This window comes from Biomphalaria glabrata, chromosome 14, assembly GCF_947242115.1.
Source record: "Biomphalaria glabrata chromosome 14, xgBioGlab47.1, whole genome shotgun sequence".
Classification (NCBI taxonomy): Eukaryota; Metazoa; Mollusca; class Gastropoda; family Planorbidae; genus Biomphalaria; species Biomphalaria glabrata.
In genome coordinates, this window is record NC_074724.1 from 19,798,892 (window position 1) to 19,943,070 (window position 144,179).

A 144,179-nucleotide genomic window follows, 5' to 3' on the forward strand; every position below is an offset into this window, starting at 1 on the left:
CCAGAACTGTACATGTCATTGTGACATTACCATTAAGGTGAAGTTATTCAAACATTATTCTTTTTTCGTATAATGTCTTGTTTTGTTTGTGAATTGTTTTGTCATGACGGCCGCCAACAAAAGTTTTCGTTTTGTCTGTACCGTCTATTTAGTGCATGCTTTTTATATTTTTTGAAGTTGTTTTCTTATAGTTTTTTTAAGTTTACTTTTATTCTTTTAGTATATAGTTTTTATTTTTATCTTTTGGAGAAAAAGTCTAATTCTTTTAGTTTAAAAGTATTTTTTTCAGAGGTTTCCAGTCCAAGAAAGTCTTATTTGGAAGTGAAAAAGGTGAGATTTCTATTGGTGATTTCTTTTTTTTTTAATTTTAGATATAATATATTTAAATATTTGTAGATACTTGTTAGTCCCAAAGTAAAATTTCCTTTTCACACCTTGATATTAATAGGGAAGATAATGTTCAAATCATCTGTATGTGTGGCCCACAGTTTATGAGGGTGTCATGTGGCCAGCACAACGACCAACCACCTTAATTTTTTCTCCAACCTATGTTAAGTAACTATTTGAGCTGGTCAATCAAATATCCCAAAATTTAAAATTCCTCATTTCACAAGGATTCAAACCTTGGACCTATAGTTCTGTAGCCGAGTGTTTATCTGCTTATTAGCCCCTTGAATTCAATAAAAATTTTTGAAATATTTTTATTATTTTAGTGCAGATAAATATCTTTACATCTTTTTGATTAGAATAACTATTCTGTTTCAGATCAAGAAACAAGAAAGTAAAGAGGGCTCTCCAGAACTGTACATGTTATTGTGACATTACCATTAAGGTGAAGTTATTCAAACATTATTCTTTTTTCGTATAATGTCTTGTTTTGTTTGTGAATTGTTTTGTCATGACGGCCGCCAACAAATGTTTTCGTTTTGTCTTGTACCGTTTATTTAGTGCATGCTTTTTATATTTTTTGAAGTTGTTTTCTTATCGTTTTTTTAAGTTTACTTTTATTCTTTTAGTATATAGTTTTTATTTTAATCTTTTTGAGAAAAAGTCTAATTCTTTTAGTTTGAAAGTATTTTTTTCAGAGGTTTCCAGTCCAAGAAAGTCTTATTTGGAAGTGAAAAAGGTGAGATTTCTATTGGTGATTTCTTTTTTTTTAATTTTAGATATAATATATTTAAATATTTGTAGATACTTGTTAGTCCCAAAGTAAAATTTCCTTTTCACACCTTGATATTAATAGGGAAAATAATGTTGAAATCATCTGTATGTGTGGCCCACAGTTTATGAGGGTGTCATGTGGCCAGCACAACGACCAACCACCTTAATTTTTTCTCCAACCTATGTTAAGTAACTATTTGAGCTGGTCAATCAAATATCCCAAAATTTAAAATTCCTCATTTCACAAGGATTCAAACCTTGGACCTATAGTTCTGTAGCCGAGTGTTTATCTGCTAATTAGCCCCTTGAATTCACTAAAAATTTTTGAAATATTTTTATTATTTTAGTGCAGATAAATATCTTTATATCTTTTTGATTAGAATAACTATTCTGTTTCAGATCAAGAAACAAGAAAGTAAAGAGGGCTCTCCAGAACTGTACATGTCATTGTGACATTACCATTAAGGTGAAGTTATTCAAACATTATTCTTTTTTCGTATAATGTCTTGTTTTGTTTGTGAATTGTTTTGTCATGACGGCCGCCAACAAATGTTTTCGTTTTGTCTTGTACCGTTTATTTAGTGCATGCTTTTTATATTTTTTGAAGTTGTTTTCTTATCGTTTTTTTAAGTTTACTTTTATTCTTTTAGTATATAGTTTTTATTTTAATCTTTTGGAAAAAAAAGTCTAATTCTTTTAGTTTGAAAGTATTTTTTTCAGAGGTTTCCAGTCCAAGAAAGTCTTATTTGGAAGTGAAAAAGGTGAGATTTCTATTGGTGATTTCCCTTTTTTAAATTTTAGATATAATATATTTAAATATTTGTAGATACTTGTTAGTCCCAAAGTAAAATTTCCTTTTCACACCTTGATATTAATAGGGAAGATAATGTTCAAATCATCTGTATGTGTGGCTCACAGTTTATGAGGGTGTCATGTGGCCAGCACAACGACCAACCACCTTAATTTTTTCTCCAACCTATGTTAAGTAACTATTTGAGCTGGTCAATCAAATATCCCAAAATTTAAAATTCCTCATTTCACAAGGATTCAAACCTTGGACCTATTGTTCTGTAGCCAATTTTTTATCTGCTAATTAGCCCCATGAATTCACTAAAAATTTTTGAAATATTTTTATTATTTTAGTTCAGATAAATATCTTTATATCTTTTTGATTAGAATAACTATTCTGTTTCAGATCAAGAAACAAGAAAGTAAAGAGGGCTCTCCAGAACTGTACATGTCATTGTGACATTACCATTAAGGTGAAGTTATTCAAACATTATTCTTTTTTCGTATAATGTCTTGTTTTGTTTGTGAATTGTTTTGTCATGACGGCCGCCAACAAATGTTTTCGTTTTGTCTTGTACCGTTTATTTAGTGCATGCTTTTTATATTTTTTGAAGTTGTTTTCTTATCGTTTTTTTAAGTTTACTTTTATTCTTTTAAACTATAGTTTTTATTTTAATCTTTTGGAGAAAAAGTCTAATTCTTTTAGTTTGAAAGTATTTTTTTCAGAGGTTTCCAGTCCAAGAAAGTCTTATTAGGAAGTGAAAAAGGTGAGATTTCTATTGGTGATTTCCCTTTTTTAAATTTTAGATATAATATATTTAAATATTTGTAGATACTTGTTAGTCCCAAAGTAAAATTTCCTTTACACACCTTGATATTAATAGGGAAGATAATGTTCAAATCATCTGTATGTGTGGCCCACAGTTTATGAGGGTGTCATGTGGCCAGCACAACGACCAACCACCTTAATTTTTTCTCCAACCTATGTTAAGTAACTATTTGAGCTGGTCAATCAAATATCCCAAAATTTAAATTTCTCATTTCACAAGGATTCAAACCTTGGACATATAGTTCTGTAGCCGAGTCTTTTTCTGCTAATTAGCCCCATGAATTCACTAAAAATTTTTGAAATATTTTTATTATTTTAGTGCAGATAAATATCTTTATATCTTTTTGATTAGAATAACTATTCTGTTTCAGATCAAGAAACAAGAAAGTAAAGAGGGCTCTCCAGAACTGTACATGTCATTGTGACATTACCATTAAGGTGAAGTTATTCAAACATTATTCTTTTTTCGTATAATGTCTTGTTTTGTTTGTGAATTGTTTTGTCATGACGGCCGCCAACAAATGTTTTCGTTTTGTCTTGTACCGTTTAGTTAGTGCATGCTTTTTATATTTTTTAAAGTTGTTTTCTTATCGTTTTTTTAAGTTTACTTTCATTCTTTTAGTATATAGTTTTTATTTTAATCTTTTAGAGAAAAAGTCTAATTCTTTTAGTTTGAAAGTATTTTTTTCAGAGGTTTCCAGTCCAAGAAAGTCTTATTTGGAAGTGAAAAAGGTGAGATTTCTATTGGTGATTTCCCTTTTTTAAATTTTAGATATAATATATTTAAATATTTGTAGATACTTGTTAGTCCCAAAGTAAAATTTCCTTTTCACACCTTGATATTAATAGGGAAGATAATGTTCAAATCATCTGTATGTGTGGCCCACAGTTTATGAGGGTGTCATAAGGCCAGCACAACGAACAACCACCTTAATTTTTTCTCCAACCTTTGTTAAGTAACTATTTGAGCTGGTCAATCAAATATGCCAAAATTTAAAATTCCTCATTTCACAAGGATTCAAACATTGGACCTATAGTTCTGTAGCCGAGTGTTTATCTGCTAATTAGCCCCATGAATTCACTAAAAATTTTTGAAATATTTTTATTATTTTAGTGCAGATAAATATCTTTATATCTTTTTGATTAGAATAACTATTCTGTTTCAGATCAAGAAACAAGAAAGTAAAGAGGGCTCTCCAGAACTGTACATGTCATTGTGACATTACCATTAAGGTGAAGTTATTCAAACATTATTCTTTTTTCGTATAATGTCTTGTTTTGTTTGTGAATTGTTTTGTCATGACGGCCGCCAACAAATGTTTTCGTTTTGTCTTGTACCGTTTATTTAGTGCATGCTTTTTATATTTTTTGAAGTTGTTTTCTTATCGTTTTTTTAAGTTTACTTTTATTCTTTTAGTATATAGTTTTTATTTTAATCTTTTGGAAAAAAAAGTCTAATTCTTTTAGTTTGAAAGTATTTTTTTCAGAGGTTTCCAGTCCAAGAAAGTCTTATTTGGAAGTGAAAAAGGTGAGATTTCTATTGGTGATTTCCCTTTTTTAAATTTTAGATATAATATATTTAAATATTTGTAGATACTTGTTAGTCCCAAAGTAAAATTTCCTTTTCACACCTTGATATTAATAGGGAAGATAATGTTCAAATCATCTGTATGTGTGGCCCACAGTTTATGAGGGTGTCATGTGGCCAGCACAACGACCAACCACCTTAATTTTTTCTCCAACCTATGTTAAGTAACTATTTGAGCTGGTCAATCAAATATCCCAAAATTTAAAATTCCTCATTTCACAAGGATTCAAACCTTGGACCTATTGTTCTGTAGCCAATTTTTTATCTGCTAATTAGCCCCATGAATTCACTAAAAATTTTTGAAATATTTTTATTATTTTAGTTCAGATAAATATCTTTATATCTTTTTGATTATAATAACTATTCTGTTTCAGATCAAGAAACAAGAAAGTAAAGAGGGCTCTCCAGAACTGTACATGTCATTGTGACATTACCATTAAGGTGAAGTTATTCAAACATTATTCTTTTTTCGTATAATGTCTTGTTTTGTTTGTGAATTGTTTTGTCATGACGGCCGCCAACAAATGTTTTCGTTTTGTCTTGTACCGTTTATTTAGTGCATGCTTTTTATATTTTTTGAAGTTGTTTTCTTATCGTTTTTTTAAGTTTACTTTTATTCTTTTAAACTATAGTTTTTATTTTAATCTTTTGGAGAAAAAGTCTAATTCTTTTAGTTTGAAAGTATTTTTTTCAGAGGTTTCCAGTCCAAGAAAGTCTTATTAGGAAGTGAAAAAGGTGAGATTTCTATTGGTGATTTCCCTTTTTTAAATTTTAGATATAATATATTTAAATATTTGTAGATACTTGTTAGTCCCAAAGTAAAATTTCCTTTACACACCTTGATATTAATAGGGAAGATAATGTTCAAATCATCTGTATGTGTGGCCCACAGTTTATGAGGGTGTCATGTGGCCAGCACAACGACCAACCACCTTAATTTTTTCTCCAACCTATGTTAAGTAACTATTTGAGCTGGTCAATCAAATATCCCAAAATTTAAATTTCTCATTTCACAAGGATTCAAACCTTGGACATATAGTTCTATAGCCGAGTCTTTTTCTGCTAATTAGCCCCATGAATTCACTAAAAATTTTTGAAATATTTTTATTATTTTAGTGCAGATAAATATCTTTATATCTTTTTGATTAGAATAACTATTCTGTTTCAGATCAAGAAACAAGAAAGTAAAGAGGGCTCTCCAGAACTGTACATGTCATTGTGACATTACCATTAAGGTGAAGTTATTCAAACATTATTCTTTTTTCGTATAATGTCTTGTTTTGTTTGTGAATTGTTTTGTCATGACGGCCGCCAACAAATGTTTTCGTTTTGTCTTGTACCGTTTAGTTAGTGCATGCTTTTTATATTTTTTGAAGTTGTTTTCTTATCGTTTTTTTAAGTTTACTTTCATTCTTTTAGTATATAGTTTTTATTTTAATCTTTTAGAGAAAAAGTCTAATTCTTTTAGTTTGAAAGTATTTTTTTCAGAGGTTTCCAGTCCAAGAAAGTCTTATTTGGAAGTGAAAAAGGTGAGATTTCTATTGGTGATTTCCCTTTTTTAAATTTTAGATATAATATATTTAAATATTTGTAGATACTTGTTAGTCCCAAAGTAAAATTTCCTTTTCACACCTTGATATTAATAGGGAAGATAATGTTCAAATCATCTGTATGTGTGGCCCACAGTTTATGAGGGTGTCATAAGGCCAGCACAACGACCAACCACCTTAATTTTTTCTCCAACCTATGTTAAGTAACTATTTGAGCTGGTCAATCAAATATCCCAAAATTTAAATTTCTCATTTCACAAGGATTCAAACCTTGGACATATAGTTCTGTAGCCGAGTCTTTTTCTGCTAATTAGCCCCTTGAATTCACTAAAAATTTTTGAAATATTTTTATTATTTTAGTGCAGATAAATATCTTTATATCTTTTTGATTAGAATAACTATTCTGTTTCAGATCAAGAAACAAGAAAGTAAAGAGGGCTCTCCAGAACTGTACATGTCATTGTGACATTACCATTAAGGTGAAGTTATTCAAACATTATTCTTTTTTCGTATAATGTCTTGTTTTGTTTGTGAATTGTTTTGTCATGACGGCCGCCAACAAAAGTTTTCGTTTTGTCTGTACCGTCTATTTAGTGCATGCTTTTTATATTTTTTGAAGTTGTTTTCTTATAGTTTTTTTAAGTTTACTTTTATTCTTTTAGTATATAGTTTTTATTTTTATCTTTTGGAGAAAAAGTCTAATTCTTTTAGTTTAAAAGTATTTTTTTCAGAGGTTTCCAGTCCAAGAAAGTCTTATTTGGAAGTGAAAAAGGTGAGATTTCTATTGGTGATTTCTTTTTTTTTTAATTTTAGATATAATATATTTAAATATTTGTAGATACTTGTTAGTCCCAAAGTAAAATTTCCTTTTCACACCTTGATATTAATAGGGAAGATAATGTTCAAATCATCTGTATGTGTGGCCCACAGTTTATGAGGGTGTCATGTGGCCAGCACAACGACCAACCACCTTAATTTTTTCTCCAACCTATGTTAAGTAACTATTTGAGCTGGTCAATCAAATATGCCAAAATTTAAAATTCCTCATTTCACAAGGATTCAAACCTTGGACCTATAGTTCTGTAGCCGAGTGTTTATCTGCTTATTAGCCCCTTGAATTCACTAAAAATTTTTGAAATATTTTTATTATTTTAGTGCAGATAAATATCTTTACATCTTTTTGATTAGAATAACTATTCTGTTTCAGATCAAGAAACAAGAAAGTAAAGAGGGCTCTCCAGAACTGTACATGTTATTGTGACATTACCATTAAGGTGAAGTTATTCAAACATTATTCTTTTTTCGTATAATGTCTTGTTTTGTTTGTGAATTGTTTTGTCATGACGGCCGCCAACAAATGTTTTCGTTTTGTCTTGTACCGTTTATTTAGTGCATGCTTTTTATATTTTTTGAAGTTGTTTTCTTATCGTTTTTTTAAGTTTACTTTTATTCTTTTAGTATATAGTTTTTATTTTAATCTTTTTGAGAAAAAGTCTAATTCTTTTAGTTTGAAAGTATTTTTTTCAGAGGTTTCCAGTCCAAGAAAGTCTTATTTGGAAGTGAAAAAGGTGAGATTTCTATTGGTGATTTCTTTTTTTTTAATTTTAGATATAATATATTTAAATATTTGTAGATACTTGTTAGTCCCAAAGTAAAATTTCCTTTTCACACCTTGATATTAATAGGGAAAATAATGTTGAAATCATCTGTATGTGTGGCCCACAGTTTATGAGGGTGTCATGTGGCCAGCACAACGACCAACCACCTTAATTTTTTCTCCAACCTATGTTAAGTAACTATTTGAGCTGGTCAATCAAATATCCCAAAATTTAAAATTCCTCATTTCACAAGGATTCAAACCTTGGACCTATAGTTCTGTAGCCGAGTGTTTATCTGCTAATTAGCCCCTTGAATTCACTAAAAATTTTTGAAATATTTTTATTATTTTAGTGCAGATAAATATCTTTATATCTTTTTGATTAGAATAACTATTCTGTTTCAGATCAAGAAACAAGAAAGTAAAGAGGGCTCTCCAGAACTGTACATGTCATTGTGACATTACCATTAAGGTGAAGTTATTCAAACATTATTCTTTTTTCGTATAATGTCTTGTTTTGTTTGTGAATTGTTTTGTCATGACGGCCGCCAACAAATGTTTTCGTTTTGTCTTGTACCGTTTATTTAGTGCATGCTTTTTATATTTTTTGAAGTTGTTTTCTTATCGTTTTTTTAAGTTTACTTTTATTCTTTTAGTATATAGTTTTTATTTTAATCTTTTGGAAAAAAAAGTCTAATTCTTTTAGTTTGAAAGTATTTTTTTCAGAGGTTTCCAGTCCAAGAAAGTCTTATTTGGAAGTGAAAAAGGTGAGATTTCTATTGGTGATTTCCCTTTTTTAAATTTTAGATATAATATATTTAAATATTTGTAGATACTTGTTAGTCCCAAAGTAAAATTTCCTTTTCACACCTTGATATTAATAGGGAAGATAATGTTCAAATCATCTGTATGTGTGGCTCACAGTTTATGAGGGTGTCATGTGGCCAGCACAACGACCAACCACCTTAATTTTTTCTCCAACCTATGTTAAGTAACTATTTGAGCTGGTCAATCAAATATCCCAAAATTTAAAATTCCTCATTTCACAAGGATTCAAACCTTGGACCTATTGTTCTGTAGCCAATTTTTTATCTGCTAATTAGCCCCATGAATTCACTAAAAATTTTTGAAATATTTTTATTATTTTAGTTCAGATAAATATCTTTATATCTTTTTGATTAGAATAACTATTCTGTTTCAGATCAAGAAACAAGAAAGTAAAGAGGGCTCTCCAGAACTGTACATGTCATTGTGACATTACCATTAAGGTGAAGTTATTCAAACATTATTCTTTTTTCGTATAATGTCTTGTTTTGTTTGTGAATTGTTTTGTCATGACGGCCGCCAACAAATGTTTTCGTTTTGTCTTGTACCGTTTATTTAGTGCATGCTTTTTATATTTTTTGAAGTTGTTTTCTTATCGTTTTTTTAAGTTTACTTTTATTCTTTTAAACTATAGTTTTTATTTTAATCTTTTGGAGAAAAAGTCTAATTCTTTTAGTTTGAAAGTATTTTTTTCAGAGGTTTCCAGTCCAAGAAAGTCTTATTAGGAAGTGAAAAAGGTGAGATTTCTATTGGTGATTTCCCTTTTTTAAATTTTAGATATAATATATTTAAATATTTGTAGATACTTGTTAGTCCCAAAGTAAAATTTCCTTTACACACCTTGATATTAATAGGGAAGATAATGTTCAAATCATCTGTATGTGTGGCCCACAGTTTATGAGGGTGTCATGTGGCCAGCACAACGACCAACCACCTTAATTTTTTCTCCAACCTATGTTAAGTAACTATTTGAGCTGGTCAATCAAATATCCCAAAATTTAAATTTCTCATTTCACAAGGATTCAAACCTTGGACATATAGTTCTGTAGCCGAGTCTTTTTCTGCTAATTAGCCCCATGAATTCACTAAAAATTTTTGAAATATTTTTATTATTTTAGTGCAGATAAATATCTTTATATCTTTTTGATTAGAATAACTATTCTGTTTCAGATCAAGAAACAAGAAAGTAAAGAGGGCTCTCCAGAACTGTACATGTCATTGTGACATTACCATTAAGGTGAAGTTATTCAAACATTATTCTTTTTTCGTATAATGTCTTGTTTTGTTTGTGAATTGTTTTGTCATGACGGCCGCCAACAAATGTTTTCGTTTTGTCTTGTACCGTTTAGTTAGTGCATGCTTTTTATATTTTTTAAAGTTGTTTTCTTATCGTTTTTTTAAGTTTACTTTCATTCTTTTAGTATATAGTTTTTATTTTAATCTTTTAGAGAAAAAGTCTAATTCTTTTAGTTTGAAAGTATTTTTTTCAGAGGTTTCCAGTCCAAGAAAGTCTTATTTGGAAGTGAAAAAGGTGAGATTTCTATTGGTGATTTCCCTTTTTTAAATTTTAGATATAATATATTTAAATATTTGTAGATACTTGTTAGTCCCAAAGTAAAATTTCCTTTTCACACCTTGATATTAATAGGGAAGATAATGTTCAAATCATCTGTATGTGTGGCCCACAGTTTATGAGGGTGTCATAAGGCCAGCACAACGAACAACCACCTTAATTTTTTCTCCAACCTTTCTAAAGTAACTATTTGAGCTGGTCAATCAAATATGCCAAAATTTAAAATTCCTCATTTCACAAGGATTCAAACATTGGACCTATAGTTCTGTAGCCGAGTGTTTATCTGCTAATTAGCCCCATGAATTCACTAAAAATTTTTGAAATATTTTTATTATTTTAGTGCAGATAAATATCTTTATATCTTTTTGATTAGAATAACTATTCTGTTTCAGATCAAGAAACAAGAAAGTAAAGAGGGCTCTCCAGAACTGTACATGTCATTGTGACATTACCATTAAGGTGAAATTATTCAAACATTATTCTTTTTTCGTATAATGTCTTGTTTTGTTAGTGAATTGTTTTGTCATTTCGGCCGCCAACAAATGTTTTCGTTTTGTCTTGTACCGTCTATTAAGTGCATGCTTTTTATATTTTTTGAAGTTGTTTTCTTATCGTTTTTTTAAGTTACTTTTATTCTTTTAGTATATAGTTTTTATTATAATCTTTTGGAGAAAAAGTCTAATTCTTTTAGTTTGAAAGTATTTTTTTCAGAGGTTTCCAGTCCAAGAAAGTCTTATTTGGAAGTGAAAAAGGTGAGATTTCTATTGGTGATTTCCCTTTTTTAAATTTTAGATATAATATATTTAAATATTTGTAGATACTTGTTAGTCCCAAAGTAAAATTTCCTTTTCACACCTTGATATTAATAGGGAAGATAATGTTCAAATCATCTGTATGTGTGGCCCACAGTTTATGAGGGTGTCATGTGGCCAGCACAACGACCAACCACCTTAATTTTTTCTCCAACCTATGTTAAGTAACTATTTGAGCTGGTCAATCAAATATCCCAAAATTTAAATTTCTCATTTCACAAGGATTCAAACCTTGGACATATAGTTCTGTAGCCGAGTCTTTTTCTGCTAATTAGCCCCATGAATTCACTAAAAATTTTTGAAATATTTTTATTATTTTAGTGCAGATAAATATCTTTATATCTTTTTGATTAGAATAACTATTCTGTTTCAGATCAAGAAACAAGAAAGTAAAGAGGGCTCTCCAGAACTGTACATGTCATTGTGACATTACCATTAAGGTGAAGTTATTCAAACATTATTCTTTTTTCGTATAATGTCTTGTTTTGTTTGTGAATTGTTTTGTCATGACGGCCGCCAACAAATGTTTTCGTTTTGTCTTGTACCGTTTATTTAGTGCATGCTTTTTATATTTTTTGAAGTTGTTTTCTTATCGTTTTTTTAAGTTTACTTTTATTCTTTTAAACTATAGTTTTTATTTTAATCTTTTGGAGAAAAAGTCTAATTCTTTTAGTTTGAAAGTATTTTTTTCAGAGGTTTCCAGTCCAAGAAAGTCTTATTAGGAAGTGAAAAAGGTGAGATTTCTATTGGTGATTTCCCTTTTTTAAATTTTAGATATAATATATTTAAATATTTGTAGATACTTGTTAGTCCCAAAGTAAAATTTCCTTTACACACCTTGATATTAATAGGGAAGATAATGTTCAAATCATCTGTATGTGTGGCCCACAGTTTATGAGGGTGTCATGTGGCCAGCACAACGACCAACCACCTTAATTTTTTCTCCAACCTATGTTAAGTAACTATTTGAGCTGGTCAATCAAATATCCCAAAATTTAAATTTCTCATTTCACAAGGATTCAAACCTTGGACATATAGTTCTGTAGCCGAGTCTTTTTCTGCTAATTAGCCCCATGAATTCACTAAAAATTTTTGAAATATTTTTATTATTTTAGTGCAGATAAATATCTTTATATCTTTTTGATTAGAATAACTATTCTGTTTCAGATCAAGAAACAAGAAAGTAAAGAGGGCTCTCCAGAACTGTACATGTCATTGTGACATTACCATTAAGGTGAAGTTATTCAAACATTATTCTTTTTTCGTATAATGTCTTGTTTTGTTTGTGAATTGTTTTGTCATGACGGCCGCCAACAAATGTTTTCGTTTTGTCTTGTACCGTTTAGTTAGTGCATGCTTTTTATATTTTTTGAAGTTGTTTTCTTATCGTTTTTTTAAGTTTACTTTCATTCTTTTAGTATATAGTTTTTATTTTAATCTTTTAGAGAAAAAGTCTAATTCTTTTAGTTTGAAAGTATTTTTTTCAGAGGTTTCCAGTCCAAGAAAGTCTTATTTGGAAGTGAAAAAGGTGAGATTTCTATTGGTGATTTCCCTTTTTTAAATTTTAGATATAATATATTTAAATATTTGTAGATACTTGTTAGTCCCAAAGTAAAATTTCCTTTTCACACCTTGATATTAATAGGGAAGATAATGTTCAAATCATCTGTATGTGTGGCCCACAGTTAATGAGGGTGTCATGTGGCCAGCAAAACGACCAACCACCTTAATTTTTTCTCCAACCTATGTTAAGTAACTATTTGAGCTGGTCAATCAAATATCCCAAAATTTAAAATTCATTTCACAAGGATTCAAACCTTGGACCTATAGTTCTGTAGCCGAGTGTTTATCTGCTAATTAGCCCCATGAATTCACTAAAAAATTTTGAAATATTTTTATTATTTTAGTGCAGATAAATATCTTTATATCTTTTTGATTAGAATAACTATTCTGTTTCAGATAAAGAAACAAGAAAGTAAAGAGGGCTCTCCAGAACTGTACATGTCATTGTTACATTACCATTAAGGTGAAGTTATTCAAACATTATTCTTTTTTCGTATAATGTCTTGTTTTGTTTGTGAATTGTTTTGTTATGACGGCCGCCAACAAATGTTTTCGTTTTGTCTTGTACCGTTTATTTAGTGCATGCTTTTTATATTTTTTGAAGTTGTTTTCTTATCGTTTTTTTAAGTTTACTTTTATTCTTTTAGTATATAGTTTTTATTTTAAATCTTTTGGAGAAAAAGTTTAATTCTTTTAGTTTGAAAGTATTTTTTTCAGAGGTTTCCAGTCTAAGAAAGTCTTATTTAAAAGTGAAAAAGGTGAGATTTCTATTGGTGATTTCCCTTTTTTAAATTTTAGATATGATATATTTAAATATTTGTAGATACTTGTTAGTCCCAAAGTAAAATTTCCTTTTCACACCTTGATATTAATAGGGAAGATAATGTTCAAATCATCTGTATGTGTGGCCCACAGTTTATGAGGGTGTCATAAGGCCAGCACAACGAACAACCACCTTAATTTTTTCTCCAACCTTTGTTAAGTAACTATTTGAGCTGGTCAATCAAATATGCCAAAATTTAAAATTCCTCATTTCACAAGGATTCAAACATTGGACCTATAGTTCTGTAGCCGAGTGTTTATCTGCTAATTAGCCCCATGAATTCACTAAAAATTTTTGAAATATTTTTATTATTTTAGTGCAGATAAATATCTTTATATCTTTTTGATTAGAATAACTATTCTGTTTCAGATAAAGAAACAAGAAAGTAAAGAGGGCTCTCCAGAACTGTACATGTCATTGTTACATTACCATTAAGGTGAAGTTATTCAAACATTATTCTTTTTTCGTATAATGTCTTGTTTTGTTTGTGAATTGTTTTGTTATGACGGCCGCCAACAAATGTTTTCGTTTTGTCTTGTACCGTTTATTTAGTGCATGCTTTTTATATTTTTTGAAGTTGTTTTCTTATCGTTTTTTTAAGTTTACTTTTATTCTTTAGTATATAGTTTTTATTTTAAATCTTTTGGAGAAAAAGTTTAATTCTTTTAGTTTGAAAGTATTTTTTTCAGAGGTTTCCAGTCTAAGAAAGTCTTATTTAAAAGTGAAAAAGGTGAGATTTCTATTGGTGATTTCCCTTTTTTAAATTTTAGATATGATATATTTAAATATTTGTAGATACTTGTTAGTCCCAAAGTAAAATTTCCTTTTCACACCTTGATATTAATAGGGAAGATAATGTTCAAATCATCTTTATGTGTGGCCCAAAGTTTATGAGGGTGTCATGTGGCCAGCACAACGACCAACCACCTTAATTTTTTCTCCAACCTATGTTAAGTAACTATTTGAGCTGGTCAATCAAATATCCCAAAATTTAAAATTCCTCATTTCACAAGGATTCAAACCTTGGACCTATAGTTCTGTAGCCGAGTGTTTATCTGCTAATTAGCCCCATGAATTCACTAAAAATTTTTGAAATATTTTTATTATTTTAGTGCAGATAAATATCTTTATATCTTTTTGATTAGAATAACTATTCTGTTTCAGATCAAGAAACAAGAAAGTAAAGAGGGCTCTCCAGAACTGTACATGTCATTGTGACATTACCATTAAGGTGAAATTATTCAAACATTATTCTTTTTTCGTATAATGTCTTGTTTTGTTTGTGAATTGTTTTGTCATTTCGGCCGCCAACAAATCTTTTCGTTTTGTCTTGTACCGTCTATTAAGTGCATGCTTTTTATATTTTTTGAAGTTGTTTTCTTATCGTTTTTTTAAGTTACTTTTATTCTTTTAGTATATAGTTTTTATTATAATCTTTTGGAGAAAAAGTCTAATTCTTTTAGTTTGAAAGTATTTTTTTCAGAGGTTTCCAGTCCAAGAAAGTCTTATTTGGAAGTGAAAAAGGTGAGATTTCTATTGGTGATTTCCCTTTTTTAAATTTTAGATATAATATATTTAAATATTTGTAGATACTTGTTAGTCCCAAAGTAAAATTTCCTTTTCACACCTTGATATTAATAGGGAAGATAATGTTCAAATCATCTGTATGTGTGGCCCACAGTTAATGAGGGTGTCATGTGGCCAGCACAACGACCAACCACCTTAATTTTTTCTCCAACCTATGTTAAGTAACTATTTGAGCTGGTCAATCAAATATCCCAAAATTTAAATTTCTCATTTCACAAGGATTCAAACCTTGGACATATAGTTCTGTAGCCGAGTCTTTTTCTGCTAATTAGCCCCATGAATTCACTAAAAATTTTTGAAATATTTTTATTATTTTAGTGCAGATAAATATCTTTATATCTTTTTGATTAGAATAACTATTCTGTTTCAGATCAAGAAACAAGAAAGTAAAGAGGGCTCTCCAGAACTGTACATGTCATTGTGACATTACCATTAAGGTAAAGTTATTCAAACATTATTCTTTTTTCGTATAATGTCTTGTTTTGTTTGTGAATTGTTTTGTCATGACGGCCGCCAACAAATGTTTTCGTTTTGTCTTGTACCGTTTAGTTAGTGCATGCTTTTTATATTTTTTGAAGTTGTTTTCTTATCGTTTTTTTAAGTTTACTTTCATTCTTTTAGTATATAGTTTTTATTTTAATCTTTTAGAGAAAAAGTCTAATTCTTTTAGTTTGAAAGTATTTTTTTCAGAGGTTTCCAGTCCAAGAAAGTCTTATTTGGAAGTGAAAAAGGTGAGATTTCTATTGGTGATTTCCCTTTTTTAAATTTTAGATATAATATATTTAAATATTTGTAGATACTTGTTAGTCCCAAAGTAAAATTTCCTTTTCACACCTTGATATTAATAGGGAAGATAATGTTCAAATCATCTGTATGTGTGGCCCACAGTTTATGAGGGTGTCATAAGGCCAGCACAACGAACAACCACCTTAATTTTTTCTCCAAACTTTGTTAAGTAACTATTTGAGCTGGTCAATCAAATATGCCAAAATTTAAAATTCCTCATTTCACAAGGATTCAAACATTGGACCTATAGTTCTGTAGCCGAGTGTTTATCTGCTAATTAGCCCCATGAATTCACTAAAAATTTATGAAATATTTTTATTATTTTAGTGCAGATAAATATCTTTATATCTTTTTGATTAGAATAACTATTCTGTTTCAGATCAAGAAACAAGAAAGTAAAGAGGGCTCTCCAGAACTGTACATGTCATTGTGACATTACCATTAAGGTGAAATTATTCAAACATTATTCTTTTTTCGTATAATGTCTTGTTTTGTTTGTGAATTGTTTTGTCATTTCGGCCGCCAACAAATGTTTTCGTTTTGTCTTGTAAGGTCTATTTAGTGCATGCTTTTTATATTTTTTGAAGTTGTTTTCTTATTGTTTTTTTAAGTTACTTTTATTCTTTTAGTATATAGTTTTTATTATAATCTTTTGGAGAAAAAGTCTAATTCTTTTAGTTTGAAAGTATTTTTTTCAGAGGTTTCCAGTCCAAGAAAGTCTTATTTGGAAGTGAAAAAGGTGAGATTTCTATTGGTGATTTCCCTTTTTTAAATTTTAGATATAATATATTTAAATATTTGTAGATATTTGTTAGTCCCAAAGTAAAATTTCCTTTTCACACCTTTATATTAATAGGGAAGATAATGTTCAAATCATCTGTATGTGTGGCCCACAGTTAATGAGGGTGTCATGTGGCCAGCACAACGACCAACCACCTTAATTTTTTCTCCAACCTATGTTAAGTAACTATTTGAGCTGGTCAATCAAATATCCCAAAATTTAAAATTCATTTCACAAGGATTCAAACCTTGGACCTATAGTTCTGTAGCCGAGTGTTTATCTGCTAATTAGCCCCATGAATTCACTAAAAATTTTTGAAATATTTTTATTATTTTAGTGCAGATAAATATCTTTATATCTTTTTGATTAGAATAACTATTCTGTTTCAGATAAAGAAACAAGAAAGTAAAGAGGGCTCTCCAGAACTGTACATGTCATTGTTACATTACCATTAAGGTGAAGTTATTCAAACATTATTCTTTTTTCGTATAATGTCTTGTTTTGTTTGTGAATTGTTTTGTTATGACGGCCGCCAACAAATGTTTTCGTTTTGTCTTGTACTGTTTATTTAGTGCATGCTTTTTATATTTTTTGAAGTTGTTTTCTTATCGTTTTTTTAAGTTTACTTTTATTCTTTTAGTATATAGTTTTTATTTTAAATCTTTTGGAGAAAAAGTTTAATTCTTTTAGTTTGAAAGTATTTTTTTCAGAGGTTTCCAGTCTAAGAAAGTCTTATTTAAAAGTGAAAAAGGTGAGATTTCTATTGGTGATTTCCCTTTTTTAAATTTTAGATATGATATATTTAAATATTTGTAGATACTTGTTAGTCCCAAAGTAAAATTTCCTTTTCACACCTTGATATTAATAGGGAAGATAATGTTCAAATCATCTGTATGTGTGGCCCACAGTTTATGAGGGTGTCATAAGGCCAGCACAACGAACAACCACCTTAATTTTTTCTCCAACCTTTGTTAAGTAACTATTTGAGCTGGTCAATCAAATATGCCAAAATTTAAAATTCCTCATTTCACAAGGATTCAAACATTGGACCTATAGTTCTGTAGCCGAGTGTTTATCTGCTAATTAGCCCCATGAATTCACTAAAAATTTTTGAAATATTTTTATTATTTTAGTGCAGATAAATATCTTTATATCTTTTTGATTAGAATAACTATTCTGTTTCAGATCAAGAAACAAGAAAGTAAAGAGGGCTCTCCAGAACTGTACATGTCATTGTGACATTACCATTAAGGTTAAATTATTCAAACATTATTCTTTTTTCGTATAATGTCTTGTTTTGTTTGTGAATTGTTTTGTCATTTCGGCCGCCAACAAATGTTTTCGTTTTGTCTTGTAAGGTCTATTTAGTGCATGCTTTTTATATTTTTTGAAGTTGTTTTCTTATTGTTTTTTTAAGTTACTTTTATTCTTTTAGTATATAGTTTTTATTATAATCTTTTGGAGAAAAAGTCTAATTCTTTTAGTTTGAAAGTATTTTTTTCAGAGGTTTCCAGTCCAAGAAAGTCTTATTTGGAAGTGAAAAAGGTGAGATTTCTATTGGTGATTTCCCTTTTTTAAATTTTAGATATAATATATTTAAATATTTGTAGATACTTGTTAGTCCCAAAGTAAAATTTCCTTTTCACACCTTGATATTAATAGGGAAGATTATGTTCAAATCATCTGTATGTGTGGCCCACAGTTAATGAGGGTGTCATGTGGCCAGCACAACGACCAACCACCTTAATTTTTTCTCCAACCTATGTTAAGTAACTATTTGAGCTGGTCAATCAAATATCCCAAAATTTAAAATTTATTTCAAAAGGATTCAAACCTTGGACCTATAGTTCTGTAGCCGAGTGTTTATCTGCTAATTAGCCCCATGAATTCACTAAAAATTTTTGAAATATTTTTATTATTTTAGTGCAGATAAATATCTTTATATCTTTTTGATTAGAATAACTATTCTGTTTCAGATCAAGAAACAAGAAAGTAAAGAGGGCTCTCCAGAACTGTACATGTCATTGTGACATTACCATTAAGGTAAAGTTATTCAAACATTATTCTTTTTTCGTATAATGTCTTGTTTTGTTTGTGAATTGTTTTGTCATGACGGCCGCCAACAAATGTTTTCGTTTTGTCTTGTACCGTTTAGTTAGTGCATGCTTTTTATATTTTTTGAAGTTGTTTTCTTATCGTTTTTTTAAGTTTACTTTCATTCTTTTAGTATATAGTTTTTATTTTAATCTTTTAGAGAAAAAGTCTAATTCTTTTAGTTTGAAAGTATTTTTTTTAAAAGGTTTCCAGTCCAAGAAAGTCTTATTTGGAAGTGAAAAAGGTGAGATTTCTATTGGTGATTTCCCTTTTTTAAATTTTAGATATAATATATTTAAATATTTGTAGATACTTGTTAGTCCCAAAGTAAAATTTCCTTTTCACACCTTGATATTAATAGGGAAGATAATGTTCAAATCATCTGTATGTGTGGCCCACAGTTTATGAGGGTGTCATAAGGCCAGCACAACGAACAACCACCTTAATATTTTCTCCAACCTTTGTTAAGTAACTATTTGAGCTGGTCATTCAAATATGCCAAAATTTAAAATTCCTCATTTCACAAGGATTCAAACATTGGACCTATAGTTCTGTAGCCGAGTGTTTATCTGCTAATTAGCCCCATGAATTCACTAAAAATTTTTGAAATATTTTTATTATTTTAGTGCAGATAAATATCTTTATATCTTTTTGATTAGAATAACTATTCTGTTTCAGATCAAGAAACAAGAAAGTAAAGAGGGCTCTCCAGAACTGTACATGTCATTGTGACATTACCATTAAGGTTAAATTATTCAAACATTATTCTTTTTTCGTATAATGTCTTGTTTTGTTTGTGAATTGTTTTGTCATTTCGGCCGCCAACAAATGTTTTCGTTTTGTCTTGTAAGGTCTATTTAGTGCATGCTTTTTATATTTTTTGAAGTTGTTTTCTTATCGTTTTTTTAAGTTACTTTTATTCTTTTAGTATATAGTTTTTATTATAATCTTTTGGAGAAAAAGTCTAATTCTTTTAGTTTGAAAGTATTTTTTTCAGAGGTTTCCAGTCCAAGAAAGTCTTATTTGGAAGTGAAAAAGGTGAGATTTCTATTGGTGATTTCCCTTTTTTAAATTTTAGATATAATATATTTAAATATTTGTAGATACTTGTTAGTCCCAAAGTAAAATTTCCTTTTCACACCTTGATATTAATAGGGAAGATAATGTTCAAATCATCTGTATGTGTGGCCCACAGTTAATGAGGGTGTCATGTGGCCAGCACAACGACCAACCACCTTAATTTTTTCTCCAACCTATGTTAAGTAACTATTTGAGCTGGTCAATCAAATATCCCAAAATTTAAAATTCATTTCACAAGGATTCAAACCTTGGACCTATAGTTCTGTAGCCGAGTGTTTATCTGCTAATTAGCCCCATGAATTCACTAAAAAATTTTGAAATATTTTTATTATTTTAGTGCAGATAAATATCTTTATATCTTTTTGATTAGAATAACTATTCTGTTTCAGATCAAGAAACAAGAAAGTAAAGAGGGCTCTCCAGAACTGTACATGTCATTGTGACATTACCATTAAGGTGAAGTTATTCAAACATTATTCTTTTTTCGTATAATGTCTTGTTTTGTTTGTGAATTGTTTTGTCATGACGGCCGCCAACAAATGTTTTCGTTTTGTCTTGTACCGTTTAGTTAGTGCATGCTTTTTATATTTTTTGAAGTTGTTTTCTTATCGTTTTTTTAAGTTTACTTTCATTCTTTTAGTATATAGTTTTTATTTTAATCTTTTAGAGAAAAAGTCTAATTCTTTTAGTTTGAAAGTATTTTTTTCAGAGGTTTCCAGTCCAAGAAAGTCTTATTTGGAAGTGAAAAAGGTGAGATTTCTATTGGTGATTTCCCTTTTTTAAATTTTAGATATAATATATTTAAATATTTGTAGATACTTGTTAGTCCCAAAGTAAAATTTCCTTTTCACACCTTGATATTAATAGGGAAGATAATGTTCAAATCATCTGTATGTGTGGCCCACAGTTAATGAGGGTGTCATAAGGCCAGCACAACGAACAACCACCTTAATTTTTTCTCCAACCTATGTTAAGTAACTATTTGAGCTGGTCAATCAAATATCCCAAAATTTAAAATTCATTTCACAAGGATTCAAACCTTGGACCTATAGTTCTGTAGCCGAGTGTTTATCTGCTAATTAGCCCCATGAATTCACTAAAAATTTTTGAAATATTTTTATTATTTTAGTGCAGATAAATATCTTTATATCTTTTTGATTAGAATAACTATTCTGTTTCAGATAAAGAAACAAGAAAGTAAAGAGGGCTCTCCAGAACTGTACATGTCATTGTTACATTACCATTAAGGTGAAGTTATTCAAACATTATTCTTTTTTCGTATAATGTCTTGTTTTGTTTGTGAATTGTTTTGTTATGACGGCCGCCAACAAATGTTTTCGTTTTGTCTTGTACCGTTTATTTAGTACATGCTTTTTATATTTTTTGAAGTTGTTTTCTTATCGTTTTTTTAAGTTTACTTTTATTCTTTTAGTATATAGTTTTTATTTTAAATCTTTTGGAGAAAAAGTTTAATTCTTTTAGTTTGAAAGTATTTTTTTCAGAGGTTTCCAGTCTAAGAAAGTCTTATTTAAAAGTGAAAAAGGTGAGATTTCTATTGGTGATTTCCCTTTTTTAAATTTTAGATATGATATATTTAAATATTTGTAGATACTTGTTAGTCCCAAAGTAAAATTTCATTTTCACACCTTGATATTAATAGGGAAGATAATGTTCAAATCATCTGTATGTGTGGCCCACAGTTTATGAGGGTGTCATAAGGCCAGCACAACGAACAACCACCTTAATTTTTTCTCCAACCTTTGTTAAGTAACTATTTGAGCTGGTCAATCAAATATGCCAAAATTTAAAATTCCTCATTTCACAAGGATTCAAACATTGGACCTATAGTTCTGTAGCCGAGTGTTTATCTGCTAATTAGCCCCATGAATTCACTAAAAATTTTTGAAATATTTTTATTATTTTAGTGCAGATAAATATCTTTATATCTTTTTGATTAGAATAACTATTCTGTTTCAGATCAAGAAACAAGAAAGTAAAGAGGGCTCTCCAGAACTGTACATGTCATTGTGACATTACCATTAAGGTTAAATTATTCAAACATTATTCTTTTTTCGTATAATGTCTTGTTTTGTTTGTGAATTGTTTTGTCATTTCGGCCGCCAACAAATGTTTTCGTTTTGTCTTGTAAGGTCTATTTAGTGCATGCTTTTTATATTTTTTGAAGTTGTTTTCTTATCGTTTTTTTAAGTTACTTTTATTCTTTTAGTATATAGTTTTTATTATAATCTTTTGGAGAAAAAGTCTAATTCTTTTAGTTTGAAAGTATTTTTTTCAGAGGTTTCCAGTCCAAGAAAGTCTTATTTGGAAGTGAAAAAGGTGAGATTTCTATTGGTGATTTCCCTTTTTTAAATTTTAGATATAATATATTTAAATATTTGTAGATACTTGTTAGTCCCAAAGTAAAATTTCCTTTTCACACCTTGATATTAATAGGGAAGATTATGTTCAAATCATCTGTATGTGTGGCCCACAGTTAATGAGGGTGTCATGTGGCCAGCACAACGACCAACCACCTTAATTTTTTCTCCAACCTATGTTAAGTAACTATTTGAGCTGGTCAATCAAATATCCCAAAATTTAAAATTCATTTCACAAGGATTCAAACCTTGGACCTATAGTTCTGTAGCCGAGTGTTTATCTGCTAATTAGCCCCATGAATTCACTAAAAATTTTTGAAATATTTTTATTATTTTAGTGCAGATAAATATCTTTATATCTTTTTGATTAGAATAACTATTCTGTTTCAGATAAAGAAACAAGAAAGTAAAGAGGGCTCTCCAGAACTGTACATGTCATTGTTACATTACCATTAAGGTGAAGTTATTCAAACATTATTCTTTTTTCGTATAATGTCTTGTTTTGTTTGTGAATTGTTTTGTTATGACGGCCGCCAACAAATGTTTTCGTTTTGTTTTGTACCGTTTATTTAGTGCATGCTTTTTATATTTTTTGAAGTTGTTTTCTTATCGTTTTTTTAAGTTTACTTTTATTCTTTTAGTATATAGTTTTTATTTTAAATCTTTTGGAGAAAAAGTTTAATTCTTTTAGTTTGAAAGTATTTTTTTCAGAGGTTTCCAGTCTAAGAAAGTCTTATTTAAAAGTGAAAAAGGTGAGATTTCTATTGGTGATTTCCCTTTTTTAAATTTTAGATATGATATATTTAAATATTTGTAGATACTTGTTAGTCCCAAAGTAAAATTTCCTTTTCACACCTTGATATTAATAGGGAAGATAATGTTCAAATCATCTTTATGTGTGGCCCAAAGTTTATGAGGGTGTCATGTGGCCAGCACAACGACCAACCACCTTAATTTTTTCTCCAACCTATATTAAGTAACTATTTGAGCTGGTCAATCAAATATCCCAAAATTTAAAATTCCTCATTTCACAAGGATTCAAACCTTGGACCTATAGTTCTGTAGCCGAGTGTTTATCTGCTAATTAGCCCCATGAATTCTCTAAAAATTTTTGAAATATTTTTATTATTTTAGTGCAGATAAATATCTTTATATCTTTTTGATTAGAATAACTATTCTGTTTCAGATCAAGAAACAAGAAAGTAAAGAGGGCTCTCCAGAACTGTACATGTCATTGTGACATTACCATTAAGGTGAAATTATTCAAACATTATTCTTTTTTCGTATAATGTCTTGTTTTGTTTGTGAATTGTTTTGTCATTTCGGCTGCCAACAAATGTTTTCGTTTTGTCTTGTAAGGTCTATTTAGTGCATGCTTTTTATATTTTTTGAAGTTGTTTTCTTATTGTTTTTTTAAGTTACTTTTATTCTTTTAGTATATAGTTTTTATTATAATCTTTTGGAGAAAAAGTCTAATTCTTTTAGTTTGAAAGTATTTTTTTCAGAGGTTTCCAGTCCAAGAAAGTCTTATTTGGAAGTGAAAAAGGTGAGATTTCTATTGGTGATTTCCCTTTTTTAAATTTTAGATATAATATATTTAAATATTTGAAGATACTTGTTAGTCCCAAAGTAAAATTTCCTTTTCACACCTTTATATTAATAGGGAAGATAATGTTCAAATCATCTGTATGTGTGGCCCACAGTTAATGAGGGTGTCATGTGGCCAGCACAACGACCAACCACCTTAATTTTTTCTCCAACCTATGTTAAGTAACTATTTGAGCTGGTCAATCAAATATCCCAAAATTTAAAATTCATTTCACAAGGATTCAAACCTTGGACCTATAGTTCTGTAGCCGAGTGTTTATCTGCTAATTAGCCCCATGAATTCACTAAAAATTTTTGAAATATTTTTATTATTTTAGTGCAGATAAATATCTTTATATCTTTTTGATTAGAATAACTATTCTGTTTCAGATAAAGAAACAAGAAAGTAAAGAGGGCTCTCCAGAACTGTACATGTCATTGTTACATTACCATTAAGGTGAAGTTATTCAAACATTATTCTTTTTTCGTATAATGTCTTGTTTTGTTTGTGAATTGTTTTGTTATGACGGCCGCCAACAAATGTTTTCGTTTTGTCTTGTACCGTTTATTTAGTGCATGCTTTTTATATTTTTTGAAGTTGTTTTCTTATCGTTTTTTTAAGTTTACTTTTATTCTTTTAGTATATAGTTTTTATTTTAAATCTTTTGGAGAAAAAGTTTAATTCTTTTAGTTTGAAAGTATTTTTTTCAGAGGTTTCCAGTCTAAGAAAGTCTTATTTAAAAGTGAAAAAGGTGAGATTTCTATTGGTGATTTCCCTTTTTTAAATTTTAGATATGATATATTTAAATATTTGTAGATACTTGTTAGTCCCAAAGTAAAATTTCCTTTTCACACCTTGATATTAATAGGGAAGATAATGTTCAAATCATCTTTATGTGTGGCCCAAAGTTTATGAGGGTGTCATGTGGCCAGCACAACGACCAACCACCTTAATTTTTTCTCCAACCTATGTTAAGTAACTATTTGAGCTGGTCAATCAAATATCCCAAAATTTAAAATTCCTCATTTCACAAGGATTCAAACCTTGGACCTATAGTTCTGTAGCCGAGTGTTTATCTGCTAATTAGCCCCATGAATTCACTAAAAATTTTTGAAATATTTTTATTATTTTAGTGCAGATAAATATCTTTATATCTTTTTGATTAGAATAACTATTCTGTTTCAGATCAAGAAACAAGAAAGTAAAGAGGGCTCTCCAGAACTGTACATGTCATTGTGACATTACCATTAAGGTGAAATTATTCAAACATTATTCTTTTTTCGTATAATGTCTTGTTTTGTTTGTGAATTGTTTTGTCATTTCGGCCGCCAACAAATCTTTTCGTTTTGTCTTGTACCGTCTATTAAGTGCATGCTTTTTATATTTTTTGAAGTTGTTTTCTTATCGTTTTTTTAAGTTACTTTTATTCTTTTAGTATATAGTTTTTATTATAATCTTTTGGAGAAAAAGTCTAATTCTTTTAGTTTGAAAGTATTTTTTTCAGAGGTTTCCAGTCCAAGAAAGTCTTATTTGGAAGTGAAAAAGGTGAGATTTCTATTGGTTATTTCCCTTTTTTAAATTTTAGATATAATATATTTAAATATTTGTAGATACTTGTTAGTCCCAAAGTAAAATTTCCTTTTCACACCTTGATATTAATAGGGAAGATAATGTTCAAATCATCTGTATGTGTGGCCCACAGTTAATGAGGGTGTCATGTGGCCAGCACAACGACCAACCACCTTAATTTTTTCTCCAACCTATGTTAAGTAACTATTTGAGCTGGTCAATCAAATATCCCAAAATTTAAATTTCTCATTTCACAAGGATTCAAACCTTGGACATATAGTTCTGTAGCCGAGTCTTTTTCTGCTAATTAGCCCCATGAATTCACTAAAAATTTTTGAAATATTTTTATTATTTTAGTGCAGATAAATATCTTTATATCTTTTTGATTAGAATAACTATTCTGTTTCAGATCAAGAAACAAGAAAGTAAAGAGGGCTCTCCAGAACTGTACATGTCATTGTGACATTACCATTAAGGTAAAGTTATTCAAACATTATTCTTTTTTCGTATAATGTCTTGTTTTGTTTGTGAATTGTTTTGTCATGACGGCCGCCAACAAATGTTTTCGTTTTGTCTTGTACCGTTTAGTTAGTGCATGCTTTTTATATTTTTTGAAGTTGTTTTCTTATCGTTTTTTTAAGTTTACTTTCATTCTTTTAGTATATAGTTTTTATTTTAATCTTTTAGAGAAAAAGTCTAATTCTTTTAGTTTGAAAGTATTTTTTTCAGAGGTTTCCAGTCCAAGAAAGTCTTATTTGGAAGTGAAAAAGGTGAGATTTCTATTGGTGATTTCCCTTTTTTAAATTTTAGATATAATATATTTAAATATTTGTAGATACTTGTTAGTCCCAAAGTAAAATTTCCTTTTCACACCTTGATATTAATAGGGAAGATAATGTTCAAATCATCTGTATGTGTGGCCCACAGTTTATGAGGGTGTCATAAGGCCAGCACAACGAACAACCACCTTAATTTTTTCTCCAAACTTTGTTAAGTAACTATTTGAGCTGGTCAATCAAATATGCCAAAATTTAAAATTCCTCATTTCACAAGGATTCAAACATTGGACCTATAGTTCTGTAGCCGAGTGTTTATCTGCTAATTAGCCCCATGAATTCACTAAAAATTTTTGAAATATTTTTATTATTTTAGTGCAGATAAATATCTTTATATCTTTTTGATTAGAATAACTATTCTGTTTCAGATCAAGAAACAAGAAAGTAAAGAGGGCTCTCCAGAACTGTACATGTCATTGTGACATTACCATTAAGGTGAAATTATTCAAACATTATTCTTTTTTCGTATAATGTCTTGTTTTGTTTGTGAATTGTTTTGTCATTTCGGCCGCCAACAAATGTTTTCGTTTTGTCTTGTAAGGTCTATTTAGTGCATGCTTTTTATATTTTTTGAAGTTGTTATCTTATCGTTTTTTTAAGTTACTTTTATTCTTTTAGTATATAGTTTTTATTATAATCTTTTGGAGAAAAAGTCTAATTCTTTTAGTTTGAAAGTATTTTTTTCAGAGGTTTCCAGTCCAAGAAAGTCTTATTTGGAAGTGAAAAAGGTGAGATTTCTATTGGTGATTTCCCTTTTTTAAATTTTAGATATAATATATTTAAATATTTGTAGATACTTGTTAGTCCCAAAGTAAAATTTCCTTTTCACACCTTTATATTAATAGGGAAGATAATGTTCAAATCATCTGTATGTGTGGCCCACAGTTAATGAGGGTGTCATGTGGCCAGCACAACGACCAACCACCTTAATTTTTTCTCCAACCTATGTTAAGTAACTATTTGAGCTGGTCAATCAAATATCCCAAAATTTAAAATTCATTTCACAAGGATTCAAACCTTGGACCTATAGTTCTGTAGCCGAGTGTTTATCTGCTAATTAGCCCCATGAATTCACTAAAAATTTTTGAAATATTTTTATTATTTTAGTGCAGATAAATATCTTTATATCTTTTTGATTAGAATAACTATTCTGTTTCAGATAAAGAAACAAGAAAGTAAAGAGGGCTCTCCAGAACTGTACATGTCATTGTTACATTACCATTAAGGTGAAGTTATTCAAACATTATTCTTTTTTCGTATAATGTCTTGTTTTGTTTGTGAATTGTTTTGTTATGACGGCCGCCAACAAATGTTTTCGTTTTGTCTTGTACCGTTTATTTAGTGCATGCTTTTTATATTTTTTGAAGTTGTTTTCTTATCGTTTTTTTAAGTTTACTTTTATTCTTTTAGTATATAGTTTTTATTTTAAATCTTTTGGAGAAAAAGTTTAATTCTTTTAGTTTGAAAGTATTTTTTTCAGAGGTTTCAAGTCTAAGAAAGTCTTATTTAAAAGTGAAAAAGGTGAGATTTCTATTGGTGATTTCCCTTTTTTAAATTTTAGATATGATATATTTAAATATTTGTAGATACTTGTTAGTCCCAAAGTAAAATTTCCTTTTCACACCTTGATATTAATAGGGAAGATAATGTTCAAATCATCTTTATGTGTGGCCCAAAGTTTATGAGGGTGTCATGTGGCCAGCACAACGACCAACCACCTTAATTTTTTCTCCAACCTATGTTAAGTAACTATTTGAGCTGGTCAATCAAATATCCCAAAATTTAAAATTCCTCATTTCACAAGGATTCAAACCTTGGACCTATAGTTCTGTAGCCGAGTGTTTATCTGCTAATTAGCCCCATGAATTCACTAAAAATTTTTGAAATATTTTTATTATTTTAGTGCAGATAAATATCTTTATATCTTTTTGATTAGAATAACTATTCTGTTTCAGATCAAGAAACAAGAAAGTAAAGAGGGCTCTCCAGAACTGTACATGTCATTGTGACATTACCATTAAGGTGAAATTATTCAAACATTATTCTTTTTTCGTATAATGTCTTGTTTTGTTTGTGAATTGTTTTGTCATTTCGGCCGCCAACAAATCTTTTCGTTTTGTCTTGTACCGTCTATTAAGTGCATGCTTTTTATATTTTTTGAAGTTCTTTTCTTATCGTTTTTTTAAGTTACTTTTATTCTTTTAGTATATAGTTTTTATTATAATCTTTTGGAGAAAAAGTCTAATTCTTTTAGTTTGAAAGTATTTTTTTCAGAGGTTTCCAGTCCAAGAAAGTCTTATTTGGAAGTGAAAAAGGTGAGATTTCTATTGGTGATTTCCCTTTTTTAAATTTTAGATATAATATATTTAAATATTTGTAGATACTTGTTAGTCCCAAAGTAAAATTTCCTTTTCACACCTTGATATTAATAGGGAAGATAATGTTCAAATCATCTGTATGTGTGGCCCACAGTTAATGAGGGTGTCATGTGGCCAGCACAACGACCAACCACCTTAATTTTTTCTCCAACCTATGTTAAGTAACTATTTGAGCTGGTCAATCAAATATCCCAAAATTTAAAATTCCTCATTTCACAAGGATTCAAACCTTGGACCTATAGTTCTGTAGCCAATTTTTTATCTGCTAATTAGCCCCATGAATTCACTAAAAATTTTTGAAATATTTTTATTATTTTAGTGCAGATAAATATCTTTATATCTTTTTGATTAGAATAACTATTCTGTTTCAGATCAAGAAACAAGAAAGTAAAGAGGGCTCTCCAGAACTGTACATGTCATTGTGACATTACCATTAAGGTAAAGTTATTCAAACATTATTCTTTTTTCGTATAATGTCTTGTTTTGTTTGTGAATTGTTTTGTCATGACGGCCGCCAACAAATGTTTTCGTTTTGTCTTGTACCGTTTAGTTAGTGCATGCTTTTTATATTTTTTGAAGTTGTTTTCTTATCGTTTTTTTAAGTTTACTTTCATTCTTTTAGTATATAGTTTTTATTTTAATCTTTTAGAGAAAAAGTCTAATTCTTTTAGTTTGAAAGTATTTTTTTCAGAGGTTTCCAGTCCAAGAAAGTCTTATTTGGAAGTGAAAAAGGTGAGATTTCTATTGGTGATTTCCCTTTTTTAAATTTTAGATATAATATATTTAAATATTTGTAGATACTTGTTAGTCCCAAAGTAAAATTTCCTTTTCACACCTTGATATTAATAGGGAAGATAATGTTCAAATCATCTGTATGTGTGGCCCACAGTTTATGAGGGTGTCATAAGGCCAGCACAACGAACAACCACCTTAATTTTTTCTCCAAACTTTGTTAAGTAACTATTTGAGCTGGTCAATCAAATATGCCAAAATTTAAAATTCCTCATTTCACAAGGATTCAAACATTGGACCTATAGTTCTGTAGCCGAGTGTTTATCTGCTAATTAGCCCCATGAATTCACTAAAAATTTATGAAATATTTTTATTATTTTAGTGCAGATAAATATCTTTATATCTTTTTGATTAGAATAACTATTCTGTTTCAGATCAAGAAACAAGAAAGTAAAGAGGGCTCTCCAGAACTGTACATGTCATTGTGACATTACCATTAAGGTGAAATTATTCAAACATTATTCTTTTTTCGTATAATGTCTTGTTTTGTTTGTGAATTGTTTTGTCATTTCGGCCGCCAACAAATGTTTTCGTTTTGTCTTGTAAGGTCTATTTAGTGCATGCTTTTTATATTTTTTGAAGTTGTTTTCTTATCGTTTTTTTAAGTTACTTTTATTCTTTTAGTATATAGTTTTTATTATAATCTTTTGGAGAAAAAGTCTAATTCTTTTAGTTTGAAAGTATTTTTTTCAGAGGTTTCCAGTCCAAGAAAGTCTTATTTGGAAGTGAAAAAGGTGAGATTTCTATTGGTGATTTCCCTTTTTTAAATTTTAGATATAATATATTTAAATATTTGTAGATACTTGTTAGTCCCAAAGTAAAATTTCCTTTTCACACCTTGATATTAATAGGGAAGATAATGTTCAAATCATCTGTATGTGTGGCCCACAGTTTATGAGGGTGTCATGTGGCCAGCACAACGACCAACCACCTTAATTTTTTCTCCAACCTATGTTAAGTAACTATTTGAGCTGGTCAATCAAATATCCCAAAATTTAAATTTCTCATTTCACAAGGATTCAAACCTTGGACCTATAGTTCTGTAGCCGAATCTTTTTCTGCTAATTAGCCCCATGAATTCACTAAAAATTTTTGAAATATTTTTATTATTTTAGTGCAGATAAATATCTTTATATCTTTTTGATTAGAATAACTATTCTGTTTCAGATCAAGAAACAAGAAAGTAAAGAGGGCTCTCCAGAACTGTACATGTCATTGTGACATTACCATTAAGGTAAAGTTATTCAAACATTATTCTTTTTTCGTATAATGTCTTGTTTTGTTTGTGAATTGTTTTGTCATGACGGCCGCCAACAAATGTTTTCGTTTTGTCTTGTACCGTTTAGTTAGTGCATGCTTTTTATATTTTTTGAAGTTGTTTTCTTATCGTTTTTTAAAATTTACTTTCATTCTTTTAGTATATAGTTTTTATTTTAATCTTTTAGAGAAAAAGTCTAATTCTTTTAGTTTGAAAGTATTTTTTTCAGAGGTTTCCAGTCCAAGAAAGTCTTATTTGGAAGTGAAAAAGGTGAGATTTCTATTGGTGATTTCCCTTTTTTAAATTTTAGATATAATATATTTAAATATTTGTAGATACTTGTTAGTCCCAAAGTAAAATTTCCTTTTCACACCTTGATATTAATAGGGAAGATAATGTTCAAATCATCTGTATGTGTGGCCCACAGTTTATGAGGGTGTCATAAGGCCAGCACAACGAACAACCACCTTAATTTTTTCTCCAAACTTTGTTAAGTAACTATTTGAGCTGGTCAATCAAATATGCCAAAATTTAAAATTCCTCATTTCACAAGGATTCAAACATTGGACCTATAGTTCTGTAGCCGAGTGTTTATCTGCTAATTAGCCCCATGAATTCACTAAAAATTTATGAAATATTTTTATTATTTTAGTGCAGATAAATATCTTTATATCTTTTTGATTAGAATAACTATTCTGTTTCAGATCAAGAAACAAGAAAGTAAAGAGGGCTCTCCAGAACTGTACATGTCATTGTGACATTACCATTAAGGTGAAATTATTCAAACATTATTCTTTTTTCGTATAATGTCTTGTTTTGTTTGTGAATTGTTTTGTCATTTCGGCCGCCAACAAATGTTTTCGTTTTGTCTTGTAAGGTCTATTTAGTGCATGCTTTTTATATTTTTTGAAGTTGTTTTCTTATCGTTTTTTTAAGTTACTTTTATTCTTTTAGTATATAGTTTTTATTATAATCTTTTGGAGAAAAAGTCTAATTCTTTTAGTTTGAAAGTATTTTTTTCAGAGGTTTCCAGTCCAAGAAAGTCTTATTTGGAAGTGAAAAAGGTGAGATTTCTATTGGTGATTTCCCTTTTTTAAATTTTAGATATAATATATTTAAATATTTGTAGATACTTGTTAGTCCCAAAGTAAAATTTCCTTTTCACACCTTGATATTAATAGGGAAGATAATGTTCAAATCATCTGTATGTGTGGCCCACAGTTTATGAGGGTGTCATGTGGCCAGCACAACGACCAACCACCTTAATTTTTTCTCCAACCTATGTTAAGTAACTATTTGAGCTGGTCAATCAAATATCCCAAAATTTAAAATTCCTAATTTCACAAGGATTCAAACCTTGGACCTATAGTTCTGTAGCCAATTTTTTATCTGCTAATTAGCCCCATGAATTCACTAAAAATTTTTGAAATATTTTTATTATTTTAGTGCAGATAAATATCTTTATATCTTTTTGATTAGAATAACTATTCTGTTTCAGATCAAGAAACAAGAAAGTAAAGAGGGCTCTCCAGAACTGTACATGTCATTGTGACATTACCATTAAGGTGAAGTTATTCAAACATTATTCTTTTTTCGTATAATGTCTTGTTTTGTTTGTGAATTGTTTTGTCATGACGGCCGCCAACAAATGTTTTCGTTTTGTCTTGTACCGTTTAGTTAGTGCATGCTTTTTATATTTTTTGAAGTTGTTTTCTTATCGTTTTTTTAAGTTACTTTTATTCTTTTAGTATATAGTTTTTATTATAATCTTTTGGAGAAAAAGTCTAATTCTTTTAGTTTGAAAGTATTTTTTTCAGAGGTTTCCAGTCCAAGAAAGTCTTATTTGGAAGTGAAAAAGGTGAGATTTCTATTGGTGATTTCCCTTTTTTAAATTTTAGATATAATATATTTAAATATTTGTAGATACTTGTTAGTCCCAAAGTAAAATTTCCTTTTCACACCTTGATATTAATAGGGAAGATAATGTTCAAATCATCTGTATGTGTGGCCCACAGTTTATGAGGGTGTCATGTGGCCAGCACAACGACCAACCACCTTAATTTTTTCTCCAACCTATGTTAAGTAACTATTTGAGCTGGTCAATCAAATATCCCAAAATTTAAAATTCCTAATTTCACAAGGATTCAAACCTTGGACCTATAGTTCTGTAGCCAATTTTTTATCTGCTAATTAGCCCCATGAATTCACTAAAAATTTTTGAAATATTTTTATTATTTTAGTGCAGATAAATATCTTTATATCTTTTTGATTAGAATAACTATTCTGTTTCAGATCAAGAAACAAGAAAGTAAAGAGGGCTCTCCAGAACTGTACATGTCATTGTGACATTACCATTAAGGTGAAGTTATTCAAACATTATTCTTTTTTCGTATAATGTCTTGTTTTGTTTGTGAATTGTTTTGTCATGACGGCCGCCAACAAATGTTTTCGTTTTGTCTTGTACCGTTTAGTTAGTGCATGCTTTTTATATTTTTTGAAGTTGTTTTCTTATCGTTTTTTTAAGTTTACTTTCATTCTTTTAGTATATAGTTTTTATTTTAATCTTTTAGAGAAAAAGTCTAATTCTTTTAGTTTGAAAGTATTTTTTTCAGAGGTTTCCAGTCCAAGAAAGTCTTATTTGGAAGTGAAAAAGGTGAGATTTCTATTGGTGATTTCCCTTTTTTAAATTTTAGATATAATATATTTAAATATTTGTAGATACTTGTTAGTCCCAAAGTAAAATTTCCTTTTCACACCTTGATATTAATAGGGAAGATAATGTTCAAATCATCTGTATGTGTGGCCCAAAGTTTATGAGGGTGTCATAAGGCCAGCACAACGAACAACCACCTTAATTTTTTCTCCAACCTTTGTTAAGTAACTATTTGAGCTGGTCAATCAAATATGCCAAAATTTAAAATTCCTCATTTCACAAGGATTCAAACATTGGACCTATAGTTCTGTAGCCGAGTGTTTATCTGCTAATTAGCCCCATGAATTCACTAAAAATTTTTGAAATATTTTTATTATTTTAGTGCAGATAAATATCTTTATATGTTTTTGATTAGAATAACTATTCTGTTTCAGATCAAGAAACAAGAAAGTAAAGAGGGCTCTCCAGAACTGTACATGTCATTGTGACATTACCATTAAGGTGAAATTATTCAAACATTATTCTTTTTTCGTATAATGTCTTGTTTTGTTTGTGAATTGTTTTGTCATTTTGGCCGCCAACAAATGTTTTCGTTTTGTCTTGTAAGGTCTATTTAGTGCATGCTTTTTATATTTTTTGAAGTTGTTTTCTTATCGTTTTTTTAAGTTACTTTTAGTCTTTTAGTATATAGTTTTTATTATAATCTTTTGGAGAAAAAGTCTAATTCTTTTAGTTTGAAAGTATTTTTTTCAGAGGTTTCCAGTCCAAGAAAGTCTTATTTGGAAGTGAAAAAGGTGAGATTTCTATTGGTGATTTCCCTTTTTTAAATTTTAGATATAATTTATTTAAATATTTGTAGATACTTGTTAGTCCCAAAGTAAAATTTCCTTTTCACACCTTGATATTAATAGGGAAGATAATGTTCAAATCATCTGTATGTGTGGCCCACAGTTAATGAGGGTGTCATGTGGCCAGCACAATGACCAACCACCTTAATTTTTTCTCCAACCTATGTTAAGTAACTATTTGAGCTGGTCAATCAAATATCCCAAAATTTAAAATTCATTTCACAAGGATTCAAACCTTGGACCTATAGTTCTGTAGCCGAGTGTTTATCTGCTAATTAGCCCCATGAATTCACTAAAAATTTTTGAAATATTTTTATTATTTTAGTGCAGATAAATATCTTTATATCTTTTTGATTAGAATAACTATTCTGTTTCAGATAAAGAAACAAGAAAGTAAAGAGGGCTCTCCAGAACTGTACATGTCATTGTTACATTACCATTAAGGTGAAGTTATTCAAACATTATTCTTTTTTCGTATAATGTCTTGTTTTGTTTGTGAATTGTTTTGTTATGACGGCCGCCAACAAATGTTTTCGTTTTGTCTTGTACCGTTTATTTAGTGCATGCTTTTTATATTTTTTGAAGTTGTTTTCTTATCGTTTTTTTAAGTTTACTTTTATTCTTTTAGTATATAGTTTTTATTTTAAATCTTTTGGAGAAAAAGTTTAATTCTTTTAGTTTGAAAGTATTTTTTTCAGAGGTTTCCAGTCTAAGAAAGTCTTATTTAAAAGTGAAAAAGGTGAGATTTCTATTGGTGATTTCCCTTTTTTAAATTTTAGATATGATATATTTAAATATTTGTAGATACTTGTTAGTCCCAAAGTAAAATTTCCTTTTCACACCTTGATATTAATAGGGAAGATAATGTTCAAATCATCTTTATGTGTGGCCCAAAGTTTATGAGGGTGTCATGTGGCCAGCACAACGACCAACCACCTTAATTTTTTCTCCAACCTATGTTAAGTAACTATTTGAGCTGGTCAATCAAATATGCCAAAATTTAAAATTCCTCATTTCACAAGGATTCAAACCTTGGACCTATAGTTCTGTAGCCGAGTGTTTATCTGCTAATTAGCCCCATGAATTCACTAAAAATTTTTGAAATATTTTTATTATTTTAGTGCAGATAAATATCTTTATATCTTTTTGATTAGAATAACTATTCTGTTTCAGATCAAGAAACAAGAAAGTAAAGAGGGCTCTCCAGAACTGTACATGTCATTGTGACATTACCATTAAGGTGAAATTATTCAAACATTATTCTTTTTTCGTATAATGTCTTGTTTTGTTTGTGAATTGTTTTGTCATTTCGGCCGCCAACAAATGTTTTCGTTTTGTCTTGTACCGTCTATTAAGTGCATGGTTTTTATATTTTTTGAAGTTGTTTTCTTATCGTTTTTTTAAGTTACTTTTATTCTTTTAGTATATAGTTTTTATTATAATCTTTTGGAGAAAAAGTCTAATTCTTTTAGTTTGAAAGTATTTTTTTCAGAGGTTTCCAGTCCAAGAAAGTCTTATTTGGAAGTGAAAAAGGTGAGATTTCTATTGGTGATTTCCCTTTTTTAAATTTTAGATATAATATATTTAAATATTTGTAGATACTTGTTAGTCCCAAAGTAAAATTTCCTTTTCACACCTTGATATTAATAGGGAAGATAATGTTCAAATCATCTGTATGTGTGGCCCACAGTTTATGAGGGTGTCATAAGGCCAGCACAACGAACAACCACCTTAATTTTTTCTCCAACCTTTGTTAAGTAACTATTTGAGCTGGTCAATCAAATATGCCAAAATTTAAAATTCCTCATTTCACAAGGATTCAAACATTGGACCTATAGTTCTGTAGCCGAGTGTTTATCTGCTAATTAGCCCCATGAATTCACTAAAAATTTTTGAAATATTTTTATTATTTTAGTGCAGATAAATATCTTTACATCTTTTTGATTAGAATAACTATTCTGTTTCAGATCAAGAAACAAGAAAGTAAAGAGGGCTCTCCAGAACTGTACATGTCATTGTGACATTACCATTAAGGTGAAATTATTCAAACATTATTCTTTTTTCGTATAATGTCTTGTTTTGTTTGTGAATTGTTTTGTCATTTCGGCCACCAACAAATGTTTTCGTTTTGTCTTGTAAGGTCTATTTAGTGCATGCTTTTTATATTTTTTGAAGTTGTTTTCTTATCGTTTTTTTAAGTTACTTTTATTCTTTTAGTATATAGTTTTTATTATAATCTTTTGGAGAAAAAGTCTAATTCTTTTAGTTTGAAAGTATTTTTTCAGAGGTTTCCAGTCCAAGAAAGTCTTATTTGGAAGTGAAAAAGGTGAGATTTCTATTGGTGATTTCCCTTTTTTAAATTTTAGATATAATATATTTAAATATTTGTAGATACTTGTTAGTCCCAAAGTAAAATTTCCTTTTCACACCTTGATATTAATAGGGAAGATAATGTTCAAATCATCTGTATGTGTGGCCCACAGTTTATGAGGGTGTCATAAGGCCAGCACAACGAACAACCACCTTAATTTTTTCTCCAACCTTTGTTAAGTAACTATTTGAGCTGGTCAATCAAATATGCCAAAATTTAAAATTCCTCATTTCACAAGGATTCAAACATTGGACCTATAGTTCTGTAGCCGAGTGTTTATCTGCTAATTAGCCCCATGAATTCACTAAAAATTTTTGAAATATTTTTATTATTTTAGTGCAGATAAATATCTTTATATCTTTTTGATTAGAATAACTATTCTGTTTCAGATCAAGAAACAAGAAAGTAAAGAGGGCTCTCCAGAACTGTACATGTCATTGTGACATTATTCAAACATTATTCTTTTTTCGTATAATGTCTTGTTTTGTTTGTGAATTGTTTTGTCATGACGGCCGCCAACAAATGTTTTCGTTTTGTCTTGTACCGTTTAGTTAGTGCATGCTTTTTATATTTTTTGAAGTTGTTTTCTTATCGTTTTTTTAAGTTTACTTTCATTCTTTTAGTATATAGTTTTTATTTTAATCTTTTAGAGAAAAAGTCTAATTCTTTTAGTTTGAAAGTATTTTTTTCAGAGGTTTCCAGTCCAAGAAAGTCTTATTTGGAAGTGAAAAAGGTGAGATTTCTATTGGTGATTTCCCTTTTTTAAATTTTAGATATAATATATTTAAATATTTGTAGATACTTGTTAGTCCCAAAGTAAAATTTCCTTTTCACACCTTGATATTAATAGGGAAGATAATGTTCAAATCATCTGTATGTGTGGCCCAAAGTTTATGAGGGTGTCATAAGGCCAGCACAACGAACAACCACCTTAATTTTTTCTCCAACCTTTGTTAAGTAACTATTTGAGCTGGTCAATCAAATATGCCAAAATTTAAAATTCCTCATTTCACAAGGATTCAAACATTGGACCTATAGTTCTGTAGCCGAGTGTTTATCTGCTAATTAGCCCCATGAATTCACTAAAAATTTTTGAAATATTTTTATTATTTTAGTGCAGATAAATATCTTTATATGTTTTTGATTAGAATAACTATTCTGTTTCAGATCAAGAAACAAGAAAGTAAAGAGGGCTCTCCAGAACTGTACATGTCATTGTGACATTACCATTAAGGTGAAATTATTCAAACATTATTCTTTTTTCGTATAATGTCTTGTTTTGTTTGTGAATTGTTTTGTCATTTTGGCCGCCAACAAATGTTTTCGTTTTGTCATGTAAGGTCTATTTAGTGCATGCTTTTTATATTTTTTGAAGTTGTTTTCTTATCGTTTTTTTAAGTTACTTTTAGTCTTTTAGTATATAGTTTTTATTATAATCTTTTGGAGAAAAAGTCTAATTCTTTTAGTTTGAAAGTATTTTTTTCAGAGGTTTCCAGTCCAAGAAAGTCTTATTTGGAAGTGAAAAAGGTGAGATTTCTATTGGTGATTTCCCTTTTTTAAATTTTAGATATAATTTATTTAAATATTTGTAGATACTTGTTAGTCCCAAAGTAAAATTTCCTTTTCACACCTTGATATTAATAGGGAAGATAATGTTCAAATCATCTGTATGTGTGGCCCACAGTTAATGAGGGTGTCATGTGGCCAGCACAATGACCAACCACCTTAATTTTTTCTCCAACCTATGTTAAGTAACTATTTGAGCTGGTCAATCAAATATCCCAAAATTTAAAATTCATTTCACAAGGATTCAAACCTTGGACCTATAGTTCTGTAGCCGAGTGTTTATCTGCTAATTAGCCCCATGAATTCACTAAAAATTTTTGAAATATTTTTATTATTTTAGTGCAGATAAATATCTTTATATCTTTTTGATTAGAATAACTATTCTGTTTCAGATAAAGAAACAAGAAAGTAAAGAGGGCTCTCCAGAACTGTACATGTCATTGTTACATTACCAATAAGGTGAAGTTATTCAAACATTATTCTTTTTTCGTATAATGTCTTGTTTTGTTTGTGAATTGTTTTGTTATGACGGCCGCCAACAAATGTTTTCGTTTTGTCTTGTACCGTTTATTTAGTGCATGCTTTTTATATTTTTTGAAGTTGTTTTCTTATCGTTTTTTTAAGTTTACTTTTATTCTTTTAGTATATAGTTTTTATTTTAAATCTTTTGGAGAAAAAGTTTAATTCTTTTAGTTTGAAAGTATTTTTTTCAGAGGTTTCCAGTCTAAGAAAGTCTTATTTAAAAGTGAAAAAGGTGAGATTTCTATTGGTGATTTCCCTTTTTTAAATTTTAGATATGATATATTTAAATATTTGTAGATACTTGTTAGTCCCAAAGTAAAATTTCCTTTTCACACCTTGATATTAATAGGGAAGATAATGTTCAAATCATCTTTATGTGTGGCCCAAAGTTTATGAGAGTGTCATGTGGCCAGCACAACGACCAACCACCTTAATTTTTTCTCCAACCTATGTTAAGTAACTATTTGAGCTGGTCAATCAAATATGCCAAAATTTAAAATTCCTCATTTCACAAGGATTCAAACCTTGGACCTATAGTTCTGTAGCCGAGTGTTTATCTGCTAATTAGCCCCATGAATTCACTAAAAATTTTTGAAATATTTTTATTATTTTAGTGCAGATAAATATCTTTATATCTTTTTGATTAGAATAACTATTCTGTTTCAGATCAAGAAACAAGAAAGTAAAGAGGGCTCTCCAGAACTGTACATGTCATGGTGACATTACCATTAAGGTGAAATTATTCAAACATTATTCTTTTTTCGTATAATGTCTTGTTTTGTTTGTGAATTGTTTTGTCATTTCGGCCGCCAACAAATGTTTTCGTTTTGTCTTGTACCGTCTATTAAGTGCATGCTTTTTATATTTTTTGAAGTTGTTTTCTTATCGTTTTTTTAAGTTACTTTTATTCTTTTAGTATATAGTTTTTATTATAATCTTTTGGAGAAAAAGTCTAATTCTTTTAGTTTGAAAGTATTTTTTTCAGAGGTTTCCAGTCCAAGAAAGTCTTATTTGGAAGTGAAAAAGGTGAGATTTCTATTGGTGATTTCCCTTTTTTAAATTTTAGATATAATATATTTAAATATTTGTAGATACTTGTTAGTCCCAAAGTAAAATTTCCTTTTCACACCTTGATATTAATAGGGAAGATAATGTTCAAATCATCTGTATGTGTGGCCCACAGTTTATGAGGGTGTCATAAGGCCAGCACAACGAACAACCACCTTAATTTTTTCTCCAACCTTTGTTAAGTAACTATTTGAGCTGGTCAATCAAATATGCCAAAATTTAAAATTCCTCATTTCACAAGGATTCAAACATTGGACCTATAGTTCTGTAGCCGAGTGTTTATCTGCTAATTAGCCCCATGAATTCACTAAAAATTTTTGAAATATTTTTATTATTTTAGTGCAGATAAATATCTTTACATCTTTTTGATTAGAATAACTATTCTGTTTTAGATCAAGAAACAAGAAAGTAAAGAGGGCTCTCCAGAACTGTACATGTCATTGTGACATTACCATTAAGGTGAAATTATTCAAACATTATTCTTTTTTCGTATAATGTCTTGTTTTGTTTGTGAACTGTTTTGTCATTTCGGCCGCCAACAAATGTTTTCGTTTTGTCTTGTAAGGTCTATTTAGTGCATGCTTTTTATATTTTTTGAAGTTGTTTTCTTATCGTTTTTTTAAGTTACTTTTATTCTTTTAGTATATAGTTTTTATTATAATCTTTTGGAGAAAAAGTCTAATTCTTTTAGTTTGAAAGTATTTTTTTCAGAGGTTTCCAGTCCAAGAAAGTCTTATTTGGAAGTGAAAAAGGTGAGATTTCTATTGGTGATTTCCCTTTTTTAAATTTTAGATATAATATATTTAAATATTTGTAGATACTTGTTAGTCCCAAAGTAAAATTTCCTTTTCACATCTTGATATTAATAGGGAAGATAATGTTCAAATCATCTGTATGTGTGGCCCACAGTTTATGAGGGTGTCATAAGGCCAGCACAACGAACAACCACCTTAATTTTTTCTCCAACCTTTGTTAAGTAACTATTTGAGCTGGTCAATCAAATATGCCAAAATTTAAAATTCCTCATTTCACAAGGATTCAAACATTGGACCTATAGTTCTGTAGCCGAGTGTTTATCTGCTAATTAGCCCCATGAATTCACTAAAAATTTTTGAAATATTTTTATTATTTTAGTGCAGATAAATATCTTTATATCTTTTTGATTAGAATAACTATTCTGTTTCAGATCAAGAAACAAGAAAGTAAAGAGGGCTCTCCAGAACTGTACATGTCATTGTGACATTACCATTAAGGTGAAATTATTCAAACATTATTCTTTTTTCGTATAATGTCTTGTTTTGTTTGTGAATTGTTTTGTCATTTCGGCCGCCAACAAATGTTTTCGTTTTGTCTTGTAAGGTCTATTTAGTGCATGCTTTTTATATTTTTTGAAGTTGTTTTCTTATCGTTTTTTTAAGTTACTTTTATTCTTTTAGTATATAGTTTTTATTATAATCTTTTGAAGAAAAAGTCTAATTCTTTTAGTTTGAAAGTATTTTTTTCAGAGGTTTCCAGTCCAAGAAAGTCTTATTTGGAAGTGAAAAAGGTGAGATTTCTATTGGTGATTTCCCTTTTTTAAATTTTAGATATAATATATTTAAATATTTGTAGATACTTGTTAGTCCCAAAGTAAAATTTCCTTTTCACACCTTGATATTAATAGGGAAGATAATGTTCAAATCATCTGTATGTGTGGCCCACAGTTAATGAGGGTGTCATGTGGCCAGCACAACGACCAACCACCTTAATTTTTTCTCCAACCTATGTTAAGTAACTATTTGAGCTGGTCAATCAAATATCCCAAAATTTAAAATTCCTCATTTCACAAGGATTCAAACCTTGGACCTATAGTTCTGTAGCCGAGTGTTTATCTGCTAATTAGCCCCATGAATTCACTAAAAATTTTTGAAATATTTTTATTATTTTAGTGCAGATAAATATCTTTATATCTTTTTGATTAGAATAACTATTCTGTTTCAGATAAAGAAACAAGAAAGTAAAGAGGGCTCTCCAGAACTGTACATGTCATTGTTACATTACCAATAAGGTGAAGTTATTCAAACATTATTCTTTTTTCGTATAATGTCTTGTTTTGTTTGTGAATTGTTTTGTTATGACGGCCGCCAACAAATGTTTTCGTTTTGTCTTGTACCGTTTATTTAGTGCATGCTTTTTATATTTTTTGAAGTTGTTTTCTTATCGTTTTTTTAAGTTTACTTTTATTCTTTTAGTATATAGTTTTTATTTTAAATCTTTTGGAGAAAAAGTTTAATTCTTTTAGTTTGAAAGTATTTTTTTCAGAGGTTTCCAGTCTAAGAAAGTCTTATTTAAAAGTGAAAAAGGTGAGATTTCTATTGGTGATTTCCCTTTTTTAAATTTTAGATATGATATATTTAAATATTTGTAGATACTTGTTAGTCCCAAAGTAAAATTTCCTTTTCACACCTTGATATTAATAGGGAAGATAATGTTCAAATCATCTTTATGTGTGGCCCAAAGTTTATGAGGGTGTCATGTGGCCAGCACAACGACCAACCACCTTAATTTTTTCTCCAACCTATGTTAAGTAACTATTTGAGCTGGTCAATCAAATATCCCAAAATTTAAAATTCCTCATTTCACAAGGATTCAAACCTTGGACCTATAGTTCTGTAGCCGAGTGTTTATCTGCTAATTAGCCCCATGAATTCACTAAAAATTTTTGAAATATTTTTATTATTTTAGTGCAGATAAATATCTTTATATCTTTTTGATTAGAATAACTATTCTGTTTCAGATCAAGAAACAAGAAAGTAAAGAGGGCTCTCCAGAACTGTACATGTCATTGTGACATTACCATTAAGGTGAAATTATTCAAACATTATTCTTTTTTCGTATAATGTCTTGTTTTGTTTGTGAATTGTTTTGTCATTTCGGCCGCCAACAAATGTTTTCGTTTTGTCTTGTAAGGTCTATTTAGTGCATGCTTTTTATATTTTTTGAAGTTGTTTTCTTATCGTTTTTTTAAGTTACTTTTATTCTTTTAGTATATAGTTTTTATTATAATCTTTTGGAGAAAAAGTCTAATTCTTTTAGTTTGAAAGTATTTTTTTCAGAGGTTTCCAGTCCAAGAAAGTCTTATTTGGAAGTGAAAAAGGTGAGATTTCTATTGGTGATTTCCCTTTTTTAAATTTTAGATATAATATATTTAAATATTTGTAGATACTTGTTAGTCCCAAAGTAAAATTTCCTTTTCACACCTTGATATTAATAGGGAAGATAATGTTCAAATCATCTGTATGTGTGGCCCACAGTTAATGAGGGTGTCATGTGGCCAGCACAACGACCAACCACCTTAATTTTTTCTCCAACCTATGTTAAGTAACTATTTGAGCTGGTCAATCAAATATCCCAAAATTTAAAATTCCTCATTTCACAAGGATTCAAACCTTGGACCTATAGTTCTGTAGCCGAGTGTTTATCTGCTAATTAGCCCCATGAATTCACTAAAAATTTTTGAAATATTTTTATTATTTTAGTGCAGATAAATATCTTTATATCTTTTTGATTAGAATAACTATTCTGTTTCAGATAAAGAAACAAGAAAGTAAAGAGGGCTCTCCAGAACTGTACATGTCATTGTTACATTACCAATAAGGTGAAGTTATTCAAACATTATTCTTTTTTCGTATAATGTCTTGTTTTGTTTGTGAATTGTTTTGTTATGACGGCCGCCAACAAATGTTTTCGTTTTGTCTTGTACCGTTTATTTAGTGCATGCTTTTTATATTTTTTGAAGTTGTTTTCTTATCGTTTTTTTAAGTTTACTTTTATTCTTTTAGTATATAGTTTTTATTTTAAATCTTTTGGAGAAAAAGTTTAATTCTTTTAGTTTGAAAGTATTTTTTTCAGAGGTTTCCAGTCTAAGAAAGTCTTATTTAAAAGTGAAAAAGGTGAGATTTCTATTGGTGATTTCCCTTTTTTAAATTTTAGATATGATATATTTAAATATTTGTAGATACTTGTTAGTCCCAAAGTAAAATTTCCTTTTCACACCTTGATATTAATAGGGAAGATAATGTTCAAATCATCTTTATGTGTGGCCCAAAGTTTATGAGGGTGTCATGTGGCCAGCACAACGACCAACCACCTTAATTTTTTCTCCAACCTATGTTAAGTAACTATTTGAGCTGGTCAATCAAATATCCCAAAATTTAAAATTCCTCATTTCACAAGGATTCAAACCTTGGACCTATAGTTCTGTAGCCGAGTGTTTATCTGCTAATTAGCCCCATGAATTCACTAAAAATTTTTGAAATATTTTTATTATTTTAGTGCAGATAAATATCTTTATATCTTTTTGATTAGAATAACTATTCTGTTTCAGATCAAGAAACAAGAAAGTAAAGAGGGCTCTCCAGAACTGTACATGTCATTGTGACATTATTCAAACATTATTCTTTTTTCGTATAATGTCTTGTTTTGTTTGTGAATTGTTTTGTCATGACGGCCGCCAACAAATGTTTTCGTTTTGTCTTGTACCGTTTAGTTAGTGCATGCTTTTTATATTTTTTGAAGTTGTTTTCTTATCGTTTTTTTAAGTTTACTTTCATTCTTTTAGTATATAGTTTTTATTTTAATCTTTTAGAGAAAAAGTCTAATTCTTTTAGTTTGAAAGTATTTTTTTCAGAGGTTTCCAGTCCAAGAAAGTCTTATTTGGAAGTGAAAAAGGTGAGATTTCTATTGGTGATTTCCCTTTTTTAAATTTTAGATATAATATATTTAAATATTTGTAGATACTTGTTAGTCCCAAAGTAAAATTTCCTTTTCACACCTTGATATTAATAGGGAAGATAATGTTCAAATCATCTGTATGTGTGGCCCAAAGTTTATGAGGGTGTCATAAGGCCAGCACAACGAACAACCACCTTAATTTTTTCTCCAACCTTTGTTAAGTAACTATTTGAGCTGGTCAATCAAATATGCCAAAATTTAAAATTCCTCATTTCACAAGGATTCAAACATTGGACCTATAGTTCTGTAGCCGAGTGTTTATCTGCTAATTAGCCCCATGAATTCACTAAAAATTTTTAAAATATTTTTATTATTTTAGTGCAGATAAATATCTTTATATGTTTTTGATTAGAATAACTATTCTGTTTCAGATCAAGAAACAAGAAAGTAAAGAGGGCTCTCCAGAACTGTACATGTCATTGTGACATTACAATTAAGGTGAAATTATTCAAACATTATTCTTTTTTCGTATAATGTCTTGTTTTGTTTGTGAATTGTTTTGTCATTTTGGCCGCCAACAAATGTTTTCGTTTTGTCTTGTAAGGTCTATTTAGTGCATGCTTTTTATATTTTTTGAAGTTGTTTTCTTATCGTTTTTTTAAGTTACTTTTAGTCTTTTAGTATATAGTTTTTATTATAATCTTTTGGAGAAAAAGTCTAATTCTTTTAGTTTGAAAGTATTTTTTTCAGAGGTTTCCAGTCCAAGAAAGTCTTATTTGGAAGTGAAAAAGGTGAGATTTCTATTGGTGATTTCCCTTTTTTAAATTTTAGATATAATATATTTAAATATTTGTAGATACTTGTTAGTCCCAAAGTAAAATTTCCTTTTCACACCTTGATATTAATAGGGAAGATAATGTTCAAATCATCTGTATGTGTGGCCCACAGTTAATGAGGGTGTCATGTGGCCAGCACAACGACCAACCACCTTAATTTTTTCTCCAACCTATGTTAAGTAACTATTTGAGCTGGTCAATCAAATATCCCAAAATTTAAAATTCATTTCACAAGGATTCAAACCTTGGACCTATAGTTCTGTAGCCGAGTTTTTATCTGCTAATTAGCCCCATGAATTCACTAAAAATTTTTGAAATATTTTTATTATTTTAGTGCAGATAAATATCTTTATATCTTTTTGATTAGAATAACTATTCTGTTTCAGATAAAGAAACAAGAAAGTAAAGAGGGCTCTCCAGAACTGTACATGTCATTGTTACATTACCAATAAGGTGAAGTTATTCAAACATTATTCTTTTTTCGTATAATGTCTTGTTTTGTTTGTGAATTGTTTTGTTATGACGGCCGCCAACAAATGTTTTCGTTTTGTCTTGTACCGTTTATTTAGTGCATGCTTTTTATATTTTTTGAAGTTGTTTTCTTATCGTTTTTTTAAGTTTACTTTTATTCTTTTAGTATATAGTTTTTATTTTAAATCTTTTGGAGAAAAAGTTTAATTCTTTTAGTTTGAAAGTATTTTTTTCAGAGGTTTCCAGTCTAAGAAAGTCTTATTTAAAAGTGAAAAAGGTGAGATTTCTATTGGTGATTTCCCTTTTTTAAATTTTAGATATGATATATTTAAATATTTGTAGATACTTGTTAGTCCCAAAGTAAAATTTCCTTTTCACACCTTGATATTAATAGGGAAGATAATGTTCAAATCATCTTTATGTGTGGCCCAAAGTTTATGAGGGTGTCATGTGGCCAGCACAACGACCAACCACCTTAATTTTTTCTCCAACCTATGTTAAGTAACTATTTGAGCTGGTCAATCAAATATCCCAAAATTTAAAATTCCTCATTTCACAAGGATTCAAACCTTGGACCTATAGTTCTGTAGCCGAGTGTTTATCTGCTAATTAGCCCCATGAATTCACTAAAAATTTTTGAAATATTTTTATTATTTTAGTGCAGATAAATATCTTTATATCTTTTTGATTAGAATAACTATTCTGTTTCAGATCAAGAAACAAGAAAGTAAAGAGGGCTCTCCAGAACTGTACATGTCATTGTGACATTACCATTAAGGTGAAATTATTCAAACATTATTCTTTTTTCGTATAATGTCTTGTTTTGTTTGTGAATTGTTTTGTCATTTCGGCCGCCAACAAATGTTTTCGTTTTGTCTTGTAAGGTCTATTTAGTGCATGCTTTTTATATTTTTTGAAGTTGTTTTCTTATCGTTTTTTTAAGTTACTTTTATTCTTTTAGTATATAGTTTTTATTATAATCTTTTGGAGAAAAAGTCTAATTCTTTTAGTTTGAAAGTATTTTTTTCAGAGGTTTCCAGTCCAAGAAAGTCTTATTTGGAAGTGAAAAAGGTGAGATTTCTATTGGTGATTTCCCTTTTTTAAATTTTAGATATAATATATTTAAATATTTGTAGATACTTGTTAGTCCCAAAGTAAAATTTCCTTTTCACACCTTGATATTAATAGGGAAGATAATGTTCAAATCATCTGTATGTGTGGCCCACAGTTAATGAGGGTGTCATGTGGCCAGCACAACGACCAACCACCTTAATTTTTTCTCCAACCTATGTTAAGTAACTATTTGAGCTGGTCAATCAAATATCCCAAAATTTAAAATTCCTCATTTCACAAGGATTCAAACCTTGGACCTATAGTTCTGTAGCCGAGTGTTTATCTGCTAATTAGCCCCATGAATTCACTAAAAATTTTTGAAATATTTTTATTATTTTAGTGCAGATAAATATCTTTATATCTTTTTGATTAGAATAACTATTCTGTTTCAGATAAAGAAACAAGAAAGTAAAGAGGGCTCTCCAGAACTGTACATGTCATTGTTACATTACCAATAAGGTGAAGTTATTCAAACATTATTCTTTTTTCGTATAATGTCTTGTTTTGTTTGTGAATTGTTTTGTTATGACGGCCGCCAACAAATGTTTTCGTTTTGTCTTGTACCGTTTATTTAGTGCATGCTTTTTATATTTTTTGAAGTTGTTTTCTTATCGTTTTTTTAAGTTTACTTTTATTCTTTTAGTATATAGTTTTTATTTTAAATCTTTTGGAGAAAAAGTTTAATTCTTTTAGTTTGAAAGTATTTTTTTCAGAGGTTTCCAGTCTAAGAAAGTCTTATTTAAAAGTGAAAAAGGTGAGATTTCTATTGGTGATTTCCCTTTTTTAAATTTTAGATATGATATATTTAAATATTTGTAGATACTTGTTAGTCCCAAAGTAAAATTTCCTTTTCACACCTTGATATTAATAGGGAAGATAATGTTCAAATCATCTTTATGTGTGGCCCAAAGTTTATGAGGGTGTCATGTGGCCAGCACAACGACCAACCACCTTAATTTTTTCTCCAACCTATGTTAAGTAACTATTTGAGCTGGTCAATCAAATATCCCAAAATTTAAAATTCCTCATTTCACAAGGATTCAAACCTTGGACCTATAGTTCTGTAGCCGAGTGTTTATCTGCTAATTAGCCCCATGAATTCACTAAAAATTTTTGAAATATTTTTATTATTTTAGTGCAGATAAATATCTTTATATCTTTTTGATTAGAATAACTATTCTGTTTCAGATAAAGAAACAAGAAAGTAAAGAGGGCTCTCCAGAACTGTACATGTCATTGTTACATTACCAATAAGGTGAAGTTATTCAAACATTATTCTTTTTTCGTATAATGTCTTGTTTTGTTTGTGAATTGTTTTGTTATGACGGCCGCCAACAAATGTTTTCGTTTTGTCTTGTACCGTTTATTTAGTGCATGCTTTTTATATTTTTTGAAGTTGTTTTCTTATCGTTTTTTTAAGTTTACTTTTATTCTTTTAGTATATAGTTTTTATTTTAAATCTTTTGGAGAAAAAGTTTAATTCTTTTAGTTTGAAAGTATTTTTTTCAGAGGTTTCCAGTCTAAGAAAGTCTTATTTAAAAGTGAAAAAGGTGAGATTTCTATTGGTGATTTCCCTTTTTTAAATTTTAGATATGATATATTTAAATATTTGTAGATACTTGTTAGTCCCAAAGTAAAATTTCCTTTTCACACCTTGATATTAATAGGGAAGATAATGTTCAAATCATCTTTATGTGTGGCCCAAAGTTTATGAGGGTGTCATGTGGCCAGCACAACGACCAACCACCTTAATTTTTTCTCCAACCTATGTTAAGTAACTATTTGAGCTGGTCAATCAAATATCCCAAAATTTAAAATTCCTCATTTCACAAGGATTCAAACCTTGGACCTATAGTTCTGTAGCCGAGTGTTTATCTGCTAATTAGCCCCATGAATTCACTAAAAATTTTTGAAATATTTTTATTATTTTAGTGCAGATAAATATCTTTATATCTTTTTGATTAGAATAACTATTCTGTTTCAGATCAAGAAACAAGAAAGTAAAGAGGGCTCTCCAGAACTGTACATGTCATTGTGACATTATTCAAACATTATTCTTTTTTCGTATAATGTCTTGTTTTGTTTGTGAATTGTTTTGTCATGACGGCCGCCAACAAATGTTTTCGTTTTGTCTTGTACCGTTTAGTTAGTGCATGCTTTTTATATTTTTTGAAGTTGTTTTCTTATCGTTTTTTTAAGTTTACTTTCATTCTTTTAGTATATAGTTTTTATTTTAATCTTTTAGAGAAAAAGTCTAATTCTTTTAGTTTGAAAGTATTTTTTTCAGAGGTTTCCAGTCCAAGAAAGTCTTATTTGGAAGTGAAAAAGGTGAGATTTCTATTGGTGATTTCCCTTTTTTAAATTTTAGATATAATATATTTAAATATTTGTAGATACTTGTTAGTCCCAAAGTAAAATTTCCTTTTCACACCTTGATATTAATAGGGAAGATAATGTTCAAATCATCTGTATGTGTGGCCCAAAGTTTATGAGGGTGTCATAAGGCCAGCACAACGAACAACCACCTTAATTTTTTCTCCAACCTTTGTTAAGTAACTATTTGAGCTGGTCAATCAAATATGCCAAAATTTAAAATTCCTCATTTCACAAGGATTCAAACATTGGACCTATAGTTCTGTAGCCGAGTGTTTATCTGCTAATTAGCCCCATGAATTCACTAAAAATTTTTAAAATATTTTTATTATTTTAGTGCAGATAAATATCTTTATATGTTTTTGATTAGAATAACTATTCTGTTTCAGATCAAGAAACAAGAAAGTAAAGAGGGCTCTCCAGAACTGTACATGTCATTGTGACATTACAATTAAGGTGAAATTATTCAAACATTATTCTTTTTTCGTATAATGTCTTGTTTTGTTTGTGAATTGTTTTGTCATTTTGGCCGCCAACAAATGTTTTCGTTTTGTCTTGTAAGGTCTATTTAGTGCATGCTTTTTATATTTTTTGAAGTTGTTTTCTTATCGTTTTTTTAAGTTACTTTTAGTCTTTTAGTATATAGTTTTTATTATAATCTTTTGGAGAAAAAGTCTAATTCTTTTAGTTTGAAAGTATTTTTTTCAGAGGTTTCCAGTCCAAGAAAGTCTTATTTGGAAGTGAAAAAGGTGAGATTTCTATTGGTGATTTCCCTTTTTTAAATTTTAGATATAATATATTTAAATATTTGTAGATACTTGTTAGTCCCAAAGTAAAATTTCCTTTTCACACCTTGATATTAATAGGGAAGATAATGTTCAAATCATCTGTATGTGTGGCCCACAGTTAATGAGGGTGTCATGTGGCCAGCACAACGACCAACCACCTTAATTTTTTCTCCAACCTATGTTAAGTAACTATTTGAGCTGGTCAATCAAATATCCCAAAATTTAAAATTCATTTCACAAGGATTCAAACCTTGGACCTATAGTTCTGTAGCCGAGTTTTTATCTGCTAATTAGCCCCATGAATTCACTAAAAATTTTTGAAATATTTTTATTATTTTAGTGCAGATAAATATCTTTATATCTTTTTGATTAGAATAACTATTCTGTTTCAGATAAAGAAACAAGAAAGTAAAGAGGGCTCTCCAGAACTGTACATGTCATTGTTACATTACCATTAAGGTGATGTTATTCAAACATTATTCTTTTTTCGTATAATGTCTTGTTTTGTTTGTGAATTGTTTTGTTATGACGGCCGCCAACAAATGTTTTCGTTTTGTCTTGTACCGTTTATTTAGTTCATGCTTTTTATATTTTTAGAAGTTGTTTTCTTATCGTTTTTTTAAGTTTACTTTTATTCTTTTAGTATATAGTTTTTATTTTAAATCTTTTGGAGAAAAAGTTTAATTCTTTTAGTTTGAAAGTATTTTTTTCAGAGGTTTCCAGTCTAAGAAAGTCTTATTTAAAAGTGAAAAAGGTGAGATTTCTATTGGTGATTTCCCTTTTTTAAATTTTAGATATGATATATTTAAATATTTGTAGATACTTGTTAGTCCCAAAGTAAAATTTCCTTTTCACACCTTGATATTAATAGGGAAGATAATGTTCAAATCATCTTTATGTGTGGCCCACAGTTTATGAGGGTGTCATGTGGCCAGCACAACGACCAACCACCTTAATTTTTTCTCCAACCTATGTTAAGTAACTATTTGAGCTGGTCAATCAAATATGCCAAAATTTAAAATTCCTCATTTCACAAGGATTCAAACCTTGGACCTATAGTTCTGTAGCCGAGTGTTTATCTGCTAATTAGCCCCATGAATTCACTAAAAATTTTTGAAATATTTTTATTATTTTAGTGCAGATAAATATCTTTATATCTTTTTGATTAGAATAACTATTCTGTTTCAGATCAAGAAACAAGAAAGTAAAGAGGGCTCTCCAGAACTGTACATGTCATTGTGACATTACCATTAAGGTGAAATTATTCAAACATTATTCTTTTTTCGTATAATGTCTTGTTTTGTTTGTGAATTGTTTTGTCATGACGGCCGCCAACAAATGTTTTCGTTTTGTCTTGTACCGTTTATTTAGTGCATGCTTTTTATATTTTTTGAAGTTGTTTTCTTATCGTTTTTTTAAGTTTACTTTTATTCTTTTAGTATATAGTTTTTATTTAATCTTTTGGAGAAAAAGTCTAATTCTTTTAGTTTGAAAGTATTTTTTTCAGAGGTTTCCAGTCCAAGAAAGTCTTATTTGGAAGTGAAAAAGGTGAGATTTCTATTGGTGATTTCCCTTTTTTAAATTTTAGATATAATATATTTAAATATTTGTAGATACTTGTTAGTCCCAAAGTAAAATTTCCTTTTCACACCTTGATATTAATAGGGAAGATAATGTTTAAATCATCTGTATGTATGGCCCACAGTTTATGAGGGTGTCATGTGGCCAGCACAACGACCAACCACCTTAATTTTTTCTCCAACCTATGTTAAGTAACTATTTGAGCTGTTCAATCAAATATCCCAAAATTTAAATTCCTCATTTCACAAGGATTCAAACCTTGGACCTATAGTTCTGTAGCTGAGTGTTTATCTGCTAATTAGCCCCATGAATTCACTAAAAATTTTTGAAATATTTTTATTATTTTAGTGCAGATAAATATCTTTACATCTTTTTGATTAGAATAACTATTCTGTTTCAGATCAAGAAACAAGAAAGTAAAAAGGGCTCTCCAGAACTGTACATGTCATTGTGACATTACCATTAAGGTGAAGTTATTCAAACATTATTCTTTTTTCGTATAATGTCTTGTTTTGTTTGTGAATTGTTTTGTCATGACGGCCGCCAACAAATGTTTTCGTTTTGTATTGTACCGTTTATTTAGTGCATGCTTTTTATATTTTTTGAAGTTGTTTTCTTATCGTTTTTTTAAGTTTACTTTTATTCTTTTAGTATATAGTTTTTTTTTAATCTTTTGGAGAAAAAGTCTAATTCTTTTAGTTTGAAAGTATTTTTTTCAGAGGTTTCCAGTCCAAGAAAGTCTTATTTGGAAGTGAAAAAGGTGAGATTTCTATTGGTGATTTCCCTTTTTTAAATTTTAGATATAATATATTTAAATATTTGTAGATACTTGTTAGTCCCAAAGTAAAATTTCCTTTTCACACCTTGATATTAATAGGGAAGATAATGTTCAAATCATCTGTATGTGTGGCCCACAGTTAATGAGGGTGTCATGTGGCCAGCACAACGACCAACCACCTTAATTTTTTCTCCAACTTATGTTAAGTAACTATTTGAGCTGGTCAATCAAATATCCCAAAATTTAAATTCCTCATTTCACAAGGATTCAAACCTTGGACATATAGTTCTGTAGCTGAGTGTTTATCTGCTAATTAGCCCCATGAATTCACTAAAAATTTTTGAAATATTTTTATTATTTTAGTGCAGATAAATATCTTTATATCTTTTTGATTAGAATAACTATTCTGTTTCAGATCAAGAAACAAGAAAGTAAAAAGGGCTCTCCAGAACTGTACATGTCATTGTGACATTACCATTAAGGTGAAGTTATTCAAACATTATTCTTTTTTCGTATAATGTCTTGTTTTGTTTGTGAATTGTTTTGTCATGACGGCCGCCAACAAATGTTTTCGTTTTGTCTTGTAAGGTCTATTTAGTGCATGCTTTTTATATTTTTTGAAGTTGTTTTCTTATCGTTTTTTTAAGTTACTTTTTGTCTTTTAGTATATAGTTTTTATTATAATCTTTTGGAGAAAAAGTCTAATTCTTTTAGTTTGAAAGTATTTTTTTCAGAGGTTTCCAGTCCAAGAAAGTCTTATTTGGAAGTGAAAAAGGTGAGATTTCTATTGGTGATTTCCCTTTTTTAAATTTTAGATATAATATATTTAAATATTTGTAGATACTTGTTAGTCCCAAAGTAAAATTTCCTTTTCACACCTTGATATTAATAGGGAAGATAATGTTCAAATCATCTGTATGTGTGGCCCACAGTTAATGAGGGTGTCATGTGGCCAGCACAACGACCAACCACCTTAATTTTTTCTCCAACCTATGTTAAGTAACTATTTGAGCTGGTCAATCAAATATCCCAAAATTTAAAATTCATTTCACAAGGATTCAAACCTTGGACCTATAGTTCTGTAGCCGAGTTTTTATCTGCTAATTAGCCCCATGAATTCACTAAAAATTTTTGAAATATTTTTATTATTTTAGTGCAGATAAATATCTTTATATCTTTTTGATTAGAATAACTATTCTGTTTCAGATAAAGAAACAAGAAAGTAAAGAGGGCTCTCCAGAACTGTACATGTCATTGTTACATTACCATTAAGGTGAAGTTATTCAAACATTATTCTTTTTTCGTATAATGTCTTGTTTTGTTTGTGAATTGTTTTGTTATGACGGCCGCCAACAAATGTTTTCGTTTTGTCTTGTACCGTTTATTTAGTGCATGCTTTTTATATTTTTTGAAGTTGTTTTCTTATCGTTTTTTTAAGTTTACTTTTATTCTTTAAGTATATAGTTTTTATTTTAAATCTTTTGGAGAAAAAGTTTAATTCTTTTAGTTTGAAAGTATTTTTTTCAGAGGTTTCCAGTCCAAGAAAGTCTTATTTAAAAGTGAAAAAGGTGAGATTTCTATTGGTGATTTCCCTTTTTTAAATTTTAGATATGATATATTTAAATATTTGTAGATACTTGTTAGTCCCAAAGTAAAATTTCCTTTTCACACCTTGATATTAATAGGGAAGATAATGTTCAAATCATCTTTATGTGTGGCCCACAGTTTATGAGGGTGTCATGTGGCCAGCACAACGACCAACCACCTTAATTTTTTCTCCAACCTATGTTAAGTAACTATTTGAGCTGGTCAATCAAATATGCCAAAATTTAAAATTCCTCATTTCACAAGGATTCAAACCTTGGACCTATAGTTCTGTAGCCGAGTGTTTATCTGCTAATTAGCCCCATGAATTCACTAAAAATTTTTGAAATATTTTTATTATTTTAGTGCAGATAAATATCTTTATATCTTTTTGATTAGAATAACTATTCTGTTTCAGATCAAGAAACAAGAAAGTAAAGAGGGCTCTCCAGAACTGTACATGTCATTGTTACATTACCATTAAGGTGAAGTTATTCAAACATTATTCTTTTTTCGTATAATGTCTTGTTTTGTTTGTGAATTGTTTTGTTATGACGGCCGCCAACAAATGTTTTCGTTTTGTCTTGTACCGTTTATTTAGTGCATGCTTTTTATATTTTTTGAAGTTGTTTTCTTATCGTTTTTTTAAGTTTACTTTTATTCTTTTAGTATATAGTTTTTATTTTAAATCTTTTGGAGAAAAAGTTTAATTCTTTTAGTTTGAAAGTATTTTTTTCAGAGGTTTCCAGTCTAAGAAAGTCTTATTTAAAAGTGAAAAAGGTGAGATTTCTATTGGTGATTTCCCTTTTTTAAATTTTAGATATGATATATTTAAATATTTGTAGATACTTGTTAGTCCCAAAGTAAAATTTCCTTTTCACACCTTGATATTAATAGGGAAGATAATGTTCAAATCATCTTTATGTGTGGCCCAAAGTTTATGAGGGTGTCATGTGGCCAGCACAACGACCAACCACCTTAATTTTTTCTCCAACCTATGTTAAGTAACTATTTGAGCTGGTCAATCAAATATCCCAAAATTTAAAATTCCTCATTTCACAAGGATTCAAACCTTGGACCTATAGTTCTGTAGCCGAGTGTTTATCTGCTAATTAGCCCCATGAATTCACTAAAAATTTTTGAAATATTTTTATTATTTTAGTGCAGATAAATATCTTTATATCTTTTTGATTAGAATAACTATTCTGTTTCAGATCAAGAAACAAGAAAGTAAAGAGGGCTCTCCAGAACTGTACATGTCATTGTGACATTATTCAAACATTATTCTTTTTTCGTATAATGTCTTGTTTTGTTTGTGAATTGTTTTGTCATGACGGCCGCCAACAAATGTTTTCGTTTTGTCTTGTACCGTTTAGTTAGTGCATGCTTTTTATATTTTTTGAAGTTGTTTTCTTATCGTTTTTTTAAGTTTACTTTCATTCTTTTAGTATATAGTTTTTATTTTAATCTTTTAGAGAAAAAGTCTAATTCTTTTAGTTTGAAAGTATTTTTTTCAGAGGTTTCCAGTCCAAGAAAGTCTTATTTGGAAGTGAAAAAGGTGAGATTTCTATTGGTGATTTCCCTTTTTTAAATTTTAGATATAATATATTTAAATATTTGTAGATACTTGTTAGTCCCAAAGTAAAATTTCCTTTTCACACCTTGATATTAATAGGGAAGATAATGTTCAAATCATCTGTATGTGTGGCCCAAAGTTTATGAGGGTGTCATAAGGCCAGCACAACGAACAACCACCTTAATTTTTTCTCCAACCTTTGTTAAGTAACTATTTGAGCTGGTCAATCAAATATGCCAAAATTTAAAATTCCTCATTTCACAAGGATTCAAACATTGGACCTATAGTTCTGTAGCCGAGTGTTTATCTGCTAATTAGCCCCATGAATTCACTAAAAATTTTTAAAATATTTTTATTATTTTAGTGCAGATAAATATCTTTATATGTTTTTGATTAGAATAACTATTCTGTTTCAGATCAAGAAACAAGAAAGTAAAGAGGGCTCTCCAGAACTGTACATGTCATTGTGACATTACCATTAAGGTGAAATTATTCAAACATTATTCTTTTTTCGTATAATGTCTTGTTTTGTTTGTGAATTGTTTTGTCATTTTGGCCGCCAACAAATGTTTTCGTTTTGTCTTGTAAGGTCTATTTAGTGCATGCTTTTTATATTTTTTGAAGTTGTTTTCTTATCGTTTTTTTAAGTTACTTTTATTCTTTTAGTATATAGTTTTTATTATAATCTTTTGGAGAAAAAGTCTAATTCTTTTAGTTTGAAAGTATTTTTTTCAGAGGTTTCCAGTCCAAGAAAGTCTTATTTGGAAGTGAAAAAGGTGAGATTTCTATTGGTGATTTCCCTTTTTTAAATTTTAGATATAATATATTTAAATATTTGTAGATACTTGTTAGTCCCAAAGTAAAATTTCCTTTTCACACCTTGATATTAATAGGGAAGATAATGTTCAAATCATCTGTATGTGTGGCCCACAGTTAATGAGGGTGTCATGTGGCCAGCACAACGACCAACCACCTTAATTTTTTCTCCAACCTATGTTAAGTAACTATTTGAGCTGGTCAATCAAATATCCCAAAATTTAAAATTCATTTCACAAGGATTCAAACCTTGGACCTATAGTTCTGTAGCCGAGTTTTTATCTGCTAATTAGCCCCATGAATTCACTAAAAATTTTTGAAATATTTTTATTATTTTAGTGCAGATAAATATCTTTATATCTTTTTGATTAGAATAACTATTCTGTTTCAGATAAAGAAACAAGAAAGTAAAGAGGGCTCTCCAGAACTGTACATGTCATTGTTACATTACCATTAAGGTGAAGTTATTCAAACATTATTCTTTTTTCGTATAATGTCTTGTTTTGTTTGTGAATTGTTTTGTTATGACGGCCGCCAACAAATGTTTTCGTTTTGTCTTGTACCGTTTATTTAGTGCATGCTTTTTATATTTTTTGAAGTTGTTTTCTTATCGTTTTTTTAAGTTTACTTTTATTCTTTTAGTATATAGTTTTTATTTTAAATCTTTTGGAGAAAAAGTTTAATTCTTTTAGTTTGAAAGTATTTTTTTCAGAGGTTTCCAGTCTAAGAAAGTCTTATTTAAAAGTGAAAAAGGTGAGATTTCTATTGGTGATTTCCCTTTTTTAAATTTTAGATATGATATATTTAAATATTTGTAGATACTTGTTAGTCCCAAAGTAAAATTTCCTTTTCACACCTTGATATTAATAGGGAAGATAATGTTCAAATCATCTTTATGTGTGGCCCACAGTTTATGAGGGTGTCATGTGGCCAGCACAACGACCAACCACCTTAATTTTTTCTCCAACCTATGTTAAGTAACTATTTGAGCTGGTCAATCAAATATGCCAAAATTTAAAATTCCTCATTTCACAAGGATTCAAACCTTGGACCTATAGTTCTGTAGCCGAGTGTTTATCTGCTAATTAGCCCCATGAATTCACTAAAAATTTTTGAAATATTTTTATTATTTTAGTGCAGATAAATATCTTTATATCTTTTTGATTAGAATAACTATTCTGTTTCAGATCAAGAAACAAGAAAGTAAAGAGGGCTCTCCAGAACTGTACATGTCATTGTGACATTACCATTAAGGTGAAATTATTCAAACATTATTCTTTTTTCGTATAATGTCTTGTTTTGTTTGTGAATTGTTTTGTCATGACGGCCGCCAACAAATGTTTTCGTTTTGTCTTGTACCGTTTATTTAGTGCATGCTTTTTATATTTTTTGAAGTTGTTTTCTTATCGTTTTTTTAAGTTTACTTTTATTCTTTTAGTATATAGTTTTTATTTAATCTTTTGGAGAAAAAGTCTAATTCTTTTAGTTTGAAAGTATTTTTTTCAGAGGTTTCCAGTCCAAGAAAGTCTTATTTGGAAGTGAAAAAGGTGAGATTTCTATTGGTGATTTCCCTTTTTTAAATTTTAGATATAATATATTTAAATATTTGTAGATACTTGTTAGTCCCAAAGTAAAATTTCCTTTTCACACCTTGATATTAATAGGGAAGATAATGTTCAAATCATCTGTATGTGTGGCCCACAGTTAATGAGGGTGTCATGTGGCCAGCACAACGACCAACCACCTTAATTTTTTCTCCAACCTATGTTAAGTAACTATTTGAGCTGGTCAATCAAATATCCCAAAATTTAAAATTCATTTCACAAGGATTCAAACCTTGGACCTATAGTTCTGTAGCCGAGTTTTTATCTGCTAATTAGCCCCATGAATTCACTAAAAATTTTTGAAATATTTTTATTATTTTAGTGCAGATAAATATCTTTATATCTTTTTGATTAGAATAACTATTCTGTTTCAGATAAAGAAACAAGAAAGTAAAGAGGGCTCTCCAGAACTGTACATGTCATTGTTACATTACCATTAAGGTGAAGTTATTCAAACATTATTCTTTTTTCGTATAATGTCTTGTTTTGTTTGTGAATTGTTTTGTTATGACGGCCGCCAACAAATGTTTTCGTTTTGTCTTGTACCGTTTATTTAGTGCATGCTTTTTATATTTTTTGAAGTTGTTTTCTTATCGTTTTTTTAAGTTTACTTTTATTCTTTTAGTATATAGTTTTTATTTTAAATCTTTTGGAGAAAAAGTTTAATTCTTTTAGTTTGAAAGTATTTTTTTCAGAGGTTTCCAGTCTAAGAAAGTCTTATTTAAAAGTGAAAAAGGTGAGATTTCTATTGGTGATTTCCCTTTTTTAAATTTTAGATATGATATATTTAAATATTTGTAGATACTTGTTAGTCCCAAAGTAAAATTTCCTTTTCACACCTTGATATTAATAGGGAAGATAATGTTCAAATCATCTTTATGTGTGGCCCACAGTTTATGAGGGTGTCATGTGGCCAGCACAACGACCAACCACCTTAATTTTTTCTCCAACCTATGTTAAGTAACTATTTGAGCTGGTCAATCAAATATGCCAAAATTTAAAATTCCTCATTTCACAAGGATTCAAACCTTGGACCTATAGTTCTGTAGCCGAGTGTTTATCTGCTAATTAGCCCCATGAATTCACTAAAAATTTTTGAAATATTTTTATTATTTTAGTGCAGATAAATATCTTTATATCTTTTTGATTAGAATAACTATTCTGTTTCAGATCAAGAAACAAGAAAGTAAAGAGGGCTCTCCAGAACTGTACATGTCATTGTGACATTACCATTAAGGTGAAATTATTCAAACATTATTCTTTTTTCGTATAATGTCTTGTTTTGTTTGTGAATTGTTTTGTCATGACGGCCGCCAACAAATGTTTTCGTTTTGTCTTGTACCGTTTATTTAGTGCATGCTTTTTATATTTTTTTAAGTTGTTTTCTTATCGTTTTTTTAAGTTTACTTTTATTCTTTTAGTATATAGTTTTTATTTAATCTTTTGGAGAAAAAGTCTAATTCTTTTAGTTTGAAAGTATTTTTTTCAGAGGTTTCCAGTCCAAGAAAGTCTTATTTGGAAGTGAAAAAGGTGAGATTTCTATTGGTGATTTCCCTTTTTTAAATTTTAGATATAATATATTTAAATATTTGTAGATACTTGTTAGTCCCAAAGTAAAATTTCCTTTTCACACCTTGATATTAATAGGGAAGATAATGTTTAAATCATCTGTATGTATGGCCCACAGTTTATGAGGGTGTCATGTGGCCAGCACAACGACCAACCACCTTAATTTTTTCTCCAACCTATGTTAAGTAACTATTTGAGCTGTTCAATCAAATATCCCAAAATTTAAATTCCTCATTTCACAAGGATTCAAACCTTGGACCTATAGTTCTGTAGCCGAGTTTTTATCTGCTAATTAGCCCCATGAATTCACTAAAAATTTTTGAAATATTTTTATTATTTTAGTGCAGATAAATATCTTTATATCTTTTTGATTAGAATAACTATTCTGTTTCAGATAAAGAAACAAGAAAGTAAAGAGGGCTCTCCAGAACTGTACATGTCATTGTTACATTACCATTAAGGTGAAGTTATTCAAACATTATTCTTTTTTCGTATAATGTCTTGTTTTGTTTGTGAATTGTTTTGTTATGACGGCCGCCAACAAATGTTTTCGTTTTGTCTTGTACCGTTTATTTAGTGCATGCTTTTTATATTTTTTGAAGTTGTTTTCTTATCGTTTTTTTAAGTTTACTTTTATTCTTTTAGTATATAGTTTTTATTTTAAATCTTTTGGAGAAAAAGTTTAATTCTTTTAGTTTGAAAGTATTTTTTTCAGAGGTTTCCAGTCCAAGAAAGTCTTATTTGGAAGTGAAAAAGGTGAGATTTCTATTGGTGATTTCCCTTTTTTAAATTTTAGATATAATATATTTAAATATTTGTAGATACTTGTTAGTCCCAAAGTAAAATTTCCTTTTCACACCTTGATATTAATAGGGAAGATAATGTTCAAATCATCTGTATGTGTGGCCCACAGTTAATGAGGGTGTCATGTGGCCAGCACAACGACCAACCACCTTAATTTTTTCTCCAACCTATGTTAAGTAACTATTTGAGCTGGTCAATCAAATATCCCAAAATTTAAAATTCATTTCACAAGGATTCAAACCTTGGACCTATAGTTCTGTAGCCGAGTTTTTATCTGCTAATTAGCCCCATGAATTCACTAAAAATTTTTGAAATATTTTTATTATTTTAGTGCAGATAAATATCTTTATATCTTTTTGATTAGAATAACTATTCTGTTTCAGATAAAGAAACAAGAAAGTAAAGAGGGCTCTCCAGAACTGTACATGTCATTGTTACATTACCATTAAGGTGAAGTTATTCAAACATTATTCTTTTTTCGTATAATGTCTTGTTTTGTTTGTGAATTGTTTTGTTATGACGGCCGCCAACAAATGTTTTCGTTTTGTCTTGTACCGTTTATTTAGTGCATGCTTTTTATATTTTTTGAAGTTGTTTTCTTATCGTTTTTTTAAGTTTACTTTTATTCTTTTAGTATATAGTTTTTATTTTAAATCTTTTGGAGAAAAAGTTTAATTCTTTTAGTTTGAAAGTATTTTTTTCAGAGGTTTCCAGTCTAAGAAAGTCTTATTTAAAAGTGAAAAAGGTGAGATTTCTATTGGTGATTTCCCTTTTTTAAATTTTAGATATGATATATTTAAATATTTGTAGATACTTGTTAGTCCCAAAGTAAAATTTCCTTTTCACACCTTGATATTAATAGGGAAGATAATGTTCAAATCATCTTTATGTGTGGCCCACAGTTTATGAGGGTGTCATGTGGCCAGCACAACGACCAACCACCTTAATTTTTTCTCCAACCTATGTTAAGTAACTATTTGAGCTGGTCAATCAAATATGCCAAAATTTAAAATTCCTCATTTCACAAGGATTCAAACCTTGGACCTATAGTTCTGTAGCCGAGTGTTTATCTGCTAATTAGCCCCATGAATTCACTAAAAATTTTTGAAATATTTTTATTATTTTAGTGCAGATAAATATCTTTATATCTTTTTGATTAGAATAACTATTCTGTTTCAGATCAAGAAACAAGAAAGTAAAGAGGGCTCTCCAGAACTGTACATGTCATTGTGACATTACCATTAAGGTGAAATTATTCAAACATTATTCTTTTTTCGTATAATGTCTTGTTTTGTTTGTGAATTGTTTTGTCATGACGGCCGCCAACAAATGTTTTCGTTTTGTCTTGTACCGTTTATTTAGTGCATGCTTTTTATATTTTTTGAAGTTGTTTTCTTATCGTTTTTTTAAGTTTACTTTTATTCTTTTAGTATATAGTTTTTATTTAATCTTTTGAAGAAAAAGTCTAATTCTTTTAGTTTGAAAGTATTTTTTTCAGAGGTTTCCAGTCCAAGAAAGTCTTATTTGGAAGTGAAAAAGGTGAGATTTCTATTGGTGATTTCCCTTTTTTAAATTTTAGATATAATATATTTAAATATTTGTAGATACTTGTTAGTCCCAAAGTAAAATTTCCTTTTCACACCTTGATATTAATAGGGAAGATAATGTTTAAATCATCTGTATGTATGGCCCAAAGTTTATGAGGGTGTCATGTGGCCAGCACAACGACCAACCACCTTAATTTTTTCTCCAACCTATGTTAAGTAACTATTTGAGCTGTTCAATCAAATATCCCAAAATTTAAATTCCTCATTTCACAAGGATTCAAACCTTGGACCTATAGTTCTGTAGCCAATTTTTTATCTGCTAATTAGCCCAATGAATTCACTAAAAATTTTTGAAATATTTTTATTATTTTAGTGCAGATAAATATCTTTACATCTTTTTGATTAGAATAACTATTCTGTTTCAGATCAAGAAACAAGAAAGTAAAAAGGGCTCTCCAGAACTGTACATGTCATTGTGACATTACCATTAAGGTGAAGTTATTCAAACATTATTCTTTTTTCGTATAATGTCTTGTTTTGTTTGTGAATTGTTTTGTCATGACGGCCGCCAACAAATGTTTTAGTTTTGTATTGTACCGTTTATTTAGTGCATGCTTTTTATATTTTTTGAAGTTGTTTTCTTATCGTTTTTTTAAGTTTACTTTTATTCTTTTAGTATATAGTTTTTTTTTAATCTTTTGGAGAAAAAGTCTAATTCTTTTAGTTTGAAAGTATTTTTTTCAGAGGTTTCCAGTCCAAGAAAGTCTTATTTGGAAGTGAAAAAGGTGAGATTTCTATTGGTGATTTCCCTTTTTTAAATTTTAGATATAATATATTTAAATATTTGTAGATACTTGTTAGTCCCAAAGTAAAATTTCCTTTTCACACCTTGATATTAATAGGGAAGATAATGTTCAAATCATCTGTATGTGTGGCCCACAGTTAATGAGGGTGTCATGTGGCCAGCACAACGACCAACCACCTTAATTTTTTCTCCAACTTATGTTAAGTAACTATTTGAGCTGGTCAATCAAATATCCCAAAATTTAAATTCCTCATTTCACAAGGATTCAAACCTTGGACATATAGTTCTGTAGCTGAGTGTTTATCTGCTAATTAGCCCCATGAATTCACTAAAAATTTTTGAAATATTTTTATTATTTTAGTGCAGATAAATATCTTTATATCTTTTTGATTAGAATAACTATTCTGTTTCAGATCAAGAAACAAGAAAGTAAAAAGGGCTCTCCAGAACTGTACATGTCATTGTGACATTACCATTAAGGTGAAGTTATTCAAACATTATTCTTTTTTCGTATAATGTCTTGTTTTGTTTGTGAATTGTTTTGTCATGACGGCCGCCAACAAATATTTTCGTTTTGTCTTGTACCGTTTAGTTAGTGCATGCTTTTTATATTTTTTGAAGTTGTTTTCTTATCGTTTTTTTAAGTTTACTTTCATTCTTTTAGTATATAGTTTTTATTTTAATCTTTTAGAGAAAAAGTCTAATTCTTTTAGTTTGAAAGTATTTTTTTCAGAGGTTTCCAGTCCAAGAAAGTCTTATTTGGAAGTGAAAAAGGTGAGATTTCTATTGGTGATTTCCCTTTTTTTAATTTTAGATATAATATATTTAAATATTTGTAGATACTTGTTAGTCCCAAAGTAAAATTTCCTTTTCACACCTTGATATTAATAGGGAAGATAATGTTCAAATCATCTGTATGTGTGGCCCACAGTTTATGAGGGTGTCATAAGGCCAGCACAACGAACAACCACCTTAATTTTTTCTCCAACCTTTGTTAAGTAACTATTTGAGCTGGTCAATCAAATATGCCAAAATTTAAAATTCCTCATTTCACAAGGATTCAAACATTGGACCTATAGTTCTGTAGCCGAGTGTTTATCTGCTAATTAGCCCCATGAATTCACTAAAAATTTTTAAAATATTTTTATTATTTTAGTGCAGATAAATATCTTTATATCTTTTTGATTAGAATAACTATTCTGTTTCAGATCAAGAAACAAGAAAGTAAAGAGGGCTCTCCAGAACTGTACATGTCATTGTGACATTACCATTAAGGTGAAATTATTCAAACATTATTCTTTTTTCGTATAATGTCTTGTTTTGTTTGTGAATTGTTTTGTCATTTCGGCCGCCAACAAATGTTTTCGTTTTGTCTTGTAAGGTCTATTTAGTGCATGCTTTTTATATTTTTTGAAGTTGTTTTCTTATCGTTTTTTTAAGTTACTTTTATTCTTTTAGTATATAGTTTTTATTATAATCTTTTGGAGAAAAAGTCTAATTCTTTTAGTTTGAAAGTATTTTTTTCAGAGGTTTCCAGTCCAAGAAAGTCTTATTTGGAAGTGAAAATGGTGAGATTTCTATTGGTGATTTCCCTTTTTTAAATTTTAGATATAATATATTTAAATATTTGTAGATACTTGTTAGTCCCAAAGTAAAATTTCCTTTTCACACCTTGATATTAATAGGGAAGATAATGTTCAAATCATCTGTATGTGTGGCCCACAGTTAATGAGGGTGTCATGTGGCCAGCACAACGACCAACCACCTTAATTTTTTCTCCAACCTATGTTAAGTAACTATTTGAGCTGGTCAATCAAATATCCCAAAATTTAAAATTCATTTCACAAGGATTCAAACCTTGGACCTATAGTTCTGTAGCCGAGTGTTTATCTGCTAATTAGCCCCATGAATTCACTAAAAATTTTTGAAATATTTTTATTATTTTAGTGCAGATAAATATCTTTATATCTTTTTGATTAGAATAACTATTTTGTTTCAGATAAAGAAACAAGAAAGTAAAGAGGGCTCTCCAGAACTGTACATGTCATTGTTACATTACCATTAAGGTGAAGTTATTCAAACATTATTCTTTTTTCGTATAATGTCTTGTTTTGTTTGTGAATTGTTTTGTTATGACGGCCGCCAACAAATGTTTTCGTTTTGTCTTGTACCGTTTATTTAGTGCATGCTTTTTATATTTTTTGAAGTTGTTTTCTTATCATTTTTTTAAGTTTACTTTTATTCTTTTAGTATATAGTTTTTATTTTAAATCTTTTGGAGAAAAAGTTTAATTCTTTTAGTTTGAAAGTATTTTTTTCAGAGGTTTCCAGTCTAAGAAAGTCTTATTTAAAAGTGAAAAAGGTGAGATTTCTATTGGTGATTTCCCTTTTTTAAATTTTAGATATGATATATTTAAATATTTGTAGATACTTGTTAGTCCCAAAGTAAAATTTCCTTTTCACACCTTGATATTAATAGGGAAGATAATGTTCAAATCATCTTTATGTGTGGCCCACAGTTTATGAGGGTGTCATGTGGCCAGCACAACGACCAACCACCTTAATTTTTTCTCCAACCTATGTTAAGTAACTATTTGAGCTGTTCAATCAAATATGCCAAAATTTAAAATTCCTCATTTCACAAGGATTCAAACCTTGGACCTATAGTTCTGTAGCCGAGTGTTTATTTGCTAATTAGCCCCATGAATTCACTAAAAATTTTTGAAATATTTTTATTATTTTAGTGCAGATAAATATCTTTATATCTTTTTGATTAGAATAACTATTCTGTTTCAGATCAAGAAACAAGAAAGTAAAGAGGGCTCTCCAGAACTGTACATGTCATTGTGACATTACCATTAAGGTGAAATTATTCAAACATTATTCTTTTTTCGTATAATGTCTTGTTTTGTTTGTGAATTGTTTTGTCATGACGGCCGCCAACAAATGTTTTCGTTTTGTCTTGTACCGTTTATTTAGTGCATGCTTTTTATATTTTTTGAAGTTGTTTTCTTATCGTTTTTTAAGTTTACTTTTATTCTTTTAGTATATAGTTTTTATTTAATCTTTTGGAGAAAAAGTCTAATTCTTTTAGTTTGAAAGTATTTTTTTCAGAGGTTTCCAGTCCAAGAAAGTCTTATTTGGAAGTGAAAAAGGTGAGATTTCTATTGGTGATTTCCCTTTTTTAAATTTTAGATATAATATATTTAAATATTTGTAGATACTTGTTAGTCCCAAAGTAAAATTTCCTTTTCACACCTTGATATTAATAGAGAAGATAATGTTCAAATCATCTGTATGTATGGCCCACAGTTTATGAGGGTGTCATGTGGCCAGCACAATGACCAACCACCTTAATTTTTTCTCCAACCTATGTTAAGTAACTATTTGAGCTGTTCAATCAAATATCCCAAAATTTAAATTCCTCATTTCACAAGGATTCAAACCTTGGACCTATAGTTCTGTAGCTGAGTGTTTATCTGCTAATTAGCCCCATGAATTCACTAAAAATTTTTGAAATATTTTTATTATTTTAGTGCAGATAAATATCTTTACATCTTTTTGATTAGAATAACTATTCTGTTTCAGATCAAGAAACAAGAAAGTAAAAAGGGCTCTCCAGAACTGTACATGTCATTGTGACATTACCATTAAGGTGAAGTTATTCAAACATTATTCTTTTTTCGTATAATGTCTTGTTTTGTTTGTGAATTGTTTTGTCATGACGGCCGCCAACAAATGTTTTCGTTTTGTATTGTACCGTTTATTTAGTGCATGCTTTTTATATTTTTTGAAGTTGTTTTCTTATCGTTTTTTTAAGTTTACTTTTATTCTTTTAGTATATAGTTTTTATTTAATCTTTTGGAGAAAAAGTCTAATTCTTTTAGTTTGAAAGTATTTTTTTCAGAGGTTTCCAGTCCAAGAAAGTCTTATTTGGAAGTAAAAAAGGTGAGATTTCTATTGGTAATTTCCCTTTTTTAAATTTTAGATATAATATATTTAAATATTTGTAGATACTTGTTAGTCCCAAAGTAAAATTTCCTTTTCACACCTTGATATTAATAGGGAAGATAATGTTCAAATCATCTGTATGTATGGCCCACAGTTTATGAGGGTGTCATGTGGCCAGCACAACGACCAACCACCTTAATTTTTTCTCCAACCTATGTTAAGTAACTATTTGAGCTAGTCAATCAAATATCCCAAAATTTAAAATTCCTCATTTCACAAGGATTCAAACCTTGGACCTATAGTTCTGTAGCCAATTTTTTATGTGCTAATTAGCCCCATGAATTCACTAAAAATTTTTAAAATATTTTTATTATTTTAGTGCAGATAAATATCTTTACATCTTTTTGATTAGAAGAACTATTCTGTTTCAGATCAAGAAACAAGAAAGTAAAGAGGGCTCTCCAGAACTGTACATGTCATTGTGACATTACCATTAAGGTGAAGTTATTCAAACATTATTCTTTTTTCGTATAATGTCTTGTTTTGTTTGTGAATTGTTTTGTCATGACGGCCGCCAACAAATGTTTTCGTTTTGTCTTGTACCGTTTATTTAGTGCATGCTTTTTATATTTTTTGAAGTTGTTTTCTTATCGTTTTTTTAAGTTTACTTTTATTCTTTTAGTATATAGTTTTTATTATAATCTTTTGGAGAAAAAGTCTAATTCTTTTAGTTTGAAAGTATTTTTTTCAGAGGTTTCCAGTCCAAGAAAGTCTTATTTGGAAGTGAAAAAGGTGAGATTTCTATTGGTGATTTCCCTTTTTTAAATTTTAGATATAATATATTTAAATATTTGTAGATACTTGTTAGTCCCAAAGTAAAATTTCCTTTTCACACCTTGATATTAATAGGGAAGATAATGTTCAAATCATCTGTATGTATGGCCCACAGTTTATGAGGGTGTCATGTGGCCAGCACAACGACCAACCACCTTAATTTTTTCTCCAACCTATGTTAAGTAACTATTTGAGCTGGTCAATCTAATATCCCAAAATTTAAAATTCCTCATTTCACAAGGATTCAAACCTTGGACCTATAGTTCTGTAGCCAATTTTTTATCTGCTAATTAGCCCCATGAATTCACTAAAAATTTTTGATATATTTTTATTATTTTAGTGCAGATAAATATCTTTACATCTTTTTGATTAGAATAAATATTCTGTTTCAGATCAAGAAACAAGAAAGTAAAAAGGGCTCTCCAGAACTGTACATGTCATTGTGACATTACCATTAATGTGAAGTTATTCAAACATTATTCTTTTTTCGTATAATGTCTTGTTTTGTTTGTGAATTGTTTTGTCATGACGGCCGCCAACAAATGTTTTCATTTTGTATTGTACCGTTTATTTAGTGCATGCTTTTTATATTTTTTGAAGTTGTTTTCTTATCGTTTTTTTAAGTTTACTTTTATTCTTTTAGTATATAGTTTTTATTTAATCTTTTGGAGAAAAAGTCTAATTCTTTTAGTTTGAAAGTATTTTTTTCAGAGGTTTCCAGTCCAAGAAAGTCTTATTTGGAAGTGAAAAAGGTGAGATTTCTATTGGTGATTTCCCTTTTTTAAATTTTAGATATAATATATTTAAATATTTGTAGATACTTGTTAGTCCCAAAGTAAAATTTCCTTTTCACACCTTGATATTAATAGGGAAGATAATGTTCAAATCATCTGTATGTGTGGCCCACAGTTAATGAGGGTGTCATGTGGCCAGCACAACGACCAACCACCTTAATTGTTTCTCCAACCTATGTTAAGTAACTATTTGAGCTGGTCAATCAAATATCCCAAAATTTAAAATTCCTCATTTCACAAGGATTCAAACCTTGGACCTATAGTTCTGTAGCCAATTTTTTATCTGCTAATTAGCCCCATGAATTCACTAAAAATTTTTAAAATATTTTTATTATTTTAGTGCAGATAAATATCTTTACATCTTTTTGATTAGAATAACTATTCTGTTTCAGATCAAGAAACAAGAAAGTAAAGAGGGCTCTCCAGAACTGTACATGTCATTGTGACATTACCATTAAGGTGAAGTTATTCAAACATTATTCTTTTTTCGTATAATGTCTTGTTTTGTTTGTGAATTGTTTTGTCATGACAGCCGCCAACAAATGTTTTCGTTTTGTCTTGTACCTCGTTTTCTTATAGTTTTTTTAAGTTTACTTTTATTCTTTTAGCATATAGTTTTTATTTTAATCTTTTGGAGAAAAAGTCTAATTCTTTTAGTTTGAAAGTATTTTTTTCAGAGGTTTCCAGTCCAAGAAAGTCTTATTTGGAAGTGAAAAAGGTGAGATTTCTATTGGTAATTTCCCTTTTTTAAATTTTAGATATAATATATTTAAATATTTGTAGATACTTGTTAGTCCCAAAGTAAAATTTCCTTTTCACACCTTGATATTAATAGGGAAGATAATGTTCAAATCATCTGTATGTATGGCCCACAGTTTATGAGGGTGTCATGTGGCCAGCACAACGACCAACCACCTTAATTTTTTCTCCAACCTATGTTAAGTAACTATTTGAGCTGGTCAATCAAATATCCCAAAATTTAAAATTCCTCATTTCACAAGGATTCAAACCTTGGACCTATAGTTCTGTAGCCAATTTTTTATCTGCTAATTAGCCCCATGAATTCACTAAAAATTTTTGAAATATTTGTATTATTTTAGTGCAGATAAATATCTTTACATCTTTTTGATTAGAATAACTATTCTGTTTCAGATCAAGAAACAAGAAAGTAAAAAGGGCTCTCCAGAACTGTACATGTCATTGTGACATTACCATTAAGGTGAAGTTATTCAAACATTATTCTTTTTTCGTATAATGTCTTGTTTTGTTTGTGAATTGTTTTGTCATGACAGCCGCCAACAAATGTTTTCGTTTTGTCTTGTACCGTTTATTTAGTGCATGCTTTTTATATTTTTTGAAGTTGTTTTCTTATCGTTTTTTTAAGTTTACTTTTATTCTTTTAGTATATAGTTTTTATTTTAATCTTTTGGAGAAAAAGTCTAATTCTTTTAGTTTGAAAGTATTTTTTTCAGAGGTTTCCAGTCCAAGAAAGTCTTATTTGGAAGTGAAAAAGGTGAGATTTCTATTGGTAATTTCCCTTTTTTAAATTTTAGATATAATATATTTAAATATTTGTAGATACTTGTTAGTCCCAAAGTAAAATTTCCTTTTCACACCTTGATATTAATAGGGAAGATAATGTTCAAATCATCTGTATGTATGGTCCACAGTTTATGAGGGTGTCATGTGGCAAGCACAACGACCAACCACCTTAATTTTTTCTCCAACCTATGTTAAGTAACTATTTGAGCTGGTCAATCAAATATCCCAAAATTTAAAATTCCTCATTTCACAAGGATTCAAACCTTGGACCTATAGTTCTGTAGCCAATTTTTTATCTGCTAATTAGCCCCATGAATTCACTAAAAATTTTTGAAATATTTTTATTATTTTAGTGCAGATAAATATCTTTACATCTTTTTGATTAGAATAACTATTCTGTTTCAGATCAAGAAAGAAGAAAGTAAAGAGGGCTCTCCAGAACTGTACATGTCATTGTGACATTACCATTAAGGTGAAGTTATTCAAACATTATTCTTTTTTCGTATAATGTCTTGTTTTGTTTGTCAATTGTTTTGTCATGACGGCCGCCAACAAATGTTTTCGTTTTGTCTTGTACCGTTTATTTAGTGCATGCTTTTTATATTTTTTGAAGTTGTTTTCTTATCGTTTTTTTAAGTTTACTTTTATTCTTTTAGTATATAGTTTTTATTTTAATCTTTTGGAGAAAAAGTCTAATTCTTTTAGTTTGAAAGTATTTTTTTCAGAGGTTTCCAGTCCAAGAAAGTCTTATTTGGAAGTGAAAAAGGTGAGATTTCTATTGGAGATTTCCCTTTTTTAAATTTTAGATATAATATATTTAAATATTTGTAGATACTTGTTAGTCCCAAAGTAAAATTTCCTTTTCACACCTTGATATTAATAGGGAAGATAATGTTCAAATCATCTGTATGTGTGGCCCACAGTTTATGAGGGTGTCATGTGGCCAGCACAACGACCAACCACCTTAATTTTTTCTCCAACCTATGTTAAGTAACTATTTGAGCTGGTCAATCAAATATCCCAAAATTTAAAATTCCTCATTTCACAAGGATTCAAACCTTGGACCTATAGTTCTGTAGCCATTTTTTTATCTGCTAATTAGCCCCATGAATTCACTAAAAATTTTTGAAATATTTTTATTATTTTAGTGCAGATAAATATCTTTATATCTTTTTGATTAGAATAACTATTCTGTTTCAGATCAAGAAACAAGAAAGTAAAGAGGGCTCTCCAGAACTGTACATGTCATGTGACATTACCATTAAGGTGAAGTTATTCAAACATTATTCTTTTTTCGTATAATGTCTTGTTTTGTTTGTGAATTGTTTTGTCATGACGGCCGACAACAAATGTTATCGTTTTGTCTTGTACCTTCTATTTAGTGCATGCTTTTTATATTTTTTGAAGTTGTTTTCTTATCGTTTTTTTAAGTTTACTTTTATTCTTTTAGTATATAGTTTTTATTTTAATCTTTTGGAGAAAAAGTCTAATTCTTTTAGTTTGAAAGTATTTTTTTCAGAGGTTTCCAGTCCAAGAAAGTCTTATTTGGAAGTGAAAAAGGTGAGATTTCTATTGGAGATTTCCCTTTTTTAAATTTTAGATATAATATATTTAAATATTTGTAGATACTTGTTAGTCCCAAAGTAAAATTTCCTTTTCACACCTTGATATTAATAGGGAAGATAATGTTCAAATCATCTGTATGTGTGGCCCACAGTTTATGAGGGTGTCATGTGGCCAGCACAACGACCAACCACCTTAATTTTTTCTCCAACCTATGTTAAGTAACTATTTGAGCTGGTCAATCAAATAACCCAAAATTTAAAATTCCTCATTTCACAAGGATTTAAACCTTGGACCTATAGTTCTGTAGCTGAGTGTTTATCTGCTAATTAGCCTCATGAATTCACTAAAAAATTTAAAAATAATTTTAATATTTAAGTGCAGATAATTATCTTTATATCTTTTTGATTAGAATAACTATTCTGTTTCAGATCAAGAAACAAGAAAGTAAAGAGGGCTCTCCAGAACTGTACATGTCATTGTGACATTACCATTAAGGTGAAGTTATTCAAACATTATTCTTTTTTCGTATAATGTCTTGTTTTGTTTGTGAATTGTTTTGTCATGACGGCCGCCAACAAATGTTTTCGTTTTGTCTTGTACCGTTTATTTAGTGCATGCTTTTTATATTTTTTGAAGTTGTTTTCTTATCGTTTTTTTAAGTTTACTTTTATTCTTTTAGTATATAGTTTTTATTTTAATCTTTTGGAGAAAAAGTCTAATTCTTTTAGTTTGAAAGTATTTTTTTCAGAGGTTTCCAGTCCAAGAAAGTCTTATTTGGAAGTGAAAAAGGTGAGATTTCTATTGGAGATTTCCCTTTTTTAAATTTTAGATATAATATATTTAAATATTTGTAGATACTTGTTAGTCCCAAAGTAAAATTTCCTTTTCACACCTTGATATTAATAAAAAAGATAATGTTCAAATCATCTGTATGTGTGGCCCACAGTTTATGAGGGTGTCATGTGGCCAGCACAACGACCAACCACCTTAATTTTTTCTCCAACCTATGTTAAGTAACTATTTGAGCTGGTCAATCAAATATCCCAAAATTTAAAATTCCTCATTTCACAAGGATTCAAACCTTGGACCTATAGTTCTGTAGCCAATTTTTTATCTGCTAATTAGCCCCATGAATTCACTAAAAATTTTTGAAATATTTTTATTATTTTAGTGCAGATAAATATCTTTATATCTTTTTGATTAGAATAACTATTCTGTTTCAGATCAAGAAACAAGAAAGTAAAGAGGGCTCTCCAGAACTGTACATGTCATTGTGACATTACCATTAAGGTGAAGTTATTCAAACATTATTCTTTTTTCGTATAATGTCTTGTTTTGTTTGTGAATTGTTTTGTCATGACGGCCGCCAACAAATGTTTTCGTTTTTTCTTGTACCGTCTATTTAGTGCATGCTTTTTATATTTTTTGAAGTTGTTTTCTTATCGTTTTTTTAAGTTTACTTTTATTCTTTTAGTATATAGTTTTTATTTTAATCTTATGGAGAAAAAGTCTAATTCTTTTAGTTTGAAAGTATTTTTTTCAGAGGTTTCCAGTCCAAGAAAGTCTTATTTGGAAGTGAAAAAGGTGAGATTTCTATTGGTGATTTCCCTTTTTTAAATTTTAGATATAATATATTTAAATATTTGTAGATCCTTGTTAGTCCCAAAGTAAAATTTCCTTTTCACACCTTGATATTAATAGGGAAGATAATGTTTAAATCATTTGTATGTTTGGCCCACAGTTAATGAGGGTGTCATGTGGCCAGCACAACGACCAACCACCTTAATTTTTTCTCCAACCTATGTTAAGTAACTATTTGAGCTGGTCAATCAAATATCCCAAAATTTTAAATTCCTCATTTCACAAGGATTTAAACCTTGGACCTATAGTTCTGTAGCTGAGTGTTTATCTGCTAATTAGCCTCATGAATTTACTAATAATTTTAAAAATAATTTTAATATTTAAGTGCAGATAAATATCTTTATATCTTTTTGATTAGAATAACTATTCTGTTTCAGATCAAGAAACAAGAAAGTAAAGAGGGCTCTCCAGAACTGTACATGTCATTGTGACATTACCATTAAGGTGAAGTTATTCAAACATTATTCTTTTTTCGTATAATGTCTTGTTTTGTTTGTGAATTGTTTTGTCATGACGGCCGCCAACAAATGTTTTCGTTTTGTCTTGTACCGTTTATTTAGTGCATGCTTTTTATATTTTTTGAAGTTGTTTTCTTATCGTTTTTTTAAGTTTACTTTTATTCTTTTAGTATATAGTTTTTATTTTAATCTTTTGGAGAAAAAGTCTAATTCTTTTAGTTTGAAAGTATTTTTTTCAGAGGTTTCCAGTCCAAGAAAGTCTTATTTGGAAGTGAAAAAGGTGAGATTTCTATTGGTGATTTCCCTTTTTTAAATTTTAGATATAATATATTTAAATATTTGTAGATACTTGTTAGTCCCAAAGTAAAATTTCCTTTTCACACCTTGATATTAATAGGGAAGATAATGTTCAAATCATCTGTATGTGTGGCCCACAGTTTATGAGGGTGTCATGTGGCCAGCACAACGACCAACCACCTTAATTTTTTCTCCAACCTATGTTAAGTAACTATTTGAGCTGGTCAATCAAATATCCCAAAATTTAAAATTCCTCATTTCACAAGGATTCAAACCTTGGACCTATAGTTCTGTAGCCATTTTTTTATCTGCTAATTAGCCCCATGAATTCACTAAAAATTTTTGAAATATTTTTATTATTTTAGTGCAGATAAATATCTTTATATCTTTTTGATTAGAATAACTATTCTGTTTCAGATCAAGAAACAAGAAAGTAAAGAGGGCTCTCCAGAACTGTACATGTCATTGTGACATTACCATTAAGGTGAAGTTATTCAAACATTATTCTTTTTTCGTATAATGTCTTGTTTTGTTTGTAAATTGTTTTGTCATGACGGCCGACAACAAATGTTATCGTTTTGTCTTGTACCTTCTATTTAGTGCATGCTTTTTATATTTTTTGAAGTTGTTTTCTTATCTTTTTTTTAAGTTACTTTTATTCTTTTAGTATATAGTTTTTATTTTAATCTTTTGGAGAAAAAGTCTAATTCTTTTAGTTTGAAAGTATTTTTTTCAGAGGTTTCCAGTCCAAGAAAGTCTTATTTGGAAGTGAAAAAGGTGAGATTTCTATTGGTGATTTCTTTTTTTTAAATTTTAGATATAATATATTTAAATATTTGTAGATCCTTGTTAGTCCCAAAGTAAAATTTCCTTTTCACACCTTGATATTAATAGGGAAGATAATGTTCAAATCATCTGTATGTGTGGCCCACAGTTTATGAGGGTGTCATGTGGCCAGCACAACGACCAACCACCTTAATTTTTTCTCCAACCTATGTTAAGTAACTATTTGAGCTGGTCAATCAAATAACCCAAAATTTAAAATTCCTCATTTCACAAGGATTTAAACCTTGGACCTATAGTTCTGTAGCTGAGTGTTTATCTGCTAATTAGCCTCATGAATTCACTAAAAAATTTAAAAATAATTTTAATATTTAAGTGCAGATAATTATCTTTATATCTTTTTGATTAGAATAACTATTCTGTTTCAGATCAAGAAACAAGAAAGTAAAGAGGGCTCTCCAGAACTGTACATGTCATTGTGACATTACCATTAAGGTGAAGTTATTCAAACATTATTCTTTTTTCGTATAATGTCTTGTTTTGTTTGTGAATTGTTTTGTCATGACGGCCGCCAACAAATGTTTTCGTTTTGTCTTGTACCGTTTATTTAGTGCATGCTTTTTATATTTTTTGAAGTTGTTTTCTTATCGTTTTTTTAAGTTTACTTTTATTCTTTTAGTATATAGTTTTTATTTTAATCTTTTGGAGAAAAAGTCTAATTCTTTTAGTTTGAAAGTATTTTTTTCAGAGGTTTCCAGTCCAAGAAAGTCTTATTTGGAAGTGAAAAAGGTGAGATTTCTATTGGTGATTTCCCTTTTTTAAATTTTAGATATAATATATTTAAATATTTGTAGATACTTGTTAGTCCCAAAGTAAAATTTCCTTTTCACACCTTGATATTAATAGGGAAGATAATGTTCAAATCATCTGTATGTGTGGCCCACAGTTTATGAGGGTGTCTTGTGGCCAGCACAACGACCAACCACCTTAATTTTTTCTCCAACCTATGTTAAGTAACTATTTGAGCTGGTCAATCAAATATCCCAAAATTTAAAATTCCTCATTTCACAAGGATTCAAACCTTGGACATATAGTTCTGTAGCCAATTTTTTATCTGCTAATTAGCCTCATGAATTCACTAAAAATTTTTGAAATATTTTTATTATTTTAGTGCAGATAAATATCTTTACATCTTTTTTATTTGAATAACTATTCTGTTTCAGATCAAGAAACAAAAAAGTAAAGAGGGCTCTCCAGAACTGTACATGTCATTGTGACATTACCATTAAGGTGAAGTTATTCAAACATTATTCTTTTTTCGTATAATGTCTTGTTTTGTTTGTGAATTGTTTTGTCATGACGGCCGCCAACAAATGTTTTCGTTTTTTCTTGTACCGTCTATTTAGTGCATGCTTTTTATATTTTTTGAAGTTGTTTTCTTATCGTTTTTTTAAGTTTACTTTTATTCTTTTAGTATATAGTTTTTATTTTAATCTTATGGAGAAAAAGTCTAATTCTTTTAGTTTGAAAGTATTTTTTTCAGAGGTTTCCAGTCCAAGAAAGTCTTATTTGGAAGTGAAAAAGGTGAGATTTCTATTGGTGATTTCCCTTTTTTAAATTTTAGATATAATATATTTAAATATTTGTAGATCCTTGTTAGTCCCAAAGTAAAATTTCCTTTTCACACCTTGATATTAATAGGGAAGATAATGTTTAAATCATTTGTATGTTTGGCCCACAGTTAATGAGGGTGTCATGTGGCCAGCACAACGACCAACCACCTTAATTTTTTCTCCAACCTATGTTAAGTAACTATTTGATCTGGTCAATCAAATATCCCAAAATTTTAAATTCCTCATTTCACAAGGATTTAAACCTTGGACCTATAGTTCTGTAGCTGAGTGTTTATCTGCTAATTAGCCTCATGAATTTACTAATAATTTTAAAAATAATTTTAATATTTAAGTGCAGATAAATATCTTTATATCTTTTTGATTAGAATAACTATTCTGTTTCAGATCAAGAAACAAGAAAGTAAAGAGGGCTCTCCAGAACTGTACATGTCATTGTGACATTACCATTAAGGTGAAGTTATTCAAACATTATTCTTTTTTCGTATAATGTCTTGTTTTGTTTGTGAATTGTTTTGTCATGACGGCCGCCAACAAAAGTTTTCGTTTTGTCTTGTACCGTCTATTTAGTGCATGCTTTTTATATTTTTTGAAGTTGTTTTCTTATAGTTTTTTTAAGTTTACTTTTATTCTTTTAGTATATAGTTTTTATTTTAATCTTTTGGAGAAAAAGTCTAATTTTTTTAGTTTGAAAGTATTTTTTTCAGAGGTTTCCAGTCCAAGAAAGTCTTATTTGGAAGTGAAAAAGGTGAGATTTCTATTGGTGATTTCTTTTTTTTAAATTTTAGATATAATATATTTAATTATTTGTAGATACTTGTTAGTCCCAAAGTAAAATTTCCTTTTCACACCTTGATATTAATAGGGAAGATAATGTTCAAATCATCTGTATGTGTGGCCCACAGTTAATGAGGGTGTCATGTGGCCAGCACAACGACCAACCACCTTAATTTTTTCTCCAACCTATGTTAAGTAACTATTTGAGCTGGTCAATCAAATATCCCAAAATTTAAAATTCCTCATTTCACAAGGATTCAAACCTTGGACCTATAGTTCTGTAGCCGAGTGTTTATCTGCTAATAAGCCCTATGAATTCACTAAAAATTTTTGAAATATTTTTATTATTTTAGTGCAGATTAATATCTTTATATCTTTTTGATTAGAATAACTATTCTGTTTCAGATCAAGAAACAAGAAAGTAAAGAGGGCTCTCCAGAACTGTACATGTCATTGTGACATTACCATTAAGGTGAAGTTATTCAAACATTATTCTTTTTTCGTATAATGTCTTGTTTTGTTTGTGAATTGTTTTGTCATGACGGCCGCCAACAAATGTTTTCGTTTTGTCTTGTACCTCGTTTTCTTATAGTTTTTTTAAGTTTACTTTTATTCTTTTAGTATATAGTTTTTATTTTAATCTTTTGGAGAAAAAGTCTAATTCTTTTAGTTTGAAAGTATTTTTTTCAGAGGTTTCCAGTCCAAGAAAGTCTTATTTGGAAGTGAAAAAGGTGAGATTTCTATTGGTGATTTCTTTTTCTAAAATTTTAGATATAATATATTTAAATATTTGTAGATACTTGTTAGTCCCAAAGTAAAATTTCCTTTTCACACCTTGATATTAATAGGGAAGATAATGTTCAAATCATCTGTATGTGTGGCCCACAGTTAATGAGTGTGTCATTTGGCCAGCACAACAACCAGCCACCTTAATTTTTTCTCCAACCTATGTTAAGTAACTATTTGAGCTAATCAATCAAATATCTAAAAATTTAAAATTCCTCATTTCACAAGGATTCAAACTTTGGACCTATAGTTCTGTAGCCGAGTGTTTATCTGCTAATTTGCACTATGAATTCTTTAAAAATTTTTAAAATATTTGTATTATTTTAGTGCAGATAAATATCTTTATATCTTTTTGATTATAATAACTATTCTGTTTCAGATCAAGAAACAAGAAAGTAAAGAGGGCTCTCCAGAACTGTACATGTCATTGTGACATTACCATTAAGGTGAAGTTATTCAAACATTATTCTTTTTTCGTATAATGTCTTGTTTTGTTTGTGAATTGTTTTGTCATGACGGCCGCCATAAATGTTTTCGTTTTTTCTTGTTCCTCGTTTTCTTATAGTTTTTTTAAGTTTACTTTTATTCTTTTAGTATATAGTTTTTATTTTAATCTTTTGGAAAAAAAGTCTAATTCTTTTAGTTTGAAAGTATTTTTTTCAGAGGTTTCCAGTCCAAGAAAGTCTTATTTGGAAGTGAAAAATGTGAGATTTCTATTGGTGATTTCTTTTTTTTTAATTTTAGATATAATATATTTAAATATTTGTAGATACTTGTTAGTCCCAAAGTAAAATTTCCTTTTCACACCTTGATATTAATAGGGAAGATAATATTCAAATCATCTGTATGTGTGGCCCACAGTTAATGAGTGTGTCATGTGGCCAGCACAACAACCAACCACCTTAATTTTTTCTCCAACCTATGTTAAGTAACTATTTGAGCTGGTCAATCAAATATCCCAAAATTTAAAATTCCTCATTTCACAAGGATTTAAACCTTGGACCTATAGTTCTGTAGCTGAGTGTTTATCTGCTAATTAGCCTCATGAATTCACTAAAAATTTTAAAAATAATTTTAATATTTAAGTGCAGATAAATATCTTTATATCTTTTTGATTATAATAACTATTCTGTTTCAGATCAAGAAACAAGAAAGTAAAGAGGGCTCTCCAGAACTGTACATGTCATTGTGACATTACCATTAAGGTGAAGTTATTCAAACATTATTCTTTTTTCGTATAATGTCTTGTTTTGTTTGTGAATTGTTTTGTCATGTCGGCCGCCAACAAAAGTTTTCTTTTTGTTTTGTACCGTCTATTTAGTGCATGCTTTTTATATTTTTTGAAGTTGTTTTCTTATAGTTTTTTTAAGTTTACTTTTATTCTTTTAGTAAATAGTTTTTATTTTAATCTTTTGGAGAAAAAGTCTAATTCTTTTAGTTTGAAAGTATTTTTTTCAGAGGTTTCCAGTCCAAGAAAGTCTTAATTGGAAGTGAAAAAGGTGAGATTTCTATTGGTGATTTCCCTTTTTTAAATTTTAGATACAATATATATAAATATTTGTAGATACTTGTTAGTCCCAAAGTAAAATTTCCTTTTCACACCTTGATATTAATAGGGAAGATAATGTTTAAATCATTTGTATGTTTGGCCCACAGTTAATGAGGGTGTCATGTGGCCAGCACAACGACCAACCACCTTAATTTTTTCTCCAACCTATGTTAAGTAACTATTTGAGCTAATCAATCAAATATCCCAAAATTTAAAATTCCTCATTTCACAAGGATTCAAACTTTGGACCTATAGTTCTTTAGCCGTGTTTTTATCTGCTAATTTGCCCCATGAATTCCCTTAAAAATTTTTAAAATATTTGTATTATTTTAGTGCAGATAAATATCTTTTTGATTATAATAACTATTCTGTTTCAGATGAAGAAACAAGAAAGTAAAGAGGGCTCTCCAGAACTGTACATGTCATTGTGACATTACCATTAAGGTGAAGTTATTCAAACATTATTCTTTTTTCGTATAATGTCTTGTTTTGTTTGTGAATTGTTTTGTCATGACGGCCGCCAACAAATGTTTTCGTTTTGTCTTGTACTGTCTATTTAGTGCATGCTTTTTATATTTTTTTAAATTTTTTTCTTATAGTTTTTTTAAGTTTAATTTATTCCTTTAGTATATAGTTTTTATTTTAATCTTTTGGAGAAAAAGTCTAATTCTTTTAGTTTGAAAGTATTTTTTTCAGAGGTTTCCAGTCCAAGAAAGTCTTATTTGGAAGTGAAAAAGGTGAGATTTCTATTGGTGATTTCTTTTTTTTAAATTTTAGATATAATATATTTAAATATTTGTAGATACTTGTTAGTCCCAAAGTAAAATTTCCTTTTCACACCTTGATATTAATAGGGAAGATAATATTCAAATCATCTGTATGTGTGGCCCACAGTTAATGAGTGTGTCATTTGGCCAGCACAACAACCAGCCACCTTAATTTTTTCTCCAACCTATGTTAAGTAACTATTTGAGCTAATCAATCAAATATCCCAAAATTTAAAATTCCTCATTTCACAAGGATTCAAACTTTGGACTTATAGTTCTGTAGCCGAGTGTTTATCTTCTAATTTGCCCTATGAATTCACTAAAAATTTTTAAAATATTTGTATTATTTTAGTGCAGATAAATATCTTTATATCTTTTTGATTATAATAACTATTCTGTTTCAGATCAAGAAACAAGAAAGTAAAGAGGGCTCTCCAGAACTGTACATGTCATTGTGACATTACCATTAAGGTGAAGTTATTCAAACATTATTCTTTTTTCGTATAATGTCTTGTTTTGTTTGTGAATTGTTTTGTCATGACGGCCGCCAACAAATGTTTTCGTTTTTTCTTGTACCTCGTTTTCTTATTGTTTTTTTAAGTTTACTTTTATTCTTTTAGTATATAGTTTTTATTTTAATCTTTTGGAGAAAAAGTCTAATTCTTTTAGTTTGAAAGTATTTTTTTCAGAGGTTTCCAGTCCAAGAAAGTCTTATTTGGAAGTGAAAAATGTGAGATTTCTATTGGTGATTTCTTTTTTTTTAATTTTAGATATAATATATTTAAATATTTGTAGATACTTGTTAGTCCCAAAGTAAAATTTTCTTTTCACACCTTGATATTAATAGGGAAGATAATATTCAAATCATCTGTATGTGTGGCCCACAGTTAATGAGTGTGTCATGTGGCCAGCACAACAACCAACCACCTTAATTTTTTCTCCAACCTATGTTAAGTAACTATTTGAGCTGGTCAATCAAATATCCCAAAATTTAAAATTCCTCATTTCACAAGGATTTAAACCTTGGACCTATAGTTCTGTAGCTGAGTGTTTATCTGCTAATTAGCCTCATGAATTCACTAAAAATTTTAAAAATAATTTTAATATTTAAGTGCAGATAAATATCTTTATATCTTTTTGATTATAATAACTATTCTGTTTCAGATCAAGAAACAAGAAAGTAAAGAGGGCTCTCCAGAACTGTACATGTCATTGTGACATTACCATTAAGGTGAAGTTATTCAAACATTATTCTTTTTTCGTATAATGTCTTGTTTTGTTTGTGAATTGTTTTGTCATGTCGGCCGCCAACAAAAGTTTTCTTTTTGTTTTGTACCGTCTATTTAGTGCATGCTTTTTATATTTTTTGAAGTTGTTTTCTTATAGTTTTTTTAAGTTTACTTTTATTCTTTTAGTAAATAGTTTTTATTTTAATCTTTTGGAGAAAAAGTCTAATTCTTTTAGTTTGAAAGTATTTTTTTCAGAGGTTTCCAGTCCAAGAAAGTCTTATTTAGAAGTGAAAAAGGTGAGATTTCTATTGGTGATTTCCCTTTTTTAAATTTTAGATACAATATATATAAATATTTGTAGATACTTGTTAGTCCCAAAGTAAAATTTCCTTTTCACACCTTGATATTAATAGGGAAGATAATGTTTAAATCATTTGTATGTTTGGCCCACAGTTAATGAGGGTGTCATGTGGCCAGCACAACGACCAACCACCTTAATTGTTTCTCCAACCTATGTTAAGTAACTATTTGAGCTGGTCAATCAAATATCCCAAAATTTAAAATTCCTCATTTCACAAGGATTCAAACCTTGGACCTATAGTTCTGTAGCCGAGTGTTTATCTGCTAATTAGCCTCATGAATTCACTAAAAAAATTTTTAAATATTTTTATTATTTTAGTGTAGATAAATATCTTTATATCTTTTTGATTAGAATAACTATTCTGTTTCAGATGAAGAAACAAGAAAGTAAAGAGGGCTCTCCAGAACTGTACATGTCATTGTGACATTACCATTAAGGTGAAGTTATTCAAACATTATTCTTTTTTCGTATAATGTCTTGTTTTGTTTGTGAATTGTTTTGTCATGACGGCCGCCAACAAATGTTTTCGTTTTGTCTTGTACTGTCTATTTAGTGCATGCTTTTTATATTTTTTGAAGTTGTTTTCTTATAGTTTTTTTAAGTTTACTTTTATTCTTTTAGTATATAGTTTTTATTTAATCTTTTGGAGAAAAATTCTAATTCTTTTAGTTTGAAAGTATTTTTTTCAGAGGTTTCCAGTCCAAGAAAGTCTTTTTTGGAAGTGAAAAAGGTGAGATTTCTATTGGTGATTTCCCTTTTTTTAAATTTTAGATATAATATATTTAAATATTTGAAGATACTTGTTAGTCCCAAAGTAAAATTTCCTTTTCACACCTTGATATTAATAGGGAAGATAATGTTTAAATCATTTGTATGTTTGGCCCACAGTTAATGATGGTGTCATGTGGCCAGCACAACGACCAACCACCTTAATTGTTTCTCCAACCTATGTTAAGTAACTATTTGAGCTGGTCAATCAAATATCCCAAAATTTAAAATTCCTCATTTCACAAGGATTCAAACCTTGGACCTATAGTTCTGTAGCCGAGTTTTTATCTGCTAATTAGCCCCATGATTTCACTAAAAATTTTTGAAATATTTTTATTATTTTAGTGCAGATAAATATCTTTATATCTTTTTGATTAGAATAACTATTCTGTTTCAGATCAAGAAACAAGAAAGTAAAGAGGGCTCTCCAGAACTGTACATGTCATTGTGACATTACCATTAAGGTGAAGTTATTCAAACATTATTCTTTTTTCGTATAATGTCTTGTTTTGTCTGTGAATTGTTTTGTCATGACGGCCGCCAACAAATGTTTTCGTTTTTTCTTGTACCTCGTTTTCTTATTGTTTTTTTAAGTTTACTTTTATTCTTTTAGTATATAGTTTTTATTTTAATCTTTTGGAGAAAAAGTCTAATTCTTTTAGTTTGAAAGTATTTTTTTCAGAGGTTTCCAGTCCAAGAAAGTCTTATTTCGAAGTGAAAAATGTGAGATTTCTATTGGTGATTTCTTTTTTTTTAATTTTAGATATAATATATTTAAATATTTGTAGATACTTGTTAGTCCCAAAGTAAAATTTCCTTTTCACACCTTGATATTAATAGGGAAGATAATATTCAAATCATCTGTATGTGTGGCCCACAGTTAATGAGGGTGTCATGTGGCCAGCACAACGACCAACCACCTTAATTTTTTCTCCAATTTATGTTAAGTAACTATTTGAGCTAATCAATCAAATATCCCAAAATTTAAAATTCCTCATTTCACAAGGATTCAAACTTTGGACCTATAGTTCTGTAGCCGAGTGTTTATCTGCTAATTTGCCCCATGAATTCCCTTAAAAATTTTTAAAATATTTGTATTATTTTAGTGCAGATAAATATCTTTTTGATTATAATAACTATTCTGTTTCAGATCAAGAAACAAGAAAGTAAAGAGGGCTCTCCAGAACTGTACATGTCATTGTGACATTACCATTAAGGTGAAGTTATTCAAACATTATTCTTTTTTCGTATAATGTCTTGTTTTGTCTGTGAATTGTTTTGTCATGACGGCCGCCAACAAATGTTTTCGATTTTTCTTGTACCTCGTTTTCTTATTGTTTTTTTAAGTTTACTTTTATTCTTTTAGTGTATAGTTTTTATTTTAATCTTTTGGAGAAAAAGTCTAATTCTTTTAGTTTGAAAGTATTTTTTTCAGAGGTTTCCAGTCCAAGAAAGTCTTATTTGGAAGTGAAAAATGTGAGATTTCTATTGGTGATTTCTTTTTTTTAAATTTTAGATATAATATATTTAAATATTTGTAGATACTTGTTAGTCCCAAAGTAAAATTTCCTTTTCACAGCTTGATATTAATAGGGAAGATAATATTCAAATCATCTGTATGTGTGGCCCACAGTTAATGAGGGTGTCATGTGGCCAGCACAACGACCAACCACCTTAATTTTTTCTCCAACCTATGTTAAGTAACTATTTGAGCTAATCAATCAAATATCCCAAAATTTAAAATTCCTCATTTCACAAGGATTCAAACTTTGGACCTATAGTTCTGTAGCCGTGTTTTTATCTGCTAATTTGCCCCATGAATTCCCTTAAAATTTTTTAAAATATTTGTATTATTTTAGTGCAGATAAATATCTTTTTGATTATAATAACTATTCTGTTTCAGATGAAGAAACAAGAAAGTAAAGAGGGCTCTCCAGAACTGTACATGTCATTGTGACATTACCATTAAGGTGAAGTTATTCAAACATTATTCTTTTTTCGTATAATGTCTTGTTTTGTTTGTGAATTGTTTTGTCATGACGGCCGCCAACAAATGTTTTCGTTTTGTCTTGTACTGTCTATTTAGTGCATGCTTTTTATATTTTTTTAAGTTTTTTTCTTATAGTTTTTTTAAGTTTAATTTATTCCTTTAGTATATAGTTTTTATTTTAATCTTTTGGAGAAAAAGTCTAATTCTTTTAGTTTGAAAGTATTTTTTTCAGAGGTTTCCAGTCCAAGAAAGTCTTATTTGGAAGTGAAAAATGTGAGATTTCTATTGGTGATTTCTTTTTTTTAAATTTTAGATATAATATATTTAAATATTTGTAGATACTTGTTAGTCCCAAATTAAAATTTCCTTTTCATACCTTGATATTAATAGGGAAGATAATGTTCAAATCATCTGTATGTGTGGCCCACAGTTAATGAGTGTGTCATTTGGCCAGCACAACAACCAGCCACCTTAATTTTTTCTCCAACCTATGTTAAGTAACTATTTGAGCTGGTCAATCAAATATCCTAAAATTCAAAATTCCTCATTTCACAAGGATTCAAACCTTGGACCTATAGTTCTGTAGCCGAGTTTTTATCTGCTAATTAGCCCCATGATTTCACTAAAAATTTTTGAAATATTTGTATTATTTTAGTGCAGATAAATATCTTTATATCTTTTTGATTAGAATAACTATTCTGTTTCAGATCAAGAAACAAGAAAGTAAAGAGGGCTCTCCAGAACTGTACATGTCATTGTGACATTACCATTAAGGTGAAGTTATTCAAACATTATTCTTTTTTCGTATAATGTCTTGTTTTGTTTGTGAATTGTTTTGTCATGACAGCCGCCGACAAATGTTTTCGTTTTTTCTTGTACCTCGTTTTCTTATTGTTTTTTTAAGTTTACTTTTATTCTTTTAGTATATAGTTTTTATTTTAATCTTTTGGAGAAAAAGTCTAATTCTTTTAGTTTGAAAGTATTTTTTTCAGAGGTTTCCAGTCCAAGAAAGTCTTATTTGGAAGTGAAAAATGTGAGATTTCTATTGGTGATTTTTTTTTTTTAAATTTTAGATATAATATATTTAAATATTTGTAGATACTTGTTAGTCCCAAAGTAAAATTTCCTTTTCACACCTTGATATTAATAGGGAAGATAATATTCAAATCATCTGTATGTGTGGCCCACATTTAATGAGGGTGTCATGTGGCCAGCACAACGACCAACCACCTTAATTTTTTCTCCAACCTATGTTAAGTAACTATTTGAGCTAGTCAATCAAATATCCCAAAATTTAAAATTCCTCATTTCACAAGGATTCAAACCTTGGACCTATAGTTCTGTAGCCAATTTTTTATGTGCTAATTAGCCCCATGAATTCACTAAAAATTTTTAAAATATTTTTATTATTTTAGTGCAGATAAATATCTTTACATCTTTTTGATTAGAAGAACTATTCTGTTTCAGATCAAGAAACAAGAAAGTAAAGAGGGCTCTCCAGAACTGTACATGTCATTGTGACATTACCATTAAGGTGAAGTTATTCAAACATTATTCTTTTTTCGTATAATGTCTTGTTTTGTTTGTGAATTGTTTTGTCATGACGGCCGCCAACAAATGTTTTCGTTTTGTCTTGTACTGTCTATTTAGTGCATGCTTTTTATATTTTTTTAAGTTTTTTTCTTATAGTTTTTTTAAGTTTAATTTATTCCTTTAGTATATAGTTTTTATTTTAATCTTTTGGAGAAAAAGTCTAATTCTTTTAGTTTGAAAGTATTTTTTTCAGAGGTTTCCAGTCCAAGAAAGTCTTATTTGGAAGTGAAAAAGGTGAGATTTCTATTGGTGATTTCTTTTTTTTAAATTTTAGATATAATATATTTAAATATTTGTAGATACTTGTTAGTCCCAAAGTAAAATTTCCTTTTCACACCTTGATATTAATAGGGAAGATAATGTTCAAATCATCTGTATGTGTGGCCCACAGTTAATGAGTGTGTCATTTGGCCAGCACAACAACCAGCCACCTTAATTTTTTCTCCAACCTATGTTAAGTAACTATTTGAGCTAATCAATCAAATATCCCAAAATTTAAAATTCCTCATTTCACAAGGATTCAAACTTTGGACCTATAGTTCTGTAGCCGAGTGTTTATCTGCTAATTTGCCCTATGAATTCTTTAAAAATTTTTAAAATATTTGTATTATTTTAGTGCAGATAAATATCTTTATATCTTTTTGATTATAATAACTATTCTGTTTCAGATCAAGAAACAAGAAAGTAAAGAGGGCTCTCCAGAACTGTACATGTCATTGTGACATTACCATTAAGGTGAAGTTATTCAAACATTATTCTTTTTTCGTATAATGTCTTGTTTTGTTTGTGAATTGTTTTGTCATGACGGCCGCCAACAAATGTTTTCGTTTTTTCTTGTACCTCGTTGTCTTATAGTTTTTTTAAGTTTACTTTTATTCTTTTAGTATATAGTTTTTATTTTAATCTTTTGGAGAAAAAGTCTAATTCTTTTAGTTTGAAAGTATTTTTTTCAGAGGTTTCCAGTCCAAGAAAGTCTTATTTGGAAGTGAAAAATGTGAGATTTCTATTGGTGATTTCTTTTTTTTTAATTTTAGATATAATATATTTAAATATTTGTAGATACTTGTTAGTCCCAAAGTAAAATTTCCTTTTCACACCTTGATATTAATAGGGAAGATAATATTCAAATCATCTGTATGTGTGGCCCACAGTTAATGAGTGTGTCATGTGGCCAGCACAACAACCAATCACCTTAATTTTTTCTCCAACCTATGTTAAGTAACTATTTGAGCTGGTCAATCAAATATCCCAAAATTTAAAATTCCTCATTTCACAAGGATTTAAACCTTGGACCTATAGTTCTGTAGCTGAGTGTTTATCTGCTAATTAGCCTCATGAATTCACTAAAAATTTTAAAAATAATTTTAATATTTAAGTGCAGATAAATATCTTTATATCTTTTTGATTATAATAACTATTCTGTTTCAGATCAAGAAACAAGAAAGTAAAGAGGGCTCTCCAGAACTGTACATGTCATTGTGACATTACCATTAAGGTGAAGTTATTCAAACATTATTCTTTTTTCGTATAATGTCTTGTTTTGTTTGTGAATTGTTTTGTCATGTCGGCCGCCAACAAAAGTTTTCTTTTTGTTTTGTACCGTCTATTTAGTGCATGCTTTTTATATTTTTTGAAGTTGTTTTCTTATAGTTTTTTTAAGTTTACTTTTATTCTTTTAGTAAATAGTTTTTATTTTAATCTTTTGGAGAAAAAGTCTAATTCTTTTAGTTTGAAAGTATTTTTTTCAGAGGTTTCCAGTCCAAGAAAGTCTTATTTGGAAGTGAAAAAGGTGAGATTTCTATTGGTGATTTCCCTTTTTTAAATTTTAGATACAATATATATAAATATTTGTAGATACTTGTTAGTCCCAAAGTAAAATTTCCTTTTCACACCTTGATATTAATAGGGAAGATAATGTTTAAATCATTTGTATGTTTGGCCCACAGTTAATGAGGGTGTCATGTGGCCAGCACAACGACCAACCACCTTAATTGTTTCTCCAACCTATGTTAAGTAACTATTTGAGCTGGTCAATCAAATATCCCAAAATTTAAAATTCCTCATTTCACAAGGATTCAAACCTTGGACCTATAGTTCTGTAGCCGAGTGTTTATCTGCTAATTAGCCTCATGAATTCACTAAAAAAAATTTTAAATATTTTTATTATTTTAGTGTAGATAAATATCTTTATATCTTTTTGATTAGAATAACTATTCTGTTTCAGATCAAGAAACAAGAAAGTAAAGAGGGCTCTCCAGAACTCTACATGTCATTGTGACATTACCATTAAGGTGAAGTTATTCAAACATTATTCTTTTTTCGTATAATGTCTTGTTTTGTTTGTGAATTGTTTTGTCATGACAGCCGCCGACAAATGTTTTCGTTTTTTCTTGTACCTCGTTTTCTTATTGTTTTTTTAAGTTTACTTTTATTCTTTTAGTATATAGTTTTTATTTTAATCTTTTGGAGAAAAAGTCTAATTCTTTTAGTTTGAAAGTATTTTTTTCAGAGGTTTCCAGTCCAAGAAAGTCTTATTTGGAAGTGAAAAAGGTGAGATTTCTATTGGTGATTTCTTTTTTTTAAATTTTAGATATAATATATTTAAATATTTGTAGATACTTGTTAGTCCCAAAGTAAAATTTCCTTTTCACACCTTGATATTAATAGGGAAGATAATGTTCAAATCATCTGTATGTGTGGCCCACAGTTAATGAGTGTGTCATTTGGCCAGCACAACAACCAGCCACCTTAATTTTTTCTCCAACCTATGTTAAGTAACTATTTGAGCTAATCAATCAAATATCCCAAAATTTAAAATTCCTCATTTCACAAGGATTCAAACTTTGGACCTATAGTTCTGTAGCCGAGTGTTTATCTGCTAATTTGCCCTATGAATTCTTTAAAAATTTTTAAAATATTTGTATTATTTTAGTGCAGATAAATATCTTTATATCTTTTTGATTATAATAACTATTCTGTTTCAGATCAAGAAACAAGAAAGTAAAGAGGGCTCTCCAGAACTGTACATGTCATTGTGACATTACCATTAAGGTGAAGTTATTCAAACATTATTCTTTTTTCGTATAATGTCTTGTTTTGTTTGTGAATTGTTTTGTCATGACGGCCGCCAACAAATGTTTTCGTTTTTTCTTGTACCTCGTTGTCTTATAGTTTTTTTAAGTTTACTTTTATTCTTTTAGTATATAGTTTTTATTTTAATCTTTTGGAGAAAAAGTCTAATTCTTTTAGTTTGAAAGTATTTTTTTCAGAGGTTTCCAGTCCAAGAAAGTCTTATTTGGAAGTGAAAAATGTGAGATTTCTATTGGTGATTTCTTTTTTTTTAATTTTAGATATAATATATTTAAATATTTGTAGATACTTGTTAGTCCCAAAGTAAAATTTCCTTTTCACACCTTGATATTAATAGGGAAGATAATATTCAAATCATCTGTATGTGTGGCCCACAGTTAATGAGTGTGTCATGTGGCCAGCACAACAACCAATCACCTTAATTTTTTCTCCAACCTATGTTAAGTAACTATTTGAGCTGGTCAATCAAATATCCCAAAATTTAAAATTCCTCATTTCACAAGGATTTAAACCTTGGACCTATAGTTCTGTAGCTGAGTGTTTATCTGCTAATTAGCCTCATGAATTCACTAAAAATTTTAAAAATAATTTTAATATTTAAGTGCAGATAAATATCTTTATATCTTTTTGATTATAATAACTATTCTGTTTCAGATCAAGAAACAAGAAAGTAAAGAGGGCTCTCCAGAACTGTACATGTCATTGTGACATTACCATTAAGGTGAAGTTATTCAAACATTATTCTTTTTTCGTATAATGTCTTGTTTTGTTTGTGAATTGTTTTGTCATGTCGGCCGCCAACAAAAGTTTTCTTTTTGTTTTGTACCGTCTATTTAGTGCATGCTTTTTATATTTTTTGAAGTTGTTTTCTTATAGTTTTTTTAAGTTTACTTTTATTCTTTTAGTAAATAGTTTTTATTTTAATCTTTTGGAGAAAAAGTCTAATTCTTTTAGTTTGAAAGTATTTTTTTCAGAGGTTTCCAGTCCAAGAAAGTCTTATTTGGAAGTGAAAAAGGTGAGATTTCTATTGGTGATTTCCCTTTTTTAAATTTTAGATACAATATATATAAATATTTGTAGATACTTGTTAGTCCCAAAGTAAAATTTCCTTTTCACACCTTGATATTAATAGGGAAGATAATGTTTAAATCATTTGTATGTTTGGCCCACAGTTAATGAGGGTGTCATGTGGCCAGCACAACGACCAACCACCTTAATTGTTTCTCCAACCTATGTTAAGTAACTATTTGAGCTGGTCAATCAAATATCCCAAAATTTAAAATTCCTCATTTCACAAGGATTCAAACCTTGGACCTATAGTTCTGTAGCCGAGTGTTTATCTGCTAATTAGCCTCATGAATTCACTAAAAAAAATTTTAAATATTTTTATTATTTTAGTGTAGATAAATATCTTTATATCTTTTTGATTAGAATAACTATTCTGTTTCAGATGAAGAAACAAGAAAGTAAAGAGGGCTCTCCAGAACTGTACATGTCATTGTGACATTACCATTAAGGTGAAGTTATTCAAACATTATTCTTTTTTCGTATAATGTCTTGTTTTGTTTGTGAATTGTTTTGTCATGACGGCCGCCAACAAATGTTTTCGTTTTGTCTTGTACTGTCTATTTAGTGCATGCTTTTTATATTTTTTGAAGTTGTTTTCTTATAGTTTTTTTAAGTTTACTTTTATTCTTTTAGTATATAGTTTTTATTTAATCTTTTGGAGAAAAATTCTAATTCTTTTAGTTTGAAAGTATTTTTTTCAGAGGTTTCCAGTCCAAGAAAGTCTTTTTTGGAAGTGAAAAAGGTGAGATTTCTATTGGTGATTTCCCTTTTTTTAAATTTTAGATATAATATATTTAAATATTTGAAGATACTTGTTAGTCCCAAAGTAAAATTTCCATTTCACACCTTGATATTAATAGCGAAGATAATATTCAAATCATCTGTATGTGTGGCCCACAGTTAATGAGGGTGTCATGTGGCCAGCACAACGACCAACCACCTTAATTTTTTCTCCAATTTATGTTAAGTAACTATTTGAGCTAATCAATCAAATATCCCAAAATTTAAAATTCCTCATTTCACAAGGATTCAAACTTTGGACCTATAGTTCTGTAGCCGAGTGTTTATCTGCTAATTTGCCCCATGAATTCCCTTAAAAATTTTTAAAATATTTGTATTATTTTAGTGCAGATAAATATCTTTTTGATTATAATAACTATTCTGTTTCAGATCAAGAAACAAGAAAGTAAAGAGGGCTCTCCAGAACTGTACATGTCATTGTGACATTACCATTAAGGTGAAGTTATTCAAACATTATTCTTTTTTCGTATAATGTCTTGTTTTGTCTGTGAATTGTTTTGTCATGACGGCCGCCAACAAATGTTTTCGATTTTTCTTGTACCTCGTTTTCTTATTGTTTTTTTAAGTTTACTTTTATTCTTTTAGTGTATAGTTTTTATTTTAATCTTTTGGAGAAAAAGTCTAATTCTTTTAGTTTGAAAGTATTTTTTTCAGAGGTTTCCAGTCCAAGAAAGTCTTATTTGGAAGTGAAAAATGTGAGATTTCTATTGGTGATTTCTTTTTTTTAAATTTTAGATATAATATATTTAAATATTTGTAGATACTTGTTAGTCCCAAAGTAAAATTTCCTTTTCACAGCTTGATATTAATAGGGAAGATAATATTCAAATCATCTGTATGTGTGGCCCACAGTTAATGAGGGTGTCATGTGGCCAGCACAACGACCAACCACCTTAATTTTTTCTCCAACCTATGTTAAGTAACTATTTGAGCTAATCAATCAAATATCCCAAAATTTAAAATTCCTCATTTCACAAGGATTCAAACTTTGGACCTATAGTTCTGTAGCCGTGTTTTTATCTGCTAATTTGCCCCATGAATTCCCTTAAAATTTTTTAAAATATTTGTATTATTTTAGTGCAGATAAATATCTTTTTGATTATAATAACTATTCTGTTTCAGATGAAGAAACAAGAAAGTAAAGAGGGCTCTCCAGAACTGTACATGTCATTGTGACATTACCATTAAGGTGAAGTTATTCAAACATTATTCTTTTTTCGTATAATGTCTTGTTTTGTTTGTGAATTGTTTTGTCATGACGGCCGCCAACAAATGTTTTCGTTTTGTCTTGTACTGTCTATTTAGTGCATGCTTTTTATATTTTTTTAAGTTTTTTTCTTATAGTTTTTTTAAGTTTAATTTATTCCTTTAGTATATAGTTTTTATTTTAATCTTTTGGAGAAAAAGTCTAATTCTTTTAGTTTGAAAGTATTTTTTTCAGAGGTTTCCAGTCCAAGAAAGTCTTATTTGGAAGTGAAAAATGTGAGATTTCTATTGGTGATTTCTTTTTTTTTAATTTTAGATATAATATATTTAAATATTTGTAGATACTTGTTAGTCCCAAAGTAAAATTTCCTTTTCACACCTTGATATTAATAGGGAAGATAATATTCAAATCATCTGTATGTGTGGCCCACAGTTAATGAGTGTGTCATGTGGCCAGCACAACAACCAATCACCTTAATTTTTTCTCCAACCTATGTTAAGTAACTATTTGAGCTGGTCAATCAAATATCCCAAAATTTAAAATTCCTCATTTCACAAGGATTTAAACCTTGGACCTATAGTTCTGTAGCTGAGTGTTTATCTGCTAATTAGCCTCATGAATTCACTAAAAATTTTAAAAATAATTTTAATATTTAAGTGCAGATAAATATCTTTATATCTTTTTGTTTATAATAACTATTCTGTTTCAGATCAAGAAACAAGAAAGTAAAGAGGGCTCTCCAGAACTGTACATGTCATTGTGACATTACCATTAAGGTGAAGTTATTCAAACATTATTCTTTTTTCGTATAATGTCTTGTTTTGTTTGTGAATTGTTTTGTCATGACAGCCGCCGACAAATGTTTTCGTTTTTTCTTGTACCTCGTTTTCTTATTGTTTTTTTTAAGTTTACTTTTATTCTTTTAGTATATAGTTTTTATTTTAATCTTTTGGAGAAAAAGTCTAATTCTTTTAGTTTGAAAGTATTTTTTTCAGAGGTTTCCAGTCCAAGAAAGTCTTATTTGGAAGTGAAAAAGGTGAGATTTCTATTGGTGATTTCTTTTTTTTAAATTTTAGATATAATATATTTAAATATTTGTAGATACTTGTTAGTCCCAAAGTAAAATTTCCTTTTCACACCTTGATATTAATAGGGAAGATAATGTTCAAATCATCTGTATGTGTGGCCCACAGTTAATGAGTGTGTCATTTGGCCAGCACAACAACCAGCCACCTTAATTTTTTCTCCAACCTATGTTAAGTAACTATTTGAGCTAATCAATCAAATATCCCAAAATTTAAAATTCCTCATTTCACAAGGATTCAAACTTTGGACCTATAGTTCTGTAGCCGAGTGTTTATCTGCTAATTTGCCCTATGAATTCTTTAAAAATTTTTAAAATATTTGTATTATTTTAGTGCAGATAAATATCTTTATATCTTTTTGATTATAATAACTATTCTGTTTCAGATCAAGAAACAAGAAAGTAAAGAGGGCTCTCCAGAACTGTACATGTCATTGTGACATTACCATTAAGGTGAAGTTATTCAAACATTATTCTTTTTTCGTATAATGTCTTGTTTTGTTTGTGAATTGTTTTGTCATGACGGCCGCCAACAAATGTTTTCGTTTTTTCTTGTACCTCGTTGTCTTATAGTTTTTTTAAGTTTACTTTTATTCTTTTAGTATATAGTTTTTATTTTAATCTTTTGGAGAAAAAGTCTAATTCTTTTAGTTTGAAAGTATTTTTTTCAGAGGTTTCCAGTCCAAGAAAGTCTTATTTGGAAGTGAAAAATGTGAGATTTCTATTGGTGATTTCTTTTTTTTTAATTTTAGATATAATATATTTAAATATTTGTAGATACTTGTTAGTCCCAAAGTAAAATTTCCTTTTCACACCTTGATATTAATAGGGAAGAAAATATTCAAATCATCTGTATGTGTGGCCCACAGTTAATGAGTGTGTCATGTGGCCAGCACAACAACCAATCACCTTAATTTTTTCTCCAACCTATGTTAAGTAACTATTTGAGCTGGTCAATCAAATATCCCAAAATTTAAAATTCCTCATTTCACAAGGATTTAAACCTTGGACCTATAGTTCTGTAGCTGAGTGTTTATCTGCTAATTAGCCTCATGAATTCACTAAAAATTTTAAAAATAATTTTAATATTTAAGTGCAGATAAATATCTTTATATCTTTTTGTTTATAATAACTATTCTGTTTCAGATCAAGAAACAAGAAAGTAAAGAGGGCTCTCCAGAACTGTACATGTCATTGTGACATTACCATTAAGGTGAAGTTATTCAAACATTATTCTTTTTTCGTATAATGTCTTGTTTTGTTTGTGAATTGTTTTGTCATGTCGGCCGCCAACAAAAGTTTTCTTTTTGTTTTGTACCGTCTATTTAGTGCATGCTTTTTATATTTTTTGAAGTTGTTTTCTTATAGTTTTTTTAAGTTTACTTTTATTCTTTTAGTAAATAGTTTTTATTTTAATCTTTTGGAGAAAAAGTCTAATTCTTTTAGTTTGAAAGTATTTTTTTCAGAGGTTTCCAGTCCAAGAAAGTCTTATTTGGAAGTGAAAAAGGTGAGATTTCTATTGGTGATTTCCCTTTTTTAAATTTTAGATACAATATATATAAATATTTGTAGATACTTGTTAGTCCCAAAGTAAAATTTCCTTTTCACACCTTGATATTAATAGGGAAGATAATGTTTAAATCATTTGTATGTTTGGCCCACAGTTAATGAGGGTGTCATGTGGCCAGCACAACGACCAACCACCTTAATTGTTTCTCCAACCTATGTTAAGTAACTATTTGAGCTGGTCAATCAAATATCCCAAAATTTAAAATTCCTCATTTCACAAGGATTCAAACCTTGGACCTATAGTTCTGTAGCCGAGTGTTTATCTGCTAATTAGCCTCATGAATTCACTAAAAAAAATTTTAAATATTTTTATTATTTTAGTGTAGATAAATATCTTTATATCTTTTTGATTAGAATAACTATTCTGTTTCAGATGAAGAAACAAGAAAGTAAAGAGGGCTCTCCAGAACTGTACATGTCATTGTGACATTACCATTAAGGTGAAGTTATTCAAACATTATTCTTTTTTCGTATAATGTCTTGTTTTGTTTGTGAATTGTTTTGTCATGACGGCCGCCAACAAATGTTTTCGTTTTGTCTTGTACTGTCTATTTAGTGCATGCTTTTTATATTTTTTGAAGTTTTTTTTCTTATAGTTTTTTTAAGTTTACTTTTATTCTTTTAGTATATAGTTTTTATTTAATCTTTTGGAGAAAAATTCTAATTCTTTTAGTTTGAAAGTATTTTTTTCAGAGGTTTCCAGTCCAAGAAAGTCTTTTTTGGAAGTGAAAAAGGTGAGATTTCTATTGGTGATTTCCCTTTTTTTAAATTTTAGATATAATATATTTAAATATTTGAAGATACTTGTTAGTCCCAAAGTAAAATTTCCATTTCACACCTTGATATTAATAGCGAAGATAATGTTTAAATCATTTGTATGTTTGGCCCACAGTTAATGATGGTGTCATGTGGCCAGCACAACGACCAACATCCTTAATTGTTTCTCCAACCTATGTTAAGTAACTATTTGAGCTGGTCAATCAAATATCCCAAAATTTAAAATTCCTCATTTCACAAGGATTCAAACCTTGGACCTATAGTTCTGTAGCCGAGTTTTTATCTGCTAATTAGCCCCATGATTTCACTAAAAATTTTTGAAATATTTTTATTATTTTAGTGCAGATAAATATCTTTATATCTTTTTGATTATAATAACTATTCTGTTTCAGATGAAGAAACAAGAAAGTAAAGAGGGCTCTCCAGAACTGTACATGTCATTGTGACATTACCATTAAGGTGAAGTTATTCAAACATTATTCTTTTTTCGTATAATGTCTTGTTTTGTCTGTGAATTGTTTTGTCATGACGGCCGCCAACAAATGTTTTCGATTTTTCTTGTACCTCGTTTTCTTATTGTTTTTTTAAGTTTACTTTTATTCTTTTAGTATATAGTTTTTATTTTAATCTTTTGGAGAAAAAGTCTAATTCTTTTAGTTTGAAAGTATTTTTTTCAGAGGTTTCCAGTCCAAGAAAGTCTTATTTGGAAGTGAAAAATGTGAGATTTCTATTGGTGATTTCTTTTTTTTAAATTTTAGATATAATATATTTAAATATTTGTAGATACTTGTTAGTCCCAAAGTAAAATTTCCTTTTCACAGCTTGATATTAATAGGGAAGATAATATTCAAATCATCTGTATGTGTGGCCCACAGTTAATGAGGGTGTCATGTGGCCAGCACAACGACCAACCACCTTAATTTTTTCTCCAACCTATGTTAAGTAACTATTTGAGCTAATCAATCAAATATCCCAAAATTTAAAATTCCTCATTTCACAAGGATTCAAACTTTGGACCTATAGTTCTGTAGCCGTGTTTTTATCTGCTAATTTGCCCCATGAATTCCCTTAAAATTTTTTAAAATATTTGTATTATTTTAGTGCAGATAAATATCTTTTTGATTATAATAACTATTCTGTTTCAGATGAAGAAACAAGAAAGTAAAGAGGGCTCTCCAGAACTGTACATGTCATTGTGACATTACCATTAAGGTGAAGTTATTCAAACATTATTCTTTTTTCGTATAATGTCTTGTTTTGTTTGTGAATTGTTTTGTCATGACGGCCGCCAACAAATGTTTTCGTTTTGTCTTGTACTGTCTATTTAGTGCATGCTTTTTATATTTTTTTAAGTTTTTTTCTTATAGTTTTTTTAAGTTTAATTTATTCCTTTAGTATATAGTTTTTATTTTAATCTTTTGGAGAAAAAGTCTAATTCTTTTAGTTTGAAAGTATTTTTTTCAGAGGTTTTCAGTCCAAGAAAGTCTTATTTGGAAGTGAAAAATGTGAGATTTCTATTGGTGATTTCTTTTTTTTAAATTTGAGATATAATATATTTAAATATTTGTAGATACTTGTTAGTCCCAAATTAAAATTTCCTTTTCACACCTTGATATTAATAGGGAAGATAATGTTCAAATCATCTGTATGTGTGGCCCACAGTTAATGAGTGTGTCATTTGGCCAGCACAACAACCAGCCACCTTAATTTTTTCTCCAACCTATGTTAAGTAACTATTCGAGCTGGTCAATCAAATATCCTAAAATTCAAAATTCCTCATTTCACAAGGATTCAAACCTTGGACCTATAGTTCTGTAGCCGAGTTTTTATCTGCTAATTAGCCCCATGATTTCACTAAAAATTTTTGAAATATTTGTATTATTTTAGTGCAGATAAATATCTTTATATCTTTTTGATTAGAATAACTATTCTGTTTCAGATCAAGAAACAAGAAAGTAAAGAGGGCTCTCCAGAACTGTACATGTCATTGTGACATTACCATTAAGGTGAAGTTATTCAAACATTATTCTTTTTTCGTATAATGTCTTGTTTTGTTTGTGAATTGTTTTGTCATGACAGCCGCCGACAAATGTTTTCGTTTTTTCTTGTACCTCGTTTTCTTATTGTTTTTTTAAGTTTACTTTTATTCTTTTAGTATATAGTTTTTATTTTAATCTTTTGGAGAAAAAGTCTAATTCTTTTAGTTTGAAAGTATTTTTTTCAGAGGTTTCCAGTCCAAGAAAGTCTTATTTGGAAGTGAAAAATGTGAGATTTCTATTGGTGATTTTTTTTTTTTAAATTTTAGATATAATATATTTAAATATTTGTAGATACTTGTTAGTCCCAAAGTAAAATTTCCTTTTCACACCTTGATATTAATAGGGAAGATAATATTCAAATCATCTGTATGTGTGGCCCACAGTTAATGAGGGTGTCATGTGGCCAGCACAACGACCAACCACCTTAATTTTTTCTCCAACCTATGTTAAGTAACTATTTGAGCTAATCAATCAAATATCCCAAAATTTAAAATTCCTCATTTCACAAGGATTCAAACTTTGGACCTATAGTTCTGTAGCCGAGTGTTTATCTACTAATTTGCCCCATGAATTCCCTTAAAAATTTTTAAAATATTTGTATTATTTTAGTGCAGATAAATATCTTTTTGATTATAATAACTATTCTGTTTCAGATCAAGAAACAAGAAAGTAAAGAGGGATCTCCAGAACTGTACATGTCATTGTGACATTACCATTAAGGTGAAGTTATTCAAACATTATTCTTTTTTTGTATAATGTCTTGTTTTGTTTGTGAATTGTTTTGTCATGACGGCCGCCAACAAATGTTTTCGTTTTGTCTTGTACTGTCTATTTAGTGCATGCTTTTTATATTTTTTTAAGTTTTTTTCTTATAGTTTTTTTAAGTTTAATTTATTCCTTTAGTATATAGTTTTTATTTTAATCTTTTGGAGAAAAAGTCTAATTCTTTTAGTTTGAAAGTATTTTTTTCAGAGGTTTCCAGTCCAAGAAAGTCTTATTTGGAAGTGAAAAAGGTGAGATTTCTATTGGTGATTTCTTTTTTTTAAATTTTAGATATAATATATTTAAATATTTGTAGATACTTGTTAGTCCCAAAGTAAAATTTCCTTTTCACACCTTGATATTAATAGGGAAGATAATGTTCAAATCATCTGTATGTGTGGCCCACAGTTAATGAGTGTGTCATTTGGCCAGCACAACAACCAGCCACCTTAATTTTTTCTCCAACCTATGTTAAGTAACTATTTGAGCTAATCAATCAAATATCCCAAAATTTAAAATTCCTCATTTCACAAGGATTCAAACTTTGGACCTATAGTTCTGTAGCCGAGTGTTTATCTGCTAATTTGCCCTATGAATTCTTTAAAAATTTTTAAAATATTTGTATTATTTTAGTGCAGATAAATATCTTTATATCTTTTTGATTATAATAACTATTCTGTTTCAGATGAAGAAACAAGAAAGTAAAGAGGGCTCTCCAGAACTGTACATGTCATTGTGACATTACCATTAAGGTGAAGTTATTCAAACATTATTCTTTTTTCGTATAATGTCTTGTTTTGTCTGTGAATTGTTTTGTCATGACGGCCGCCAACAAATGTTTTCGATTTTTCTTGTACCTCGTTTTCTTATTGTTTTTTTAAGTTTACTTTTATTCTTTTAGTATATAGTTTTTATTTTAATCTTTTGGAGAAAAAGTCTAATTCTTTTAGTTTGAAAGTATTTTTTTCAGAGGTTTCCAGTCCAAGAAAGTCTTATTTGGAAGTGAAAAATGTGAGATTTCTATTGGTGATTTCTTTTTTTTAAATTTTAGATATAATATATTTAAATATTTGTAGATACTTGTTAGTCCCAAAGTAAAATTTCCTTTTCACAGCTTGATATTAATAGGGAAGATAATATTCAAATCATCTGTATGTGTGGCCCACAGTTAATGAGGGTGTCATGTGGCCAGCACAACGACCAACCACCTTAATTTTTTCTCCAACCTATGTTAAGTAACTATTTGAGCTAATCAATCAAATATCCCAAAATTTAAAATTCCTCATTTCACAAGGATTCAAACTTTGGACCTATAGTTCTGTAGCCGTGTTTTTATCTGCTAATTTGCCCCATGAATTCCCTTAAAATTTTTTAAAATATTTGTATTATTTTAGTGCAGATAAATATCTTTTTGATTATAATAACTATTCTGTTTCAGATGAAGAAACAAGAAAGTAAAGAGGGCTCTCCAGAACTGTACATGTCATTGTGACATTACCATTAAGGTGAAGTTATTCAAACATTATTCTTTTTTCGTATAATGTCTTGTTTTGTTTGTGAATTGTTTTGTCATGACGGCCGCCAACAAATGTTTTCGTTTTGTCTTGTACTGTCTATTTAGTGCATGCTTTTTATATTTTTTTAAGTTTTTTTCTTATAGTTTTTTTAAGTTTAATTTATTCCTTTAGTATATAGTTTTTATTTTAATCTTTTGGAGAAAAAGTCTAATTCTTTTAGTTTGAAAGTATTTTTTTCAGAGGTTTTCAGTCCAAGAAAGTCTTATTTGGAAGTGAAAAATGTGAGATTTCTATTGGTGATTTCTTTTTTTTAAATTTGAGATATAATATATTTAAATATTTGTAGATACTTGTTAGTCCCAAATTAAAATTTCCTTTTCACACCTTGATATTAATAGGGAAGATAATGTTCAAATCATCTGTATGTGTGGCCCACAGTTAATGAGTGTGTCATTTGGCCAGCACAACAACCAGCCACCTTAATTTTTTCTCCAACCTATGTTAAGTAACTATTCGAGCTGGTCAATCAAATATCCTAAAATTCAAAATTCCTCATTTCACAAGGATTCAAACCTTGGACCTATAGTTCTGTAGCCGAGTTTTTATCTGCTAATTAGCCCCATGATTTCACTAAAAATTTTTGAAATATTTGTATTATTTTAGTGCAGATAAATATCTTTATATCTTTTTGATTAGAATAACTATTCTGTTTCAGATCAAGAAACAAGAAAGTAAAGAGGGCTCTCCAGAACTGTACATGTCATTGTGACATTACCATTAAGGTGAAGTTATTCAAACATTATTCTTTTTTCGTATAATGTCTTGTTTTGTTTGTGAATTGTTTTGTCATGACAGCCGCCGACAAATGTTTTCGTTTTTTCTTGTACCTCGTTTTCTTATTGTTTTTTTAAGTTTACTTTTATTCTTTTAGTATATAGTTTTTATTTTAATCTTTTGGAGAAAAAGTCTAATTCTTTTAGTTTGAAAGTATTTTTTTCAGAGGTTTCCAGTCCAAGAAAGTCTTATTTGGAAGTGAAAAATGTGAGATTTCTATTGGTGATTTTTTTTTTTTAAATTTTAGATATAATATATTTAAATATTTGTAGATACTTGTTAGTCCCAAAGTAAAATTTCCTTTTCACACCTTGATATTAATAGGGAAGATAATATTCAAATCATCTGTATGTGTGGCCCACAGTTAATGAGGGTGTCATGTGGCCAGCACAACGACCAACCACCTTAATTTTTTCTCCAACCTATGTTAAGTAACTATTTGAGCTAATCAATCAAATATCCCAAAATTTAAAATTCCTCATTTCACAAGGATTCAAACTTTGGACCTATAGTTCTGTAGCCGAGTGTTTATCTACTAATTTGCCCCATGAATTCCCTTAAAAATTTTTAAAATATTTGTATTATTTTAGTGCAGATAAATATCTTTTTGATTATAATAACTATTCTGTTTCAGATCAAGAAACAAGAAAGTAAAGAGGGATCTCCAGAACTGTACATGTCATTGTGACATTACCATTAAGGTGAAGTTATTCAAACATTATTCTTTTTTCGTATAATGTCTTGTTTTGTTTGTGAATTGTTTTGTCATGACGGCCGCCAACAAATGTTTTCGTTTTGTCTTGTACTGTCTATTTAGTGCATGCTTTTTATATTTTTTTAAGTTTTTTTCTTATAGTTTTTTTAAGTTTAATTTATTCCTTTAGTATATAGTTTTTATTTTAATCTTTTGGAGAAAAAGTCTAATTCTTTTAGTTTGAAAGTATTTTTTTCAGAGGTTTCCAGTCCAAGAAAGTCTTATTTGGAAGTGAAAAAGGTGAGATTTCTATTGGTGATTTCTTTTTTTTAAATTTTAGATATAATATATTTAAATATTTGTAGATACTTGTTAGTCCCAAAGTAAAATTTCCTTTTCACACCTTGATATTAATAGGGAAGATAATGTTCAAATCATCTGTATGTGTGGCCCACAGTTAATGAGTGTGTCATTTGGCCAGCACAACAACCAGCCACCTTAATTTTTTCTCCAACCTATGTTAAGTAACTATTTGAGCTAATCAATCAAATATCCCAAAATTTAAAATTCCTCATTTCACAAGGATTCAAACTTTGGACCTATAGTTCTGTAGCCGAGTGTTTATCTGCTAATTTGCCCTATGAATTCTTTAAAAATTTTTAAAATATTTGTATTATTTTAGTGCAGATAAATATCTTTATATCTTTTTGATTATAATAACTATTCTGTTTCAGATCAAGAAGCAAGAAAGTAAAGAGGGCTCTCCAGAACTGTACATGTCATTGTGACATTACCATTAAGGTGAAGTTATTCAAACATTATTCTTTTTTCGTATAATGTCTTGTTTTGTTTGTGAATTGTTTTGTCATGACGGCCGCCAACAAATGTTTTTGTTTTTTCTTGTACCTCGTTGTCTTATAGTTTTTTTAAGTTTACTTTTATTCTTTTAGTATATAGTTTTTATTTTAATCTTTTGGAGAAAAAGTCTAATTCTTTTAGTTTGAAAGTATTTTTTTCAGAGGTTTCCAGTCCAAGAAAGTCTTATTTGGAAGTGAAAAATGTGAGATTTCTATTGGTGATTTCTTTTTTTTTAATTTTAGATATAATATATTTAAATATTTGTAGATACTTGTTAGTCCCAAAGTAAAATTTCCTTTTCACACCTTGATATTAATAGGGAAGATAATATTCAAATCATCTGTATGTGTGGCCCACAGTTAATGAGTGTGTCATGTGGCCAGCACAACAACCAATCACCTTAATTTTTTCTCCAACCTATGTTAAGTAACTATTTGAGCTGGTCAATCAAATATCCCAAAATTTAAAATTCCTCATTTCACAAGGATTTAAACCTTGGACCTATAGTTCTGTAGCTGAGTGTTTATCTGCTAATTAGCCTCATGAATTCACTAAAAATTTTAAAAATAATTTTAATATTTAAGTGCAGATAAATATCTTTTTATCTTTTTGTTTATAATAACTATTCTGTTTCAGATCAAGAAACAAGAAAGTAAAGAGGGCTCTCCAGAACTGTACATGTCATTGTGACATTACCATTAAGGTGAAGTTATTCAAACATTATTCTTTTTTCGTATAATGTCTTGTTTTGTTTGTGAATTGTTTTGTCATGTCGGCCGCCAACAAAAGTTTTCTTTTTGTTTTGTACCGTCTATTTAGTGCATGCTTTTTATATTTTTTGAAGTTGTTTTCTTATAGTTTTTTTAAGTTTACTTTTATTCTTTTAGTAAATAGTTTTTATTTTAATCTTTTGGAGAAAAAGTCTAATTCTTTTAGTTTGAAAGTATTTTTTTCAGAGGTTTCCAGTCCAAGAAAGTCTTATTTGGAAGTGAAAAAGGTGAGATTTCTATTGGTGATTTCCCTTTTTTAAATTTTAGATACAATATATATAAATATTTGTAGATACTTGTTAGTCCCAAAGTAAAATTTCCTTTTCACACCTTGATATTAATAGGGAAGATAATGTTTAAATCATTTGTATGTTTGGCCCACAGTTAATGAGGGTGTCATGTGGCCAGCACAACGACCAACCACCTTTATTGTTTCTCCAACCTATGTTAAGTAACTATTTGAGCTGGTCAATCAAATATCCCAAAATTTAAAATTCCTCATTTCACAAGGATTCAAACCTTGGACCTATAGTTCTGTAGCCGAGTGTTTATCTGCTAATTAGCCTCATGAATTCACTAAAAAAATTTTTAAATATTTTTATTATTTTAGTGTAGATAAATATCTTTATATCTTTTTGATTAGAATAACTATTCTGTTTCAGATGAAGAAACAAGAAAGTAAAGAGGGCTCTCCAGAACTGTACATGTCATTGTGACATTACCATTAAGGTGAAGTTATTCAAACATTATTCTTTTTTCGTATAATGTCTTGTTTTGTTTGTGAATTGTTTTGTCATGACGGCCGCCAACAAATGTTTTCGTTTTGTCTTGTACTGTCTATTTAGTGCATGCTTTTTATATTTTTTTAAGTTTTTTTCTTATAGTTTTTTTAAGTTTAATTTATTCCTTTAGTATATAGTTTTTATTTTAATCTTTTGGAGAAAAAGTCTAATTCTTTTAGTTTGAAAGTATTTTTTTCAGAGGTTTCCAGTCCAAGAAAGTCTTATTTGGAAGTGAAAAATGTGAGATTTCTATTGGTGATTTCTTTTTTTTAAATTTTAGATATAATATATTTAAATATTTGTAGATACTTGTTAGTCCCAAATTAAAATTTCCTTTTCATACCTTGATATTAATAGGGAAGATAATGTTCAAATCATCTGTATGTGTGGCCCACAGTTAATGAGTGTGTCATTTGGCCAGCACAACAACCAGCCACCTTAATTTTTTCTCCAACCTATGTTAAGTAACTATTTGAGCTGGTCAATCAAATATCCTAAAATTCAAAATTCCTCATTTCACAAGAATTCAAACCTTGGACCTATAGTTCTGTAGCCGAGTTTTTATCTGCTAATTAGCCCCATGATTTCACTAAAAATTTTTGAAATATTTGTATTATTTTAGTGCAGATAAATATCTTTATATCTTTTTGATTAGAATAACTATTCTGTTTCAGATCAAGAAACAAGAAAGTAAAGAGGGCTCTCCAGAACTGTACATGTCATTGTGACATTACCATTAAGGTGAAGTTATTCAAACATTATTCTTTTTTCGTATAATGTCTTGTTTTGTTTGTGAATTGTTTTGTCATGACAGCCGCCGACAAATGTTTTCGTTTTTTCTTGTACCTCGTTTTCTTATTGTTTTTTTAAGTTTACTTTTATTCTTTTAGTATATAGTTTTTATTTTAATCTTTTGGAGAAAAAGTCTAATTCTTTTAGTTTGAAAGTATTTTTTTCAGAGGTTTCCAGTCCAAGAAAGTCTTATTTGGAAGTGAAAAATGTGAGATTTCTATTGGTGATTTTTTTTTTTTAAATTTTAGATATAATATATTTAAATATTTGTAGATACTTGTTAGTCCCAAAGTAAAATTTCCTTTTCACACCTTGATATTAATAGGGAAGATAATATTCAAATCATCTGTATGTGTGGCCCACAGTTAATGAGGGTGTCATGTGGCCAGCACAACGACCAACCACCTTAATTTTTTCTCCAACCTATGTTAAGTAACTATTTGAGCTAATCAATCAAATATCCCAAAATTTAAAATTCCTCATTTCACAAGGATTCAAACTTTGGACCTATAGTTCTGTAGCCGAGTGTTTATCTACTAATTTGCCCCATGAATTCCCTTAAAAATTTTTAAAATATTTGTATTATTTTAGTGCAGATAAATATCTTTTTGATTATAATAACTATTCTGTTTCAGATCAAGAAACAAGAAAGTAAAGAGGGCTCTCCAGAACTGTACATGTCATTGTGACATTACCATTAAGGTGAAGTTATTCAAACATTATTCTTTTTTCGTATAATGTCTTGTTTTGTTTGTGAATTGTTTTGTCATGACGGCCGCCAACAAATGTTTTCGTTTTGTCTTGTACTGTCTATTTAGTGCATGCTTTTTATATTTTTTTAAGTTTTTTTCTTATAGTTTTTTTAAGTTTAATTTATTCCTTTAGTATATAGTTTTTATTTTAATCTTTTGGAGAAAAAGTCTAATTCTTTTAGTTTGAAAGTATTTTTTTCAGAGGTTTCCAGTCCAAGAAAGTCTTATTTGGAAGTGAAAAAGGTGAGATTTCTATTGGTGATTTCTTTTTTTTAAATTTTAGATATAATATATTTAAATATTTGTAGATACTTGTTAGTCCCAAAGTAAAATTTCCTTTTCACACCTTGATATTAATAGGGAAGATAATGTTCAAATCATCTGTATGTGTGGCCCACAGTTAATGAGTGTGTCATTTGGCCAGCACAACAACCAGCCACCTTAATTTTTTCTCCAACCTATGTTAAGTAACTATTTGAGCTAATCAATCAAATATCCCAAAATTTAAAATTCCTCATTTCACAAGGATTCAAACTTTGGACCTATAGTTCTGTAGCCGAGTGTTTATCTGCTAATTTGCCCTATGAATTCTTTAAAAATTTTTAAAATATTTGTATTATTTTAGTGCAGATAAATATCTTTATATCTTTTTGATTATAATAACTATTCTGTTTCAGATCAAGAAGCAAGAAAGTAAAGAGGGCTCTCCAGAACTGTACATGTCATTGTGACATTACCATTAAGGTGAAGTTATTCAAACATTATTCTTTTTTCGTATAATGTCTTGTTTTGTTTGTGAATTGTTTTGTCATGACGGCCGCCAACAAATGTTTTTGTTTTTTCTTGTACCTCGTTGTCTTATAGTTTTTTTAAGTTTACTTTTATTCTTTTAGTATATAGTTTTTATTTTAATCTTTTGGAGAAAAAGTCTAATTCTTTTAGTTTGAAAGTATTTTTTTCAGAGGTTTCCAGTCCAAGAAAGTCTTATTTGGAAGTGAAAAATGTGAGATTTCTATTGGTGATTTCTTTTTTTTTAATTTTAGATATAATATATTTAAATATTTGTAGATACTTGTTAGTCCCAAAGTAAAATTTCCTTTTCACACCTTGATATTAATAGGGAAGATAATATTCAAATCATCTGTATGTGTGGCCCACAGTTAATGAGTGTGTCATGTGGCCAGCACAACAACCAATCACCTTAATTTTTTCTCCAACCTATGTTAAGTAACTATTTGAGCTGGTCAATCAAATATCCCAAAATTTAAAATTCCTCATTTCACAAGGATTTAAACCTTGGACCTATAGTTCTGTAGCTGAGTGTTTATCTGCTAATTAGCCTCATGAATTCACTAAAAATTTTAAAAATAATTTTAATATTTAAGTGCAGATAAATATCTTTATATCTTTTTGTTTATAATAACTATTCTGTTTCAGATCAAGAAACAAGAAAGTAAAGAGGGCTCTCCAGAACTGTACATGTCATTGTGACATTACCATTAAGGTGAAGTTATTCAAACATTATTCTTTTTTCGTATAATGTCTTGTTTTGTTTGTGAATTGTTTTGTCATGTCGGCCGCCAACAAAAGTTTTCTTTTTGTTTTGTACCGTCTATTTAGTGCATGCTTTTTATATTTTTTGAAGTTGTTTTCTTATAGTTTTTTTAAGTTTACTTTTATTCTTTTAGTAAATAGTTTTTATTTTAATCTTTTGGAGAAAAAGTCTAATTCTTTTAGTTTGAAAGTATTTTTTTCAGAGGTTTCCAATCCAAGAAAGTCTTATTTGGAAGTGAAAAAGGTGAGATTTCTATTGGTGATTTCCCTTTTTTAAATTTTAGATACAATATATATAAATATTTGTAGATACTTGTTAGTCCCAAAGTAAAATTTCCTTTTCACACCTTGATATTAATAGGGAAGATAATGTTTAAATCATTTGTATGTTTGGCCCACAGTTAATGAGGGTGTCATGTGGCCAGCACAACGACCAACCACCTTTATTGTTTCTCCAACCTATGTTAAGTAACTATTTGAGCTGGTCAATCAAATATCCCAAAATTTAAAATTCCTCATTTCACAAGGATTCAAACCTTGGACCTATAGTTCTGTAGCCGAGTGTTTATCTGCTAATTAGCCTCATGAATTCACTAAAAAAATTTTTAAATATTTTTATTATTTTAGTGTAGATAAATATCTTTATATCTTTTTGATTAGAATAACTATTCTGTTTCAGATGAAGAAACAAGAAAGTAAAGAGGGCTCTCCAGAACTGTACATGTCATTGTGACATTACCATTAAGGTGAAGTTATTCAAACATTATTCTTTTTTCGTATAATGTCTTGTTTTGTTTGTGAATTGTTTTGTCATGACGGCCGCCAACAAATGTTTTCGTTTTGTCTTGTACTGTCTATTTAGTGCATGCTTTTTATATTTTTTTAAGTTTTTTTCTTATAGTTTTTTTAAGTTTAATTTATTCCTTTAGTATATAGTTTTTATTTTAATCTTTTGGAGAAAAAGTCTAATTCTTTTAGTTTGAAAGTATTTTTTTCAGAGGTTTCCAGTCCAAGAAAGTCTTATTTGGAAGTGAAAAATGTGAGATTTCTATTGGTGATTTCTTTTTTTTAAATTTTAGATATAATATATTTAAATATTTGTAGATACTTGTTAGTCCCAAATTAAAATTTCCTTTTCATACCTTGATATTAATAGGGAAGATAATGTTCAAATCATCTGTATGTGTGGCCCACAGTTAATGAGTGTGTCATTTGGCCAGCACAACAACCAGCCACCTTAATTTTTTCTCCAACCTATGTTAAGTAACTATTTGAGCTGGTCAATCAAATATCCTAAAATTCAAAATTCCTCATTTCACAAGAATTCAAACCTTGGACCTATAGTTCTGTAGCCGAGTTTTTATCTGCTAATTAGCCCCATGATTTCACTAAAAATTTTTGAAATATTTGTATTATTTTAGTGCAGATAAATATCTTTATATCTTTTTGATTAGAATAACTATTCTGTTTCAGATCAAGAAACAAGAAAGTAAAGAGGGCTCTCCAGAACTGTACATGTCATTGTGACATTACCATTAAGGTGAAGTTATTCAAACATTATTCTTTTTTCGTATAATGTCTTGTTTTGTTTGTGAATTGTTTTGTCATGACAGCCGCCGACAAATGTTTTCGTTTTTTCTTGTACCTCGTTTTCTTATTGTTTTTTTAAGTTTACTTTTATTCTTTTAGTATATAGTTTTTATTTTAATCTTTTGGAGAAAAAGTCTAATTCTTTTAGTTTGAAAGTATTTTTTTCAGAGGTTTCCAGTCCAAGAAAGTCTTATTTGGAAGTGAAAAATGTGAGATTTCTATTGGTGATTTTTTTTTTTTAAATTTTAGATATAATATATTTAAATATTTGTAGATACTTGTTAGTCCCAAAGTAAAATTTCCTTTTCACACCTTGATATTAATAGGGAAGATAATATTCAAATCATCTGTATGTGTGGCCCACAGTTAATGAGGGTGTCATGTGGCCAGCACAACGACCAACCACCTTAATTTTTTCTCCAACCTATGTTAAGTAACTATTTGAGCTAATCAATCAAATATCCCAAAATTTAAAATTCCTCATTTCACAAGGATTCAAACTTTGGACCTATAGTTCTGTAGCCGAGTGTTTATCTGCTAATTTGCCCCATGAATTCCCTTAAAAATTTTTAAAATATTTGTATTATTTTAGTGCAGATAAATATCTTTTTGATTTTAATAACTATTCTGTTTCAGATCAAGAAACAAGAAAGTAAAGAGGGCTCTCCAGAACTGTACATGTCATTGTGACATTACCATTAAGGTGAAGTTATTCAAACATTATTCTTTTTTCGTATAATGTCTTGTTTTGTTTGTGAATTGTTTTGTCATGACGGCCGCCAACAAATGTTTTCGTTTTGTCTTGTACTGTCTATTTAGTGCATGCTTTTTATATTTTTTTAAGTTTTTTTCTTATAGTTTTTTTAAGTTTAATTTATTCCTTTAGTATATAGTTTTTATTTTAATCTTTTGGAGAAAAAGTCTAATTCTTTTAGTTTGAAAGTATTTTTTTCAGAGGTTTCCAGTCCAAGAAAGTCTTATTTGGAAGTGAAAAAGGTGAGATTTCTATTGGTGATTTCTTTTTTTTAAATTTTAGATATAATATATTTAAATATTTGTAGATACTTGTTAGTCCCAAAGTAAAATTTCCTTTTCACACCTTGATATTAATAGGGAAGATAATGTTCAAATCATCTGTATGTGTGGCCCACAGTTAATGAGTGTGTCATTTGGCCAGCACAACAACCAGCCACCTTAATTTTTTCTCCAACCTATGTTAAGTAACTATTTGAGCTAATCAATCAAATATCCCAAAATTTAAAATTCCTCATTTCACAAGGATTCAAACTTTGGACCTATAGTTCTGTAGCCGAGTGTTTGTCTGCTAATTTGCCCTATGAATTCTTTAAAAATTTTTAAAATATTTGTATTATTTTAGTGCAGATAAATATCTTTATATCTTTTTGATTATAATAACTATTCTGTTTCAGATCAAGAAACAAGAAAGTAAAGAGGGCTCTCCAGAACTGTACATGTCATTGTGACATTACCATTAAGGTGAAGTTATTCAAACATTATTCTTTTTTCGTATAATGTCTTGTTTTGTTTGTGAATTGTTTTGTCATGACGGCCGCCAACAAATGTTTTCGTTTTTTCTTGTACCTCGTTGTCTTATAGTTTTTTTAAGTTTACTTTTATTCTTTTAGTATATAGTTTTTATTTTAATCTTTTGGAGAAAAAGTCTAATTCTTTTAGTTTGAAAGTATTTTTTTCAGAGGTTTCCAGTCCAAGAAAGTCTTATTTGGAAGTGAAAAATGTGAGATTTCTATTGGTGATTTCTTTTTTTTTAATTTTAGATATAATATATTTAAATATTTGTAGATACTTGTTAGTCCCAAAGTAAAATTTCCTTTTCACACCTTGATATTAATAGGGAAGATAATATTCAAATCATCTGTATGTGTGGCCCACAGTTAATGAGTGTGTCATGTGGCCAGCACAACAACCAATCACCTTAATTTTTTCTCCAACCTATGTTAAGTAACTATTTGAGCTGGTCAATCAAATATCCCAAAATTTAAAATTCCTCATTTCACAAGGATTTAAACCTTGGACCTATAGTTCTGTAGCTGAGTGTTTATCTGCTAATTAGCCTCATGAATTCACTAAAAATTTTAAAAATAATTTTAATATTTAAGTGCAGATAAATATCTTTATATCTTTTTGTTTATAATAACTATTCTGTTTCAGATCAAGAAACAAGAAAGTAAAGAGGGCTCTCCAGAACTGTACATGTCATTGTGACATTACCATTAAGGTGAAGTTATTCAAACATTATTCTTTTTTCGTATAATGTCTTGTTTTGTTTGTGAATTGTTTTGTCATGTCGGCCGCCAACAAAAGTTTTCTTTTTGTTTTGTACCGTCTATTTAGTGCATGCTTTTTATATTTTTTGAAGTTGTTTTCTTATAGTTTTTTTAAGTTTACTTTTATTCTTTTAGTAAATAGTTTTTATTTTAATCTTTTGGAGAAAAAGTCTAATTCTTTTAGTTTGAAAGTATTTTTTTCAGAGGTTTCCAGTCCAAGAAAGTCTTATTTGGAAGTGAAAAAGGTGAGATTTCTATTGGTGATTTCCCTTTTTTAAATTTTAGATACAATATATATAAATATTTGTAGATACTTGTTAGTCCCAAAGTAAAATTTCCTTTTCACACCTTGATATTAATAGGGAAGATAATGTTTAAATCATTTGTATGTTTGGCCCACAGTTAATGAGGGTGTCATGTGGCCAGCACAACGACCAACCACCTTAATTGTTTCTCCAACCTATGTTAAGTAACTATTTGAGCTGGTCAATCAAATATCCCAAAATTTAAAATTCCTCATTTCACAAGGATTCAAACCTTGGACCTATAGTTCTGTAGCCGAGTGTTTATCTGCTAATTAGCCTCATGAATTCACTAAAAAAAATTTTAAATATTTTTATTATTTTAGTGTAGATAAATATCTTTATATCTTTTTGATTAGAATAACTATTCTGTTTCAGATGAAGAAACAAGAAAGTAAAGAGGGCTCTCCAGAACTGTACATGTCATTGTGACATTACCATTAAGGTGAAGTTATTCAAACATTATTCTTTTTTCGTATAATGTCTTGTTTTGTTTGTGAATTGTTTTGTCATGACGGCCGCCAACAAATGTTTTCGTTTTGTCTTGTACTGTCTATTTAGTGCATGCTTTTTATATTTTTTGAAGTTGTTTTCTTATAGTTTTTTTAAGTTTACTTTTATTCTTTTAGTATATAGTTTTTATTTAATCTTTTGGAGAAAAATTCTAATTCTTTTAGTTTGAAAGTATTTTTTTCAGAGGTTTCCAGTCCAAGAAAGTCTTTTTTGGAAGTGAAAAAGGTGAGATTTCTATTGGTGATTTCCCTTTTTTTAAATTTTAGATATAATATATTTAAATATTTGAAGATACTTGTTAGTCCCAAAGTAAAATTTCCATTTCACACCTTGATATTAATAGCGAAGATAATGTTTAAATCATTTGTATGTTTGGCCCACAGTTAATGATGGTGTCATGTGGCCAGCACAACGACCAACATCCTTAATTGTTTCTCCAACCTATGTTAAGTAACTATTTGAGCTGGTCAATCAAATATCCCAAAATTTAAAATTCCTCATTTCACAAGGATTCAAACCTTGGACCTATAGTTCTGTAGCCGAGTTTTTATCTGCTAATTAGCCCCATGATTTCACTAAAAATTTTTGAAATATTTTTATTATTTTAGTGCAGATAAATATCTTTATATCTTTTTGATTATAATAACTATTCTGTTTCAGATGAAGAAACAAGAAAGTAAAGAGGGCTCTCCAGAACTGTACATGTCATTGTGACATTACCATTAAGGTGAAGTTATTCAAACATTATTCTTTTTTCGTATAATGTCTTGTTTTGTCTGTGAATTGTTTTGTCATGACGGCCGCCAACAAATGTTTTCGATTTTTCTTGTACCTCGTTTTCTTATTGTTTTTTTAAGTTTACTTTTATTCTTTTAGTATATAGTTTTTATTTTAATCTTTTGGAGAAAAAGTCTAATTCTTTTAGTTTGAAAGTATTTTTTTCAGAGGTTTCCAGTCCAAGAAAGTCTTATTTGGAAGTGAAAAATGTGAGATTTCTATTGGTGATTTCTTTTTTTTAAATTTTAGATATAATATATTTAAATATTTGTAGATACTTGTTAGTCCCAAAGTAAAATTTCCTTTTCACAGCTTGATATTAATAGGGAAGATAATATTCAAATCATCTGTATGTGTGGCCCACAGTTAATGAGGGTGTCATGTGGCCAGCACAACGACCAACCACCTTAATTTTTTCTCCAACCTATGTTAAGTAACTATTTGAGCTAATCAATCAAATATCCCAAAATTTAAAATTCCTCATTTCACAAGGATTCAAACTTTGGACCTATAGTTCTGTAGCCGTGTTTTTATCTGCTAATTTGCCCCATGAATTCCCTTAAAATTTTTTAAAATATTTGTATTATTTTAGTGCAGATAAATATCTTTTTGATTATAATAACTATTCTGTTTCAGATGAAGAAACAAGAAAGTAAAGAGGGCTCTCCAGAACTGTACATGTCATTGTGACATTACCATTAAGGTGAAGTTATTCAAACATTATTCTTTTTTCGTATAATGTCTTGTTTTGTTTGTGAATTGTTTTGTCATGACGGCCGCCAACAAATGTTTTCGTTTTGTCTTGTACTGTCTATTTAGTGCATGCTTTTTATATTTTTTTAAGTTCTTTTCTTATAGTTTTTTTAAGTTTAATTTATTCCTTTAGTATATAGTTTTTATTTTAATCTTTTGGAGAAAAAGTCTAATTCTTTTAGTTTGAAAGTATTTTTTTCAGAGGTTTCCAGTCCAAGAAAGTCTTATTTGGAAGTGAAAAATGTGAGATTTCTATTGGTGATTTCTTTTTTTTAAATTTGAGATATAATATATTTAAATATTTGTAGATACTTGTTAGTCCCAAATTAAAATTTCCTTTTCACACCTTGATATTAATAGGGAAGATAATGTTCAAATCATCTGTATGTGTGGCCCACAGTTAATGAGTGTGTCATTTGGCCAGCACAACAACCAGCCACCTTAATTTTTTCTCCAACCTATGTTAAGTAACTATTCGAGCTGGTCAATCAAATATCCTAAAATTCAAAATTCCTCATTTCACAAGGATTCAAACCTTGGACCTATAGTTCTGTAGCCGAGTTTTTATCTGCTAATTAGCCCCATGATTTCACTAAAAATTTTTGAAATATTTGTATTATTTTAGTGCAGATAAATATCTTTATATCTTTTTGATTAGAATAACTATTCTGTTTCAGAATAAGAAACAAGAAAGTAAAGAGGGCTCTCCAGAACTGTACATGTCATTGTGACATTACCATTAAGGTGAAGTTATTCAAACATTATTCTTTTTTCGTATAATGTCTTGTTTTGTTTGTGAATTGTTTTGTCATGACAGCCGCCGACAAATGTTTTCGTTTTTTCTTGTACCTCGTTTTCTTATTGTTTTTTTAAGTTTACTTTTATTCTTTTAGTATATAGTTTTTATTTTAATCTTTTGGAGAAAAAGTCTAATTCTTTTAGTTTGAAAGTATTTTTTTCAGAGGTTTCCAGTCCAAGAAAGTCTTATTTGGAAGTGAAAAATGTGAGATTTCTATTGGTGATTTCTTTTTTTTTAATTTTAGATATAATATATTTAAATATTTGTAGATACTTGTTAGTCCCAAAGTAAAATTTCCTTTTCACACCTTGATATTAATAGGGAAGATAATATTCAAATCATCTGTATGTGTGGCCCACAGTTAATGAGTGTGTCATGTGGCCAGCACAACAACCAATCACCTTAATTTTTTCTCCAACCTATGTTAAGTAACTATTTGAGCTGGTCAATCAAATATCCCAAAATTTAAAATTCCTCATTTCACAAGGATTTAAACCTTGGACCTATAGTTCTGTAGCTGAGTGTTTATCTGCTAATTAGCCTCATGAATTCACTAAAAATTTTAAAAATAATTTTAATATTTAAGTGCAGATAAATATCTTTATATCTTTTTGTTTATAATAACTATTCTGTTTCAGATCAAGAAACAAGAAAGTAAAGAGGGCTCTCCAGAACTGTACATGTCATTGTGACATTACCATTAAGGTGAAGTTATTCAAACATTATTCTTTTTTCGTATAATGTCTTGTTTTGTTTGTGAATTGTTTTGTCATGTCGGCCGCCAACAAAAGTTTTCTTTTTGTTTTGTACCGTCTATTTAGTGCATGCTTTTTATATTTTTTGAAGTTGTTTTCTTATAGTTTTTTTAAGTTTACTTTTATTCTTTTAGTAAATAGTTTTTATTTTAATCTTTTGGAGAAAAAGTCTAATTCTTTTAGTTTGAAAGTATTTTTTTCAGAGGTTTCCAGTCCAAGAAAGTCTTATTTGGAAGTGAAAAAGGTGAGATTTCTATTGGTGATTTCCCTTTTTTAAATTTTAGATACAATATATATAAATATTTGTAGATACTTGTTAGTCCCAAAGTAAAATTTCCTTTTCACACCTTGATATTAATAGGGAAGATAATGTTTAAATCATTTGTATGTTTGGCCCACAGTTAATGAGGGTGTCATGTGGCCAGCACAACGACCAACCACCTTAATTGTTTCTCCAACCTATGTTAAGTAACTATTTGAGCTGGTCAATCAAATATCCCAAAATTTAAAATTCCTCATTTCACAAGGATTCAAACCTTGGACCTATAGTTCTGTAGCCGAGTGTTTATCTGCTAATTAGCCTCATGAATTCACTAAAAAAAATTTTAAATATTTTTATTATTTTAGTGTAGATAAATATCTTTATATCTTTTTGATTAGAATAACTATTCTGTTTCAGATGAAGAAACAAGAAAGTAAAGAGGGCTCTCCAGAACTGTACATGTCATTGTGACATTACCATTAAGGTGAAGTTATTCAAACATTATTCTTTTTTCGTATAATGTCTTGTTTTGTTTGTGAATTGTTTTGTCATGACGGCCGCCAACAAATGTTTTCATTTTGTCTTGTACTGTCTATTTAGTGCATGCTTTTTATATTTTTTGAAGTTGTTTTCTTATAGTTTTTTTAAGTTTACTTTTATTCTTTTAGTATATAGTTTTTATTTAATCTTTTGGAGAAAAATTCTAATTCTTTTAGTTTGAAAGTATTTTTTTCAGAGGTTTCCAGTCCAAGAAAGTCTTTTTTGGAAGTGAAAAAGGTGAGATTTCTATTGGTGATTTCCCTTTTTTTAAATTTTAGATATAATATATTTAAATATTTGAAGATACTTGTTAGTCCCAAAGTAAAATTTCCATTTCACACCTTGATATTAATAGCGAAGATAATGTTTAAATCATTTGTATGTTTGGCCTACAGTTAATGATGGTGTCATGTGGCCAGCACAACGACCAACATCCTTAATTGTTTCTCCAACCTATGTTAAGTAACTATTTGAGCTGGTCAATCAAATATCCCAAAATTTAAAATTCCTCATTTCACAAGGATTCAAACCTTGGACCTATAGTTCTGTAGCCGAGTTTTTATCTGCTAATTAGCCCCATGATTTCACTAAAAATTTTTGAAATATTTTTATTATTTTAGTGCAGATAAATATCTTTATATCTTTTTGATTATAATAACTATTCTGTTTCAGATGAAGAAACAAGAAAGTAAAGAGGGCTCTCCAGAACTGTACATGTCATTGTGACATTACCATTAAGGTGAAGTTATTCAAACATTATTCTTTTTTCGTATAATGTCTTGTTTTGTCTGTGAATTGTTTTGTCATGACGGCCGCCAACAAATGTTTTCGATTTTTCTTGTACCTCGTTTTCTTATTGTTTTTTTAAGTTTACTTTTATTCTTTTAGTATATAGTTTTTATTTTAATCTTTTGGAGAAAAAGTCTAATTCTTTTAGTTTGAAAGTATTTTTTTCAGAGGTTTCCAGTCCAAGAAAGTCTTATTTGGAAGTGAAAAATGTGAGATTTCTATTGGTGATTTCTTTTTTTTAAATTTTAGATATAATATATTTAAATATTTGTAGATACTTGTTAGTCCCAAAGTAAAATTTCCTTTTCACAGCTTGATATTAATAGGGAAGATAATATTCAAATCATCTGTATGTGTGGCCCACAGTTAATGAGGGTGTCATGTGGCCAGCACAACGACCAACCACCTTAATTTTTTCTCCAACCTATGTTAAGTAACTATTTGAGCTAATCAATCAAATATCCCAAAATTTAAAATTCCTCATTTCACAAGGATTCAAACTTTGGACCTATAGTTCTGTAGCCGTGTTTTTATCTGCTAATTTGCCCCATGAATTCCCTTAAAATTTTTTAAAATATTTGTATTATTTTAGTGCAGATAAATATCTTTTTGATTATAATAACTATTCTGTTTCAGATGAAGAAACAAGAAAGTAAAGAGGGCTCTCCAGAACTGTACATGTCATTGTGACATTACCATTAAGGTGAAGTTATTCAAACATTATTCTTTTTTCGTATAATGTCTTGTTTTGTTTGTGAATTGTTTTGTCATGACGGCCGCCAACAAATGTTTTCGTTTTGTCTTGTACTGTCTATTTAGTGCATGCTTTTTATATTTTTTTAAGTTCTTTTCTTATAGTTTTTTTAAGTTTAATTTATTCCTTTAGTATATAGTTTTTATTTTAATCTTTTGGAGAAAAAGTCTAATTCTTTTAGTTTGAAAGTATTTTTTTCAGAGGTTTCCAGTCCAAGAAAGTCTTATTTGGAAGTGAAAAATGTGAGATTTCTATTGGTGATTTCTTTTTTTTAAATTTGAGATATAATATATTTAAATATTTGTAGATACTTGTTAGTCCCAAATTAAAATTTCCTTTTCACACCTTGATATTAATAGGGAAGATAATGTTCAAATCATCTGTATGTGTGGCCCACAGTTAATGAGTGTGTCATTTGGCCAGCACAACAACCAGCCACCTTAATTTTTTCTCCAACCTATGTTAAGTAACTATTCGAGCTGGTCAATCAAATATCCTAAAATTCAAAATTCCTCATTTCACAAGGATTCAAACCTTGGACCTATAGTTCTGTAGCCGAGTTTTTATCTGCTAATTAGCCCCATGATTTCACTAAAAATTTTTGAAATATTTGTATTATTTTAGTGCAGATAAATATCTTTATATCTTTTTGATTAGAATAACTATTCTGTTTCAGAATAAGAAACAAGAAAGTAAAGAGGGCTCTCCAGAACTGTACATGTCATTGTGACATTACCATTAAGGTGAAGTTATTCAAACATTATTCTTTTTTCGTATAATGTCTTGTTTTGTTTGTGAATTGTTTTGTCATGACAGCCGCCGACAAATGTTTTCGTTTTTTCTTGTACCTCGTTTTCTTATTGTTTTTTTAAGTTTACTTTTATTCTTTTAGTATATAGTTTTTATTTTAATCTTTTGGAGAAAAAGTCTAATTCTTTTAGTTTGAAAGTATTTTTTTCAGAGGTTTCCAGTCCAAGAAAGTCTTATTTGGAAGTGAAAAATGTGAGATTTCTATTGGTGATTTTTTTTTTTTAAATTTTAGATATAATATATTTAAATATTTGTAGATACTTGTTAGTCCCAAAGTAAAATTTCCTTTTCACACCTTGATATTAATAGGGAAGATAATATTCAAATCATCTGTATGTGTGGCCCACAGTTAATGAGGGTGTCATGTGGCCAGCACAACGACCAACCACCTTAATTTTTTCTCCAACCTATGTTAAGTAACTATTTGAGCTAATCAATCAAATATCCCAAAATTTAAAATTCCTCATTTCACAAGGATTCAAACTTTGGACCTATAGTTCTGTAGCCGAGTGTTTATCTACTAATTTGCCCCATGAATTCCCTTAAAAATTTTTAAAATATTTGTATTATTTTAGTGCAGATAAATATCTTTTTGATTATAATAACTATTCTGTTTCAGATCAAGAAACAAGAAAGTAAAGAGGGCTCTCCAGAACTGTACATGTCATTGTGACATTACCATTAAGGTGAAGTTATTCAAACATTATTCTTTTTTCGTATAATGTCTTGTTTTGTTTGTGAATTGTTTTGTCATGACGGCCGCCAACAAATGTTTTCGTTTTGTCTTGTACTGTCTATTTAGTGCATGCTTTTTATATTTTTTTAAGTTTTTTTCTTATAGTTTTTTTAAGTTTAATTTATTCCTTTAGTATATAGTTTTTATTTTAATCTTTTGGAGAAAAAGTCTAATTCTTTTAGTTTGAAAGTATTTTTTTCAGAGGTTTCCAGTCCAAGAAAGTCTTATTTGGAAGTGAAAAAGGTGAGATTTCTATTGGTGATTTCTTTTTTTTAAATTTTAGATATAATATATTTAAATATTTGTAGATACTTGTTAGTCCCAAAGTAAAATTTCCTTTTCACACCTTGATATTAATAGGGAAGATAATGTTCAAATCATCTGTATGTGTGGCCCACAGTTAATGAGTGTGTCATTTGGCCAGCACAACAACCAGCCACCTTAATTTTTTCTCCAACCTATGTTAAGTAACTATTTGAGCTAATCAATCAAATATCCCAAAATTTAAAATTCCTCATTTCACAAGGATTCAAACTTTGGACCTATAGTTCTGTAGCCGAGTGTTTATCTGCTAATTTGCCCTATGAATTCTTTAAAAATTTTTAAAATATTTGTATTATTTTAGTGCAGATAAATATCTTTATATCTTTTTGATTATAATAACTATTCTGTTTCAGATCAAGAAGCAAGAAAGTAAAGAGGGCTCTCCAGAACTGTACATGTCATTGTGACATTACCATTAAGGTGAAGTTATTCAAACATTATTCTTTTTTCGTATAATGTCTTGTTTTGTTTGTGAATTGTTTTGTCATGACGGCCGCCAACAAATGTTTTTGTTTTTTCTTGTACCTCGTTGTCTTATAGTTTTTTTAAGTTTACTTTTATTCTTTTAGTATATAGTTTTTATTTTAATCTTTTGGAGAAAAAGTCTAATTCTTTTAGTTTGAAAGTATTTTTTTCAGAGGTTTCCAGTCCAAGAAAGTCTTATTTGGAAGTGAAAAATGTGAGATTTCTATTGGTGATTTCTTTTTTTTTAATTTTAGATATAATATATTTAAATATTTGTAGATACTTGTTAGTCCCAAAGTAAAATTTCCTTTTCACACCTTGATATTAATAGGGAAGATAATATTCAAATCATCTGTATGTGTGGCCCACAGTTAATGAGTGTGTCATGTGGCCAGCACAACAACCAATCACCTTAATTTTTTCTCCAACCTATGTTAAGTAACTATTTGAGCTGGTCAATCAAATATCCCAAAATTTAAAATTCCTCATTTCACAAGGATTTAAACCTTGGACCTATAGTTCTGTAGCTGAGTGTTTATCTGCTAATTAGCCTCATGAATTCACTAAAAATTTTAAAAATAATTTTAATATTTAAGTGCAGATAAATATCTTTATATCTTTTTGTTTATAATAACTATTCTGTTTCAGATCAAGAAACAAGAAAGTAAAGAGGGCTCTCCAGAACTGTACATGTCATTGTGACATTACCATTAAGGTGAAGTTATTCAAACATTATTCTTTTTTCGTATAATGTCTTGTTTTGTTTGTGAATTGTTTTGTCATGTCGGCCGCCAACAAAAGTTTTCTTTTTGTTTTGTACCGTCTATTTAGTGCATGCTTTTTATATTTTTTGAAGTTGTTTTCTTATAGTTTTTTTAAGTTTACTTTTATTCTTTTAGTAAATAGTTTTTATTTTAATCTTTTGGAGAAAAAGTCTAATTCTTTTAGTTTGAAAGTATTTTTTTCAGAGGTTTCCAGTCCAAGAAAGTCTTATTTGGAAGTGAAAAAGGTGAGATTTCTATTGGTGATTTCCCTTTTTTAAATTTTAGATACAATATATATAAATATTTGTAGATACTTGTTAGTCCCAAAGTAAAATTTCCTTTTCACACCTTGATATTAATAGGGAAGATAATGTTTAAATCATTTGTATGTTTGGCCCACAGTTAATGAGGGTGTCATGTGGCCAGCACAACGACCAACCACCTTAATTGTTTCTCCAACCTATGTTAAGTAACTATTTGAGCTGGTCAATCAAATATCCCAAAATTTAAAATTCCTCATTTCACAAGGATTCAAACCTTGGACCTATAGTTCTGTAGCCGAGTGTTTATCTGCTAATTAGCCTCATGAATTCACTAAAAAAATTTTTAAATATTTTTATTATTTTAGTGTAGATAAATATCTTTATATCTTTTTGATTAGAATAACTATTCTGTTTCAGATGAAGAAACAAGAAAGTAAAGAGGGCTCTCCAGAACTGTACATGTCATTGTGACATTACCATTAAGGTGAAGTTATTCAAACATTATTCTTTTTTCGTATAATGTCTTGTTTTGTTTGTGAATTGTTTTGTCATGACGGCCGCCAACAAATGTTTTCGTTTTGTCTTGTACTGTCTATTTAGTGCATGCTTTTTATATTTTTTGAAGTTGTTTTCTTATAGTTTTTTTAAGTTTACTTTTATTCTTTTAGTATATAGTTTTTATTTAATCTTTTGGAGAAAAATTCTAATTCTTTTAGTTTGAAAGTATTTTTTTCAGAGGTTTCCAGTCCAAGAAAGTCTTTTTTGGAAGTGAAAAAGGTGAGATTTCTATTGGTGATTTCCCTTTTTTAAATTTTAGATACAATATATATAAATATTTGTAGATACTTGTTAGTCCCAAAGTAAAATTTCCTTTTCACACCTTGATATTAATAGGGAAGATAATGTTTAAATCATTTGTATGTTTGGCCCACAGTTAATGATGGTGTCATGTGGCCAGCAAAACGACCAACCACCTTAATTGTTTCTCCAACCTATGTTAAGTAACTATTTGAGCTGGTCAATCAAATATCCCAAAATTTAAAATTCCTCATTTCACAAGGATTCAAACCTTGGACCTATAGTTCTGTAGCCGAGTTTTTATCTGCTAATTAGCCCCATGATTTCACTAAAAATTTTTGAAATATTTTTATTATTTTAGTGCAGATAAATATCTTTATATCTTTTTGATTAGAATAACTATTCTGTTTCAGATCAAGAAACAAGAAAGTAAAGAGGGCTCTCCAGAACTGTACATGTCATTGTGACATTACCATTAAGGTGAAGTTATTCAAACATTATTCTTTTTTCGTATAATGTCTTGTTTTGTCTGTGAATTGTTTTGTCATGACGGCCGCCAACAAATGTTTTCGTTTTTTCTTGTACCTCGTTTTCTTATTGTTTTTTTAAGTTTACTTTTATTCTTTTAGTATATAGTTTTTATTTTAATCTTTTGGAGAAAAAGTCTAATTCTTTTAGTTTGAAAGTATTTTTTTCAGAGGTTTCCAGTCCAAGAAAGTCTTATTTCGAAGTGAAAAATGTGAGATTTCTATTGGTGATTTCTTTTTTTTAAATTTTAGATATAATATATTTAAATATTTGTAGATACTTGTTAGTCCCAAAGTAAAATTTCCTTTTCACACCTTGATATTAATAGGGAAGATAATATTCAAATCATCTGTATGTGTGGCCCACAGTTAATGAGGGTGTCATGTGGCCAGCACAACGACCAACCACCTTAATTTTTTCTCCAACCTATGTTAAGTAACTATTTGAGCTAATCAATCAAATATCCCAAAATTTAAAATTCCTCATTTCACAAGGATTCAAACTTTGGACCTATAGTTCTGTAGCCGAGTGTTTATCTGCTAATTTGCCCTATGAATTCACTAAAAATTTTTAAAATATTTGTATTATTTTAGTGCAGATAAATATCTTTATATCTTTTTGATTATAATAACAATTCTGTTTCAGATCAAGAAACAAGAAAGTAAAGAGGGCTCTCCAGAACTGTACATGTCATTGTGACATTACCATTAAGGTGAAGTTATTCAAACATTATTCTTTTTTCGTATAATGTCTTGTTTTGTTTGTGAATTGTTTTGTCATGACGGCCGCCAACAAATGTTTTCGTTTTTTCTTGTACCTCGTTTTCTTATTGTTTTTTTAAGTTTACTTTTATTCTTTTAGTATATAGTTTTTATTTTAATCTTTTGGAGAAAAAGTCTAATTCTTTTAGTTTGAAAGTATTTTTTTCAGAGGTTTCCAGTCCAAGAAAGTCTTATTTGGAAGTGAAAAATGTGAGATTTCTATTGGTGATTTCTTTTTTTTTAATTTTAGATATAATATATTTAAATATTTGTAGATACTTGTTAGTCCCAAAGTAAAATTTCCTTTTCACACCTTGATATTAATAGGGAAGATAATATTCAAATCATCTGTATGTGTGGCCCACAGTTAATGAGTGTGTCATGTGGCCAGCACAACAACCAATCACCTTAATTTTTTCTCCAACCTATGTTAAGTAACTATTTGAGCTGGTCAATCAAATATCCCAAAATTTAAAATTCCTCATTTCACAAGGATTTAAACCTTGGACCTATAGTTCTGTAGCTGAGTGTTTATCTGCTAATTAGCCTCATGAATTCACTAAAAATTTTAAAAATAATTTTAATATTTAAGTGCAGATAAATATCTTTATATCTTTTTGTTTATAATAACTATTCTGTTTCAGATCAAGAAACAAGAAAGTAAAGAGGGCTCTCCAGAACTGTACATGTCATTGTGACATTACCATTAAGGTGAAGTTATTCAAACATTATTCTTTTTTCGTATAATGTCTTGTTTTGTTTGTGAATTGTTTTGTCATGTCGGCCGCCAACAAAAGTTTTCTTTTTGTTTTGTACCGTCTATTTAGTGCATGCTTTTTATATTTTTTGAAGTTGTTTTCTTATAGTTTTTTTAAGTTTACTTTTATTCTTTTAGTAAATAGTTTTTATTTTAATCTTTTGGAGAAAAAGTCTAATTCTTTTAGTTTGAAAGTATTTTTTTCAGAGGTTTCCAGTCCAAGAAAGTCTTATTTGGAAGTGAAAAAGGTGAGATTTCTATTGGTGATTTCCCTTTTTTAAATTTTAGATACAATATATATAAATATTTGTAGATACTTGTTAGTCCCAAAGTAAAATTTCCTTTTCACACCTTGATATTAATAGGGAAGATAATGTTTAAATCATTTGTATTTTTGGCCCACAGTTAATGAGGGTGTCATGTGGCCAGCACAACGACCAACCACCTTAATTGTTTCTCCAACCTATGTTAAGTAACTATTTGAGCTGGTCAATCAAATATCCCAAAATTTAAAATTCCTCATTTCACAAGGATTCAAACCTTGGACCTATAGTTCTGTAGCCGAGTGTTTATCTGCTAATTAGCCTCATGAATTCACTAAAAAAATTTTTAAATATTTTTATTATTTTAGTGTAGATAAATATCTTTATATCTTTTTGATTAGAATAACTATTCTGTTTCAGATGAAGAAACAAGAAAGTAAAGAGGGCTCTCCAGAACTGTACATGTCATTGTGACATTACCATTAAGGTGAAGTTATTCAAACATTATTCTTTTTTCGTATAATGTCTTGTTTTGTTTGTGAATTGTTTTGTCATGACGGCCGCCAACAAATGTTTTCGTTTTGTCTTGTACTGTCTATTTAGTGCATGCTTTTTATATTTTTTGAAGTTGTTTTCTTATAGTTTTTTTAAGTTTACTTTTATTCTTTTAGTATATAGTTTTTATTTAATCTTTTGGAGAAAAATTCTAATTCTTTTAGTTTGAAAGTATTTTTTTTCAGAGGTTTCCAGTCCAAGAAAGTCTTATTTGGAAGTGAAAAATGTGAGATTTCTATTGGTGATTTCTTTTTTTTAAATTTTAGATATAATATATTTAAATATTTGTAGATACTTGTTAGTCCCAAAGTAAAATTTCCTTTTCACACCTTGATATTAATAGGGAAGATAATATTCAAATCATCTGTATGTGTGGCCCACAGTTAATGAGGGTGTCATGTGGCCAGCACAACGACCAACCACCTTAATTTTTTCTCCAACCTATGTTAAGTAACTATTTGAGCTAATCAATCAAATATCCCAAAATTTAAAATTCCTCATTTCACAAGGATTCAAACTTTGGACCTATAGTTCTGTAGCCGAGTGTTTATCTGCTAATTTGCCCCATGAATTCCCTTAAAAATTTTTAAAATATTTGTATTATTTTAGTGCAGATAAATATCTTTTTGATTATAATAACTATTCTGTTTCAGATCAAGAAACAAGAAAGTAAAGAGGGCTCTCCAGAACTGTACATGTCATTGTGACATTACCATTAAGGTGAAGTTATTCAAACATTATTCTTTTTTCGTATAATGTCTTGTTTTGTTTGTGAATTGTTTTGTCATGACGGCCGCCAACAAATGTTTTCGTTTTGTCTTGTACTGTCTATTTAGTGCATGCTTTTTATATTTTTTTAAGTTTTTTTCTTATAGTTTTTTTAAGTTTAATTTATTCCTTTAGTATATAGTTTTTATTTTAATCTTTTGGAGAAAAAGTCTAATTCTTTTAGTTTGAAAGTATTTTTTTCAGAGGTTTCCAGTCCAAGAAAGTCTTATTTGGAAGTGAAAAAGGTGAGATTTCTATTGGTGATTTCTTTTTTTTAAATTTTAGATATAATATATTTAAATATTTGTAGATACTTGTTAGTCCCAAAGTAAAATTTCCTTTTCACACCTTGATATTAATAGGGAAGATAATGTTCAAATCATCTGTATGTGTGGCCCACAGTTAATGAGTGTGTCATTTGGCCAGCACAACAACCAGCCACCTTAATTTTTTCTCCAACCTATGTTAAGTAACTATTTGAGCTGGTCAATCAAATATCCCAAAATTTAAAATTCCTCATTTCACAAGGATTCAAACCTTGGACCTATAGTTCTGTAGCCGAGTTTTTATCTGCTAATTAGCCCCATGATTTCACTAAAAATTTTTAAAATATTTTTATTATTTTAGTGCAGATAAATATCTTTATATCTTTTTGATTAGAATAACTATTCTGTTTCAGATAGGGAAACAAGAAAGTAAAGAGGGCTCTCCAGAACTGTACATGTCATTGTGACATTACCATTAAGGTGAAGTTATTCAAACATTATTCTTTTTTCGTATAATATCTTGTTTTGTTTGTGAATTGTTTTGTCATGACGGCCGCCGACAAATGTTTTCGTTTTTTCTTGTACCTCGTTTTCTTATTGTTTTTTTAAGTTTACTTTTATTCTTTTAGTATATAGTTTTTATTTTAATCTTTTGGAGAAAAAGTCTAATTCTTTTAGTTTGAAAGTATTTTTTTCAGAGGTTTCCAGTCCAAGAAAGTCTTATTTGGAAGTGAAAAATGTGAGATTTCTATTGGTGATTTTTTTTTTTTAAATTTTAGATATAATATATTTAAATATTTGTAGATACTTGTTAGTCCCAAAGTAAAATTTCCTTTTCACACCTTGATATTAATAGGGAAGATAATATTCAAATCATCTGTATGTGTGGCCCACAGTTAATGAGGGTGTCATGTGGCCAGCACAACGACCAACCACCTTAATTTTTTCTCCAACCTATGTTAAGTAACTATTTGAGCTAATCAATCAAATATCCCAAAATTTAAAATTCCTCATTTCACAAGGATTCAAACTTTGGACCTATAGTTCTGTAGCCGAGTGTTTATCTGCTAATTTGCCCCATGAATTCCCTTAAAAATTTTTAAAATATTTGTATTATTTTAGTGCAGATAAATATCTTTTTGATTATAATAACTATTCTGTTTCAGATCAAGAAACAAGAAAGTAAAGAGGGCTCTCCAGAACTGTACATGTCATTGTGACATTACCATTAAGGTGAAGTTATTCAAACATTATTCTTTTTTCGTATAATGTCTTGTTTTGTTTGTGAATTGTTTTGTCATGTCGGCCGCCAACAAAAGTTTTCGTTTTGTTTTGTACCGTCTATTTAGTGCATGCTTTTTATATTTTTTGAAGTTGTTTTCTTATAGTTTTTTTAAGTTTACTTTTATTCTTTTAGTAAATAGTTTTTATTTTAATCTTTTGGAGAAAAAGTCTAATTCTTTTAGTTTGAAAGTATTTTTTTCAGAGGTTTCTAGTCCAAGAAAGTCTTATTTGGAAGTGAAAAAGGTGAGATTTCTATTGGTGATTTCCCTTTTTTAAATTTTAGATACAATATATATAAATATTTGTAGATACTTGTTAGTCCCAAAGTAAAATTTCCTTTTCACACCTTGATATTAATAGGGAAGATAATGTTTAAATCATTTGTATGTTTGGCCCACAGTTAATGAGGGTGTCATGTGGCCAGCACAACGACCAACCACCTTAATTGTTTCTCCAACCTATGTTAAGTAACTATTTGAGCTGGTCAATCAAATATCCCAAAATTTAAAATTCCTCATTTCACAAGGATTCAAACCTTGGACCTATAGTTCTGTAGCCGAGTGTTTATCTGCTAATTAGCACCTTGAATTCACTAATAAAATTTTAAAAATTTTTATTATTTTAGTGTAGATAAATATCTTTATATCTTTTTGATTAGAATAACTATTCTGTTTCAGATGAAGAAACAAGAAAGTAAAGAGGGCTCTCCAGAACTGTACATGTCATTGTGACATTACCATTAAGGTGAAGTTATTCAAACATTATTCTTTTTTCGTATAATGTCTTGTTTTGTTTGTGAATTGTTTTGTCATGACGGCCGCCAACAAATGTTTTCGTTTTGTCTTGTACTGTCTATTTAGTGCATGCTTTTTATATTTTTTGAAGTTGTTTTCTTATAGTTTTTTTAAGTTTACTTTTATTCTTTTAGTATATAGTTTTTATTTTAATCTTTTGGAGAAAAAGTCTAATTCTTTTAGTTTGAAAGTATTTTTTTCAGAGGTTTCCAGTCCAAGAAAGTCTTATTTGGAAGTAAAAAATGTAAGACTTTTTTGGTTATTTCCCTTTTTTAAATTTTAGAAATAATATATTTAAATATTTGTAGATACTTGTTAGTCCCAAAGTAAAATTTCCTTTTCACACCTTGATATTAATAGGGAAGATAATGTTTAAATCATTTGTATGTTTGGCCCACAGTTAATGATGGTGTCATGTGGCCAGCACAACGACCAACCACCTTAATTGTTTCTCCAACCTATGTTAAGTAACTATTTGAGCTGGTCAATCAAATATCCCAAAATTTAAAATTCCTCATTTCACAAGGATTCAAACCTTGGACCTATAGTTCTGTAGCCGAGTTTTTATCTGCTAATTAGCCCCATGATTTCACTAAAAATTTTTGAAATATTTGTATTATTTTAGTGCAGATAAATATCTTTATATCTTTTTGATTAGAATAACTATTCTGTTTCAGATCAAGAAACAAGAAAGTAAAGAGGGCTCTCCAGAACTGTACATGTCATTGTGACATTACCATTAAGGTGAAGTTATTCAAACATTATTCTTTTTTCGTATAATGTCTTGTTTTTTTTGTGAATTGTTTTGTCATGACGGCCACCAACAAATGTTTTCGTTTTTTCTTGTACCTCGTTTTCTTATTCTTTTTTTAAGTTTATTTTTATTCTTTTAGTATATAGTTTTTATTGTAATCTTTTGGAGAAAAGTCTAATTCTTTTAGTTTGAAAGTATTTTTTTCAGAGGTTTCCAGTCCAAGAAAGTCTTATTTGGAAGTGAAAAATGTGAGATTTCTATTGGTGATTTCCCTTTTTTAAATTTTAGATATAATATATTTAAATATTTGTAGATACTTCTTAGTCCCAAAGTAAAATTTCCTTTTCACACCTTGATATTAATAGGGAAGATAATGTTCAAATCATCTGTATGTGTGGCCCACAGTTAATGAGGGTGTCATGTGGCCAGCACAACGACCAACCACCTTAATTTTTTTCTCTAACCTATGTTAAGTAACTTTTTGAGCTGGTCAATCAAATATCCCAAAATTTAAAATTCCTCATTACACAAGGATTTAAACCTTGGACCTATAGTTCTGTAGCCGAGTTTTTATCTGCTAATTAGCCCCATGATTTCACTAAAAATTTTTGAAATATTTTTATTATTTTAGTGCAGATAAATATCTTTATATCTTTTTGATTAGAATAACTATTCTGTTTCAGATCAAGAAACAAGAAAGTAAAGAGGGCTCTCCAGAACTGTACATGTCATTGTGACATTACCATTAAGGTGAAGTTATTCAAACATTATTCTTTTTTCGTATAATGTCTTGTTTTGTTTGTGAATTATTTTGTCATGACGGCCGCCAACAAATGTTTTCGTTTTGTCTTGTACCGTCTATTTAGTGCATGCTTTTTATATTTTTTGAAGTTGTTTTCTTATAGTTTTATTAAGTTTACTTTTATTCTTTTAGTATATAGTTTTTATTTTAATCTTTTGGAGAAAAAGTCTAATTCTTTTAGTTTGAAAGTATTTTTTTCAGAGGTTTCCAGTCCAAGAAAGTCTTATTTGGAAGTGAAAAAGGTGAGATTTCTATTGGAGATTTCCCTTTTTTAAATTTTAGATATAATATATTTAAATATTTGTAGATACTTAATAGTCCCAAAGTAAAATTTCCTTTTCACACCTTGATATTAATAGGGAAGATAATGTTCAAATCATCTGTATGTGTGGCCCACAGTTAATGAGGGTGTCATGTGGCCAGCACAACGACCAACCACCTTAATTTTTTCTCCAACCTGTGTTAAGTAACTATTTGAGATTGTCAATCAAATATCCCAAAATTTAAAATTCCTCGTTTTACAAGGATTCAAACCTTGGACCTATAGTTCTGTAGCCGAGTGTTTATCTGCTAATTAGCACCTTGAATTCACTAAAAATTTTTGAAATATTTTTATTATTTTAGTGTAGATAAATATCTTTATATCTTTTTGATTTGAATAACTATTCTGTTTCAGATCAAGAAACAAGAAAGTAAAGAGGGCTCTCCAGAACTGTACATGTCATTGTGACATTACCATTAAGGTGAAGTTATTCAAACATTATTCTTTTTTCGTATAATGTCTTGTTTTGTTTGTGAATTGTTTTGTCATGACGGCCGCCAACAAATGTTTTCGTTTTGTCTTGTACTGTCTATTTAGTGCATGCTTTTTATATTTTTTAAAGTTTTTTTCTTATAGTTTTTTTAAGTTTTCTTTTATTCTTTTAGTATATAGTTTTTATTTTAATCTTTTGGAGAAAAAGTCTAATTCTTTTAGTTTGAAAGTATTTTTTTTAGAGGTTTCCAGTCCAAGAAAGTCTTATTTGGAAGTGAAAAAGGTGAGATTTCTATTGGTGATTTCTTTTTTTTAAATTTTAGATATAATATATTTAAATATTTGTAGATACTTGTTAGTTCCAAAGTAAAATTTCCTTTTCACACCTTGATATTAATAGGGAAGATAATGTTCAAATCATGTGTATGTGTGGCCCACAGTTAATGAGTGTGTCATGTGGCCAGCACAACAACCAACCACCTTAATTTTTTCTCCAACCTATGTTAAGTAACTATTTGAGCTAATCAATCAAATATCCCAAAAGTTAAAATTCCTCATTTCACAAGGATTCAAACCTTGGACCTATAGTTCTGTAGCCGAGTGTTTATCTGCTAATTAGCCCCATGAATTCACTAAAAATTTTTGAAATATCTTTTGGAGAAAAAGAATTCTTTTAGTTTGAAAGTATTTTTTTCAGAGGTTTCCAGTCCAAGAAAGTCTTATTTGGAAGTAAAAAATGTAAGACTTTTTTGGTTATTTCCCTTTTTTAAATTTTAGAAATAATATATTTAAATATTTGTAGATACTTGTTAGTCCCAAATTAAAATTTCCTTTTCACACCTTGATATTAATAGGGAAGAAAATGTTCAAATCATCTGTATGTTTGGCCCACAGTTAATGAGGGTGTCATGTGGCCAGCACAACGACCAACCACCTTAATTTTTTCTCCAACCTATGTTAAGTAACTATTTGAGCTAATCAATCAAATATCCCAAAATTTAAAATTCCTCATTTCACAAGGATTGAAACCTTGGACCTATAGTTCTGTAGCCGTGCTTTTATCTGCTAATTTGCCCCATTAAATCACTAAAAAATTTTTAAATATTTGTATTATTTTAGTGCAGATAAATATCTTTATATCTTTTTGATTAGAATAACTATTCTGTTTCTGATAAAAAAACAAGAAAGTAAAGAGGGCTCTCCAGAACTGTACATGTCATTGTGACATTACCATTAAGGTGAAGTTATTCAAACATTATTCTTTTTTCGTATAATGTCTTGTTTTTTTTGTAAATTGTTTTGTCATGACGGCCGCCAACAAATGTTTTCATTTTGTTTTGTACCGTCTATTAAGTGCATGCTTTTTATATTTTTTGAATTTTTTTTCTTATGGTTTTTTTAAGTTTACTTTTTTTCTTTAAGTATATAGTTTTTATTTTAATCTTTTGGAGAAAAAGTCTAATTCTTTTAGTTTGAAAGTATTTTTTTCAGAGGTTTCCAGTCCAAGAAAGTCTTATTTGGAAGTAAAAAATGTAAGACTTTTTTGGTTATTTCCCTTTTTATAAATTTTAGAAAAAATATATTTAATTATTTGTAGATACTTGTTAGTCCCAAATTAAAATTTCCTTTTTACACCTTGATATTAATAGGGAAGAAAATGTTCAAATCATCTGTATGTTTGGCCCACAGTTAATGAGGGTGTCATGTGGCCAGCACAACGACCAACCACCTTAATTTTTTCTCCAACCTATGTTAAGTAACTATTTGAGCTGGTCAATCAAATATCCCAAAATTTAAAATTCCTCATTTCACAAGGATTCAAACCTTGGACCTATAGTTCTGTAGCCGAGTGTTTATCTGCTAATTAGCCCCATGATTTTACTAAAAATTTTTGAAATATTTTTATTATTTTAGTGCAGATAAATATCTTTATATCTTTTTGATTAGAATAACTATTCTTTTTCAGATCAAGAAACAAGAAAGTAAAGAGGGCTCTCCAGAACTGTACATGTCATTGTGACATTACCATTAAGGTGAAGTTATTCAAACATTATTCTTTTTTCGTATAATGTCTTGTTTTGTTTGTGAATTGTTTTGTCATGACGGCCGCCAACAAATGTTTTCGTTTTGTTTTGTACCGTCTATTTAGTGCATCCTTTTTATATTTTTTGAAGTTGTTTTCTTATAGTTTGTTTAAGTTTACTTTTATTCTGTTATTATATAGTTTTATTTTTATCTTTTGGAGAAAAAGACTAATTCTTTTGGTTTGAAAGTATTTTTTTCAGAGGTTTCCAGTCCAAAAAAGTCTTATTTGGAAGTAAAAAAGGTAAGACTTTTTTGATTATTTCCCTTTTTTAAATTTTAGAAATAATATATTTAAATATTTGTAGATACTTGTTAGTTTCAAAGTAAAATTTCCTTTTCACATTTTGATATTAATAGGGAAGATAATGTTCAAATCATCTGTATGTGTGGCCCAAAGTTAATGAGGGTTTCATGTGGCCAGCACAACAACCAACCACCTTAATTTTTTCTCCAACCTATGTTAAGTAACTATTTGAGCTGGTCAATCAAATATCCCAAAATTTAAAATTCCTTATTTCACAAGGATTCAAACCTTGGACCTATAGTTCTGTAGCCAAGCGTTTATCTGCTAATTAGCCCCATGAATTCACTAAAAAATTTTGAAATATTTTTATTATTTTAGTGCAGATAAATATCTTTATATCTTTTTGATTAGAATGACTATTCTGTTTCAGATTAAGAAACAATAAAGTAAAGAGGGCTCTCCAGAACTGTACATGTCATTGTGACATTACCATTAAGGTGAAGTTATTCAAACATTATTCTTTTTTCGTATAATGTCTTGTTTTGTTTGTAAATTGTTTTGTCATGATGGCCGCCAACAAATGTTTTCGTTTTGTTTTGTACCGTCTATTTAGTGCATGCTTTTTATATTTTTTGAAGTTGTTTTCTATAGTTTTTTTAAGTTTACTTTTATTCTTTTAGTATATAGTTTTTATTTTAATCTTTTGGAGAAAAAGTCTAATTTTTTTAGTTTGAAAGTATTTTTTTCAGAGGTTTCCAGTCCAAGAAAGTCTTATTTGGAAGTAACAAAGGTAAGATTTTTTAGTGATTTCCAGTTTTTAAATTTTAGAAATAATATATTTAAATATTTGTAGATACTTGTTAGTCCCAAAGTAAAATTTCCTTTTCACACCTTGATATTAATAGGGAAGATAATGTTCAAATCATCTGTATGTTTGGCCCACAGTTAATGAGTGTGTCATGTGGCCAGCACAACAACCAACCACCTTATATTTTTCTCCAACCTATGTTAAGTAACTTTTTGAGCTGGTCAATCAAATATCCCAAAATTTAAAATTCCTCATTTCACAAGGATTCAAACCTTGGACCTATAGTTCTGTAGCCAAGTGTTTATCTGCTAATTAGCCCCATGAATTCACTAAAAAATTTTGAAATATTTTTATTATTTTAGTGCAGATAAATATCTTTATATCTTTTTGATTAGAATGACTATTCTGTTTCAGATTAAGAAACAATAAAGTAAAGAGGGCTCTCCAGAACTGTACATGTCATTGTGACATTACCATTAAGGTGAAGTTATTCAAACATTATTCTTTTTTCGTATAATGTCTTGTTTTGTTTGTAAATTGTTTTGTCATGATGGCCGCCAACAAATGTTTTCGTTTTGTTTTGTACCGTCTATTTAGTGCATGCTTTTTATATTTTTTGAAGTTGTTTTCTATAGTTTTTTTAAGTTTACTTTTATTCTTTTAGTATATAGTTTTTATTTTAATCTTTTGGAGAAAAAGTCTATTTTTTTTAGTTTGAAAGTATTTTTTTCAGAGGTTTCCAGTCCAAGAAAGTCTTATTTGGAAGTAAAAAATGTAAGACTTTTTTGGTTATTTCCCTTTTTATAAATTTTAGAAAAAATATATTTAATTATTTGTAGATACTTGTTAGTCCCAAATTAAAATTTCCTTTTTACACCTTGATATTAATAGGGAAGAAAATGTTCAAATCATCTGTATGTTTGGCCCACAGTTAATGAGGGTGTCATGTGGCCAGCACAACGACCAACCACCTTAATTTTTTCTCCAACCTATGTTAAGTAACTATTTGAGCTGGTCAATCAAATATCCCAAAATTTAAAATTCCTCATTTCACAAGGATTCAAACCTTGGACCTATAGTTCTGTAGCCGAGTGTTTATCTGCTAATTAGCCCCATGATTTTACTAAAAATTTTTGAAATATTTTTATTATTTTAGTGCAGATAAATATCTTTATATCTTTTTGATTAGAATAACTATTCTTTTTCAGATCAAGAAACAAGAAAGTAAAGAGGGCTCTCCAGAACTGTACATGTCATTGTGACATTACCATTAAGGTGAAGTTATTCAAACATTATTCTTTTTTCGTATAATGTCTTGTTTTGTTTGTGAATTGTTTTGTCATGACGGCCGCCAACAAATGTTTTCGTTTTGTTTTGTACCGTCTATTTAGTGCATCCTTTTTATATTTTTTGAAGTTGTTTTCTTATAGTTTGTTTAAGTTTACTTTTATTCTGTTATTATATAGTTTTTATTTTTATCTTTTGGAGAAAAAGACTAATTCTTTTGGTTTGAAAGTATTTTTTTCAGAGGTTTCCAGTCCAAGAAAGTCTTATTTGGAAGTAAAAAAGGTAAGACTTTTTTGATTATTTCCCTTTTTTAAATTTTAGAAATAATATATTTAAATATTTGTAGATACTTGTTAGTTTCAAAGTAAAATTTCCTTTTCACATTTTGATATTAATAGGGAAGATAATGTTCAAATCATCTGTATGTGTGGCCCAAAGTTAATGAGGGTTTCATGTGGCCAGCACAACAACCAACCACCTTAATTTTTTCTCCAACCTATGTTAAGTAACTATTTGAGCTGGTCAATCAAATATCCCAAAATTTAAAATTCCTTATTTCACAAGGATTCAAACCTTGGACCTATAGTTCTGTAGCCAAGCGTTTATCTGCTAATTAGCCCCATGAATTCACTAAAAAATTTTGAAATATTTTTATTATTTTAGTGCAGATAAATATCTTTATATCTTTTTGATTAGAATGACTATTCTGTTTCAGATTAAGAAACAATAAAGTAAAGAGGGCTCTCCAGAACTGTACATGTCATTGTGACATTACCATTAAGGTGAAGTTATTCAAACATTATTCTTTTTTCGTATAATGTCTTGTTTTGTTTGTAAATTGTTTTGTCATGATGGCCGCCAACAAATGTTTTCGTTTTGTTTTGTACCGTCTATTTAGTGCATGCTTTTTATATTTTTTGAAGTTGTTTTCTATAGTTTTTTTAAGTTTACTTTTATTCTTTTAGTATATAGTTTTTATTTTAATCTTTTGGAGAAAAAGTCTAATTTTTTTAGTTTGAAAGTATTTTTTTCAGAGGTTTCCAGTCCAAGAAAGTCTTATTTGGAAGTAACAAAGGTAAGATTTTTTAGTGATTTCCAGTTTTTAAATTTTAGAAATAATATATTTAAATATTTGTAGATACTTGTTAGTCCCAAAGTAAAATTTCCTTTTCACACCTTGATATTAATAGGGAAGATAATGTTCAAATCATCTGTATGTTTGGCCCACAGTTAATGAGTGTGTCATGTGGCCAGCACAACAACCAACCACCTTATATTTTTCTCCAACCTATGTTAAGTAACTTTTTGAGCTGGTCAATCAAATATCCCAAAATTTAAAATTCCTCATTTCACAAGGATTCAAACCTTGGACCTATAGTTCTGTAGCCAAGTGTTTATCTGCTAATTAGCCCCATGAATTCACTAAAAAATTTTGAAATATTTTTATTATTTTAGTGCAGATAAATATCTTTATATCTTTTTGATTAGAATGACTATTCTGTTTCAGATTAAGAAACAATAAAGTAAAGAGGGCTCTCCAGAACTGTACATGTCATTGTGACATTACCATTAAGGTGAAGTTATTCAAACATTATTCTTTTTTCGTATAATGTCTTGTTTTGTTTGTAAATTGTTTTGTCATGATGGCCGCCAACAAATGTTTTCGTTTTGTTTTGTACCGTCTATTTAGTGCATGCTTTTTATATTTTTTGAAGTTGTTTTCTATAGTTTTTTTAAGTTTACTTTTATTCTTTTAGTATATAGTTTTTATTTTAATCTTTTGGAGAAAAAGTCTATTTTTTTTAGTTTGAAAGTATTTTTTTCAGAGGTTTCCAGTCCAAGAAAGTCTTATTTGGAAGTAAGAAAGGTAAGATTTTTTAGTGATTTCCAGTTTTTAAATTTTAGAAATAATATATAAATATTTGTAGATACTTGTTAGTCCCAAAGTAAAATTTCCTTTTCACACCTTGATATTAATAGGGAAGATAATGTTCAAATCATGTGTATGTGTGGCCCACAGTTAATGAGTGTGTCATGTGGCCAGCACAACAACCAACCACCTTAATTTTTTCTCCAACCTATGTTAAGTAACTATTTGAGCTAATCAATCAAATATCCCAAAAGTTAAAATTCCTCATTTCACAAGGATTCAAACCTTGGACCTATAGTTCTGTAGCCGAGTGTTTATCTGCTAATTAGCCCCATGAATTCACTAAAAATTTTTGAAATATCTTTTGGAGAAAAAGTCTAATTCTTTTCGTTTGAAAGTATTTTTTTCAGAGGTTTCCAGTCCAAGAAAGTCTTTTTTGGAAGTAAAAAATGTAAGACTTTTTTGGTTATTTCCCTTTTTTAAATTTTAGAAATAATATATTTAAATATTTGTAGATACTTGTTAGTCCCAAATTAAAATTTCCTTTTCACACCTTGATATTAATAGGGAAGAAAATGTTCAAATCAACTGTATGTTTGGCCCACAGTTAATGAGGGTGTCATGTGGCCAGCACAACGACCAACCACCTTAATTTTTTCTCCAACCTGTGTTAAGTAACTTTTTGAGCTGGTCAATCAAATATCCCAAAATTTAAAATTCCTCATTTCACAAGGATTCAAACCTTGGACCTATAGTTCTGTAGCCAAGTGTTTATCTGCTAATTAGCCCCATGAATTCACTAAAAAATTTTGAAATATTTTTATTATTTTAGTGCAGATAAATATCTTTATATCTTTTTGATTAGAATGACTATTCTGTTTCAGATTAAGAAACAATAAAGTAAAGAGGGCTCTCCAGAACTGTACATGTCATTGTGACATTACCATTAAGGTGAAGTTATTCAAACATTATTCTTTTTTCGTATAATGTCTTGTTTTGTTTGTAAATTGTTTTGTCATGATGGCCGCCAACAAATGTTTTCGTTTTGTTTTGTACCGTCTATTTAGTGCATGCTTTTTATATTTTTTGAAGTTGTTTTCTATAGTTTTTTTAAGTTTACTTTTATTCTTTTAGTATATAGTTTTTATTTTAATCTTTTGGAGAAAAAGTCTAATTTTTTTAGTTTGAAAGTATTTTTTTCAGAGGTTTCCAGTCCAAGAAAGTCTTATTTGGAAGTAAGAAAGGTAAGATTTTTTAGTGATTTCCAGTTTTTAAATTTTAGAAATAATATATAAATATTTGTAGATACTTGTTAGTCCCAAAGTAAAATTTCCTTTTCACACCTTGATATTAATAGGGAAGATAATGTTCAAATCATGTGTATGTGTGGCCCACAGTTAATGAGTGTGTCATGTGGCCAGCACAACAACCAACCACCTTAATTTTTTCTCCAACCTATGTTAAGTAACTATTTGAGCTAATCAATCAAATATCCCAAAAGTTAAATTTCCTCATTTCACAAGGATTCAAACCTTGGACCTATAGTTCTGTAGCCGAGTGTTTATCTGCTAATTAGCCCCATGAATTCACTAAAAATTTTTGAAATATCTTTTGGAGAAAAAGTCTAATTCTTTTCGTTTGAAAGTATTTTTTTCAGAGGTTTCCAGTCCAAGAAAGTCTTATTTGGAAGTAAAAAATGTAAGACTTTTTTGGTTATTTCCCTTTTTATAAATTTTAGAAAAAATATATTTAAATATTTGTAGATACTTGTTAGTCCCAAATTAAAATTTCCTTTTTACACCTTGATATTAATAGGGAAGAAAATGTTCAAATCATCTGTATGTTTGGCCCACAGTTAATGAGGGTGTCATGTGGCCAGCACAACGACCAACCACCTTAATTTTTTCTCCAACCTATGTTAAGTAACTATTTGAGCTGGTCAATCAAATATCCCAAAATTTAAAATTCCTCATTTCACAAGGATTCAAACCTTGGACCTATAGTTCTGTAGCCGAGTGTTTATCTGCTAATTAGCCCCATGATTTTACTAAAAATTTTTGAAATATTTTTATTATTTTAGTGCAGATAAATATCTTTATATCTTTTTGATTAGAATAACTATTCTGTTTCAGATCAAGAAACAAGAAAGTAAAGAGGGCTCTCCAGAACTGTACATGTCATTGTGACATTACCATTAAGGTGAAGTTATTCAAACATTATTCTTTTTTCGTATAATGTCTTGTTTTGTTTGTAAATTGTTTTGTCATGATGGCCGCCAACAAATGTTTTCGTTTTGTTTTGTACCGTCTATTTAGTGCATGCTTTTTATATTTTTTGAAGTTTTTTTCTATAGTTTTTTTAAGTTTACTTTTATTCTTTTAGTATATAGTTTTTATTTTAATCTTTTGGAGAAAAAGTCTAATTTTTTTAGTTTGAAAGTATTTTTTTCAGAGGTTTCCAGTCCAAGAAAGTCTTATTTGGAAGTAACAAAGGTAAGATTTTTTAGTGATTTCCAGTTTTTAAATTTTAGAAATAATATATTTAAATATTTGTAGATACTTGTTAGTCCCAAAGTAAAATTTCCTTTTCACACCTTGATATTAATAGGGAAGATAATGTTCAAATCATCTGTATGTTTGGCCCACAGTTAATGAGTGTGTCATGTGGCCAGCACAACAACCAACCACCTTATATTTTTCTCCAACCTATGTTAAGTAACTATTTGAGCTGGTCAATCAAATATCCCAAAATTTAAAATTCCTCATTTCACAAGGATTCAAACCTTGGACCTATAGTTCTGTAGCTGAGTGTTTATCTGCTAATTAGCCTCATGAATTCACTAAAAATTTTAAAAATAATTTTAATATTTAAGTGCAGATAAATATCTTTTTATCTTTTTGATTATAATAACTATTCTGTTTCAGATCAAGAAACAAGAAAGTAAAGAGGGCTCTCCAGAACTGTACATGTCATTGTGACATTACCATTAAGGTGAAGTTATTCAAACATTATTCTTTTTTCATATAATGACTAGTTTTGTTTCTGAATTGTTTTGTCATGACGGCCGCCAACAAAAGTTTTCATTTTGTTTTTTACCGTCTATTTAGTGCATGCTTTTTATATTTTTTGAAGTTGTTTTCTTATAGTTTTTTTAAGTTTACTTTTATTCTTTTAGTATATAGTTTTTATTTTAATCTTTTGGAGAAAAAGTCTAATTCTTTTAGTTTGAAAGTATTTTTTTCAGAGGTTTCCAGTTCAAGAAAGTCTTATTTGGAAGTAAAAAATGTAAAACTTTTTTGGTTATTTCCCTTTTTTAAATTTTAGAAATAATATATTTAAATATTTTTAGATACTTGTTATTCCCAAATTAAAATTTTCTTTTCACACCTTGATATTAATAGGGAAGAAAATGTTCAAATCATCTGTATGTTTGGCCCACAGTTAATGAGGGTGTCATGTGGCCAGCACAACGACCAACCACCTTAATTTTTTCTCCAACCTATGTTAAGTAACTATTTGAGCTAATCAATCAAATATCTCAAAAGTTAAAATTCCTCATTTCACATGATTCAAACCTTGGACCTATAGTTCTGTAGCCGAGTGTTTATCTGCTAATTAGCCCCATGAATTCACAAAAAAATTTTTGAAATATCTTTTGGAGAAAAAGTCTAATTCTTTTCGTTTGAAAGTATTTTTTTCAGAGGTTTCCAGTCCAAGAAAGTCTTTTTTGGAAGTAAAAAATGTAAGACTTTTTTGGTTATTTCCCTTTTTTAAATTTTAGAAATAATATATTTAAATATTTGTAGATACTTGTTAGTCCCAAATTAAAATTTCCTTTTCACACCTTGATATTAATAGGGAAGAAAATGTTCAAATCATCTGTATGTTTGGCCCACAGTTAATGAGGGTGTCATGTGGCCAGCACAACGACCAACCACCTTAATTTTTTCTCCAACCTGTGTTAAGTAACTATTTGAGATGGTCAATCAAATATCCCAAAAATTAAAATTCCTCATTTTACAAGGATTCAAACCTTGGACCTATAGTTCTGTAGCCGAGTGTTTATCTGCTAATTAGCACCTTGAATTCACTAAAAATTTTTGAAATATTTTTATTATTTTAATGTAGATAAATATCTTTATATCTTTTTGATTTGAATAACTATTCTGTTTCAGATCAAGAAACAAGAAAGTAAAGAGGGCTCTCCAGAACTGTACATGTCATTGTGACATTACCATTAAGGTGAAGTTATTCAAACATTATTCTTTTTTCGTATAATGTCATGTTTTGTTTGTGAATTGTTTTGTCATGACGGCCGCCAACAAATGTTTTCGTTTTGTCTTGTACTGTCTATTTAGTGCATGCTTTTTATATTTTTTAAAGTTTTTTTCTTATAGTTTTTTTAAGTTTTCTTTTATTCTTTTAGTATATAGTTTTTATTTTAATCTTTTGGAGAAAAAGTCTAATTCTTTTAGTTTGAAAGTATTTTTTTTAGAGGTTTCCAGTCCAAGAAAGTCTTATTTGGAAGTGAAAAAGGTGAGATTTCTATTGGTGATTTCTTTTTTTTAAATTTTAGATATAATATATTTAAATATTTGTAGATACTTGTTAGTCCCAAAGTAAAATTTCCTTTTCACACCTTGATATTAATAGGGAAGATAATGTTCAAATCATGTGTATGTGTGGCCCACAGTTAATGAGTGTGTCATGTGGCCAGCACAACAACCAACCACCTTAATTTTTTCTCCAACCTATGTTAAGTAACTATTTGAGCTAATCAATCAAATATCCCAAAAGTTAAAATTCCTCATTTCACAAGGATTCAAACCTTGGACCTATAGTTCTGTAGCCGAGTGTTTATCTGCTAATTAGCCCCATGAATTCACTAAAAATTTTTGAAATATCTTTTGGAGAAAAAGTCTAATTCTTTTAGTTTGAAAGTATTTTTTTCAGAGGTTTCCAGTCCAAGAAAGTCTTATTTGGAAGTAAAAAATGTAAGACTTTTTTGGTTATTTCCCTTTTTATAAATTTTAGAAAAAATATATTTAAATATTTGTAGATACTTGTTAGTCCCAAATTAAAATTTCCTTTTTACACCTTGATATTAATAGGGAAGAAAATGTTCAAATCATCTGTATGTTTGGCCCACAGTTAATGAGGGTGTCATGTGGCCAGCACAACGACCAACCACCTTAATTTTTTCTCCAACCTATGTTAAGTAACTATTTGAGCTGGTCAATCAAATATCCCAAAATTTAAAATTCCTCATTTCACAAGGATTCAAACCTTGGACCTATAGTTCTGTAGCCGAGTGTTTATCTGCTAATTAGCCCCATGATTTTACTAAAAATTTTTGAAATATTTTTATTATTTTAGTGCAGATAAATATCTTTATTTCTTTTTGATTAGAATAACTATTCTGTTTCAGATCAAGAAACAAGAAAGTAAAGAGGGCTCTCCAGAACTGTACATGTCATTGTGACATTACCATTAAGGTGAAGTTATTCAAACATTATTCTTTTTTCGTATAATGTCTTGTTTTGTTTGTGAATTGTTTTGTCATGACGGCCGCCAACAAATGTTTTCGTTTTGTTTTGTACCGTCTATTTAGTGCATCCTTTTTATATTTTTTGAAGTTGTTTTCTTATAGTTTGTTTAAGTTTACTTTTATTCTGTTATTATATAGTTTTTATTTTTATCTTTTGGAGAAAAAGACTAATTCTTTTGGTTTGAAAGTATTTTTTTCAGAGGTTTCCAGTCCAAGAAAGTCTTATTTGGAATTAAAATGTAAGACTTTTTTGATTATTTCCCTTTTTTAAATTTTAGAAATAATATATTTAAATATTTGTAGATACTTGTTAGTCCCAAAGTAAAATTTCCTTTTCACATTTTGATATTAATAGGGAAGATAATGTTCAAATCATCTGTATGTGTGGCCCAAAGTTAATGAGGGTTTCATGTGGCCAGCACAACAACCAACCACCTTAATTTTTTCTCCAACCTATGTTAAGTAACTATTTGAGCTGGTCAATCAAATATCCCAAAATTTAAAATTCCTCATTTCACAAGGATTCAAACCTTGGACCTATAGTTCTGTAGCCAAGTGTTTATCTGCTAATTAGCCCCATGAATTCACTAAAAAATTTTGAAATATTTTTATTATTTTAGTGCAGATAAATATCTTTATATCTTTTTGATTAGAATGACTATTCTGTTTCAGATTAAGAAACAATAAAGTAAAGAGGGCTCTCCAGAACTGTACATGTCATTGTGACATTACCATTAAGGTGAAGTTATTCAAACATTATTCTTTTTTCGTATAATGTCTTGTTTTGTTTGTAAATTGTTTTGTCATGATGGCCGCCAACAAATGTTTTCGTTTTGTTTTGTACCGTCTATTTAGTGCATGCTTTTTATATTTTTTGAAGTTGTGTTCTATAGTTTTTTTAAGTTTACTTTTATTCTTTTAGTATATAGTTTTTATTTTAATCTTTTGGAGAAAAAGTCTAATTCTTTTAGTTTGAAAGTATTTTTTCAGAGGTTTCCAGTCCATGAAAGTCCTATTTGGAAGTGAAAAAGGTGAGATTTCTATTGGTGATTTCTTTTTTTTAAATTTTAGTAATAATATTTTTAAATATTGGTAGATACTTGTTAGTCCCAAAGTAAAATTTCCTTTTCACACCTTGATATTAATAGGGAAGATAATGTTCAAATCATCTGTATGTGTGGCCCACAGTTAATGAGTGTGTCATGTGGCCAGCACAACAACCAACCACCTCAATTTTTTCTCCAACCTATGTTAAGTAACTATTTGAGCTGGTCAATCAAATATCCCAAAATTTAAAATTCCTCATTTCACAAGGATTCAAACCTTGGACCTATAGTTCTGTAGCTGAGTGTTTATGTGCTAATTAGCCTCATGAATTCACTAAAAATTTTAAAAATAATTTTAATATTTAAGTGCAGATAAATATCTTTTTATCTTTTTGATTATAATAACTATTCTGTTTCAGATCAAGAAACAAGAAAGTAAAGAGGGCTCTCCAGAACTGTACATGTCATTGTGACATTACCATTAAGGTGAAGTTATTCAAACATTATTCTTTTTTCATATAATGTCTTGTTTTGTTTGTGAATTGTTTTGTCATTACGACCGCCAACAAAAGTTTTCGTTTTGTTTTGTACCATCTATTTAGTGCATGCTTTTTATATTTTTTGAAGTTGTTTTCTTATAGATTTTTTAAGTTTACTTTTATTCTTTTAGTATATATTTTTTATTTTAATCTTTTGGAGAAAAAGTCTAATTCTTTTAGTTTGAAAGTATTTTTTTCAGAGGTTTCCAGTCCAAGAAAGTCTTATTTGGAAGTAAAAAATGTAAGACTTTTTTGGTTATTTCCCTTTTTTAAATTTTAGAAATAATATATTTAAATATTTGTAGATACTTGTTAGTCCCAAAGTAAAATTTCCTTTTCACACCTTGATATTAATAGGGAAGATAATGTTCAAATCATCTGTATGTTTGGCCCACAGTTAATGAGGGTGTCATGTGGCCAGCACAATGACCAACCACCTTAATTTTTTCACCAACCTATGTTAAGTAACTATTTGAGCTAATCAATCAAATATCCCAAAATTTAAAATTCCTCATTTCACAAGGATTGAAATCTTGGACCTATAGTTCTGTAGCCGAGTGTTTATCTGCTAATTTGCCCCATGAATTCACTAAAAATTTTTGAAATATTTGTATTATTTTAGTGCAGATAAATATCTTTATATCACTTTGATTAGAATAACTATTCTGTTTCAGATCAAGAAACAAGAAAGTAAAGAGGGCTCTCCAGAACTGTACATGTCATTGTGACATTACCATTAAGGTGAAGTTATTTAAACATTTTTTTTTTTTCGTATAATGTCTTGTTTTGTTTGTAAATTGTTTTGTCATGACGGCCGCCAACAAATGTTTTCGTTTTGTTTTGTACCGTCTATTTAGTGCATGCTTTTTATATTTTTTAAAGTTGTTTTCTTATAGTTTTTTTAAGTTTACTTTTATTCTTTTAGTATATAGTTTTTATTTTAATCTTTTGGAGAAAAAGTCTAATTCTTTTAGTTTGAAAGTATTTTTTTCAGAGGTTTCCAGTCCAAGAAAGTCTTATTTGGAAGTATAAAAAATGTAAGACTTTTTTGGTTATTTCCCTTTTTTAAATTTTAGAAATAATATATTTAAATATTTGTAAATACTTCTTAGTCCCAAATTAAAATTTCCTTTTCACACCTTGATATTAATAGGGAAGATAATGTTCAAATCATCTGTATGTTTGGCCCACAGTTAATTAGGGTGTCATGTGGCCAGCACAACGACCAACCACCTTAATTTTTTCTCCAACCTATGTTAAGTAACTATTTGAGCTGGTCAATCAAATATCCCAAAATTTAAAATTTCTCATTTCACAAGGATTCAAACCTTGGACCTATAGTTCGGTAGCCAAGTGTTTATCTGCTAATTAGCCCCATGAATTCACTAAAAATTTTTGAAATATTTGTATTATTTTAGTGCAGATAAATATCTTTATATCTTTTTGATTAGAATAACTATTCTGTTTCAGATCAAGAAACAAGAAAGTAAAGAGGGCTCTCTAGAACTGTACATGTCATTGTGACATTACCATTAAGGTGAAGTTATTCAAACATTATTCTTTTTTCGTATAATGTCTTGTTTTGTTTATGAATTGTTTTGTCATGACGGCCGCCAACAAAAGTTTTCGTTTTGTTTTGTACCGTCTATTAAGTGCATGCTTTTTATATTTTTTGAA